The 118,961-nt window shown below is 33.2% G+C and overlaps 13 protein-coding genes across 28 annotated transcripts; 7 read left to right on the top strand and 6 right to left on the bottom strand.

Moving 5' to 3' along the window:
- Positions 1 to 30,454: 30,454 nt before the first annotated feature.
- Positions 30,455 to 31,120, bottom strand: LOC122536038 (the record flags this gene model as incomplete). Its single annotated transcript, XM_043668058.1, has 1 exon — positions 30,455 to 31,120. A coding segment is annotated over one exon (471 nt), but the record flags the coding sequence as incomplete, so codon positions are not given.
- Positions 31,121 to 32,309: 1,189 nt separating this feature from the next.
- On the bottom strand, positions 32,310 to 35,087 carry LOC122536036. The gene is made up of 3 exons (XM_043668057.1): positions 34,249 to 35,087; positions 33,099 to 34,109; positions 32,310 to 32,386 (listed from the first exon to the last, which is right to left on the bottom strand). Exons 2-3 carry the CDS (start codon positions 33,427 to 33,429, stop codon positions 32,325 to 32,327), a joined length of 393 nt encoding a protein of 130 aa, XP_043523992.1. The 5' UTR covers positions 33,430 to 34,109; positions 34,249 to 35,087; the 3' UTR covers positions 32,310 to 32,324.
- An 11,948-nt stretch (positions 35,088 to 47,035) lies between these two features.
- Positions 47,036 to 49,453, top strand: LOC122536035 (transcription initiation factor TFIID subunit 11). 5 transcript variants are annotated; one of them, XM_043668055.1, is made up of 6 exons: positions 47,036 to 47,150; positions 48,253 to 48,405; positions 48,506 to 48,765; positions 48,863 to 48,950; positions 49,030 to 49,126; positions 49,210 to 49,453. In XM_043668055.1, exons 2-6 carry the CDS (start codon positions 48,262 to 48,264, stop codon positions 49,341 to 49,343), a joined length of 723 nt encoding a protein of 240 aa, XP_043523990.1. In that variant the 5' UTR covers positions 47,036 to 47,150; positions 48,253 to 48,261; the 3' UTR covers positions 49,344 to 49,453. The 5 variants fall into 5 exon arrangements, with proteins under 5 accessions (XP_043523990.1, XP_043523988.1, XP_043523989.1 ...); XM_043668053.1 differs by having other exon boundaries at positions 47,056 to 47,177; XM_043668054.1 differs by lacking the exon at positions 47,036 to 47,150 and adding an exon at positions 47,277 to 47,483.
- Positions 49,454 to 49,978: 525 nt separating this feature from the next.
- Positions 49,979 to 50,676, top strand: LOC122536043. The gene is made up of 3 exons (XM_043668066.1): positions 49,979 to 50,298; positions 50,426 to 50,547; positions 50,627 to 50,676. Exons 1-3 carry the CDS (start codon positions 50,147 to 50,149, stop codon positions 50,674 to 50,676), a joined length of 324 nt encoding a protein of 107 aa, XP_043524001.1. The 5' UTR covers positions 49,979 to 50,146.
- On the top strand, positions 50,565 to 51,235 carry LOC122536042 (thrombospondin-2-like). Its single transcript, XM_043668065.1, has 2 exons — positions 50,565 to 50,810; positions 50,958 to 51,235. Exons 1-2 carry the CDS (start codon positions 50,789 to 50,791, stop codon positions 51,152 to 51,154), a joined length of 219 nt encoding a protein of 72 aa, XP_043524000.1. The 5' UTR covers positions 50,565 to 50,788; the 3' UTR covers positions 51,155 to 51,235.
- LOC122536041 (A disintegrin and metalloproteinase with thrombospondin motifs adt-2-like) lies at positions 51,108 to 52,037 on the top strand. Of its 2 annotated transcripts, XM_043668064.1 has the most exons (3): positions 51,108 to 51,137; positions 51,510 to 51,651; positions 51,865 to 52,037. In XM_043668064.1, the coding sequence occupies exons 1-3, from the start codon at positions 51,120 to 51,122 to the stop codon at positions 52,035 to 52,037; spliced, it is 333 nt and encodes a 110-aa protein (XP_043523999.1). In that variant the 5' UTR covers positions 51,108 to 51,119. The 2 variants fall into 2 exon arrangements, with proteins under 2 accessions (XP_043523999.1, XP_043523998.1); XM_043668063.1 differs by lacking the exon at positions 51,108 to 51,137 and having other exon boundaries at positions 51,313 to 51,651.
- An 89-nt stretch (positions 52,038 to 52,126) lies between these two features.
- LOC122536040 (biogenesis of lysosome-related organelles complex 1 subunit 4) lies at positions 52,127 to 53,625 on the bottom strand. Of its 3 annotated transcripts, XR_006308320.1 has the most exons (6): positions 53,523 to 53,622; positions 53,040 to 53,245; positions 52,859 to 52,930; positions 52,548 to 52,769; positions 52,303 to 52,479; positions 52,127 to 52,218 (listed from the first exon to the last, which is right to left on the bottom strand). XR_006308320.1 is itself a non-coding variant. In XM_043668062.1 (5 exons), the coding sequence occupies exons 2-5, from the start codon at positions 53,118 to 53,120 to the stop codon at positions 52,387 to 52,389; spliced, it is 465 nt and encodes a 154-aa protein (XP_043523997.1). In that variant the 5' UTR covers positions 53,121 to 53,245; positions 53,523 to 53,625; the 3' UTR covers positions 52,255 to 52,386. The 3 variants fall into 3 exon arrangements, 2 of the variants coding, with proteins under 2 accessions (XP_043523997.1, XP_043523996.1); XM_043668062.1 differs by lacking the exon at positions 52,127 to 52,218 and having other exon boundaries at positions 52,255 to 52,476; positions 53,523 to 53,625; XM_043668061.1 differs by lacking the exon at positions 52,127 to 52,218 and having other exon boundaries at positions 52,263 to 52,479.
- Positions 53,626 to 54,282: 657 nt separating this feature from the next.
- LOC122536039 (putative fatty acyl-CoA reductase CG5065) lies at positions 54,283 to 62,512 on the top strand. Of its 2 annotated transcripts, XR_006308319.1 has the most exons (10): positions 54,283 to 54,535; positions 58,114 to 58,322; positions 58,749 to 58,946; positions 59,118 to 59,314; positions 59,490 to 59,599; positions 60,060 to 60,252; positions 60,835 to 61,074; positions 61,161 to 61,418; positions 62,078 to 62,294; positions 62,379 to 62,512. XR_006308319.1 is itself a non-coding variant. In XM_043668059.1 (9 exons), exons 2-9 carry the CDS (start codon positions 58,125 to 58,127, stop codon positions 62,223 to 62,225), a joined length of 1,542 nt encoding a protein of 513 aa, XP_043523994.1. In that variant the 5' UTR covers positions 54,283 to 54,535; positions 58,114 to 58,124; the 3' UTR covers positions 62,226 to 62,512. The 2 variants fall into 2 exon arrangements, 1 of the variants encoding a protein (XP_043523994.1); XM_043668059.1 differs by having other exon boundaries at positions 62,078 to 62,512.
- A 1,781-nt stretch (positions 62,513 to 64,293) lies between these two features.
- Positions 64,294 to 99,096, top strand: LOC122536045 (otoferlin-like). 5 transcript variants are annotated; one of them, XM_043668072.1, is made up of 28 exons: positions 64,294 to 64,825; positions 69,024 to 69,082; positions 72,828 to 73,016; positions 73,671 to 73,942; positions 76,438 to 76,705; positions 78,321 to 78,497; positions 79,033 to 79,095; positions 80,681 to 80,765; positions 87,040 to 87,383; positions 88,043 to 88,353; positions 88,948 to 89,191; positions 90,448 to 90,684; positions 91,179 to 91,487; positions 91,564 to 91,716; positions 91,950 to 92,150; positions 92,859 to 93,110; positions 93,249 to 93,299; positions 93,924 to 94,225; positions 94,537 to 94,901; positions 95,022 to 95,204; positions 95,280 to 95,997; positions 96,277 to 96,447; positions 96,505 to 96,674; positions 96,891 to 97,209; positions 97,373 to 97,571; positions 97,741 to 97,959; positions 98,037 to 98,137; positions 98,335 to 99,096. In XM_043668072.1, the coding sequence occupies exons 1-28, from the start codon at positions 64,747 to 64,749 to the stop codon at positions 98,513 to 98,515; spliced, it is 6,222 nt and encodes a 2,073-aa protein (XP_043524007.1). In that variant the 5' UTR covers positions 64,294 to 64,746; the 3' UTR covers positions 98,516 to 99,096. The 5 variants fall into 5 exon arrangements, with proteins under 5 accessions (XP_043524007.1, XP_043524006.1, XP_043524009.1 ...); XM_043668071.1 differs by having other exon boundaries at positions 76,435 to 76,705; XM_043668074.1 differs by lacking the exon at positions 93,249 to 93,299 and having other exon boundaries at positions 64,295 to 64,825.
- Positions 99,097 to 99,281: 185 nt separating this feature from the next.
- Positions 99,282 to 101,945, bottom strand: LOC122536046 (guanine nucleotide-binding protein-like 1). The gene is made up of 5 exons (XM_043668076.1): positions 101,463 to 101,945; positions 101,069 to 101,364; positions 100,344 to 100,989; positions 99,843 to 100,265; positions 99,282 to 99,772 (listed from the first exon to the last, which is right to left on the bottom strand). Exons 1-5 carry the CDS (start codon positions 101,554 to 101,556, stop codon positions 99,507 to 99,509), a joined length of 1,725 nt encoding a protein of 574 aa, XP_043524011.1. The 5' UTR covers positions 101,557 to 101,945; the 3' UTR covers positions 99,282 to 99,506.
- A 392-nt stretch (positions 101,946 to 102,337) lies between these two features.
- LOC122536047 lies at positions 102,338 to 104,711 on the top strand. The gene is made up of 4 exons (XM_043668077.1): positions 102,338 to 102,859; positions 102,960 to 103,555; positions 103,663 to 104,053; positions 104,374 to 104,711. Exons 1-4 carry the CDS (start codon positions 102,414 to 102,416, stop codon positions 104,588 to 104,590), a joined length of 1,650 nt encoding a protein of 549 aa, XP_043524012.1. The 5' UTR covers positions 102,338 to 102,413; the 3' UTR covers positions 104,591 to 104,711.
- A 454-nt stretch (positions 104,712 to 105,165) lies between these two features.
- On the bottom strand, positions 105,166 to 107,751 carry LOC122536049 (lysosomal acid glucosylceramidase-like). Of its 2 annotated transcripts, XM_043668079.1 has the most exons (8): positions 107,609 to 107,751; positions 107,193 to 107,526; positions 106,603 to 106,862; positions 106,071 to 106,508; positions 105,891 to 105,970; positions 105,517 to 105,788; positions 105,279 to 105,387; positions 105,166 to 105,221 (listed from the first exon to the last, which is right to left on the bottom strand). In XM_043668079.1, the coding sequence occupies exons 1-7, from the start codon at positions 107,694 to 107,696 to the stop codon at positions 105,285 to 105,287; spliced, it is 1,575 nt and encodes a 524-aa protein (XP_043524014.1). In that variant the 5' UTR covers positions 107,697 to 107,751; the 3' UTR covers positions 105,166 to 105,221; positions 105,279 to 105,284. The 2 variants fall into 2 exon arrangements, with proteins under 2 accessions (XP_043524014.1, XP_043524013.1); XM_043668078.1 differs by having other exon boundaries at positions 105,166 to 105,387.
- Positions 107,752 to 109,358: 1,607 nt separating this feature from the next.
- Positions 109,359 to 113,790, bottom strand: LOC122536044 (putative glucosylceramidase 3). Of its 3 annotated transcripts, XM_043668070.1 has the most exons (7): positions 113,423 to 113,790; positions 112,659 to 112,924; positions 111,479 to 111,912; positions 110,699 to 110,708; positions 110,438 to 110,505; positions 110,061 to 110,338; positions 109,359 to 109,598 (listed from the first exon to the last, which is right to left on the bottom strand). In XM_043668070.1, the coding sequence occupies exons 1-7, from the start codon at positions 113,770 to 113,772 to the stop codon at positions 109,496 to 109,498; spliced, it is 1,509 nt and encodes a 502-aa protein (XP_043524005.1). In that variant the 5' UTR covers positions 113,773 to 113,790; the 3' UTR covers positions 109,359 to 109,495. The 3 variants fall into 3 exon arrangements, with proteins under 3 accessions (XP_043524005.1, XP_043524004.1, XP_043524002.1); XM_043668069.1 differs by lacking the exon at positions 110,699 to 110,708 and having other exon boundaries at positions 110,438 to 110,513; positions 111,477 to 111,912; XM_043668067.1 differs by lacking the exon at positions 110,699 to 110,708 and having other exon boundaries at positions 110,438 to 110,517; positions 111,481 to 111,912.
- Positions 113,791 to 118,961: the final 5,171 nt, after the last annotated feature.

The following is a 118,961-nucleotide window of genomic DNA, read 5'->3' as shown; positions in this document are numbered from 1 at the left end:
TAATTCGTCGCTTTCTTTTTGAACTCGTCGGTATGATATCACTGGATAGAAATTATTGAGAAGTAACAAATTTATTATTTGTTTTGCCTATTTTGTTTTACTAAAAACTGAGAAAATATTACAATTTTGGGACAAAAAATTCTCCACGTGCGTGGCACGTCATTCCAGCGCAAGAGGTTAAACTGATTGAAATTTGGTTCAAGTTCAAGTTGGAATTAATGGAAAGAATTCCTATTTTTTCTTTCGTTCCCTGTGCACGAATATCCATTCCCAAAAGCTTTTAAAGTTCGATCAATCTTTTCTAAGATTTGTTAACTAACGTACCGATATATTTGTCAACGCGCCCTCTGTTAACATCTGCAAAGAGGAAGAAAGTCACGTGGTGAAGAACGCGCGAAAACAGTAGCTACTTATTTGCATCGCGAATGTTCCATTTAAATAATTTTTTTTTTTTTTTGTCATCTCCTCTCAAATATAACAACAAGTGTATTTCAAAAACGACCAAGTGAATAGTGAATATCATCTTATTTAGCTAGATGTCATAGTAGGTATTATTGTAACTATTGCAACAGTTCATTATTTCAAATTATTACTTTTTACCTTGTCTTAGTAAACAAATATTAAAGTTCGTTATTGTAATAATATATTTAACTAAATGTCATAATATTATAGTTCACTGTTATTATAGTAGCTCATTATCAAATTATTCTTCCTCCCAGTCATATAATTTATAAGTTCATTAGACATTATTGTAACTACGGTAAATAGTTCATTCTTTCAAATTCCTATTTTTTTTTATTTTTTGTTACACGTATCGTCTTATTTACCTAATATCATAGTCATAACAAATATTATAATCCACTATTACTGCAACTATGGTAATAGCTCGTTGCTTCATATGATCATTATCTTACTATATTTCCTAAATAAAATGTTTCTCAAGCTTTCTCTCATAATCATCGACACGCGCATGTGTTCCTTAGGGAGCCCGCGAGTCACAGGTTAAGAAACACCGCCTCCAGCGAATTCGTACTGTCGAAAATAGACTTTTCCGATTACGATCTTTCCCTCGACTTATTAAGCTTCCCTCTGCACTTACTTGCATCTTACGAACGAACGATTTACGCACGAGCGAAGGATATGAACGAATCTGATTGAGAAAAATGCAGCGCGATGCGACGCCTACGTTGCCCTCTATCTACATCATCCACCTCTTCACGTGAGAATATTGATTTCGCCGCGTCAGCTGCTCGCTCAGTTGCTCGACTTTGCTTGCCTATTCGTCGTCGTCCGTTTGTCCTCCGTTTTTCGCGTGCCTTCTGATTCTTACGTTAAATTACATTGCCTAACAAACGTCATGACCGAGCCTGACTGTCGCTCATCTGGCCAGCCTGTTCCTATCTGTCACGATCAATTGCCGAAATCTAACGAAAACTTTGGATCTTCATTCCTTTTAACAGTAAGAGTACCGACAAGTGCGAGGAAATTAAGTTATACTAATATCATTATTATCGAGTTTAATATTTCCATTTTATATCATATGCTATTGTTATAGTTAAGTTACAGTTAAGTTTAATTAATGTTACAGTTATCAAGTAAAGTTGTGATAGAAACTTTTACCTCAGACATTCAGATTTCATTTCGAATCTGAAAGAAATGCATCGTGAAAAATCTATGGAAATCGAACTGACCGCGCGAAACATTCTAAAATGTGTTCTAGATGTATATATCTTCGGGATTCGTTTAGATTCTTCTACGTTATGAATTAAAAAAAGAAGAAAAGATAAGAGTAGCACGTAAAATTTCATTCGACTTTTGAACAGATTACTGATTATATTTTATTAATTTACTTACGCAATGATTCTTTGTGATTTAAATTTCGAGATCTTCGACCAAAATTTTGTTCTACTATCGTTCGACAATTCTATTACCAACAACGTTTTACTACAAAAAAACGAAGATCTTTGATTAATTTTCTTTCTTGATCGATTAATACGAAAGTCTGACTCTTTGATTAATCTCCAATCTGTCACCGAGGACACATCGATTTTCAAAGGTATTCAAGGAACTAACGTGCAAAGTGTCGCGTCTTGCTCCGAGGTCAAGTGTGAATCATGCTTCGCGATCGATTTGCTCAAAATTAATTCTACATATCCGAGACAAACGCGAGCGACGTGTAAAGCAAAAAAATTGTTGAAGTGAATAATGATTCATTTAATGTTACGTGACGTGAATATAATATTAAATGTAATACGTAGTATTATGTAATAATAATAATATTACATAATACTTAGTATATTAAATGTAATATTAATGAAATATTAATTGCGTATTAACGCAAACAAGCTTTCTTATTTACTCTTATTTACGTTTCATTTCTCGAATTTTTATATTTCAACATCACACTTACAAGAGAATCCTGACGACTGATACACACCGATTTTGATAAAATTATGGCACAAATGTTCATTAGACCTGCCTAACAATCTAGCCGTTTCGTTTGTGCCCGTTCTTTACTTTAAGAGAGAAATCAAACAAATCGTTTTATCCGGAATAAGATAAAAGCAGTAACGCAGAGGGTTGCATACTGTCTCATCGATTTTTCTTACCACGTTGCAGAACAAGATTTCGATATTGGTAAATTTTCTAAACCTCGTGATTTACCGATCATCATCCTCGTCGAACAACGATACTAACCTGAAACACAAAGAAAGATTACATAAGATTTAGTAAGACGGTTTCACTTATAATTATAAAGGTAACTGTAGAAAAATCACGCTGTGTTTCTTCAACCTCTCGCACTGGAATAACGCATTGGTGTCCAAAATTGCAATATTTCCTCAGTTTTAAGTATATCGAAACATAACCCAAAACGTATAATAAATTTACTAATTCTTGGTAATTTCTATCCAGTATAATATACCGATGAATTCAGAAAGAAAGACGAACCGGTTGTATACGGTTCGGTCACTCGTTATGGTCCGCGCAAGAGGTTTTAGAATACGACCAAACAAATGCACGAAATCTGAATCTACGATAGAACTCCATTCGTCCGAATCAAATTTTCAGTCTCTCTCAACGATCGATTAAATGAACACTTCCGGTTCACTCCAAACTCTTGATTATATAAAAAGATCACTAGGCAGATTCTTGTTGCCTTCCGACAAGCTCCTGCTCAAATGATATGATCCGCTGTGTGGTGGTAAATTTAACTTTCTACGCGACGAAATCGGCTAAAAAAAATCGGCGGCCCCTCGAGAACAGCCGAAAATGACATCGAATTGACTTTTCTCTATCCGATGGCTGTGTTGCCTAGGTAACAGCCTAGATTCGAGAGGTTGGGAGATGCGGACCTACGGAGGAGACAAAAGGGTGGCGCGTGCGCTCGTTCGCCCACGTATTTACACATTTGCAGACTTACATTTTACGCGTAAAAAAAAACAAAAAAAGAAAAAAAAAAAGAATCTGTCCCATAAGGGAGAGGAGAAACGAAAGAGAAGACCATTGTCGAGGGGATCGTGTCCTTTTGTCGCACACTTCCGGTACTATGGACGCAACAACGGACGTAAACAATCCATTGAAACACAACGAGAATATTTTCCCGCCTTTTGTATACGCGCGTGCAACTGACGCGAATGCCGATTCAACTAATTGCGAGTCCGCGAGCACACTCGGCCAATTTCCTCTCCGTGAAAACGTACTTGACGCACGACGATTCATTTTCAATTTGCGCTCGGCTAATAATTTCCGTGTTCCTCGCAGTATCGGATCTCGCTTCTTTTTCTTTTTTTCAGGCATTTTGCCGCATGCCGGCAACAAACGGGGAAAACAGGTCACGGTTTTTCCGCGCGCGTGTCGTGAAAAAAGACAAGAGTCGAACGAGGTCGTTCGTCTCTGCAATCGGTTACATATGGAGAATCTAGCTAATATTTCACTTTAACCCTTTGTAGATTGCCGGTTTATAATACGTATAATATGTCACAAATATATGTATAATGTTTGATGCAATTATGTGATATAAACATACTGTAAATGATATAATATATTTAAATATAGTATATGTGTAATAAGTAATACTTAATGCATTACACGCAAATAAGAATAATTTTTGCTGATGGTGATCGCTTTATTATGTTATAAAATCTTATCACATTCTTTGATCATAGAATACTTGATGTACTATGCACTTATCAGACAGTACATTTGTCAAATATATTGCTTCGAATTTCAATGACTGCAAGGTGTTTGGTAAAAATTCGGGAATATACATTGTACCTACATAGACAAAAGTAATAAGAACGATTATATTATTATGATCGTTTTTATTTTTTATACACACACAATACAATATGTATATTTTTACTTTAAAAATACTATTATACTTTTATTTTAAAAATACTAGTATACTTTTATTTTAAAAATCGTTTAAAATTCATCAAAAACGGAAACATACTTATTTGCAAACGCTGTGCAAACCGACACGTTACTTAATCAAAAATGTGATAAAAGTTTTGAAAGTTTCATCGTATTCGAGCTTATTTCTCAGTCCTGAGAAAAAGATTCAATAATGAACATCAGTAAATTTAAACGACAGTTTAAATATTTATCACGTAACAACCGACTCAATATTTATCGCGTAATAATTCATACGATACACTTAAACTAGAGACTCGAAAAAAAGATAACGAAGTTAAATGTAAAAATAATTCAAAGTTCAAAGATCATCCACTCTGAGAGAAACATTAGTTTCGTTGTTAAATGACGCTTCAAATGTTAGAAGCAGAAATAGTAGAAGAAAATAGAAAGTTTGATTAGTTGACAAAACCTAACCATAAACGAGGGCTGCTATTTCGCGCGTATATTCCTCTGTTTTCCTTGCAGTTGCCGTAGAGTTTTAAACACGCGTTTTCTCGAAAAAGGCTGGGAAATACTGTATACGTAGGAGATGCCAGAAACAGTGAAAGGCGAACGTGCAAACACTGCACGGTGACGACTGTCTTAAGATTTCGAAAGAAGATTTCACTTTTAGTTGATATAGGAGCGTTTGAGACGAAACAGGAGGGGACGAGTGGATAACTGCTGGTCTTTGTACGTTCATGAAAAATTTATGAGAAATTTGAACAAATACGAAAGAATGTACACACATTAATACCAGAGAGTAACTTTTATATAGGCTCCATTTTTTTTTTTTTTTTTTTTGTAAGTAAACACGTGTCTCGAAAGAATATGAACACGAGCATAAAGCTGTTAATAAAGAAGCACAAAATTGCACAATGATCACAAGCAGCACAAATGTCAGATATTTCAAATTTGTAGACTTTGATTTTTACACTTTTCTTCTCTGTTCGTGTATTTCAAGTTACTTGACGTTGAAACGAATTTTCCTTGCCGACGTATTGATATTTCATCTAATACCTGACAAAGGAACAGAGTTTACGGATTATTGCAAGAATTTTTGGTGCGCGACCCGACCTTGTCCTGAATTTCATTCCTCCTCAGCCGTGTTCGAGAGAATTCAGCAATCCAGCTCCCTCTAGCCAGGGCACTAGGGTTTTTTTTAAAGGCGTGATCGATTGGTGGGTCATAAGATCAATATAGCAGATTACACAGTCACTAAAATATATATACAAGCTGCTCACGAGACTGTTCGATCGCTTGTACGATATTTATTTTATGGATATTTGTTATTATGCTCATTACGTTTTATATAAAACATTTTGAAATTTTATTGGCACTAGTGTAGCGAGACTCAACTATTATGATTATATTGATCAAATCTAAAATGAATTTGAAAAAAAAAAATATATATATATATATATATATATTTGTAAGATACTTAATATAGATAAATATAAATACCAAATATGGAAATATTTAAACAGCTACAATCCATTATATTTCCCAATATTGAAATGTAAACATTTTCAACATGCTAGAAATCGTCCTTTTTTATTACAATATTTTCCCAAACATTTGCTGGAATTTCCCAATCATGGAAAGCTAAGTTGCTATATTTTCGTATTATTATATTATTAAATTATTCATGATGCATATTGACATTTTACTAAATATATGTCTATCAGGGAGAATATTAGATTAGTTTCAAATATAATCATATTATTACATCAAGTAATAATTATGTTACATAAAGTATAACGATAACGAAATGAAATTTCAAAATGTTTTATATAACATAAAATATGCATGTATAAGATCTCTGCTATATGCCTGAATATTTTCATGAATCACGTTCATCTATATACACATTATAATAAATAACTGTTAGAACAAAGTACAATATAATTATTACGATATTATGTTGCAACAAAAATCATATTCCAATCCAGTTACCGTGTTTCACGTAACATTCCAAGCCTGCTCAATATATTTTTCCCCCTCATGTATCTTTTATTCATACACTTTTTTGTAATGATTTCAGAATGATTTATCTTAGCCTACACATGCACACACACGTATAGAAAAGATACTTTATTTAAAAAAAAAAGAAAAAAACATCAACTCCTAGACTTATAATACCTGTTTATCAGTGGAAAATTTCATTGATATTCGATAGACTTTGTAAAGACAGCTCGAAACGCGCGATAACCAAGTTGGAATATAATTTTCATGACGCATTGTAATTAGAATGGTAGAAAAAAAGATACGAATAGTGCGATAACAAGTCCAAGTAACATCCAGATAGCAACTAATATTTCTTTCTTTCTCTTTTTTTTTCTGCTACGTTTGCTAAAACACGAAAACACGACCGACTAAATGAAAATTTTAACAACGATTCGAAGCTGAAACTAAAATCGCGCGTGAACGACAGAACGTAGAGGCGCGACATTAGATGTACATTTGAATAGATTAGCACGCAGCGGATAGCTCCACTGATGGAAAGTGAAAGTACATCCGTCTAGCGACCAACGTTTCGTTTCCACGTTACGTTTCGTTGTGTTTCATTCGACCGGGTATCGCACAACGCAAGTATTAAGGTCTTTCCATTATGCCTTAATAACGTTACGCGGAATACTCGCAACACGGTTAAAGTACAACGATTTAACGAGCAGCTTGTGGCGCGATAATATTTCGGAATTTGCTCGAATTCGTATCGTTAAAAACCGATTATTGAAACTTGTTATCGGCACAGAGTGGAAGATTAACCGCAAGACATTTTAAGCCCTTAAGCGTTTATGTCGAGTATACTCGTCGTGTAAAAAAGAATTGGGTAAAAAAAATTATATATATTTATAATTTTAGCCAATTTTAGAATATTTCAACGAAACGAACAAAGAAGAAAATATGCGCTTGAAAATAACGGGGAATTGTTCGGAGAATTGTTCGATCTGACGCGATCGATACAATGCAAAAACAAATTAAATTTATCCCCGATCACTTTACTTTTCCAAATATTTGACTTTTTACTTCTTTATGAACTTTTTGAGGAAAATTCAAGTTCATGAGTATTTTTTATGTTTTCAATAAATTTAATATTATTTTACTTTATATTTGAATCCAGATTATTAATAATTTTTTATATAATTATAAAAAGAGGATACAGTGAATTTCGTATTAATTCTTCATTTTATTTAATATTTTATACTTTAGTATTTTCTTTATTATATTTATTATTCAATTTATTAAATTTATTTCGTAGATTAAATTTTTATATTTCAGAAATATTAGATATCTTATACATTAATAATTTTAAATTTCTTTTCACCACATTTTGAACTTTCAATGGTTTTCTTTCTTCTGCAATAACTTTCAGAAAATACAATGTTGAGTTCCCTAAATGCCTAAGAAACTTCTCAGAGAAACACCAAGAAATATTTATCATTTTGCAATTTAACTCAATGTTACGGCAAGTGCATCTACGTGCTGTGTGTTCTCGTCGAGTGTACCCAGCGTCATCGCCTAGAAATAATCGAGCACGCCAGTGCGCATTCTCAAAATAAAGCAAAACGCTTAAGGGGTTAAAGCTTGTGACAATCGTCGAAAATATCGAGATAACGACTCGCGAGCTGTTCGTTCAACTGACCGGAAAGATAAGATCTGGCGCAGGTGATGTAGCTGCACATCTGCCCTATCTTCGTCCACGAGATCTTGAACAATTCCGAATCGTACATTGATGATTGCTCCGCTTCTTCCTCGTGATCGCTTCGCCTCGCTTGGTCTCGCGCTTTTCTTCTCCTCTCGTTCGGGAAAAACAACGTGCACCTCCCGTAGCGTACCATGACCGCACCGTGACGATCGTAACGCACGACTCGTAACGTAATCTTTCTTTACTTGCCGGTACTTCTCCTTTTCGAAAGCATGACTTCTTTTTCCACCGAGAGTTTACGTAACGTCACTCTTCCCTCCGTGGCTTGCGTAACGCGTTCGCGCGTTATCAATGAACGCGCGTGTGCCTCCCGCAACGCAACGAAAATTAGATCTCTATCGAGGATCAGCCGGAGGGGGGAGGGGGGAAACTCGCGTTAGTCTCTTCGTTTTTCTTTGATCTCGACTGGTAAATTTGGTGAAACTATTAGACGAGATGGGATGGTGTATTGTAACAATAATTCTTTTGTTGAATAGAAAGTTGAATAGTTGAAATGTTAGAGGGAAAAGTGTTCAAGTGTTGATATTTTTTTTAGACAAGACTATGATACATGTACATCTTACAATCTTATTGTATTATATTATATTATATTATATTATATTATATTATATTATATCATATTATATTATATTATATTATATCATATTATATTATATTATATTATATTATATTATATTATATTATATTATATATTATATTATATTTCATTATATTATCATTATATTATTACTATATTTTTTTCAAAAATTGATTAAAGTATAAGATACAAGATTTTATCTAAAAAAAAAAAAAAAAATAGTATTATATTCATAAGTGACGTAATTTTTCGAAGCAGAAAAAGTAAATGAAAAGCAAATGAAATATAGCAAATATTGAAATAAACTAGCAATATTCTCGAGAATTTAAAATAAAAAAAAAAGGGTTATTCTATCAATCATCCTTTTCGTCTAATCTCCTCTAACATTTCAATTTCAATATGTATATGTATATATCGTATCATTGTGATTATAAATTTAAAATCATGTCGAATATAGATAAATATATAAATGCTGCCGAATGGTTCTCAAATTGTCAAATTTCCCCATAGAAACGAAAGTCCAACAGCCGTGTTATTCGTGACAATCAAATCAATAACAATAAATCTTAATCGATTGTATCAAAAGGCAAAGAAAGTGCTACGCGAACGTTTGCGAATCTTCTTCTTCTTCTTCGAAGTTTCAACGTTTTAATCATAGACAATGCTTATAAATAATTATTATCCTTGACTCTTTATTAACTCCTGCCACATCGCCACGACCTTCGCACCCGCGATTCATTACGTCACTTAAAATGTACGATCGCACACACTTGTACCCCTTTATTTACCAACACCAACGCGCTTTTAATCGTACGTTCCCTTTCGATCTTCCATCGTTTCTCGAACTGCGAGAGACGAGAGAGGAAAGAGACGAGTAACATCGAATACTTAGTAGATTATGTCAATTATTTGTTCACTGACGAAGATACATTAATAATTTATCGCGTGAGGGAAAACGTCCTCTTCGCGAGCTATTTCGAGTGTAGATGTGCATGAGTATTTGAACAATTCTAAGTTATTGCAGTAGAGTCATTCGTTATCCGTATATGGAATATTTATTGGCAAATGATATATGTCTCGAATAATGAGCTAGAATATAAATAGAAGTTTGTTTCGTTCAACGAGTAGCTTGCTTGGAATATTTTACGTATTTTTTTCTTTTTTTTTTTTTTTTTTACATATCCGCTGCATTCTATGGATTTTTGAATCTTTAACTTTGACAAAAGTACGGACACTGCCGTCCATAAGTCACCGGACACTTGCTTATTTTGATCTAAAAAGTTACTAGAACACAGATATACCTTTCCGGATTAATTTTATTATACAATCTTGTTACGTGTACTCTATTTTATAATAATACTTGAAAACAAAACTGATATTTACCGTATATGGTCTGAATAAATATTTCAAAGTATATCAAAAATATGTATATATATTTAAAACATCGAATCGATGTGTTTTGGGATGAATTGGACAGAAGCCTTCAGAAATGTGTCCAAAATCAAGAAAAAGACTTGTGGAAGAAATTAGAAGAAGCGTGGAAGGAAATTCATTCCGAAATATTGTTAATTAAACATAAGAAATTTATGTTTATGATATATATAATTGACTTAAATCGACATTTCATTTATGAGTGACGAATATGTCGTAGATGTAATTTTTCCACAAACTGTAAAAGTAAATTTTCCTTAAAATGATGACGAGGATATATGTATTACGCCGAAACAAGAAGTTGCAAAAAAAAAAAAAAAAAATGTAACTCTACAGTATTATTTATGTTAAACAAGTAACGTAATTCAACAGTGAAGAAAAATATAACGCACATAAACATTGACAATTTTCCTTCAGATGTATCGACGATAAATGACGACTAAATGTCATTAAATATTAATTAATTAAATAATTAGAGCAAAAAAAAAAAAAAAAAGAAAAAAGAAAACAGGTAATTGAAAACAATTCGTTACTGAGAATGGAATTGTAAAAACGTGTCTACTGAACACTTTTATCTCCCTATTGATTCGAACATGAAAAGCTCTATTGTATGTGAAACATATACAATTCGAACGAATCATTTTAATTCAATTGCAACGTACACAGTTGAGAGAAAAGTAACGATTTAATTTAATTGTATTAAAATGTGCAGTTGAAAATTAATTTTGTAAAGACACCTCAGTTGAGTGACTTTAAATATTTACTTATGTCCTTTCGATATTGATATATTAAAAGGATTAAAATATATGCTTTTAATCCTTTATTAAAACCAATATGGAGTTTGAGTGATACTTGGGTATATTATTTATTTCAACAAAGCATTTGATCTCATCGTCAGTTGTAGTAAGATGTAAAACAATCAGAGAAAAAAATTCATCGATCATAATTATCGATCTTTTCTCATTATTTGTCCACAACAGTGTATATCGAATTGAATTGAATTCTCTCGTCTCGTAGCTGATTCGTATTCGTTCGCTTTAAAATATTCCACGTACACGTTCATTATCGTAGTACAAACCACTGTATCCGTGTTCGTCAAGGTTTCATTGTTCAAGATAAAAGCAAAAACCAACGAAAACTTCCTGCCCCGATGGGATATCGATGATCAACAGCTAATTCGAACGTTATCGGACAGGATAGAATTATTGCGTTATCGTTTAACCTCGGTAGCTCGGATAAAATGTTTTCAGGAGGAAAATTATTCTTTCTCCGCACGAAACTTTTCACTTGCAATTCTCTACGCAGGGTTAACAATGAAAGATTAAATTGTGCTGTCAATTCTTTGAGTTCTTGTACGATGTCTCGCATACAGGATATAAGAATTACAAGAATAAAAATTAGAATTTCAACAAGGATTAGAATTTGAGTATTTTTGGAGCATACGAAGCATTTTGCCTATGTAGGTTGTCCAATCCTTCACTTTCAATTGTTTTGATAATTGTTACAGATTTAAATTGTATTAACATCTAATAATAATCTCCATAACTTTGAGTGACTTGAATTTTTTATCATGGTTCTAAATTATATTACAACACTAGACCTGTCGAAATGGTCAAAATGTCCCATTTGAATATTTTTGTTGGATATTTTATAGATATAAGTCTATTTTTGTGTATTTCTGGAGACTTCTGGAATAATTCTTATAAATGAAAGCTTGTCTATCGTGTCATAAAGATTTTTTCCTTTCACTTTAACATCTCTGATGGAAATTTTATTCTGTCGTCACGCTCTAGTCGTCAATATTAATTTTAGTATTAATATCAGTCAAAATGACAATTTTAATATTTTTGTTGGATATTTTATAGATATGAAACAGTGTATTTTTAATAATAATAATTCTTTGTGAAATACCTAAATGAAAGCTTGTGTACTGTCTATCGTATCGTAAAGAATTTTTGTTCCCTTCACTTTGGCATCTTTGATGGAAATTTTATGCTTTAGTCGTCGGTATTAATTCTAGTATTAATATTCAACAATTTTATAACTTTGAACGGTGGCGGTAAATAGCCTCTACAACTTTAAATGTTGGCGTATCGATTTCGAAATTTAGTATCGTTGTAGAAGTAACTTCTGGTAGAAATTGCGTAGAAGTCAGTATGGTACACGGATAGTCGTTTCTAAAGGGTTAATTTAGCTGCTGCTAAGCAACGCGACACGGCACACCATTCTCGCAACAAACGACACGTGTGTCACTGACACGTGGACGCAAATAGAGATCGAAGAACCGAAAGGCAGCCACGTACATACGTATGTACCACTGGGCAAATTGTACTCGAGATAAACACAAAAAAATCACAATTTGAATAACGAATCATTCCAACTGATTTATTACTCTTGCTTGAAATACTTTCTGTACCTTTCAAAGCCCGACTCAAACGAACCATTCGATTCGAGCTAAGTCATCGAAACAGAAGCAGAAGACCAAGTCTAAATAATCGTCGACCATCTGAGAAATTACTATATAAAAAAAAGAGTCAGATACCGGATAATTTAGAGGAGGGCGTGATACGTTAGTCGAACGATCGTCTTTCAAATATTTTGCTCAAACAACGAGCCAAGCCTTGGTACGTGCCACGAATCAACAGCAACGACGCGATACGCTTTTCGGAAGGAGATCTCACGAGACCGTACAAACGGAATCAAACTCCGAATCGAACGATCGAACACACACCGAGCCCGGGTACGCTCGAATCGAATATTCGAACGACTGGCGCGCACGTAGGCGAAATGTAACTCGGTGACCGTCTAACCGAGTAACTGAACATGATCGACTGAACCGGACTCGAACGAACGCGATCGAACACACAGGCAGATGACACGCGGTATGAAAATAGGGGGAACAGTCTACGTATTCGGGGAACGTGCGATCGCAACGTGGCTCAAACTCATTCGTTTCACGTACTAGAGAGTTCCGAAACGGAATTTTCGTGTACACGCATCTTGGTCACTCCGATTATCGATTATATACTGCTTTCATGAGAGAATCGCAACACTGCCGTGATGTCAGTTGCAAATCTGAAGAAACCGATTGTTTCGTATCGTTTGCGGATAGTAGAATTAGGTTTGTGTAGTTTTAAATTGTCCGTATGATGTTGCATGCACACACGAGACAATCACTTGCCAAACTTCACAGATTAACTTCAGAAAACGAAAAGGAAGAGAATTAACGAGGGAGTATTTTGAAACCTTTTTTTTTTTTTTTTTTTTTTTTTTTTTTAAATTTGAACTGAAACGTTCAAACAATGTAGAATGTACTATTGCGAATATATGGAATTTCAAAATTATTTAACCACTTGCGCTGGCAACCGATTGCGGACCGTAACGAGTGACCGAACCGTATACGATAATTCGTCGCTTTTGTATAGAAATTATTGAGAATTATTGAAATTTATCATTTGCTTTGCCTTTATATCTAAATATACTTAAAACGGAAAATATTGCAATTTCGGGACAAAAAAATTCTCGACGTGTGTGGCAGGCAAAGGATTAAGGCGTAGCTTAAACGACATACAAAATGCATAAAATAGTGCATCCCTAGGATAGTCACATTGGTTTCTAAAATAAATTATTTATCGTTCAAAGACATTTCTCGCCGTTCACTGGTCAATCATCAAAGAAATTCAAATATAAAAAGAAGTCAAACGTCGATCAAATGCTTCAAACTGGAATTAAAATTGAAAAAAGTTGGCCAGTGAAAACTCAAATGAAAATCAATAACTTTTAAATTGGATACAACTAGATCTAAAGATAAAAAAAAAAAAAAAACAGCCAAATATGATCATCGTCTAGAATAACTAGAAATGACTAGATATAAACTAAATATTAATAATCGTCTATTCATTGTTCCTATTAAATATAATTAACTGTCATTTCCCTTTCGAACTTAAACATAGCTGCTACAGGATCGTATCAGTCGAGTGAATGATTTATAATTTAAACGGAATATGCGCTTATACGGAATAATCGAAAGTTTTTTTTTTTTTTTTTGAAAATAATATTATTAAATATAATTAAATAATATTAATAATATTAATAATATTAAATATAATTAAAATAATATTAATAATATTAATAATATTAAATATAATTAAAATAATATTAATGATATTAAATATAATTAAAATAATATTAATAATATTAAATATAATTAAATAATATTAATGATATTAAATATAATTAAAATAATATTAAATATAATTAAAATAATATTAAATATAATTAAATAATATTAATGATATTAAATATAATTAAAATAATAATTTTTTTTTATCTTCGAAAGTGATTCGAAGATAACCGAGAAAAACGAGCGAAACGAAGTCGACATTGGAGTGAAATGAGGTATGAGACTATCACATCGGTCCTGTTTTCGCGTCCTCGATCGTTGTTCCGGTGACGATGATTTTACCAGTGACGTCATCGATATAAAGGTGCACGTGGGGGGGTCCTCGATTAACTGTACTATGTACTTGAATCGAAACTCAAACACGAGTCCCCGCACGTGTCTGTTTTATACTCGTGTATAAAACAGATCTATGAACGAGTTAACCAATTGATAGAAAAAAAAAAAGTATATAGTACATACAGATTAGCAAAAGTTTATCAAATCGATTAGATATCAAGATTTAGGTCTGGAAATCAAAGTAACAGTCTAACACTGCTGTAATTTTCTTTCGATCTAGACTTAATCCTTGACGTTAGAAAAATATACCTCGAGTTTAAACCCTTGAATGTTTATACAATATTAAAACCTCGATAATGTGGGATGCTTGAGACTTGACTTTGATTTACTTATTAGTCGAAAGGTATGAAATGGATGTGCATTCTTAATTTATTTAGTAGATGTTAAAGACCAGGCAATAATTTATCGTGACATCGATTTTTGTTATAATTTATTAAAATTATAAAATCTGAGCGACATCAAAAAACAGATTTTTGACGATATAAAATTGAGAAGAATTGCAAATGAAATGTCGAACCTCACTTTAGATCTTCAATAATCTCGAGCGCTCGGAGAGCTAAACAAAATATGAAAGAAATTCCTACAACACGCGTGATTTCAATTTTATATTTTGAAAATTACGCTATAAATCCTTTTTATTTGCTAAACAGCGCGTAGAATTATGGATCGTGGCAGAGTTAATTCTAGAAGAAAACGAGATCGACGTTAGTCAGACTCAAGATCGTTTCTTTCTTCGTGCGACGTTTAAAAAAATTTGTTTGCCCGCGCGTTTTGCCATTGTTTGCGTAATAGACAGCGATCGTACAGGAACTCTAAATGCCTCAATTCAGAGGTGATTTTCGCCGCTTGCGATTCAAGGTGCTTCTATAAAACGTGTACGACCCTGAGTCCGGCCACGTCAATTGATGTCGACACTTAATATTTTAATTCACAACCACGCTCTATCATCTCCGCCAACTATATCCACCAACTAGATTATTCAGTCGATCGACATTTAACCAAACAGTTTTATTTTTATTTTTTTTTTTTTTTTTTTAAATACGACAATGTATGCTATTCGGAAATTAACACCTCGTAGAAAGAGACGAATACGAGACGAGATGGATCACTCTAAAATCGAATTGCAAACGCGATACATACGTACATATATGTATATACGTACATACATGCATCGTAATGCATAATCGTTAGGTTGCTCGCTCGCATCCTATTTTTATTCATTATTCCAGTTCCGTTTTATTGTACTCCCCATGCGAATAACAAATTTCCGCGACCTATTATCTGTCTCAGTTCTTTCTTCTTTCCTGTCGTGAAGCTAGAACGATTGACTTTACTTTTTGAGTTTTTCTTTTTTTCTTTTTTTTTCAACTTTAGCACCAAAGCACGCTTAAAATAAATTTCAAGCAGCAATTAGGCTTGAAACCGTTAAATGACGCAAAATTTGTTTGGCCGTGGAACGATAAACATGTAATTTACTCTAAAAGCCAATGTTATTATTTCAAGGATGTACCAGCTTATGCACTTTGCATGTACGTTGTTAGATAAAAGCCAATGATTCATTCTGCAAATTATTCGAGTTTCCATTTCGTTTTAAGGAAAATTTTAAAAAGAATATATTTCACCGATTCTTCTTTGCTTTCGTTATTAATCGATTTGATGAATGAACAGATCGTTTATATCAATTAATTATTATAAATATAATTAATATTTAATGTAATATTTGATCTCTGCTAACACTGTGAATGTCAAGCAGTTTTGTGATCAGAAAAAAGAAATTAAACTATGTAATTATCATTAAATGATAATAAACGAAACTAAAAGTCAGGGAATCTGCGGGCCGAAAAAATTTTCAAAACGGAACTGTGGGTTGTGAATCACCGACATATAGTGATGCATCTCAGCGTTCTCTGTCTTCGCTTGTTTCATGCTAAAAAATAAACGTGCAATCGGGTCGAGACAAAAGACCGATGTTGAATATTTGAAACAACAGAGTTCTACAGAAGAAGGTATCTGCGAAAAAAAGATGAGGAAAGAAGGGAAAAAGACGTAAATATGTACCATGCCAAAATACAAAACTGGTGGTTCATTGTTGAAAACATTCAACAATGAGGCGCCCGTATTTTAAACGCAAAATGCATTCGAGTCGTTTTTTTTCGATGTAAGACCGGGGAGAAAATAAATATTTCTCTTCCTCGAAACGACGTAAACCAAGAATGAACGATCGTTGTTATTGGAGAAAATAGACGGGCAAAAATAATCCGAAAAGACGAATTTATACCCAGCGAATGGTCCATCCTTCGGACGTTCTTTAAATATTTTTTTACTGGCCATGTACCCGTGAAAATGTCTGCGAATTTTCGCTTCCGAACGCCGGATTGTTCCAAAATGACGCGGACGAGTAAAAATCGTGAAAATCTTTTCTTAGAAAATCGCGTTTCCAATCCAACTATGAACATGCTGTTCAGAAAATTTACTGTGCAATATGAGCCGTTCAGAAACCAACTATCGATCAACTCCCCCCTCTCCATAAAAGTGAAAGTGATATTATTATAAATATCACTTTTTAAATTTACCCTTGCTGAAATAACCCTCAATAAAAATAAATCCGTTGGATAGAAATCCTGTACTTGTGTAACAAAATTAAAGCATTAATTAAAAGTGGAGTTGATCAGTTTGGTTTTGGTTTCTCTGTAATTTAACCTCAACATATAATAGTAACGCAATACAAAAAAAAAGAAAAAAAATGATTAATATTATAATAATTAGGTGGCTAAAGACTATATAAAATGACTTGATTAAAATTTAATCATTATTTAAGTTAATTATTAATCTTCAAAATTAAAAAAATATTATATATAAATATAAAAATAATTAAATTTAAAATATTCATTTATTAAATAAGTAATTTAATTTGTTTTTTAAATATAATATTAAATTTTAAGTAATAAACTGTTAATATTATAAATTAATTAATAAATACATATATAAAATTTATATAAATAAATGATTAATATCTACAAATCATAATAATATTGGTATTTTATATATAATATTTGCTTTATGATTAAGAATTATTGGATCATTATTTAGTATATTAATTCGAATAGAACTTAATAAATCTGGAATATGAATTAATAATGATCAAATTTGTAATTCTATTATTACTAGTCATGCTTTTTTAATAATTTTTTTATAGTTATACCATTTATAATTAGAGGATTTGGAAATTTTTTAATTCCATTAATATTAAGATCTCCTGATATAGCATTTCCACGAATAAATAATATTAGATTTTGATTACTTCCTATTACCATCTTTATTTTTATTATTATTAAATAATCTATTTTTTCCAAATTCAGGAACTGGATGAACTATTTATCCTCCATTATCATCATATTTATATTATCCATCTCCATCTGTTGATTTTACAATTTTTTCAATTCATATAACTGGAATTTCATCAATTTTAGGATCTTTAGGATCTTAGGATCAATAATCCTCATTATTGAAATTTCAGAACGATTGAAATACGCGTTCCTAACCACATTGAAAATGTTTACGCAGACTTTGCGAAGCATTAACTATTTATTAGAAACGAACCTGAAAATGCAGAAAATTGACAGTAAAAAAAAAAACATTCGTCATAGCTATCGAAACGTGACAAAAATATTTTAAGCTTTTAATGGAATTGCGCTGTATACGTCCAATTTCAATATTTTATGCACATGCGCGAACTCGCGTCGAAAAATAATTGTCAAGACTCTAAGCGTGATTTCGCGTAGAGAGAAGGATCATAGTATACGTGGGTAGTAACTGGTGTGTATCTTGAACTTAGATGGACCTAGTTAAACATGCTTTAACAAGTTTGAAGAACTTTTGCCAAAGTTGTAGCGTCGGCTTTTGGCCATGGTTCCAAATTCCCTGGCTTAATTTTAGTTAACGTGCGCGCGTGTCAAGGACACGACATTATAAAATAGCAGATCATAGGTGTGTGATCATTTGTTAATTCTTGTGTTAATCTCAAATGATACTTTGCTCGAGGAGAAGTACACTTTACAAAGCGTAGGAACGAATGTGTACGCTTGAATGAAAATAATTGTAAAAACTCTGCATCTTCTGGAATTTTTATAAATTTGTATGAAACAATCATTTATTTATTCACTGCTTTTCCTTTTTTATGATTTTCAAGCAATTGTCGAACGTGATATTGCACCAATGAAACTCGTTGGAAATTTGAATAAGGGCTCATCAAAAGTAACTTTCACATGAATCATTAATACGATATAGCACAAAAATATTTGCCGTATGTTATAAAAAAGACCTCAACTGTATTAAAACTCAAGATACAATAGCTTATATTTCGGATGGATATGGAATTGTTAAATATCGAAAGTCTTTTTCCTAAAGTCACGTGTCAAACATTCGATCTATTTAAATTAAATATTTGGTTATATAAATATTTCTAGTTACGCTTGTGTTTCAACCACATTCTCGAGACCACATTCGTTGACTTTATCTCTACATATCAGACGAAACAAACTACACAAACTATAATATATCGCTTACTTTCTTCTTTGTACATTACATGACAAAAAATGTTTTCATTCAATGAACGAGATATGCCGACGTGTTTTATATCGACAATGGGTCGATATAACAAACAAATACAATATGTGCTGCGAAAATGTTTGAAGAAAGGATAGTAAATTAGTATAGAATTGAAGAGTTCTAAAGTTTCGAAATTCGTAATATCAGCAGAATAATTTTCAGAACAATGTTGAGTAAAAGAATGGAATGATAAAATATATTTTAACTTTGGTTTGAATAAAAAGTGGCATAATAGTAAAAAAAATCGATTCTGAACGCCGTTTTTCACATTTACACTTCACATTGAATGAAGTGTTGAATTAATAAAATAAAATAATATATTTTAAACACACATGGAAACTTACATTAACTTTATTTATTTTTCTAAAATATATACATATCAATTAAATACTTCAATTTTTGTTTTTTTTAACAGTTGCATAAATTCGTGCTTTGACGTACAGTTTAGTCTAATTCAGATACTTATTTATTCAGAGATTCATCGCATTCCTTTTATCCTCATATTCTAAAAAAACTTTCAATGCTTTTTTCATTTTCGGAGTATGTTTTATGGATGAGATTGTCTATTGCCAAAAACAGAAAATTCGCAAACATTCACAATACTTGCGATGTATGCAACTAGCTAATGATTGAATTTCAAATTGAAAATTATTTTGTTCTTTTTATATTCCAATGATTTGCAAATGCCTTCTTTCATATTTGACGAGCAATTAAATGTAACTCCTTGTAATTTGTCGCTTTTATTCTTTCATCTGATCATTGCCATGCAAAGTTAGTAATTCGTTGATACATATAAAAGTCAGTCAATAAGTTTGTAGATAGAGAAACGCCCATATTTCTGAAGAAATCTTCAGTTTCTGTCGCAACGCTGTCTGTTCATTGAGAAACGCGAAGATAAGCGAGTATTTATATCTAACGCACGAGGGGATGGATAGGTGAGGCAGCAAGCAAAGCGAAAGGAGCAACGTTAACTAAGTTGATTGCAATGCAATCGGCTGCATTTTAACCAGCAAGAGAATTTAAGACTCGTTGCGAAATATAAATATATACATATGTATATATTGAGAAGCCTTGAAGTTTCCGCGTCGTTAGTTCAGAGTGGAAGTGAGAACAGAACGGAGAGAATCGAACAAGAAAAATAGAAAGCTACCCGCTCTGATATGAAAACCATGCCTACCACGTCAAGTATTCATCAATTTTTAGCAATTCGTCGATGATTTCTCACTAACGACCGGTCACTGAATTATTAAAAGTTATTTATTAGAAGTTATCTCAGCAGTGATACCAAGCACCAATTCATAATTATAATTATAATTATAATTTATTTATTATATTTATTATTATATTTATATTATATTTATATTATTATATTTATTTATTATATTTATATTATTATATTTATTATTATATATTATATTATATTTATATATTTTTTATTCTTGTCCTTATTTATTTGTATTACAATTTCATAATTATTACTTACTACGACTGTGTTTCTGCTACTTTATTGGTAGCAAGCTATAAAAATTCTATCTAATTGTTATTGCATAACAACGTTGCACAATTGAAATTTTTAAAAAATTGAAAATTATTTAAAAATATCTGAATTAGAACGTTCGATCCTTCGCTTATTAACACCGATGACTGATAATAGAAAACACGCGAGTAGTTATTAGAATTCTCATGATCGATCATACGGCGTTGCCAGATAATGTCAAACACGCTCTCGCGTTCCGTTCTAACCTCTGTATATTTTCGATATCGAGATCCAAAGCTGAAAAGTCTGAAAAAAAACCCATTACAGTACACCATTCTGAGATACTGATCGAATCAATTTTAGTATTTCAAGGAATTCCAATACACGAAACGCGTCGTGTTATACATATTATCCCGATTATCAGCAGCTGAATTTAATCCTGCCTTTGATACACGTACGTGACATTTTGACAAAAATCAACTCTCGGTAAAGCGATAGCGTTACGTGAACGTCGATATGCGTTGCGTTGCGCTTTGAAATTTTACGTCATGCCTAGTATAGAATGACGAATTCCTCGGTACGATGGTTCGGAGAGATTTATGAGTATGCGTACACGCATTTGCCGTGTTAAATCAAAAAGACATAATATCTGCAACTTCAATCGAGTCATTAATGCCATATATTATAAAAAAAATCTCAGCTAAAGGTAAAATAATTTAATTTCTGTTTATAGTTAATGTTTTATAGTTATTATTTTATATTTATGTTTATAGTTAACAATTTATAAGATAACAGTTCAGATCAAAAATATATTGTTTCGTTTTCATCAAAAATATCGCCAAAAGATTAAGTTTGATTCACTATATAATTATAATTTGTCAAAGCATCTCTTAATCAGAGTATACTGTTCATTTATTTTCAATCACGAGATGGTATAACAATCAAACAACGAAATATTTGTGTGTGTGTGTGTGGTTGCAAGGAAAAATTCCGCAAGTCACATGCTTTCATTTTCCACATATTATCGTTTCTTAAGCACTAATTCTTCTTATTAGCAACGTTTTCTTATTTCCTTTTTATAAATATAAATGTATATTTCCACTTTGCATAATATTTTTCCTTCATTCCATGTAAGCTTAATGAAAAAAATAAATAAATAAATAAATTTGGTCGTTTTATTTCGCACAAGATAATAATAAGTTACAGCATAAGCAGATAAAAATAAAAGCGAAACCACAGAGGAAAAATATGAATAATGGTCGTACTCTCCAAATTTTGAACGATATACTGAACTTTTTGTCAAATTGCATTAATTTTTTGAACCTATAAAATTTGTCTTCGTGCATTTCTTTGTGACAAATATATAAATTCAAATTTTCACGTGCTTCTCTTGCAGATGTTTCCACAGATGTTCATTAATAAATTCTTTTCGTCAACATCGATCCCTCTTATCGAATTTTATTATAACACGTGAACGTATATAATACTCGAGCGTCGAGAGAGGCAAAGTAGCCCCCCGAGCTCGATATCGATTCAAAAATTCGCTTTCAACTTGTTACTTGCACGCGGACGGAGCAAGCGCTTTTACAAAATTACCAAATCGACAAGTTATGTAAGTTTAATCGCGTTTGCCTCGCCGTGCATAATGGAATCGCCCCCATGACCGTTATAAAAACAATACGACGATAAATGAATCGCTCGTGAATCTAATTTGCCAAGAAAACTCATTATCAGTTACGAACGACAGATATTTCAGATATTTTTTTCTTCTTTCTCTTTTTTATTGAAACAGCGCATCTGGTGTTGCGCAACTCAACGGGAAGCGATAGCGATTTGCAACACGCAGAAATTGTGCACACACATTAAGCAACAATCGATATTCTTTTCTGTACCACGAACAATAGATTCTTTCTCGTCGACAAAATTGGTGGAAATTAGTTCTTGGACAGAAATGATTGTGTGTTGTTCACATAGCGGTTTACAAAAGTATTCGAATATTCATCATAAAACAACTGTACTATTATGTGCGTTATACTTTGAAATTTTATTAATAAACTTTAGTTTGAGATTAGTTACATAGAGATAAGACTTGAAATCAGCTTGAAGACTAACGTGAGTACTATAATTCAATATATGGTATGAATAATTATTTTAAGAATTGAAATATGATCCCATTGAATAGTCCAACTTACTTATACAATGGATTGTAGCTGTTTGAATCTCCGATTCAGTTCAAACTTGACCAACACAATTATAACAGTCACGGCAATATAATCATCACAGTATTAATAAAATGACAAAATGTTTTATCTAACAGACATATATTCATCGAATGTTCAAATACACTATACAACTATACATTATATGTCATGATATACGTATCTGTACAGATATGTCCATGATATGTCGTACTTGTATACAACTCAAGTGATAAGATCTTTCGAGGAAAAGCTGGCTCGTCGATTTCGTAATCACGTCTTAATTTTCTTAAAAAAAAATCTTCCAATGAAATGAAATTCTTATTTCACTTTTTGTATCATTCACGAAATTATCTTCTTATCGTGTTATTAATTTATTACATTTTATTTATTTATATGTTATTAATTTACCTGCTATATATTTTATTTCATTTACTTTCACATCACGCGAAATTATCTTCTTATCATTTTATTAATTTACCTGCTATTATATTTTATTTATTTATATGTTATTAATTTATCTACTTCATATTTTACTTTATTCACTTTTACATCACGCGAAATTATCGTCTTATTATGTTATTAATTTATCTGCTATTATACTTTGTTTATCGTCAATTTCTTTTTTTTACTTCTATCTGCTTTCCGCAGTTAAAAGTAAAATTAACATGACGACGATATATGAAAGTAAAATGTCGCTTGATAAATCGTTGCCCTTAGCGGCGGTGCGCAGACATAAAAATTAATGCATCCTGTCTCTTCATTCTTGAAATCTTGTTCGCAAAACGAACGTATGTTTGAAAAATAAGGACGAGAGAGTATAAAGTATAATCTCGCGCGAGTGATGCGTACACGCACGCATGACAATGGTAGGCTTTGTTCGCGAGCCAGCACGTATGTATGTAGCAGATACACACATCGTTTCGCGTATACACGCATAACGAGCCGTGTTGTCACGATTTGTAAATACTAGTCTCATTCTCTGAGTAATCCTTGACTTCGCTTGTGAGATTATATTTTATTTTCGCGCGGTTCTGATTCACACTGAAGAAAAACAAGCTGTGCCGAAGATGCTCGAGCTTTTGTCTCCGAACTGCGAATGCTGGGTCCAAAGGGACCCATAGCAAATTGTTTTCAACTTTTGTTATTGTTAGCGTTTATCATTGCCTTCAACTTGTTCCATATTTCTCCGAATATGATGTCAATGTGAATCCAGTATTTGTTAGACGAAGCGCTGGCAACTGATTGCGGACCATAACGAGTGACCAAACCCATATAAAATAATTCGCCGTTATCTTTTAGAACTCGTCGATATGATATGACTGGATAGAAATGATTGAGAAGTGATAAACTTATTACTTGTTCTGTCTATTTCGTTTTACTTAAATACACTTGAAAAACTGAGAAAATATTGCAATTTTGGGACAAAAAACTCTCGACGTGCGTGGCACGTCATTCCAGCGCAACAGGTTAAAAAGAGAGAGTCAAGTTAATATGATCTAAGAGACTATTTCCATTTAGATAAAAAATTGTTACGTTAGGTTTTGAAATTTTGTACACACTTGTTCCACGTCACGTTTCAAAATAGTATAATGTGATTTTTATGCAATTTATCGTTATTCAGTTTTAGTTTAAGTTTCAGTTATAATTCATAGTTTAAGTATGTCTGGAACAAAGAATACATTTTTAATCTATGCAAATGTGGTCATCTTGTGAGCTTGTTTCCTCTTTTTTTTTTTTTTTTTTTAATCGTCTGAAGTAGTTCAAGCAATTATAAATTTAATGGATTTATGTTACTTTGTTTAAGAAAAACTTGTTTACTTCTAACTAATTAACACAGTGATTTTCACGTAAATTAAATTCATCTTTTGATTTTCTTCTTTCAGGTGAATAAATTATGGCAGTGATTAAGAGTGATAAACTGCGGGAAACGCACAATAATTTGAATAATGATAAAGATACTACTCGTACAAAAAAATAGAGAAAACGTGTTATCTTGGAGAATTTCAAAATCTGAACAATTTGTTATTCAATAAATCAGTGGCTACGAATGGGGATACTCTCTTAAATGAAGATGGGACTATGTATGATAATTTTTCTTAACGATTGGATTCTTATGCATTCGCGGGAAATTTAAACACACGAATGCGCGCAATATACAAAAATATACAAAACGTCGAAAGTAGAGTATTTGTTGTAGCATTTAGTACGTGAAACAGTTTCTTATCTGCGCTCTATTTTTAAAACACCATTCATAAAAATATGAATTTGCATAAAGATCGGCATCCAATTACCTATTCATTCCTATCCAATCATCTAATAACGATAGTGATTAATTCAAACGATATATCCACGTATCGTCAATTAGAAACTTCTGAAGCAATTTTCTTAATTGCAGCAATTTTTCTCGGCAATTAATATTCGGTAATTCACTCAGTAAAGTGAATTTCTTAAGAACGTGATAATTTCTTGAGCTCGACGCGGAGGCGAAAGTATTAAATTCATCGGTTCTCCCGCGGAATTTCAATTCTCTATTTGACAATCCTGTTCCAAATTTCGACACACCGTTACACGAGCGCGTGCCTTGAGAAGCAATCGTACTTTCGATTTCCCAACGAGCCGAAACTCACGCAGTTTTTCCACTGCGAACGCGATCGTCGTTATAAACAAAATACTAACTTTCATTGCGTAACGAAGATACGTCTCTTTTATCGTATTACTAAAATACGTCGGATTGATTAAAATTTATCAGAACACGTATTTAAATCTCTTTCGATTTCATATATAACGCGCAGACTCTGATTAGAAAATGTAGCAACGAGTAATGACGAATTTTTAAAATTCATTTCACAATGATTTCAGGCACACAGATTCGACTGTTTCATTGAAAGAAAAATTATCCATTCCTCCGTGAGCAAGCGTATTGTCACGTTTATGCTGAACTTGTAGCGACCTCTACTTCGAACAATTTAGATCAACGACATCTATGTTCCGTAAAGATGTGTATTTAATATAAACAATAGAATATTTAAAAATAGCTATTAATTTTATTATCACCATAGAAATGTTTACTGACACTTATATATATATATTGTAGCTATAGTAGAAATTCTTCATTCGTTATTTCGTTATTTAACTTTCATTTATAGAAATTATTCGTCATTTAACTTCCATTATGTAATCTTCATTAAATATTTTAAATTATTAGTANATTGTATATTTTGTGATATTGATAATATTTTTATATAAACAACTAAAATTAATTACGGAGTTATTATTTATTTATAGTATTGTGACGTAAATATAAATTATCATAATCACTATAAACTCTTTGAAAAAATTTTCGGAGTACTCAACGAAGTCTCTATCTTCATATATCATAGAATCGGTATTAAATCAAATCTCGGAAAGAATAAAAATTTGCTTGAAAAAAAAAGAAAAAAAAAAAAAGTTCGCGAAGTGTTTAGGTTATCAACGGAGGGAGTATATATTTTCTATTAAATCGTTTACAACTGTAAAGTCGAAAAGAATAACTCGAGAGAACGCGTGCATTTAAGAAAACAATTCGAAAAGCAGGTGACACGCTCGGCGAATATTCTCGCTCGAGCACCTGTGTGTAACCTCCTTGAGAGATTACGAGTCAACGACCTCGTATCTGATAGCGTATTGCGTGACAACGAGCGCTCGACGCAAACAAACGTTCCTCTTGGCGGAAGAAAATTTTCTCCCCGTTTCTCTCATCTGCCGTTAAATCTGTGTAGCCTCGTCGCAAAGTCTTCTCGCCATTTACCAAACTGAAAAAGTCTCGAAAGAAAACGGACAATTTCTGACGCGATTTTCTGATAAATCACGCGCGATATGTTGTGTACAACATCGTAAAAATACGCGCTTCGTGAACCTTTGGACTAAACGTTGCAAAAGCTGACGATCGTAACCTATGAATTTCCCGGAAGCGAGCATTGTCTCGACACAAGGAGAAAACCAAACGTGATTTGAATTGCAATTTCCACTTTACCCGTAACGTTGCCAGGTGATATTCAACTTCACCCACGCGTAAACAAGCCAAGAATTACACAACGCGTAAACGCGACTTCTCGTTGAGAGGTCTCTCTCTATTTCGCGTATCGATGGACTGTGTGGCAACGATGATGTTTTTTTTTTTTTTTTTCTCTTTCCTTTGATCACCAATTGAAAAGGCATACAACATTATGAAAATTATTACACGATGATATTATAATGACGTTATCAATTGTCAATTACCGTAACGTAATAAATAAACTTTTCAGTGCAGCGTGCAGGCCTCGCGAAGAACCAATACAATATGATAATACGGCGAGTAATTTTCAACTTTGGCGTATCAATGGTCCGACAAGCAAATTATGCAAATTGTTGTTAAACAGCAGGTAACGCGACTTACAAACACACACGTAGACAGAGGCGTAGTGAGAGGATCGAAGATCAATTGACGGATTAACCGGTATAATTGATCGGTATCTGCATAGACGATCGAGCCACGTATCCGTAAAATCCGTGAGCAAGTTAACAATAAATAAGATGGAACAGTCGAGACGGTTTTACGTAACTTGTTGTTTCGCTCATTAGTCTAATTAGAAGCTCGAGTAACGGCACTGTTATCGTTCGACAACGTCGCTATCCACGGCTCGCTCTGGAATTATAATTCGAAAAGAACTTGGCGATTTGTAATTCTGCTTGCCTAGCGTGATACGTGTTTCTTCCAAATGGCGAAGAAAAAAAGAAAAAAAATGGGAAAGAGAAATGAAAGAAGGTACTGCTCGTTCATTTCCCCGTGAATTGTTACATCTGATTGTAGAGAGGAAGGGCAGAACGGAGAAGAAACACGGGTTATTACGAATTCTACGACATGCCGGCAACGATCGCGACCTGGTTTGCACACCAAGTCTAATGTTTATTTATCAAGTTTACGGTTCGTCCTCTTTCCGGCCTAGTTATCGTGTCGTGCTCTACGCTTGCCGGCGAGTTTCAATCTCAAGAATAATCTTCTTTTGTTCCGCGGAACGCTCGCTATTTCAGATAACGTTGTACACACTCGTCCCCGAGGACGAACATTTCACCGGAGTTCAGTCCAACGATACCGATCGTCGACTGACTGATGGCATCTCGAAACCTTGAATACCGCGAAATATCGAAAAAGATCGATCAGCGCGAAAACACGCAACGAGTTCGACGAGTTTCCAAGTCGTTGGTCGAACGATCCATGTACGAGCTATCAGATTTGTTGCTTATTGGGTATGCACATTTTTGGAGCAACAGGGAAACTTTGTACAATGCATACATGCACTTCTTTAATTCATATTAATGAAATATTCTTAAATAATACTATTTTTTTTTACAGTAATATTTAAGAAACTATTTATTACGTATTTTAAATTTCAACTATTATTTATTTTATATTTATACTTAACTATTTTAGATTTTAACTATTATTTATTTTATATTTATGCTCCCAGGATCTGCACATTTTTGGAGCAACGGGGAAACTTTGTACAATGCATATATGCACTTCTTTAATTCATATTAATGAAATATTCTTAAATAATACTATTTTTTTTTATAGTAATATTTAAGAAACTATTTATTACGTATTTTAAATTTCAACTATTATTTATTTTATATTTATACTTAACTATTTTAGATTTTAACTATTATTTATTTTATATTTATGCTCCCAGGATCTGCACATTTTTGGAGCAACGGGGAAACTTTGTACAATGCATATATGCACTTCTTTAATTCATATTAATGAAATATTCTTAAATAATACTATTTTTTTTTATAGTAATATTTAAGAAACTATTTATTACGTATTTTAAATTTCAACTATTATTTATTTTATATTTATACTTAACTATTTTAGATTTTAACTATTATTTATTTTATATTTATGCTCCCAGGGTCTGCACATTTTTGGAGCAGCAGGGAAACTTTGTACAATGCATATATGCACTTCTTTAATTCATATTAATAAAATATTCTTAAATAATACTATTTTTTTTATAGTAATATTTAAGAAACTATTTATTACGTATTTTAGATTGTAACTATTATTTATTTTATATTTATACTTAACTATTATTTTAGATTTGAACTATTATTTATTTTATATTTATGCTCCCAGGATCTGCACATTTTTGGAGCAACAGGAAAACTTTGTACAATGCATATATGCACTTCTTAATTCACATTGATGAAATATTCTTAAATATTACTATTTTTTTTTTTTTATAGTAACATTTAAGAAACTATTTATTAGATATTTTAGATTTTAATTATTATTTATTTTATATTTATATTAACACATTGAGAACAGTATGCTCTGATAAACGTATAGCTTGTATTTTCTCTTATTTTTTGAGTTATTTAATATATGATTGAAAGGGTTCAAGAGAATGTATAGCATTTAACAAGTGTTTTATTAATAATTAAAATTATTAATTATTTTTCATTTTAGAGGTATTTTATTAAATAAAATGAAAATATCTCTAGTATCGTTTCTTGGTGTGGTATGTTAGGAAATAATTTCCTCACTTCTTGAAAAATTATATAACATTATGATGTATATTTATATATTATATATAATATTATATAATATAAATTATAAAAAGAAGCGTCTTCCGTCGGCAATGTGTTAAATCCAAGCAGGTTCAAATCTCTTTTTACTAGTTTCGCTCGGTTCTTTTTTATGGCGAGCAAACTGTGCACAATTTAATTTCTACAACATATCAGCCACCTCAAAAGTAAAAACTCGGCGAACATAAATATTCATCGGGAACGTATTTGTAATTATCCTCCATATACATGTATGATACAAATTAAAAGCAACGGTGTAGATTCCTCTCGTAATTACCATTATATTAAAAGCATATTTTCCACTCTTAAACTATTGCTTAACGCAGGCTTGTTCCTCGCAATTACTTTACTTCTGATTCGCAACTGTTTTTAGTTTTCCAGCATACGTAATCGAATGCAATAACCAATTAATGCAACGATGAACCAGGATGCTCGCATACAACAGGAATTACGAAATATTAAGAAACATTCTTTCGTAATAATCGATAGAGTAAATAAATAAATAAAAAAAAAAAAGAAATACGATATGTCGAGGTATTTTTCAGAAATTAACAATTCTTACTCCAAAATAACAGCTCTGTACAAAGATTGGTATATGTATGTATATTCATTTGACTCCAATATAAATGCAATTTAGTTTAGCCAATAACAATTAATCGAAACGAGCGAGAAACGATTCTGAAATTCGAGCGAAATGGATGTCGCATTCTCGGAGCAAACATTACGTAAACGCGCGTGTTTGCGAATATACAGCACGTAGAAATGCAATTTGAAAAATCGATATATTGACGTGACGAAACTGCTTTTATTTTATATATATATACATATATATAAAAGGAGAGCGACAGGGATATTATAATAATATTATATATTACAGGGTGTCATGTAACTGATGGTACAAGCGGGAAGGTGGTGATTCCATGTGAAAAACTTAATAAAAAATATAGAATAAAATTTTTTCATACGAAGCTTTGTTTCCGAGAAAAAAAAATGGCTTTGAACGTTTATCGAGCACTTGATCAAGATTCAACTCAACGGATTTCATTATTATCTCTACTAATAATTGCAGACATTCCCAATGTTCGTACGCGGGGGCACAGAATGTCTACTTTTCACCAATGTTTTTTTAGTTTAAAAATTGTTGGAAGTGATGCTCACGTTGTTGCATGCACAACTGTGCTCTTCTTATTAAATTGCTACGAACATTTTCCAATGTGTTATTTTGTAGTTTCAATGTTGCGAACGCTATAATAATTTTTTCTTTTAATTGTTCAACGTTCGCTGTGTCGCTAGAATACACCATAGATTTAACATGACCTCGTAAGTAAAAATCCAGCGGTGACAGGTCCGGAGATCGTGGTGACCAAGATATTCTTCCATTACGGCCGATCCAATATTGGTAGTTTTCGTTTAAAAAATTTCTCGCTTCACGACTGAAATGCGATGGTGCTCCATCTTGTTGGTAAATTAAATTTCTTCGAATTTCAAGAGGAATGTCTTCCAATGATTGAGCTGAATCTTGATCAAGCGCACGTGTACTCGATAAACATTCAAAGCTATTTTTCTCGGAAAGACGAAGCTTCGTACGAAAAACTTTTTATTCTGTATTTTTCATTCAATTTTTCACGTAGAATCACCATCTTCCCGCCTGTACCACCAGTTACATGACACTCTGTATATATTTTGTATATACAAAAGAGGGAAACGCTATAGAAAGATACAGTCTGTTTCGAGACTTTCGAAGATCGCACAATAGGAAGACCCGTTAATACGATTCTGCATTCGTCATGGTAGCTCGAGTACATTGCACCAAATACTCGACGCATCGTTAAATACCAGGAACTTGACACTGATCGTTACAGAGATTCTATATATATATACGCTGGCATAAACGTACTGTTGAAAAAAGCCCAGTTAACTATTTTTCAAGCCGAGAAAGCTATTCATCGAAATCACAAAATTTGAATAGGGAAGATTCGCAAAAGAATCACAGGTGATCTTTTCGTTGTTGGTAATTACAATCTTGACCATAAAACAGTTTTATCAAATCGTTCGTTTCTTACTTCAGTTGATTGATTTTAATAAGAGTAACGCGCATATTAACAAACAATATAACAATTTTAACCTCCGCCCCGCGGATTACACGTTCCTTGAAATCATCGTTTCGAGATGATGTAATGTCATGAGGAGAAACGGTGAAAGCAAATGAAGAAAATTTGTCTGGTTCTTCCTTGAAACCGGATCGGTAGTTACGATTCGTTAAAGGAAAAAAGAAGAAAAAAAAACCACCGTTAGTGACAACGCTTTCGTATTAATTGTATACGTACGGCTCCTCTATTCAATTATCTGTTACCGCCATAAGTGTAGGTTCGACTGGTAAGTACAGTCTTTTTATTAATGGCCACTGCCATGTGTACGGAACACCTGCGATGACTAACAGTACCACGCAGCTAACTATAATAAGACGAGAGTATACTCAAGTATGTTATTCCCCGGGAACATGATCGATCTTGTGCTCGATCACGAGTACTCCTACACGCAAACGTAGTTAGTCTGCGACTGGAGAGTAATTGAACTAACTGTTGTACTGCATTAACCGATATTGATGCACCAAGTCAGGGAATCCTCAATAAAAAATAAAAAAATAAAGAAAAAAGAATATCGTTTCGTGATGACGTTTCAGTCATCGAGTCATTCGCTTCGAATTCACCTACCCGAGAAATTCCGCAATCGATTAACCCTATCTCGAATTAATTAACCTTGCTGTTCTCCTCGCTTTTTCCATCAGTTCCTTTGTTTCTTTAGACATCTTTCCTCTTCTGCAACACTTCATTTGTAAAAAGCGTGGAGCATAAAGAAGTAACTGAAGGTTAAAATCAAATATTTAAGAATTTCTTTGGAAATGTAAGAAATGTGCAGACCCAAGGAGAGCAGCAGGGATAAATAAAACGAAGGAACGAACGTGCACTTTTCGATCAGATGCTTCGCGATAAAATGCCAAGAGAATGAAAAATTAAATTACAGTATTAAATATTAAATTAAAATATATATATATATATATTATATTTTTATAATTAAAATATATCATATATTGTTATATAATTAAAATATATAAATTAAATTATAATAGTATTAAATTAAAAATACAGTTGACCCTCCAGAAACTTCATCGTAACAATCCATATTATTGACTTTAGCTTCGTTTCGTATATCACATTCTCATAATATGGACCCTTATAACAGTCTTGTAATACAGACTGTCGTAGATTGGTCAGAGAAAAGAAAATTATAATGAAGAGAAAACGCGTACATGCATTAATATAGTAAGTGCCACGGTTGAAGCAAGTAATAAGGTAGTTCAAGATTTATAGATACATTGCTCATTAAGTAAAAGTGGTCGTAAATCGTCGTAAACATTTTCATCTGTATATCGACATAGAAAGAAAAAAACAAGAAAAATCCGCGTGTAACCTTATCTCCTGTTTAATCCCGCGTTTGTCCGAGGCTCAACTAAAGCTGCTTTTAATTGGTTGACGCAATAGGAAGGAAACGTTGACATTCACTTTCGAATTTACCTGATTTTCCGATCGGTGGCTGACCAAGTCGGCTGAACCACCTGAGAAACCTTCTGGCAGTGGTGGCTGCGGGCGGTCTACATCCTTCGAGTATAACAACTCCATTATTATTGTTGTTGTTGTTGTTGGACGTCGAGCGTTCGGATGGCGATGCTCTGCTGTACGGCGACATCCAAGCTGTGGTTGTGCTTTGGATAGTGGCACCTTTGACGGTGGTGATGGAACTGGTTATTTTAGCCGGGTGCGGGACCCAATCGTCCGAAGCGACGGGCATTTGTCTCGTCCTCTCGTCGGACGAGTCGAGAACAAACCCACAGAATGGGAAAGTCATTCAAGGCTTTGCACACCCTTCTCTGTACAGAATCGCTTAGGGGAAGCTCGAGCAGGTTGCTACATGTTCCCGAAATGCGTGGCATAGGCGACAAGACGCCCTTCGAGTCTCTCGCGCGGCACGCTTCTTTATTTTTCGAATCAGTCTCTTCGAACTCGAGAGAACGAGAGAACATGAATATGTTTCCTTGCGGCGCGCGTATCTAAAGATTTCGCGGTCGTCGCTTCCGAGCTTTATCTATGTCTATGTCTCTCGGATGTGTTTGCTCTAGCAGCCAACAGTCACGTGCTTCCCCTCTAACTTGTTGCACGTACAACCCCCGACAACTCTTTCAGGTATTGGCTGTTCTTTCGCTGATCTCTCGGCTACGAACGATTTAGCAGAATTTATCTGCTGATCGATTTTCTTCCCCCCTCCCCCCTCCCTTTTGTCTTTCGTGAAAACGAAAGGGCCAGTCCTTTGTAAATTTCGAACGTCCTCCGCGTTTAATTATTTCAAGTTTTCTTAAAAAATTCTTTAGCAAAATTGATTTATTTGGTACGTTGCAAGGTACTTGGTTTTTCATATGTTTCTACGTAATACTATGCTACACCATGGTATCCGTGACATCCAGGTAAATTTTATGCAGATAAGGGAAGCGTTTTAAAATCGAACATTCGACTCTTCGCGATTCAAAGATCCTAGATCGATTGATTAGGAAAAATATATATATATATATATATATATATATATATATATATATATATATTTAAAAAGAAAAAAGAAAAGAATACACGGCGTATACTTTTCCTTAAGTAGGATTATTGCACTCTGTCCTACTTCGTTCGATCCAGTCTAGTCTCGATTAACGGTTTCTCGTACATCGGCGTAAGAATCTTTTCGTGGACTTTTCGCTCGCAAACATCGAACGAATTATTCCGTGAACTATTCAGCACCGCAACCCTTCAAGTGCAACGAGCAGAATCGCATTCCTGAATTTTTCTTGTCCCTCCGGGACGAACGCAAACTCCTGGAGGGCCTTCACCGTCGGCAAAGTGCTTTGGAGGTCGAGGTTCTTTGGATCTTTCGCACTGGCTCGGTCGGTCACGTAGTTGCCGCATTATCCGCGTTTCGTTGCGCTATCATCGATGCTATTCTCCGATGCACACGGTTCATTCGATTTCGATAAAAACCAACACTGACACCCGCGTATTCCTTTCCTGGTTACTTGCAACGAACAATTAAATATTCCCTTCCCTCGTGGATCGTGCACGAAACGAAACAAAACGTAGTAGCAACCCGAGCAATCGAATGCTGGTTCGATCTCTCGGACTTGGAACTCACAAAAATTTTCACAGAGAGAGCACACGGCCGAAGCCAAGTCCCGGAGACACACAACAGGTACGATCGGATCGCGTTTGATCTTGGTCGGGTGCACACGTTCGAAGGAAACACCGCGTTTAACCCATATTGAGAGGCGTGGTGAGCGAGGGCCTCGATTGCACAATTTTCATCCGGCTCGCGAGAAACTGAACTGAGAGATAAGGAAGGAAACGTAGATCGTGGAGAGAACGTTTGCCAACGAGACAGAGATTCTGGCCGCACGTTTCCTGACCTGACGACAGACTCGAACTGCCACCGACCGACCGCCACTTCTCTCTCGGCACTGTCTCTGCCAACTTGCTTCTTCGTGCTGTGCTCCTCTACCGCTCCTCCTCCTCCTCTTCCTCCTCCTCCTCCTTCTCTTGTCGACTGTCGGTTTTCCTTCTGCCTCCCTCCTTGCTCTCTTTCTTTGTTCGATCCGCGGTGCGTGTTCGTGTATCCATGCACGCTCGGCGGTACCTTCGCCGAGAGATACCCGCGTGTGTACCACCACCGGCACACTCTGTCGCTAACTGCCCCACCACCGTCGCCACTTTTTCTACGGTCAACTCCCTCTTGCACTCGGCGCTTCGTAACTGTTTCTTTGTCTTCTCTCCTCCCTCCTCCCTCGCTCTTTCGCTATCCGCGTCGAACTCTTCGTCGCTCTTACGCCACACTTTTGCTAGCGAAATACAGTTCAGAGACGTCGGAACGAACCGGCGGGGACCTGTATCATTCGCGACGACTCGCCGTTCACCGCCGAACGTATATACAGCAACACGTTGTTCCTGTGAACCGAGCGTAGATACTACAGACGAAAAATATGGAAAACCATCGTCACACCATCCTTCGTTAATTGTAAGCAGAATACAACGCGACTTTCCATGGTTTACCCTCAAACTATATCCCCTCTTGTTTACTCGTAGATATTGCTCACGTGATCGTCTGTAATACCACGTAAAATCTTGCCTATTTTAAATTTAACCTAACACCAGCGTTACGTACGTATTTATACATTCTTACGAGTTCGTTACAAGATTGTACATGTAACTATAATAGTGAGTTCTTCAAGGAAACGGAGAAATTATTTTGGAGCACACCGGTTAAAGGGGAATAATTATATGAATAATACGTAACGGAGCAAAGTACGATTTCACAAGGGTTCTCTAACGATTTTTTTTCTTTTTTTTTTTTTTTTGCGTTCGACAGAACATCGTTTACATTGAAAATGGAAAGTCGTGTTTATTATTCGGGCGAGGAGCGTAACCGCCCGTTCTAGAGACCAAGTAAAAACAGAAAGCGTGTCCGATCGAGTTCACTGAGACTTCACGCCTCTTTCCGTACCTTCCCCTCTATTTAATTTATCTATTTTTCGTAAATTGCAAAAGCTCTTGAAGAAAGCTGCATTTACAATGCAAGAGATCAATTAATTTCTTCATAGGTATTTAATTTTTTTGCTCAATGCTGGTGAAAATGCTTCTTATTGCAGAGACTCTAAAATAGGTATGACGTACACAAAAAATTGATTAACGCAATTTTAAGCAAGCAGTAACATGTGGTATCATTTATGTTTCAACCTGATCGTTCATATATCAAGATATCAGTCCCAGTTTAAATACACAGTACCTTTCAAACAGTGTGAGCATTCAAAAAGTCATCTCGGTAACCAACGCATTCGATCACTCGTGTCGTTACAATCAAAAGTGAACAAAGACAATTTTTTATCTTTTGTTTCTCAAGATTGTAACCAATGATCTGGCGATTTTTCACACGATAAAAATGCATAATTTCAATGAAAACTTTTCATCGTCTCAGTGTATAATTGGAGCAAATATCGAAGCAGTAATGAACTGTGGTCAAAGTGAACGGTCGCTGTAATTTGAACAATCGGAAAATGATAATACAGTATGTACAAGTTTGATTTGCGGTGAATGAAATTAATTTATAGATGTTTCCTCGCCGGAAAGTCTGGGAAACGTCGACAAGCATCTATTATTGAACGCATTTGCATTTAAAGAGAGAGGAAAATCTAGATGTCTAGCACGGATTTTGATTGGCGTCGGTCAGGAGGCGCTTCACTAACATAGAGATTCCAGTAATATAATCGTAAAACGGTTAGTCGCCGGTACGGTATACTGGCGCATAAAAATAGAGGCGCCACCGGAGGATTCCGTAATGAATGTAAGTTATGCAACGCATTAAGGACAGTGCCCTCCGTGTGCGGATAACTTCGGGAAATTTCCGTTTCTGCACGTACCAGTAAACTGTATTAAGAAGGTGGTAACTCGATTACGCTTCGATGACGAAATCCCTTTTTTTTTTTTAACATAACGTCGTCAACGTAGTTCATTTTACAATAGACCTCCATTTACTTGGACTGAATTTCAGTCAATAACTACACGAACTCTGATTGAATCCTCTTGTCTGAACCTCCAATTATATAAATTATATTTTATATTTGTTTCCTGACAAGTTCACATAAACGGAGTTCTATTATACTTCAGCTTGTATCTCACCCGAATCTTATATCTTTAGTCATTTTTTATATCCGGAACTTTGGAACTTTTATTAAATTCTGGTGTCATTAGATGATTTTTAATATACTGTAGGGAAAGGGAAAGAAATTTTCTAATAATTTAATGTACGATAAAGTTTTCCTTATATAAACTTCCATTTTTCGAATGTTATATTATCAGGATGGAATGTCTGGTAGCAAGTAATCTTCTATCCATTTTTGTGCATCATAATTATTGTCAAATTAAAATGATGCAAGCAGCAAGATTAACTTAAAAATCGACGCACTTCCGCCCAGTTACTCAACACTGCCTAACTTCTAATAAAGACAGAGAAAAGAATTACACCGATGAGATCGCTGAACCGTACACTTGGTATTGTTTGCCGTAGCAGAAAAGAAAATAACACACGATAATTCTTAGATGTAGAAATTAATTCTGTGCTTTTATAATTAATTATAAATCTATATAAAATTAATATTTTATTACTATTTTGAAATTTTTGAATATATCGTAAATATGACTTTGGAGAACTTCCAGTTCTTTATTATTCTGTTAGGTGTAGAAATTACTTTTGTGATCCCATACGTACGTTCAGTCAATCATAAACCTATATTCCTAAGCTCAAACGTTTTGTTATTATTTCGAAATTTTTGCGCCAAGGTCTCTAATTACCAATCAGAATTATTCTTGTACCAATTTACCATTTAGTTGTACAAGTGCCTCTGCCTGTAAATACAAATATCGTAGCGTTACAAATTTTAATCACTTGTGATTAAAACGACAATATTGCAGAGATCAAGTCAGCAAGTGTGCGCATAACTTGGAAAAATCTTCATCAACGTTGATGATTATTAAAATACACACTTGACCTAGAATACCCATAGTAGACACGAGCACAAAGGCGAGGTTACAGAATGTTCGGGCGACGAAGAGGAAAAACCGGGATGACAAAGAGAAAGACGTTGGCAACGGTTCAAAGCGCAGTTCGACCTAACTAAAATACTGCAGTGCTCCGCTACGTGTCGCATACCAGGTGAAAATATTGCGGAACTGCTCCCTTACGAATTAAGAATATATAAATATATATCTCATCACTGCGATCGAGCACGAGAACTCGCGGATATTTCAAATACTCACGACTGTCAACACGTTCGTTCTTCTATTTTAACCGGGACTGTGCCAGATAACGATCGACGATTCAAAAATTTATATATCGACAAGCCCAAGTCGGTGTCGTGCCGCCAAAATAAAAGGTTTCCAAGGTATCGAAAATAAAAAGTATTATTGTTGCATTTTGAAATTGGAGAAGAAAAAGGAAATGAGAGTAGTGACAAACAATGCATCGACCAGAGAATGAGAATTTTTATGAATAAGAGGAGAATCGGTAGAGCGACGATGTAAATAAGTACATCCAACCAGGATTTCCACTCTAATAACGTTAATACAGCGGTTGGAACGTGTGCGTGGCAACAACAGTAGCTTAGAATTAACAATGCTAGGCTACGCCGAAGATTTTAGCAATTTTCATGGCACTATTCGAACAAACGCGTCATTCAAAGGTACTAACCAATGAAAGCGATCGTACATACAATGAATAATGCTTTTCATATACATGTTCATATTTATGAAAATTTAAGAAAAAAGAAAAAAATTCACTGTATCACTTATTTTGTGTTACATTGGGGACTTAAATTGGGGCCATTAGACCACTTTTATAAACGGACATATATCCGATATTTACCATCAAAACATTGATTCCATTTTTTTATTTTATCGATTTAAATATCGATACGACGTCCCAACAGGATGCAAGATTCTCGATATCGGGTTTTTTCAGAAACAAAAACTTTGATTAATCATGTCTCGAATTTATAATTTCGAACGATATATATTTATATATGAACGTGTATACGATAAAAAATAATATAACAATATGATACATACATGTATGTATAAAGAGATACGATGGAATATTTTTCTTTGTGTCTTTTTTTTTTTTTTTTTTAATTTCGCGAACGTAGAGAAAATCATGACTCTAATATAAGATGGAAACTCATACCAACGAAATCATTTCCGTGTATTATAGGGAAGATTTACAGGAAGCTACACGCTTTCCATTTCTTCCATAGAAATTGCGAAAACAATGGTCCTTACACAACAAATTACACGTCGCACGACACGAGAATACTTGTTTCTTGTGATTGTTTCCTCCCTGCCTTGAAAGAGTACATTACAAAATGAATTCTACGACATGAAAATCAACGCACGTCAAATAAAAGAAATACAAGATATGCAACGAAAGTATTGAAAGACTTACACTATAGAAGAACTTTTATATGTATACGCACTTTTATATTATGTGTATTACACGTATATGCAATATTTTAAAATTTCATTAACACTGTAATGAAAGAGGACTGTTGCGATTAAATTGGTAAAATGTGAAACCAATCCGAAAATGCACATAGAAGATACAAGATATTTATTGCAAGCAATACATGTACTTATTTAATTAATTTTAGTATATATACTAAAAATTAATATACAGGGTATCCAAAAATTTACTATTCAAACTTTGCTAGCAGTAAAGTATTTCTATAAAATGTAAAAATGAGATGCTAAATGGTCATGTAGCAACAATTCCATAAATGTTTCATTAAGAAGCTATGACATTAAAAGTTATAATAAATGTTAAAAATGGTCCCACTAAATATTGAGAAATATTAATGAGTATATGATGATATAATGTATCGTACTATATTTTTAGGTTTGTTTCAAATTTAACCAATATAATTACGATAATCAAGTCTCAGTACAATGCTAATAAAATGTCAAAATGTTTGTACCTATACTATATATAATATAGTCATAAGAAGTTTCTATAAGTGATCGAATTTCGTGAGCAATTCTATGTGCAAATGTAAAATCTGCTTATGCTAAAGAAAAATAGTAACAAAGTCAGGTAATTTGACATTACCGTATAATGAACTCTTGTTGCTCTTTTAAAGCAAATGTATTACTAACTTTAACTTCACGAATTTGTACTTACACAGCCGATATTTAAACCAAAAGTACACCTGTAATGAGTAATGATATTTGCTTCAACTAGATTTTATATTAGCAATAGTAGGTGATATTAAAGTAAATGAGTAGGTACCATTTTTTTCGTTCAACGAGAGAAATCGCTACAGCAATAAAATAGAAGAAGTACCCAAGTAAATAAATAATTGATTCCAATATTTATTCGACCAAGTGCGCACATCTTTCTCGAGTTTCAAACCACACAGCCAGATTCATAAAACAAGAGAAATCGAATTTGAAATTGAAGACCAGAGTTGGTAACTATATTCAAATAACAGAGACGTTAATAAACGTCTCTTCTCGCTCAAAATTCACATGGCATATATAGTGTCTATATATCTGGAAATTCTCATGCGTCACTTTAGAAACGGCTGCACCAATGTATAGAACATACCGATCGATGAACGAACCGAGCAGAATGGTCACGCGATACGAAGCAATTTTCAACCGGCTCGTCGAAAAAATGTGGTGGTCTAGTAACGATCGTTCTGTTAGTAATGGATGTAGTTTCGACCAAGTAACGATAAAATTTATCTTAATTCATCCTTTCTTCCCAAAGAAGGATGTAGTTTAACAGAAAAAGATAACGTTACAACACTTTTGAGTTACAAGCGTAATTGGAACGTTCCAAATAATGTGAAACATTGTATAAGTGTTATTTGTGTGGTGGTAATAATGGAACAATTTTGTCTTCAGTCGTAAGGATCCTAAAAGCAAAAACACTCTTACCTAAAGATCTTGATTTTCTGTACAAGATATAGAAGAAGATGTAGAACTTGAAAATTATATTGCCTTTCATGCTGTGGTGGTGAAAAACTTTTCAAAAATTAAAAAAAAAAGGTATATCGTATAACTTAAGACATCTTAAGACGAGATTTTCCACAGGCATCGGATGCTTTCGCGTGAAGAACGTTGAATTCGCTTGATACGAACGTAATACAGTAGAATTCCATTCATTTGAATCAAAGTTTAATCAATACTCGATTAAATGAATTCTTCTATTAATTACTAGTAATTAAAATTTCCATAAAATCTAGTAGCAATAAAAATTTCTCAACGCACACGTCGAAACATTTATGGAAAATCCCGCTATTACACAATTTAGTAAGTATTCACAATAATATAAAAAGCCAAGGTTTCTTTTTAATTTTTATTCCTAGGATCGTTTATCAACAGGCAAAAGAAATTGCTCCGTTATTAGCATCGCGTTATATAGTATATATGATAAGCTCCAAACTTTTTTTAAATTTTCTTCGTAATCGTGTTATATATACGGGAAAAGGATACGAAGAATTATTTTACACTGCAATCTCCTATATTTTACAATTTCGATGTCAAGCGAAAAAAGATAATAATCAATCAAAATATACAACCTGTTCGGGGTTGTAAAAGCATCGTCGAAAAGATTTTTAGAAATGAAATCTTTTAGGCCATTACTGTAGAAAAAGGCCCGTCAATGAGTCACTCTGTATGACATACGCAAAGAGCTTGTACTCACTGTATCGCTCCTTCAATACAAAGTAGCACGCGCACTAACCACAAAGAATCACGAATCTGAAGTACAAAAAAATGGTAATATACCATATTGTCATGGTCATGTCTACGCCGCAAAAGACATTTTATTCATTCCAGTCTCGACTCATTCCAATTTCAAAGTCATGTTCCTTCGAAAGATAAGCCGCCGCGAATTTATTGTTACAAATAAATATATACGAGTTAAATAAATTCACATGTCAACGATGAGCAAAAGCTTCTCATCAACACGCGAACGAATATTTTCTAAAGGCGAGAAACAACAATGGTTTGTTTTAATTTTCTGTATTCCAAGAGTGGCCAACTCCCTGTATTTAGATCGTAGCCAAAACCGAAACGTAGATTAACAACACGGAAGAAACAAAGCAAGGGGACGAGGATCGTTAAGTTCAGCACGGTGATCGTTGGGTGAGAAATGTGCAGTGCGCAATTCTGTCGCATCGGGACTTTCCACGGCACTTCCGCGTTGTCATAATTAAACGGATTAATGAGCGCGTGTTTTGATTCTCGACTATGTTTCGCGTCTCGAAACGCGATGATTGACACAGACTGTGATCAACGTCTGGTCGATCGCGAGTCTGGAAGAAAGTACATAACGATACACTTCTGGATGTGCTGTTTAAACTCAATGTGATCGTCTCAATGTTTCGAATGTAACCGATATTTTCAATCTATTCGAGAATAATTTGAGTATATATAATTAAATAAATGCATTAATCTTGCTGCGGTTTTTTCTTGGCCATTTTCGGTTCAACTTGTATTTTCTTAAAAAATTTGAACAAAATTTGGTTTCTCGGTTCGATTTCGTATAGAACATTTCCTTAGAACATTAAAAACTCGTTTCCTAAAATGAAAGTAAAATTCAACTGTCAAAATCTGTATGATGATTGATCGCAACGTTCTGCTTCTTATCTTTTGCAATTTATGCACACGTGTTTCGGTATATGCGCGCAAGTCTCTCCTTTGTTTCAACAAGAGAACGTCACAATTCTGGCACGTACCTTCTTGGCTGGAGTTGTTAACGTTGGGGTTAGGATGAGAAGTCAAAGAGGACGGCGTCTCATCCTCGGCGACGCCCATCGTTGTTGCTGCCGTTTGCTGATGATGCGTCTCCACTTCTGTAGCCTCTTCGCACCTGCGGAATAAAAAATATTTGAAACTTTGTTCTTTCAAATGATTTTTCAAATTACAATTAGATTTGAGAAATTATTATGTTAATATATATTATAATATAATATATCGCATAATAAATTTTCCCTATATAGTTTCCTATATAAATCGTACTTTATTTATTGATTGTTTCAAGTACGATAAATTATTTATTACACGATACCACTCGCTTCGTTCATACATCTAGCCTTCCTCTTGATATTTTGTACATGAACCAAAAAAAAAAAAGTTGAAAAATATATGCGTCAAGTATCGTGATACACGTGTATATGCATTCGGTGAAAAATGTCGTGTTCGATATATCGATAAACGAGCGTCCTTTTCTTTCGAAGTCGAGCGACATTTCTAAGCAATCGCGTTTCGAGCCGGGACAATATTTTTCACTGATCACTTTCATACATTCGCAAATAGAAAGTGCTTACGTAAAAGTTGGTTTTACTTGGAGCGGCAGAGTCAAGGACCCGGTGCATTTATACTGGTAAAACGTAAGTACCCACATACACATACGCGTGAACGAGCATTCGCATAAACCAACATTTACGCTCAAGCGTCGTGTGTAAGTTGCAGGCTCATTGATATCGAACGATGTATCGAAGCGAGATGCGCGTAAACATGCGTCTTCGTTGCACATACGATCGATCAATCACGTACGATCCTCTCAATTTCCATTTAACTAATTTCAGTGTAATCTTAAACGTTTGATGATGAAACTGCGCGTAATAAGAGACTTTGCAAAAACGTCGAGTAAATATTTCCTCCGGTTGACAAACCCACACAGCAGCTAATGACGTATGGCTGTGTATTTAATACTAATAATTTCCACGTGTTTCTGTGTTTGATAAAAAAACGTTTAAGAACGACATACTGCCGCTGATTTATCGTTGAAATGATATCGATGCAGTACTGATGCATCGACGTTTCTCGGAAAGAGTAATTAGAGTGGTAGTATCAATACTTATTCTGCCGTCACGTGGCTCATTTATTTGTCGTGTATCAAACGCATCAACCTACATTTAACTCATTAATTTATAAGTGGCATGTGGATTTGATGCGTTTATGGAAGTTGGAAAGATGTATAGCACGATAGAACATGCAAGAATACTTATATAAAATACGTAAAATAAGTGAAGTATGTTGTAACATATCTATATAACAGAAACGAATATTTTTTACGTTTTACTTCATCGATGATGTTTATAAAAATTTTAAAATCCACATTCTATTTAGAGTCAGTGAACATGATTATCCATGATCTGGGTCCAGTTTCATCCACTTTATATATACTTTGAACAACAATCGGTAATCGTGTTTGTGAACAATTATTGTTCCGTATCCCGTGGGGGATAACATCGAAAATTGCGTAGGAGGAAGTAACGACGTGTCGATTGAAAAGTAAATTTATTCGACGGAACGTCAATCCGAACGCAGATGATCGCGTCATGTTATTACTTAATATTATAACGCGTTCGTGGATAGGATAAATTTCCATTGAAAAGAAAAGAAAAGAAAAGAAAAAAAAAAATCACACATGCAGCGTTAGTGAGTTGGCGCGACGTGATGCGCTCAGCGAAATAGAAAAGAGAGGAGGATATCGCGGTGTCTCTAACGGTATATTGACCTCCGCGATGCCGATTGCCGTAAACACATATTCTATATCTCGCACGTGACTACTTTACTCGCCGAGTTTCCATCGTCGGCGACGCTTCTGCCTATTCGTACGTACGTACGTTTAAACGTGCCACTTTTAATTCGAAATTCACCTGTACATCGGCCATTTGTCGATTGCCGATCGCGGGTAAGAGATAATTCGTCACGGAACCGAATTGCGAGGGAATTCGGCTGACCACGGAGGAGAAGGACGAAATCGTAAATCGGAGAAAGAAGTTGCTCGCGTGGCGAGGTAACGTTATCGTTTGTTCGCGGAGCTCGGCTCGAAAGGGGCTGTGGCAGGTTGAACAGAGGCAACCGCGACGAAGATACGTGTTCCACGTAGCGAAACAGGCTCTCCTCCGTTGACTCCGGGTCGTTTCTCCTTCGGCCAACGACCGTCTCCTCTACCTTTGGTTTCAACGCCGCTCCCTTTACGCGTGCCTCTATGTAAATGCAATACCTACGAACTAAATCCGTATGCGTTTCAAATTGTACATGCATCCGTTCGAATAGCGAGCATCGCTCTAAAACCAGCGATGTTGCTGTAAAAAAAAAAAAANAAAAAAAAAAAGAAAAAAAAAAGAAAAAGAAGAGAAGAAACGAGAAATGCACAGTGACTCTAAAATCTGCGAACTCACGGTACGAGTGAAAATACGAGTATGATTGAGGTATTTTTAACAAGGTATTTGCAATAAACTAGATGGCACATTAATTTCTGTATGGTAACAAAGGTCACTCGTTTATACTGGGATGTAGAAGCGAGTAACTCTCGAGTATGTTTGTATCGTAAAACGAATTGACAAGAGTTAAATTCTTGCGATCGATGAAGCTTTATCAAACTAACAGGAAGATTGATTAGAATGTTACGATCTATCTATATTTCGTTGCATGTATGCGATAGTATCAATTTTGCATTAATCCTTTCGATGTTTATGTCGAATATACTCGTCATGTAGTAAAAACAATTTGCATTAGCTATTAAGTTAGAATTTCGGTAAAAAAAAAAAAAAAAAAACATTCGTAATTTTAACACATTTTAAAACGCTTTAAAACAAAAAAAGAAATTGTAATTATCAATTATAATTTTTTATGAAATAACACAGTGAAATAATATAACTTTATAATAGCTATTTATAATAAAGTATAATTTAAAAAGGAACAATTCAGAAATTTTGCCATTTTATTTCAACTTATTTCAATGTTACAGCAAACGAGCACAGCTTAAAAGTAATTAAACACACAAGTGTACGTAAAATTTATCTGAAAATGAAACAGAACACTTTAAAGAGTTGGATTTACTTACTTAATTAGTAACGCTAAACTGTAATCGAATGATTTGGCATGTCACTTGAAATTGCCTGAAATCCAAATGTGAAAAAAGAAAACGTTTAAATATGGAAATCACAAAGAGGAGATATGTAGTGAACAGTTCATCTCACGGTGATTAACGAGGTTTGCGCGTTATTGAATTGAAGAAAATTAAAGAAAACACGAAGAACGAGAGACGACGCTTCTCGAGAGTGTAATGCACTTCAGCAGGCGTACAAAGAAGACGAAGGTAATAAAATCTGAAGCTGAAACAACGAGAATGACGTTTTCGTGGAAGGAGGAGATCAAGAAACGAGTCGAGGAGCTTTTGAAAAGACAAGACCGGTTTCACGAGCGTTCCCCCGTCACGGTATTCATAGGTGCACGAGCACAAAAGTGTATTAGAATGACATCGTTGATAAAAGAGCACGACAGTGTGCGTACGTAGAAAGAGACGTGCGCGGCTTAAGCGCGGACTTTACATACATAAAAGGGTTACGTGTTTGTGCAGAGCTGTTCAAATGTAAAAATGATTCGTATTTGCAACAATATTTTCTGCCTGCCTTATCGGCAGTTTTCCATACCGTCTCTACGAAGATAATCTTTCCCCACTGTCTTATACTCGTTGGAGTGCCGTCGCGACGGATGCAATGCTCGCTGGCAACGAAACCCTTTCTTCTCCTCTCGCCATAATTCTCTCGTGAAATCCGGCAACGCAACGAACGCCGTGTTGTATTTTCCAAGACACACCGTACTCACATCTTAATACGCGACTCCGTCTTGAAACTGCATTCGGTAGGCCCGGTATTCGATGTTTCGACGAGAGAACCGCGTCAGCTCTTTAGCCGATGTTACCTCTCGATCTCTGATATTTCACTGTGTATTCCACTCACTCTCACCACCGCGCTCCCCTCGGCCCTCGAACAAGATCGACAATATACACGGCCGAGTTACAGACCTACCAGCTACCAGCTTTATCGTCCCGAGTCCCGGCCAGTTCTCGATGTCCCTTTTCCGCGTCGAGCACTCCTCCGCCTCTCAGTTCGGTTTCGCCATCGAACTCCCGGTGGCCAACGCCGGAGTTTTCTTTTTCTACTTCGATCACCGAGATCACCCGCCTTGGTAAAATCGCGCGATACTTTCCAACAGGCACGTACGAACCGTGAAAATCGTGAAAACGATCAGATATTGACAAATACGTCGCGGCGTCGCGACACTGTCGACTAAATTTCACACGGCCACCAGCTGGCGCCACGTTGCGATCCCTCGCGTCTTTTAATTCCTAAAAATATTCCCACTCTGCGAGCAACGAAAAACGCACATTTTATGTCCAGGACTTTTTTCTATGATAGTGGGCCTTTAATGAACTGATATGTATCGCATGAATATTAATATTCTACAATGTCGTTTCTGTTAATATTTCGCTTTTCTCAATAAAGAATAAAACGAGCGCACGTGAGTCGATATATATCCGAGTCAGTTTGAATTTTTCACTTTAAATTTTACGCCCTGACTCGCTTCTACGTGTTCAAAATAATTTATGATGCTTTTATGCACTCTACAATTTTAATGAAAAATTAGAATTTCTAATAAACTCTTTTATTATTTATCGTTTGTAAGAATAAATGCGGTATTTCAATCCTTGTAACGTAATTTAAATTATTAAACTTAGTAATTTCATAAATTTCTGTAATTTTTAAGTTTTATATTAAATTTTGCGCAACTTATATCATTGTAATGTTTATTTATAATATAATTTATATCTTTTCTATATTTTTATATAGAAAGTTAACCTTGTGATAATTTACACAGTACAAAATTGACAGAAATTGTTTAGTAGGAAAAAGATTACATTTTTAATTTTATTGTTTTATGATTATTAATAATAATAATTTATAATATAATAATAAATATCATTTTAAGAGATATAGTGTGATGAATTAAATCATAAATAATAGTACATATACTATAATACTGTTTTATATATGTGCATCCTATCAGAATATTAGATATAATTATTATAAAATATATGTAAATTCACAAAGTCTTTTATTTTTTATTTATTAAATCATATCTTTCAACTAGGTATTTAAATTGAACTTTTCTTGAGATGTTCACTGTAATACTTACTCTAACCTAAAATAACATTTTTATAGGATTCACTAGTTACAAATATCAGAATATAAAAATAGTAAATACTTTACTTATAATATTTGTAATTTAGGATTGCATTATGGATAATATATTTGGAAAGGAAGACTCTGGAAATGAAAGCGAACATGCAGATATTGAGGAGAAGGAAGAAAAAAGTAGTCCTTCGCAAAATTCTGTAACCAAAGATGTAGAATCAATGGACGTTGATAATATACATGTTAAGGTATATTAATACAATACTATATTTCAAAGATAATATATTTTGAACTTACGTATAATTCAAAGTGATTGCCATTTATTTTTTTATTTGTTTATGATATTAGGAAGAATTTGATGCAATGAGTTCACAGTCTCAATCAGATGGAGAAGAAGTAGGATCAAACTTATCATGTTCCGTAGTAGAAGATCAGTTAGAAATTGTTAAACATGAAATTGAGAGTAGAGAGGAAGAACAAACAACAGAAGATATATTTGAAAATGACATAGTATTACCTCATGCAAATCCGACAAATGTTAAAGAAAGAAGAGAAAGTAAAGAGAAAAGTAAAAAAGAATTGGAAGAGGAAGAAAGAGAGAAAATGCAGTATGTATTTAAATATTTTGATTATATATTATTTTATAACATTTATATTTTGTTATATGTAATTTGATATATTACTTCATAATTTGTTTCTTAACAGAGTACTAGTGTCAAATTTTACAGAAGATCAATTGGATAGATATGAAATGTATAGAAGAGCTGCTTTTCCAAAAGCAGCAATAAAAAGAGTAATTATCTTTATCGTACATTTCTTATAACACTATGTTTTTTTTAAACATATTTTATGAATTGCGTTCTATATTACAGATCATGCAAACTATAACAGGTTGTTCAGTGTCACAGAATGTGGTCATTGCTATGTCTGGTATTGCAAAAGTATTTGTTGGAGAAATAGTAGAAGGAGGTGAGATGATGCTTAAAGCTTCTATTAAAATCTTTAATCAATTAATGGTGTTTCTTTTAATTCAAATATGATTCTTAAATTAGCCCTTGATGTTATGGAAGAGCATCAAGAATCAGGTCCACTACAACCAAAACATTTAAGAGAAGCAGTTAGAAGATTAAGACTTCAAGGGCAGATTCCAAATGGTCGTGCACATAAAGCATTTTTCCGGCTATAAATATTCTTTAGCATAATTATTTGAAACTGTGATTTAAAACAAATATTTCCAATAGATTTAAAAAGTTAAGTAAATATTTTTATATAATTATATAATGTTTGATATAAAAATATGTATTCATATTCATTAAATATTCATATAAAAAGTTATTATTAAATTGCAGTAATGTATAAAATATCTTGAAAGAAATCATAAGAACAGAAACAAATCCAGATATCTATATCTTGCACATATATAGATATATAATTAAAGGAATAAAACAAATTTAATTAATTAATTTTTCTTACAAGTATTATTTTTTTGAACAGTTTTTAATTCTATCTCTATTTTCTAGTTACAAAATGGATAAGTAATTACAAAAAAATTATTCAGATACAATGTGAAATCAATTAATATATTATAAAATTTTTATTATGCAAACTTACTTCTTTGAATATATTCGCATTACATCATTTAGCTTTTGAATATTAATTAATATTTATAATATTAAACATGTAATAATAGCATATATTGCTATTTCCAAACTTTTATTTAGATTTTTATTCTTTTATTTCAGATTTCTATTTGTATATTTATGAAGTTATAAGAAATACTTGATAAATTATTTTATTGTAAATATATATATATATATATATATATATATATGTGTGTGTAAGTAGAAATATCATATATGCTGCAGATGCGAAGTTGTCAAATAAAATGTGCTTTATTTCATTATTTATACAGATTACTTCTAACCAATTTAACCTATTAATATGTAAATCTGATTTCATTGATAAAACTTGGAGAAAGATCAATATGATATGCGTTTATTACTTATGTTATTATTAGCATGTATTATTTCAGAAACATCTGATACTGGAGTTAAATTTGGAAAACTGTACGCCTCTAAATCGAAAAAAAATACTCCACTGTTTAATTTAAAACCTTTGAGTGCTAATGTAATTGATGAATGGTACATTGAAACACTTCTTATATAATATTTTATATTAAAATTATATCATGTTTCATATTTAAGCATATTTTATAATCATTTATTATTATACTGGTTATGAGGATTAATACTAAGTTTATGAAACTAGTATAGACAATCAAGAAGTTAATCCTTTTTTTGCTGAATTAAATTCCTTACCAAAAATTCGGATAAACATTAAAAAGAAAATTATTCCACGGTTTTGCGGATTTAATAATGAAAAATATAAATGTATCAAAGTTAGTTATTTAAATATTGCCATTCATTTTAATATGATTTGAAATAAATATTCACTTACATATTACATTAGATCAAGTTGGATCAATTAATATCAAAATGGCATACTCGATTTTACTGTAAAACTTCATCAAATCATCGGCGCAAATTACTTAGTTATTTAAATAAACCACTTTATGAAAATTCTATAAAAAGTATACAATCACATGAAGAAGAACAAAATAACTTAAAGGAAATGGGAAATCTTACTGACAATAGTAAGTGAACAACACTTTCTTGTTAATAATCATTTACCTAAAATACATATTTAAACATATTTAATTAAAAGAACATATTTATTATTTTTTTGTTAGTAAAATAAGTCAGTGTTGGTAGTAAGATAAATCATTTTTTAAATATTATAGATAATGAATTGTGGGATGATTGGAGCAGTTGGAGTACATGCAGTGTAACATGCGGAAGTGGTCGTCGAGTTCGTTGGCGTCATTGTTCAGCAGAACATTGCTTAAAAGGGTTGAAGAGAGCACAAATAAAACCATGTCAATTAAAAAAATGTGATACTAGAAATGTTCTTCACTGGCTTGGTATTAAAACGAAATAATAAAATTAAAAAGAGAACATCTATTGTCATATTTTAGATTTATAGGAAAGGACGAACATAAAATTTGGACTTCAACTTTAGATTGAATTGAAATGAAACTTTTTTTCCGAAAATTTCATATTGAATTTTATTCTCTAATATTACTTCATTTTCTCATATGTTTTTTAATTATTGGAATAGTTTAAACAAGATTATCAAAGTATTTCGTTCATTGATAGATAATTTCAGTCAGTAAAAAGTATTGCGTGAAATTCATAAAGCAGCAATGTAAATTATGTTATATAATTTGATAAAATCGTTTGTTAAATCATTTATAATTATATTTATTTTTGTGGAATGTTTACCAATTTTTCAGTTTGAAAGTAATTTAAGTAATACTGTATTAATACCTGATAAACAATCACTTCCCGCACAAAAGGAAAATTTGCATCGTACAGCGCAAAGATCCGCTATTACAAATAACGATAACGATGAAGAGGGAAAAAGTGAACAAAGAGGTATAGCCAATAAAAAATTTACTATTTTTATTGTTATTCGATAAATGTAACTTTTTGGATATATAATGTTTGTTTTTATAAAATATTATTTTTGAAACTTTTTATGAAAGGTAATGCAAAATATGTCAAAAATATAAATGTTATATTTATAGTAATTTTAACAGTAATTTTATATGAATATTTTTATTTGAAAATGAAATATTTTAATGATAGGTAGACTGAATCGCCAAGGGCCAAAAATATGGGATCAATGGGGAAACTGGTCAAGCTGTAGTGTTACTTGTGGTATAGGAAAATTAACAAGATGGAGACATTGTATAGGTGGAAGTTGTTTATTAGGTGAAAAGAAAGCACAATTAAGGACTTGTACCCTTGCAGCATGTTGATGATCGGACAATGAATCATGTAATTTTTCAGTATTACAAAATTAGTAAAATATATTAAATTCAAACAATGGTAACTATTTTAGGATCATAAGTTTTTTAATATTATTCAGTCAATATAAATTGAACCTATTGTTTTATTCGATTCATTTATTTATTCAGTTTATAACATTTTATGTCAGCTCTGAAAAGAATTGTTGATAAACATGTACTAAAATATATTTATTTTATATCTACAGTAGAAATATATGAAATTCATATTACACACCTCTTAAATATTTCTTCAATGTGTACCATATATTAATGTACGAAAATAATTGACAAATCTATTATTTCTCATGGAAATTATTTATTATTCACTCTTAAAGTAGTCATTAGTTCTGTAAATCGTTGGAGGTTCATACACTGACGATTTATTTGATACCACAGGTTCTTGAGTTTTCTTCTGAAATATGTACGTATATATCATAGTTCAAATATGTTATCAACATTATAAAAATAAGAATGACTTACAAAAAAAGATAAACGATTTAACATCCCAAATAGTCTATCAGATATTCCTAGTTCAGCTTCTGCATTATCAACAGCAGCTTCTAATGTTGTTAGATTTACATTAATCATTGCTATAACATGTTCTAAAGCATCTACTCGTTTGTTAAGATTTGTGATTTCTTGTTGCATATCTTGTAATTTTGGAATATGTTGATCAATACATTGGCTATTTTCAGCTTGAACCTTTTAACACAAAATACGTATATATATAACACAAAGTATATATTATTTTTGTTGAAAATTTATCATTAGTTGTGTTTTTGGTCTCTAACCATTTCAATAATTGATTGAAATTCTTCTAAACGCATCATTACATCTTCGATCGTATCATAGAAAATCTTCATCTGAAATGTAACATTACATTTTTATCGCATGTCTTACTTTACAAGATATAAGAAAATATTTCTTGATAATATTTGAGGTTTATACATTGAGGTTATGAACAGTACATACGTGAGTAGATAAATCTACTTTTAAATAATTTGTATAGTCCTTAGCTAATTCTTCGACAATCGGTTCAGTATGCGAAGACATTTTTCTTTTTTATAACAATTTATTGAAACGCTGTTGAATTGTTCACATTGTTTGCTACTGAAACGTCACATTAAGTACCTCGTCTATGATAAACGTACTGCATTTAAAAGAGCTAGTTTCCTATTCTGCAAAATGTATTAAAGTTGCAAAGAAATATATATTATACGAGATATCTCGTAGTTTTTTATTTTTACTTTTATCTTAAACAATAATGTTTATATTTTCTAACCGATATAAAATTAACCAAATAAACTTAACAATAATTTTCATTTATATACATTAAAATGTTTTGAAACATTTATCATATTTCGAAAATTTAACTTTTAAAAATGATTTTGATTTATTAAAACTGCTCAATAGAATAATTTGTTTATTTATCTCGGATAAAGATAAAGTGTTTACCGAATATTTATTGAGAAAGGGGAAAGGAAGAGTAAAATTTTCTGAAAGAGCAATGTCGATGAACTATAATGTGCATTGACTTTACGTAATATCTTGCGTAATGCAAATTTTTAACATACTTGTTGCAAAAACAACCAAGGAAATACCTTTAAGGTGAAAGGGACAGATACAATTTAATGTATTTTAAATTGTATTCAAATTTTTTTGTACTGAAACTATATCGATCATATCATTATTTTTACACAAATAATTACACTTGGAATTACATTTATTGTTAATTTAATTAATTAATAATAAATAACCATACTTTTATAATTTTTCCATAAAATTTTATTATATAACAAAATGTTTAACATCTTTCTTGGAAATATAATAATATGTTCGAATATGTTCTCAATTTTTTACTTTCCTTTTAAAAGGTACTTTTTATTATTATCCAAATTATTATCATATGTATGTAGATATTAGGATATTAGGAGAATATTTATAGAGGATTACATAAAATTGCACGTATTTGAAGTTACTAAAATTGATTTAAAAAATATATTAATAATTTTACATCAGTCTCAAGTTTAATTAATCTCAAATTCGATCGATGTTAAATTATGTTGATCTCAAATTCCTCCTTCCATGTACAATGATACTGAAGTATAATTTTTTAAAATCAAATATCGTAAAAACTATTGCAGGGACTTTACAATGAAAAAAAGGAGAAGGAGATACACGTTTCTTTATAATTGGATGCTTGGTGTGATACAGATACTGTAAGAAGAATGTAAAGAAAAAGTATAACTTAAGGTAGCTGCAGATAGGTGGGGAGATGTTACTTCTGCCATGACTATCAACTCCATTTACGATGAAACTCAGTGTGTTCCAACACAGTGGTTCACGACTGTTCCTTCTGTTTTCATTTAGTTCGAACTCGTGTTGCATTTTCGATTCTCCTTCCTATTTAGTATATTCAAATATCTTTAAAGGAACTTGATTTGCTTTTATCGGATTAATCTTGCTAAGTAAGTATTTTTGTTTTATTTTATTTTCATGTCATTATTTTATTGTTGCCAGTCTAAGAACTTTTTCCGTTGTTGTTACAATGAACTATTATAATGAATCAAATGTAATACTTCTTGGTAATAGTACAATTAAATTTAGGGATGAGTGAATAATAAATTATAAATAAATGTTAAAAATCATTATTATAGCATATTAATATGATATTAATGTTATTTAAAATAGCTATTAATATTTTGATATTAAAAAGATTATATATTTTAGTTATTATTTTTGATGTTTTGTATATTTGTATTCCAAATTCTTACAATTAGAGAGTACAGCATTAGTTTTACTAATAACAGCATTAGTTTATAAAGAAAAAAAAATTAAAAATTAAAGCAACAGAGAGAAGAAAATAGAGGAAAAATTTATTCGAGAATGTTGACAAAGATTAGATAGAAAAACAAAATATTATTTTTTCAATTTGGTTAATTATACTGATTTTTCGTCGATATAATTGTTAATTTAAGTAAATGTATTACATTATCTATAATTATGTATCTTTGAAGAATTCGTAAATAATTTTTTTTTTCAATTTAACATGCAATGATAATATTTTACAAAATTTGATGCATACTTTTTACATAAGTGGAAACGTTTATTTAAGATCATTATTTCTGTATGCTAATAAATTATGTTTGCTCATATATTGTGCTTGTGATGTTATCTAGAAACGAATTTCATAGTATCTACATAAACAGTGTGGAATTGCACATAATATGAAAGAAACATAAAATATTCAAAATTATATTAATATAAAATAATATTGTTTAATAGAGTTTTCTTGACATAACGTAATTTTTTGTCAGAATTCTGTTTTCTAAATTAATATTTCAAAAATATGAATTTGCATAAAAATCCGCAGTTTAATTATATCATTTCACTCATACGAATTATCGTTATGTTTTTATAATTAATTACAATGAACGAAATTCTTTACAATTCCTTTTTAAAAGTTAAAACGATCTTCGATCAACTTTGACCTTTCGAAGAATAAACGAATCCGCTTTATATAATTCAAGTTTTTCACAAGTTTATCTTTGAAATCAACAATGATACGCAATAATAAGGATGTACGTATAGGTTTTACTATAATTTTACATAATTTATATGATTTATATAAGTATACATAAAAACAAGCATTTACTAGATGTAAAGTCTGCAAAAAATGAAAATTACACGCTGTGCTTGATACACTTCCCTTCCCTCTTGTAAAAAGTCAACTTGATTACATCTAAGTACTTATTACGTTCGTTTTTTTTGTTTGTCAGAATATTTAAATAAATTGTTGACTGAATTATGAACACACTTTTTTGAACATGCTATTTTATAGGAAGTGTGAAAAAGTAGACATGTAAGCAATTTGTTCTTTTGTCACGGTTGCAATGGCAAATTTATCTCGATTAAATCGACTTGTATTACATAAAAGTGAAATGTGTTAGAAAATGTTTTATACACGTTCGAACACAGTTTGTAATTTCAAATTTTATATTGAATGCTGTCGAAAGGTCCTAAGAAAGTGAAACTTGTTCAGTGTTGCCACATTTAATGCTACCGAATCACCGGACCATTCACTTCCTGATGAAACTGCGTAATTTCACCTCATTCTTATGGACGTCTATCATTAAAATAACAATCTTCTTAATCGAGAAAACATTGTTATAAAACTTATCATCGTGTTATCGAAATATTTGTTGTGTTTTCGTTTAAGATCGATGGATTAAACCACATTAGATTAAATATATCGCTATTTATACACGGAATGTAGTTTGAATGCAAGAAACAATATGCATATGTATGAAATAAAGAATGATTTATGGTCTGATTAACGTCGTTACTTTCTAGAGAAAAGAATTCTCGCATAATACAAGAGATTGTAATATTAGCATGTCATAATATTATTATGTCATCGTACCACAGTACCATAATACGGGAGACTATACGTTTGTAGAAACAGTTAAATATTCAGTTAGAGAAAGAAATTTTACCACGTCTCGAAAAATACTTTCACTGTCAAGTACATGACGAGTTGTTAGCATAATTGACGTTTACTTTTAGTATACAGTTAACCAGTTAATGCTTAAAGATTTAACGTTAGGGCAATGTTAGGTATATTTGTGGCATCGTCTAAGCATAGCTGGATTTTTTTATTTTATTATGTATTTCATTATGTCTTTCCCAAGAAATAGCATCTTATATAGTGAAATATAGTGTTTTTGTCAGAGCTTTTCTAAAATCCAGTGAGCTTTTAAAGTGTTTTTAAAATGTTATGTAATTATGAACTAAAGTCAGTAATTGTCATGATCTGGCAAAAATGAATTGTGTACCGATACGTCGAAAGTGCCAATTCATTAGAAAGACTAGTTCAGTTTTGTTTTCTCTTTGGACTTCGTTGAAATATCAGACAGTGACTGATTTTGCCGAGATTCACAGATAAATGAATGCGCAGTTATGAAACATTTACGGCAAAAACAGAATTCAGAAAGTTCGATGAAGAAATTGACTGAATGAAAAATGGAGAAATAGTAAACAGTGAAAAAGGAAAGGATGCAGTCGCAAATCTGTTAAACATATTTCTTCTATTTTAGAATGTATGGGTTAAATAAATGCAATACTGGCGAAAATCACAGCCGTTATTTGCAAATAATTTGTAAAAGTAAATGATTCTTAACGAATAAGTTGCCTGCGTAAGAAAAAGTATGTCATTCACTGAAGTATATACAGAACAACCGGCTTCAATTTATGAATGCAAATTCTTAAACTATCTGTTACACAAATAAATAACTTAAATAAAAAGTAAAAAGGATTACAATTTGGTTTAAGTAGTTTTTTTTTTTTTGTAGATGAACGCGTAGAGCTAGGGTCATTTCCACTTTTTAAAGTGAAATGATATATTTTTCGATTCATTAACATAGCTCGATATAAAAAAGTACCATGTATTGCGAAAAATTATATTACCTTTAATTTTATAAAATCTATATTTGAATTGAGACGTGTTTGTACTCAACTGATTGCTAATACACGTTAGAACTTCTTTTTTGAATCGATTTTAGTGTCTTTCAACCATGCTTTTTTATTGATTTTCGTCCTCATACTTTTTGTAGATCAAAACTTTAGTTAAAGTGATGATGTTCAAACGTAATACATACATGTAAGTGAAAGGAAAGAAATGTGTGAAATAAGGAACATTACGAAGACCACAGTTTGTGACTCCAATTCGATTTCGACATTTAAAAACAAACAATAATGTTTGCAGCGGATAGATTATTATAATCTGTACTTATGACGATAACCAAAAAGAAATTTTCAATTATAGAAAACAAAATTTATATCCATACAAGTATACATATTTTGATCTCATCTTATTTTCTCTCTTAATTAAAATTGATTAATTCATTAAAAACAAAAGAAATAATATCGATGTTGCGCATAGAATAATAATTGTTAATAATTGCTAATAAATTTTCGGTATTGCAGATTTTGCGCAAGCTGAAAGAAAATATGGTTATGTACAGTCTTTCGTAATTGTTTGTTTCAGATTTAAAAAAAATGAGCGAATTAACCGAGATACAATCTTTTTATAAGGGGAAAATCATTTTTGTAACTGGAGGAACCGGTTTTATGGGAAAAGTTCTCATTGAGAAATTACTTTATAGCTGCAGCGATTTAAATAAGATTTTTATTTTGATACGGCCGAAAAGAGGTCGTACTCCTGAAATACGGGTCGACGAAATGTTTAAATTGCCTGTAAGTATGAACTCTTTTGTGTATTTTAAAACTTTTCCACTCCCTCTCTTTCCCTGACTGTTTGCAATTGATCAAAGCTAATTGGATTTTTATGCGGATTTTTATAAATTATAAAAGATTTTTGAGAACGTGATTAAAAAAAAAGTAGAAAATTATTTTAGGTTTTACAAAATATTATAATATTTGAATATTTTGTATATTTTTCGTATCATACGTATCCCATACAATTTTGCATCTCTTAAATTTTCCACGAGTATATAAAAATCCCCAGTCCAATTATTGAGTTACGTGTCGAATTTTTTATTTGTCACTTTCACATTGATTACGAAGCAACTAAATGGAGAGCACTGAAATTAAATATCGAAAACTATTAATAACAACCTTTGCGATTACTGATTTAATGAAACTTGAAATAATGTTGAACAGATGTTCCAAAGAATACGAAAACAAAAGCCTGAAATGCTGAAGAAAGTTAAAGCCTTGAGCGGGGATGTTGGTATGAAGAATTTAGGACTGACTGACGAGCAACTCGATATATTGATCAATGAAACTGACATAATATTCCATTGTGCTGCAACCCTAAGATTAGAATCTAAGTTAAAAGACGCTATTGACATGAATACGGTAAATTTCTCGAATTTATTAATTAATTAAAAGATTTCTTGCCTTTTTTTTCCCTTATTTTATTAACACTGTCGTCTACGATTGGGACTATTAGTTAAAAGATTTCGTGCTATCTTACACATTTCTTTCTAACTTATTTCCCTATTATTTTATGAATAATGCCCATTTAAGATTGGAACGAAAAGAGTTATAGAATTAAGCAAAAAGATGAAAAAGCTGAAGGCATTTGTGCACCTGAGCACAGCCTTCTGTTACGCTGATAAAGAAGAACTCGACGAGAATGTCTACAAACCATCAGCTGATCCTCACGATGTTATGAGACTGGTTCAATGGCTGGATGAAAGTACCATCGATCTTATCACACCTAAGTAATTCATGTTCATATTGTAGATAATTTTCTCGCGATCTTACACTGTTACCTGTCTATGAAAATTCTAATTTATTATTATTATTATTGCTATACTTTGAATTCCTATATTCTCAAGCTACTTTATTTGGTTATCCAATACTAATCCAATACTAATCCGATTTTATCGAATACAGGATCTTGGATCTTCATCCGAATACTTACACGTTTTCAAAGAGATTGTCCGAAAAGCTGATAGCAGATGAATATCCGAATTTACCGTGCAGCATTGCCAGACCATCGATAGGTAAAAACATAACAATTTCATCGGCAAATAATTATTTTTCGAAAGCAAGCATTTCCAGAAAAATGTGAGGTGTTGTACAAATGCATACTGCAGTAAAGGATATCTACTCCCTCCCCTATTTTTATAAAAAGAAACGAAAGAAACGAAAGTAATCGATACGATTGTGATATATATTTTTATTTTCAGCTGATCGCTTATTTAACACGTTGACTGCCGCTCGAAATTTATACGTTTTTCCAATAAGTATTACATTGCGATACAACATTTTCATAAAGTATCACGTTACGTTAAGCAATTACGAAACTGTAACGAAAGGTTTCATTCTATATCTTTCTTCATCTTTCATTTCATAGCGTTGTCTAGTTATATACGTATGTTGTTAATCTACATATGTTGTACATATTTATAGGCTTAAGCTAAAATACGGATTTCGTATGAAATTGCATTGTCCTATGTACAGTAACTCCAGCTTTGGCAGAACCATTACCCGGTTGGGTGGATAATCTAAATGGACCTGTGGGCCTTATGGTGGGTGCAGGCAAAGGCGTGATAAGATCTATGCTCTGTAATGGACGCTATCATGCCGAAGTAATACCCGTCGATCTTGCTATTAATGCTTTAATTGCAATTGGTCATAGGACAGCTACGGTGAAGTAAGCTATTCTCTCATGATCAATTGCTCCTAATAAGGAGCAATTGATCATGGGGTTGATGTTCATTTTACATTTTTATATGTTTATGCATTTTTATATCTCTATAAACGTTATTAAGTGGAATTTAAATAGAGGTCTGCGTATCGTAGAAAGTGGTCTACAGTCTTTGATCATTAAATCAGGATCAGTTACAATTTTCAAAGTGTAATCGAAAATTTTGTTAATCACTACGTATCAATTGACAATTTATTACGAGTGTTGTGAGTGTATTTATTGCAACAGAATTATTACTCATAAAGAACAGTTAATGTCGAAGAGCAGAAACGCGAACTATGAGTGTATCCAGTGCAGTACTGCATATACTTGTACAGTGCATATGCATATGGTTTAATAGTTAATAAACTTTATTATTGAACTGCATTCCGAACATTCAAAATTTACTAAAATTTTGCAAGATGTTGAAAAAAATTTGTGAGCGATCCCAATTTAATGACCAGGTGGTGTACTTCTGATTATTTCTATAATTCGAATAATCGAGTCTGTGCACTTTGGTTTATACAACTATTATTTGTTCATTGTTAGACATGCAAGTATGCCAGTGTTCAATATTACGCAAAGTGGCGTGTTACCTATCACTTGGGGAGAAGTATTGGGAAAAGGGAAAAAGATCGCGTATCAGTATCCTTTCGAAGGACAAATTTGGTATCCATCCGGTGACATACACGACAGCAAACTCGTGCACAACCTGATCGTTTTCTTCTTCCACATTGTACCGGCTTATTTCATCGATTTCCTTATGTTGATATTTCGGCAAAAAAGATTGTAAGCCAATTCCTTTCCAATTCCATCCAATCTTGCCGATTTCAATTTTTCATGTCGCGGTATTCTTTTTTTTTTCTTTTTTCCAGTATGGTTCGCCTTCAAAACCGTATTTCCGTTGGACTCGAGGTTTTACAGTATTTCACTACAAGGGAATGGGTTTTCCATAACACGAACTTGTTAATAATGTGGGGCGAAATGAGCGCCGAGGACAAAAAGATTTTTCCGATTGATTTCTTGTCAATCGACGACGCTACGTACATAAAAACTTGCATTCTCGGTGCACGTCAGTATTGCATGAAAGAGAATTTATCCACCTTGCCGAAAGCCAGGAGACACCAAGCAGTGTACGTATTTCAGAAATATGCGAGAAATTTGAAAATATCGGGCCGGGATTGAGAAGGTATCCGGAAAGATATTTCGAGACTCGCGAAAATATCAGGATTCCCGAGAATTTCGAGACTCCGAGACACCAGCTTTAAATTGAATATCGTATCTTTTATATAACAAATTTATTACTCTATATCGTGGAATAGCAAAATGCCACAGAAGTAAAACATGTGGAAACCATGGGCGTGTTCAATAAAGCTACGTTCTTCGGATTCTCAAAGTTCTGAGATTTCAGGAATTCCTAGTCTCGAATATATTTTCAAGACTTGTTCGCGACTTGTGTCCGATATTTTGCGTATTTTTAACGTATTCACATTGCTAGTTTGAAGTGCTATTACTTCCAAACTTTTGGGATATATAAATATAATATATATTTATAAATATAAATATAATATAAATATAACATATATTTATATGTAAATATAAATATAATATAAATATAATATATTTATATATAATTATATATATAATACATATAATATATTTATATATAAATATTTTTACGTGAATAATGATTCGTATGTAAATATTTTTTGAAGAGTTATCGATCTTTCATTAAAAATGTTTCACGAAATGAACATTTCGCTTTACCGCGATTCGCGCATTGTGTTCACAGATTATACGTCATTCACATAATTGCTGTCTATCTGTTTTACTTCGGAATACTATATCTTATTTACAAGAACTTCGATGTAGCAAGAACTGGTCTGGATTCTGTTACGGAGCACATGAAATCATTATCAATTTTGGGCGGAGTTATATAATGGTACAACATGCACACAATTTATAAAACTATAAAAATTATAAAACCATATCGTGTTAATTACTAACAAGTAAGTTGAGAATTTTCATGTATTACACACGATTTAATAACACCAATTATTATTTACGCGAATTAAATGTTTTTATATCATTAGAAACTTAACCTGGGGCGGAATATTATAAGATATTATAAAAATATAGAATTCAACATTCAAGTTATGGTAATAACGCAATATTTTGTTTGTGACAGGTAAAATGTTTTCAATAAAAATCTTATTTTTTCACGTTATGAAAGTGATCATAAAATTTGTCCTTTAATTACAACATGGTGCTATTTTTTTTTTTTTTTCGAATTTTATACTATTTAGAATAGAATAATATTCTGTATATTCTATATTGTATATAGAAAAAGATAATACATTATTTTCTATATTATTTTCTTGTATTATGTGTTGTAAATTAGAGAGAATGCGCAGATTGTTACATCAGTTTTGAAATATCTGGCAATTTTAAATATTTGAAATATTTGGGATATTTGGCATACGTCGATGTACATACGTGTAGCGTCGTACAAATATTATTACCGGGACAGGCAATTTCTCAGAATTATAGAGACGAAAATGTAAATATTGTCCGCAGCCGCGGGGCGAACAAGTTCGCACGAGTCTAGAATATTTTCGTCCTCAGTCGTACAGAAGCCGTCGAAAATGTAACGAAGTACAGTCAATTAAATACGCATTAGTTCATAGAAGTAGTAAAGTAATAATGAATTTATTAAAAGATCTCGATAATTATGGAAAAAGGAAAAGTTGTGGACGATCGCAGTGTTTAACAACTCGGGATAAACGTGCCAGCGTTAAATTCAAGCTTGATTGTGAGAAAAATTGCAGAAACAGCGTTGTGCACAAATGTTGGGAGTGTTCGACGTTTTTTAAAGAATTGTGAACATCTGAAACGACGAAAATTGCGACAGAAATCTTGGTTAAAGCAAGAGCATAAGCTTGCAATTTGCAGAGAAACATATTTTATACGAATAAGAAATGGCGAACAGACCTGATGGCCTTTACTACTAGCATCATGATTCATGAAAGGAGCAACAACTTGCGAGTCGTCGACCCATGGGAAGGCGTTGGTTACTACGGTAAGGTGGAAATAAAATTTATTATATTGGAAAATGAAATAGTGAAAAGTATATTGAAACGATTGACGAACAAATTTAACACGTATGCGACGTGATAACGCGAAAGCAGTAAAACAATAATACAATAATAATTGCAAAAAAAAATTCGTGTTTTAGAAAAATTAGTCACGTCCCCAATTTATAGAAAATTGTTGAGGAAATTTAGTATGTATTGCGGAAGAACCAAGCCAAAAGATTAAAAACCTATATAAATCTTTACTTCAAAGAATGGCTATCTTAATATTAATATCAAACAATTATTAAACTCGTTTCTTTTGTTTCTGTCCATCGTTTGTCACAAAATTCCCTCACTATTTGAATCTGTTAAATATCCTATATTTCTGTCTTGTCTTTAATAACACAAAACGTACGGGAAAAAGTTTAATTTATGTTACTCGTACATATCGACAGAATCGCTACGAAAGACATGCATGTACGAAAGACGTTTGTATCATCCGTTTGATGATTTTCGTAGTAGAATTTTTCAGCCCCCGAGTGAAAGTAAAACGCACGCGTGCGATCGTTGAGACGACTGTTACCTGCGCGCGAAGGAGAAACGTGAAACAGGCTGACAAATGCCTGTAAATGGATAGACTGGTCGGCTTCTGTTGATACAACACGTATGCCGAGTATCCCGGCAATTCGCGAGGACATGCCGGTAAGAATGAACAGCAAACAGGAGGACACGCCGGTATGCGTCGCTGAGTACGCGGCAACCGAATGCCGAGGAATCGGGATGGTATAGCGCAGGGGGAGAAGCGTCGCGTTGCGTCGCGGCGAATAACTGCGCTGATGACGCGTGACGTACTATGCACGTGTGTGTGTGTGTGTGTTGTGTGTGTGTTTGTGTGTACTAGGGCAAGTATAGTAGTAGAAGAAACGGCGCGTGCGCTGGTTCTCCAGGATGGCAGAACGGGTAGGTCCGGTAGGACTGTAGGACGTACAGGACTCGGGGGCGCGAACACCGCAGCTAGTCCGAATTCGCCAGCCGCTCGATCCGGGTACGTGCCTCGCTCGTTAGGCTCGTTAATCGCGACATCGCACCGGTCACCGTGATATATGCGTCGGCCTTTGGCGCGTTTTGCAATGCCGTTTGCAGCTGACTGAACGCGAGCTTTTGCGGTCGAGGTTTGTGCGAATCGAATTCACGCGGAACACGGAACAGTTTCGATTAGTCCGTTTTCTCTCGAGCCCTCGTCGCTTTGCCCGTCGTGCGTACACCGGAGCATGATCGAAGAAGGTAACGGAGGGACGGAACATGCGGCGTAGCGCAGCACACGAGCTTAACGAACGGTAAATCCACAGCCGCGGGTCGCGAATTTAAGAGACAATCGAAACGCAGGATGGCGCTCGTCGTTATCGTCAAGAACTTTCAAGGATTGAAATTTAAAGGGGACAAGGTTGTGAAGGTTGACTTCCGGGGTAAGTCTCAGCGCACAGTGGCTATCTAACCGTGGCTAATCATCACTGAAAATGTGTAGACATTGATAAACGTCGTGGCGCACGACGATCAGGGACTCGCGTTCTCTTTGCTGCCGATCGAAAACTGTCACTAAGTTCCGAACATTTGCAAAGTTAATTGAACTTCGAAAGCGTACGCAGGACGAGGAGGCTCGGTGATCGACGTTGAGTAAACGTAATTGATAATCGATTCGAATTTCATTAAAGCAAGTATCGGTTATTCTCTCTTCGGGTTTTCTTGTAACACACCGGAGGACAGCTAACGTTCGATTTAATTTATAATTTCGCGTAATGTGTACGAAGTAGAGCGTTTTCATGTCCGCACATGTACAGAAGAATGTAAGTCCCTGTTCGTAAGAAATTTTTATCAACGGTCGGATATTTAATATCTTTTATACATGTTAACTTATCTCGGTAATATTCAGCTTTGTAATTCAGTGCTGAATATTAAATAATTTCGTATGATCGTAAATTTTATATAAAATAAAATAAAATTATATTTACGTAAGGTACAGCGGGATTAATCGTAGTATTACCGAATGTTTGTTACAATTTCGCTCATATATGTCATAATTTATCCATTATCTATCTATCTGTATATCATAATTTATCCATTATCTATTATGTGTTATAAATTATGTTATCTACATATTATAATTTATGTAGTTTGTAATTCGATTATAATATTACTAAACGTTATAAACATTTGTAATATTATAACGTTAGTAATAATTTATATATATAATACAGTTGCTTTTAAATTTTTCATTTATTGGACAAGTGAAATGAAGAAATTTTAACAAATATATCGGCACACAATTCGAAAGAATTATGAAATTTTATTTTAGCAAATTGAAACCTATATTTTAATAAAATTCGATATGTACTTGTTTGCTATGTAGGAATAAATAAAAAGATGAAAATAACTCTATAGTAACTATAGCAAACGGAAAGCATAACAAATACGTACTTTTCAAAATAACGTTGTGTCGCGCGGTGTTGAACAGTCGAATCAGTTGCAGGATCGATTGATCCAAGCAAAACAAGCGTAAAGTGATCGCATGTGGGATAAAGAGTGCTTTTTGCACTGCCATTCGTTTAACGAAGATCTTGATCTTTCCAGTTCATTAAAAAAGGAAAACGGTTTTTCGCCCTTCGATGTTTAAACGTAACTAACCCCATGTTTTCATAGCGTTACCATAAGGTTAATCGGCGATATTGATTAAAATTAGTTCTTCTATAAATAAACGTTTCTATCTGGAACGGCGATCACACGCAGATTTATCGCGCTTAATCGACACGTGCTTTTCACGACACCTTAATTTTTCATGAAATTTCGATTGAAAAGTTTGTCGTAAGCACCGTAATGCACGATACCAGGTTACTGTTTGCGTGTAACTTTTCTTTCGGAGTTATTTAAAACAAACGTATTATCTTTCTATCGTTTATCCATCGATTGGCTTCTCGTTTCATGTAAACAACTCTGACAAGGATCTTATGTGCTTTGTAATAAATAATCAATTTCTCCTCCGTTGTACGTATGTACATCGTGAATGAGTGAATCATTGATACCACAGAGTATATCGTTCATCTAACCGCAAGTTGTTAAATGGCTCTGTTCTGTTTGTACGAACAGTTATTTCAAGCGATATATTTTACATTTTATTTTTTTATAATTTGCATTTTAAAAGATAGAATGATATAAATAACTTTCAAAAAATAAAAAAAAAAAAAAGAATTTAACCTGCTTTTCGTCTGCTATTTATTTAGTGTATAAATTGAATTTTAACAGTGAGTTAAACTGGTAGAGATTGGAGTATCTATACGCTGTTGTTTAAAAATGATAACTTATTGAATGACCGCTAAATTGTCAAAAGTATAAAAGTTTAATGCTGAACGAGAAGCATATGACAAATTGAGAATGCATTAAAAATTCAACTTAAAATGCGCATGAGAAATTGAAACATTTTTGATTCTTCAGACAATTTTGTACGAAAGTTATGTCACGGTTAATTTACAATGAGAATGACGGATATACAAATCGACGCGAACACAGAGTGATGGAAAACTCGTTTCACTATGAAACACGTTTTCAACGACAAATTAAAATGGGGTCAAATTTCTACGGAATTCTATACTGTTTCTACATATCGAAAATGTTATATTTGTTGTATTTACATTTTTATGTTTTATGTTTGTTACATTTGTGCTTAATTATATTGTATATTGTGTCGTATAATTTATACTTTTATGTTGTGCAATTTACATTTGTAATACTTTATTTACTGCGTATAATGTATTTATAATATTAAATTTATATTTATTGTACTATTTTTATCATACAGATACAGTACTTGTAAGATTTCTGACTGTACGTACGTACCGAATTAGATGCAACAGTTTGCTTGTAACATTTGAAAAAGAATCAGTATCTAAAAAATGTAACATGTCGCTCGCTGAATTTAGTATAGCAAAATGTTAATAAACTGTTAGGAGTGAGCGAGTTCAGCCGCTGATATTTATCGAAGCGTGAGGATTTTGGAGGGTACAATTGCAAAGGTTAGTGGTAGGTTAAACGAGCGAAGCCAGCGGTGGTGGTCGTTTCACTCGGTCATCTCATGGGATCGTGGACAAATATAAAGGAAAATTCAAAAGCAAGACAGAATAACGACGACGAATTGTTAAACGGAGGTTAACCTAGCTTGTGGAAATTAAACTTTCATTTAATCATGCTTGCCCCAGTTCACGGGCGAAGATTCCGCGTAAAGATTTTGCACTCGACCCCTCTTTAAATGTCCTAATGTTATTCGAGATATTAATTAATATAACACGTGTTCGCATATAGAATTCTTACGTGTATTACGAGAACAGTGTTTTCTCTACTTTCCTCTCTTCCCTGTAACCTGTTATCGTCTTAATTTCTCTGCTTGACCCACTTGTTCAACGCGTTATATTTTTAAACGGAGCTTTCTAAATTGGATATTCAACGCTCCGCACGTAACGATTACGCAAAGTAACAATTACAACAAAGTGCTGAAGAGATTCTTTATCTTGAATCTCTTCCCGATTTAAATGGTCTTTCATCTGTTTTCCAATGTGCCTCGAACGATATAAAACACGATATAAAAATAAGCCTCAAATGGCACACAATTCGAAACCTGTACGAAATTTGCGAAATTTAACACCAATGATATATATATATATATATATGTTCATTGACATAATTTCAATCTTTATGAACATGGTTAAAGAAAGAGAGCCAAAGTAGAGATTTATTTCGCTCGCTTTATCGTGTCTTCAAAATTTTTAATTTCCTGTAAATGAGTAAAACTCAACAGTCTAATAATTCTCAGATGACGTCTGTTCTTTATTCGAACGTTATCACATCCTTTTCTCGTTTTCATTGTTATGACTTACTGACTTGAGTATAATTTGATCGACGACTATTTTGTTCTCTTTTCTTTTTGTGTAAAGCAAAATATGTAATTTACTTTTTCAACGTATTCCATTCAGGTATTCTGTCAGAGTGAGGAGTATAAGGTGTAAAATTTCAATGTATGAGACTTTGAGACTTAACACGATTCTCAACTTCAGCATACGTAAATTACTGACTTTCCGTGCACACCTTAAACAACGTTGTTATCCATAAAAGGCTACTATGCGTAAGCAGCTATCTCGCTGCTTTAAATAAAACGTTTAAATGGAATAACGAGAAAAGCGATGGCCGGAAATATTCAACTGCTGCACGATTCAACGTAACAAGCGATACTACGAGTGATAGTAATTTTCCAAATTAAAAGCTTTTGTTCGAGGTTGGAAATTTATCTCGATAATTACAAAATATACTCCATATTTTGACATCTTAGAAACTTATTGCCCTTATAACTTAAATTGCGCTTGTGCATGTAACCTAAACCATAAATGAAAATCTAATTATGGTATTTTTTTTCTTACCAATATAAGAGCAATATAAGAGTAATAAATTTTAATAACGGATGAAAGCTTTCCCATAAAACTCCACTAACCTAGCCTTGTGCTTAAAAAAAATCATTAAATTGTTTCATTCGTTTATAAAATTTATTGTGGATATGGAAGTGATGGTTTTTTTTTTTATATTTCGTTGATATTAACATTCTTTCACCTGAAAAATTTGTTTCAGGTGCCCCTCATTACTCGAAATGCCTCGAAGACAGTGGAGATCACATTACGGTTGATGAGGTAAGCAAGTGTCTTATGATTTAGCTAATTTTTAAATTTATAAATATTTATTAAGTCAGCGAATTTTTGTTGATAAATCAAACCGACAAAATTTATGTATAAAATATTTATAATTTATGATAATACACTGTAAATACATTGATATAGAGTAGAAAATTATTCTATATACATTGGATATATAGAAAATTGTTATTATTAATATTAGCATGATATACACAGTATAATAATAATAAAATTACTATAACAAATCGATAATAATATAATATTTAAAAATCTGAATATAATAATATAGTAATAATAAATTCACATTATTATAATGGAAGGAGAAATTGGCGGTGATCATTCAATTTTCAGCGCAATTTTACTTTTCAATTAGAACGATTAACTCTTGACCCTTTTATGTCACCGCGTGATATTAACATGCACTTCGTTACCATCTGCAGTGAACAGGTTTTCTTTCAGCAATTTGTATAATTACATAGCAAATTAATTGTATATCAAATACAGTTCTATACAGTTAAAATTAATAAGTAAAGTAAAATTTTCATTTTAACTTTTACGAGATATGAATTGTGGTAAATTTTTGATTTAATACGCGAGAAAGGAAATTTGAATGGATGCAGTTCATCGCAGTTCATCGTTTCGTGCAGCTTGTAAAATAATTCCGTTTCAATGAAAGCGTTACTCCTTCGTCGAAAGAAATTTACATAATGTTAAAAGAATTGCGACTGCACACACGTAAATAGATAAATTTTCGTACGTGCAGTTTGTAACTAAGCAAGAGGAAGTTAGGTTTGTGCGTGGCAAACGAGCGTGTCGGACTATATGTACAGTCGGTACGTCTCGTATATCAAGTATACTTATCATGACCTAGTTTTTTGCTCGATTAAAGCGAAGTTTACGAAAATGATTTTGCAATTCAGTGGATTTAATTCATAATAGAAATATTTTCATTATTGTAGTTTGTTATATTAATATTTGTGAATATTGTTTTTCTTAATTAGTGATGTGATAAAAAGAATCAGACTTTTATTTGGAATAAAATAAGAAAATAATTTAGAATAACGAGTTATTTAAATTAATTTACTATTGTCATTTTAAATATAATACAGAAGAGATAGTTTCATTTTGTAATAAATAAAATCATTTTCGAATAGCTTCTTCAACTCGATCGTTCAAATAAAATAACAAATATCTAAAAGGAAAGAAAATAAAATAGCAATTTGGAATAAAAGTTTATGACGAGATTAGACCTTTATTGTAAAATAAAACATAAAACAAAACGTTATTTCGTTTGATAACCAAATACTGTCTAAAGGAAACCAATTTAATGAAACAATCTAAAAGGAAAACTATTTTCATGCTCAAACAAACTATCCTAATCACATATTTATTTCGAATAGTATCTAGCTAAATTCATAATATATTGTTCAGTTCATCATTTTTGAAACGTATTGTTTGAATAATGCCAAAGCCTGAAAGGAATTGCATGAAAAGAAAATCGCACCTTATCGAACGATGTTAAATGTTCAGTGAAGGATATAATTTTCCGAAACATATTTTTCTTTTCTTGTCGTCTTTATTAAACAACACCGTGTAGTATTTCACATGTTACGCAGTTCATATATCGATTAGTCAGCGTCGCGCAATTGCTCGTTGCTTTGTTTTTAATTATTTTTACTCTTATGACAAAAAGAATGTGATTTTTCTTTCGTGAAAAGTATAAATAATGTTGACATTTAAATATCAAAAGAGCATGGAAATAGTTAGTGGAGGTAGTGGCTGTTTTTAATTAGCAACTACTCGCAATTAAATTATTAGTCGGATTGGAATGGTCAAAGGAGGAGAACAGCGTACTCGTGAGATCGATCCATAAACGGGTCACTACGAGCCATATATATATACCAACCAAATTTCAGGATTGTACAAGCACTTGGTTATACTACACTCGGGTGAATGTTTTCGAAAATTGCAGAGTAATAAATTGTAAAATTGTGAAATATCGTTTCTCGCCGAGACGTGTTAATTTTCTTCTTGACAGACACTCTCCCCCTGCGTCGATTGGTTTAAAAATTAATTGGCATATTATCGATAACGTCAACGTTAAAATGATCAAATTGAAACTCGATTTGAAACGTTGGCACGTGGTCAAAGTTAATCCTTTATACAGGATCATCGCCGGTGATCCTGATAATTAAGTTTGCAAGGTATTTCACACAATTAAGCAGGATGACGTAAAAGCGATAATCCATTCTGGATACTGCTCCTGCGTCGATTTAACTGTTCCAAATACGCCTCGATAACGCATCCAATTTTCTGATTACTTATTCTATAATGTACGTGTAAGTGATCGACCGTACATTTGCGGCTTTGACTCGTGCCTTACAGATTGATTTACTTATCATACAGATTGACAATTCGATCGAAACCATGAGGTGAAGGTAATAATTAAATTGCAGGCGAGAAATTTAAGAGTACGAAAAATGTTGAAAATGTGTATAATTGTCACTTTTCCTATAAATCAATAAATCTCGTTTTGAAGGTAAAGTCAAAATTTCAAGATATAATTTCTTCACACACTGAAACAGTGCTTTCAACAATGAATTTCGATGATTCAAAGTATAAAGAGAGTGTACTTAACTCTATAAAATTTATGTAAGAAAATTATTTATTCTAAGAAAATTAGATAATTCAAGAAATATTTTTAAATATTGAAATAGATTGATAATTTTTTAAATATACGCAATTTAATATTGAAAAGTGGTTGTTCTATTAACCGAACACTTTTGTTTTCCTATCGGTTCGGATATGGGAGGCCCTATTGTACTAAATTAAAATATTGCAGCGTGATTTTGTTACCTTCAATAATTTTGATAAAGGAAAATACTGTATGGCTACATACGCAGAATAATTCGGATAATAGAACATTTCGGTGATGGAACGTTCGAATAATAGAGAGTTCAGATAATGGATGTTCCGATAATTGCGGTATCCCTTTTAATATTTAATGGATGGAATGAATCTCTTATTAAATCTCACATTTCAAATAATACACATTCGTACGTATTCGTACACTAGATGAAAAATTATATAACGAATTTTTATGAGAGACTTCAGTTTCACGGTGGATTTAGTTGTGAAAACAATTCTTTCAGCGTCTATAAAAATATGTTTGAAATTGGAAAATCTCTAAGAGAAGAAATATTCTTAGCTCTTTTTTTTCAAAATAATGTGCAAAATATCGATGGAAGAAGGGACATAATGAAAATAGAGACTTCAAGTTATAAAATAAACTTATTGTTAGATAAGTTGTTCTACGATTTCTTTTTTCAAGAAGTTACAATAATTTATATTAATATTTTTGTTTAAGAAGTTACAATAATTTAATAATAATTTATGAATATTTTAATAAATTTAATAATTTACATCGGCAATTTTTCCATTCGGCGTAATATTCTCTACGCTCGATGAAACATTGTCGACATTTTGAACTGCCGTGACATCTGAAAGAAACAATTGGGCTCATTTTGAAACATAAAACTTCTACTTAATTCCTATTCAAGGTTCGTTCTTTTCAAACGTCTTTAAAATACCAGCAATTTTTCATCAGTCAGAGTACGAATACTTTCTACACTCACTGTAGATATAAATTTACACAAACATCCGCAATCTGACGGAACTTAATATTCTCTTAATCAATGTTTTTAATTAACTTCTTAATTGACCTTAACTTAATGTCTTTCAGAGTTTCACTTGGAACTTGGGGAGACCAGTGGACGAAGTAGAAATCTTACAATTGGCAGTAATATCGCGGGGTGTTTTGAAAAGCGAGAAGGTGCTGGCGAAATATGGCCTGGTTTTACAAACGGTGGTACGAGAAGGTCGAATCGTTGTCACGGATTCTTTGGTAGACCTCAATAATAAACCACTTCCGGTAGGTTGAAACACATATTATAAGCGATATGGTTGACGATATCTTTCACCATTCGACGAATGTTATACATCAGAGCAAAGATGAGATATTTTTAACGAATGTGACGAATTTTGAAGAAAACATTTTTCCACCTGCGGTAAAAGCAATATTATAGTAGTAGTATATTTTATTTCGACAGTAATAGTATGTTTCTGGTAAAAAAAAGTTGATTTTTAATAAAAAAAAATGTCACAATGCATAGGTTGTCGGCTATTTCACATCACAATTAAATAAAAATGTTTATTATTTGATATTCATCGAAAAGAATACGATGATTATGTAAATATAATTTTCTATATAATTATATAGATTATATTAAATTATATAGATAATACACAATATATAAAGATAATAAAATTTCATCCGCTGTCAAATTCTATACAATTTGTATCAGTGTTGTGTATTTTATATTCATTATCATTAGTGTCGCGTATATAAGTTATTATTCGTTTTCGATTTCATTTCGTACGAAAAGTTCTCACATTTTTTTCTCCTCTCTGTCACTATTTTTACACGTCTTCGCATTGTCTTCTACTCGCTTGTCTTGTTAAAACCCATCATTATACAAGACAATTTGTACAGATTTACACACAAGTGCACGTTTGATGTGCGTAGGCTGTTGTCTGCTTTGAAATTCGATACAACCCGCCTGACGGAAGTTGCAGCTCGTACGCGCCGTCGGAAATAATGGAGGACGAGCAACAGATGCTGATCGACATCGAACAAAACATCGCGAACCTCGAAAGAAGCCTCGAGCAAGCTAATACGGGCGCCGACGCCGGCAAGAGGAAAGGTTCGTGGCACAGCCCTCAGAAAAGTACGAAACGGGGCCTCCTACAAAGGGGTAGCTCGTTGCTAACGGCAGAGAAATCGCCCGATCGTAAGAGGTGAGAAATTCCCAGTAGCACGATATTGCTTTGACCCGGCGCGTCTTTCATTCTCTTTCGTAATATCTATCCGATTTTCTGCTCCGTTTCGTTCTCCCTCTGTGTTCTCTTTGTTTCCTCGCAAGAAATCAGCCATCTAGACTTCCCGAGGCGAAGGTATTTATTGTTTCTCTTCTTCAATGTTCTCCAACAGCAACGGAATGTTTTTCATTAATAACACGGATCAATTTTCAATAGACTGCGGATTTCCATGGATTTACGCGAAATTGCACAGATTATACTCCCTCTGTGGCACGGAGCTCTCTATTTTTAATACTCGGCGTTCGCCGTAGACGACGAAACTTTTTAAGTTGAATTTGTATTTTGTAATTATATTGGTATAATGTGTATAATAGTTCTAATATTTTATATTAATAAGTTTATATTTATATTCATATAATATATTATTATAATTATTAATATATCAACATTTTACAGAGTCTTTGTTGCATAAAGTGCAAGTTTAATTTTTCCTAGTTTAATAGATAGTACGTACTTGCGTTACAATTTTAACGTCAAAAAAAAAAAAACAACGTCAGGATATTTTGCGACTGAAAGCGAGGAAAATATAAATATAAATTTGTAAATGTTTTGTTACAAAGCTGTCGCAAAAATACAAAATTCCTGATGGAAAATGTAGGATATATTTTCGCGCAGGATTGAAATTGAAACGATATTTATAATTTCGAAATTTTCTAATAAAATATATTTCCCACCTTTATACGTATGACGTCTTTCTTGGGGAAGAAATAATTGAAGCATCCTGCTTAAAATATCCAAAGTATAATGCTTTCCATAATATTTGATACTTTTTTTTGGAAACAATTTATTGAAATTTCACTTTTTTAATTTCATTCTCATAAGTACGAATTTTTATAAAAATCCGCAATCTAATTATAGATGCCTTTCAGCATAAACCATCGCAATGTTCCACTTTATTCAAATGGTATTCTATGTACAGTCACTCATTTTTCTCTTGAATCAATGTTGGCCGAAACCTTATTTTGTAAACGGCGAATGTATATACAGTGATGGAAGAAAAGTAAGATACTTTTAGAAAATGAAATTACACTTGACAAGAGTAATAAATAAATAAATAAATGTAAAGTATTCTTCAAAATAAATTATATTATAAATTAAATAATTTCTAATATAATAAGGAATATAATATTTAGTAGATTATTAACGTAGCATCTCTGTTGTAAATTTTCTCTTGTCTGTTGTTATACACCGTACATAAAGAATTGTTCGTTGTATCAAAAAATGTATGAACAAGTCAAATGTGTACACGTATTTCTACAAATCTTGATATAGCGCACAAAGGAAGCACGCGATCAATACAGAAAAACGTGCTTCCTTTATTTAATATTCCTTCGCTGTCTCAATTTTAAAGTGGAAATACTGCCGCCTTTCTTAGACATTGTGTGACAGAATACGTGATGCACAGTGAGACACACTTTACATTGATCTTATCGTCTTCAGAAACGATGCGGTACAAGTGTTTCATGCTTCAGCGACAATTTACAAGAATTTCAAAGCACTCGTGTTACAATGGAACGTTTCGGTTGTTGTTGGAAGTAAATTAGCGAGGACTTTCAATTTCTAGAATATAGGAATATAGCACGGAGAATAAATTGAACGTAAGAACGTGAGAAATTTACTGTAACACGTGACACAATGGCCACCGTGGCGTTTCTGTTCCTATAAATATTTTAGAATAATTCGAATCGACAACATTTTTCAATTTTGAAGAATAACAAATGCGTTATCGTGACATAATATTTTTCTAAAGCTTGGGAAACTATTGGTTAAACAAATTTTGCGTTACAGTTAATTTTGTATAACATCATGTAACTTGAAAGCTACAGGTCTACATTTAGAAATTTTATTTTGTATAATTATGTCTGTAATTTAATGTATAATTATATTACATATAATTTAATGATTCATTACATTATATACGGTAAAGGACAAAAATGTTTAAAAATTATTATATTTTCGAGTCGTACAAGTATATTGAATGTAATTTTGCTTATTCGCAGTTCCCACGCAAAAGCTTCGACTGAAAGTCGCGTATAATTGTTAAGAATCGGTAGTTGAACATCGCAAGAATTCTTCTATTAAAATCAGAGCAAATTGCCCGTGCAATACCGTGCTCAGAGACCCTTGTTATTCAAAATTAAATGTCACAGATGTACGTTGGAGAAATGGAAGAAAAATTCCTGGAAATATTAAAATTGAAAAGAGTTATTCGAATTCGTTAAAAACGCACTTCTCGAAAACGGACATAATAATAAATAAAACTTAATAACGTTTCCTTACGAACTTTCACAAATTAGTTTCACATAAAAGTTTTACGTCTGACATCTTGAAAATTTGGAAAAATTGTCGAGGAACTCTGACTGATGACAAATGCAAAATGAAAAAAAAAAAAAAAATTGCATTCTTTGTAGCAGAAGTTCAACGTTGAAGAGCATGAGATCCCTTATAAGATTGGGGAAGCAAAGGCCACCCAGAGCTCGATCATGCGACTCAGGCTCGGATACCAGCGAATTGCTCGATCGAAGGGACTCGAGTTGCGCAACGTCGAACGAACCCTCGAGAACGAACTCGATGACTTCTTTGGAAACGAACGTTTCTGATTATGATAGCCAAGGCGGAGTAAATACGACGGACGGCCACGAGGAAGCGATCATGAAGCCAACGAAGAAATCCAAGCCAAAGGTCAGATCAACCCTTCGAATTCGATTAACCCTTTCGGAACGTGTACGTGTCTGCTGAGATATAAGCTATCAGCAATAAATGTAACAAATAAATTTTTTTCTTATACGTACAAGTATATAACTTTCCCGTCATCGCTGAACAACTTGTTGAAACGCGTGATCCTAATGTAAAAGGTATGAAAGATCTCACTTTCAGTAATTTCTTAAACCTAATTCATTTTTAATATATTATGAGAATTATTGTATGCTAATTGTCGAAAAAGATCGGTCTCGAAAGGGTTAGAGCCAGAAAAGACTGTCCTTTTCGTCATTATTTTTTTGAATAACATTTCAGCATGGTGGAAAAATCAAAATTCGAGTTTTCTGTAATATTTGACTTTGCTTTTTCTCATTATTATATATACAGAGTGGTCAAAAATTATACGTCACAGGTACCGTAGTATGATTTCATTTAATTGAACTCTATGTATCTCTCACTTGCAGGAAAATTGGCAACATTAAAACCGTGTCGTCTTTGATTCGAGTTTTTAAAAATAGCTCGAGATCGTAAAGTTAGCATCCGATATTTCTGGCATTCTATTTAGAATGGAGCATCTCTCGTGCTAAAGAGCAATTTCTTGTTCCCTCTAGACACTACTAATTAAAACACTATCCACTTTCGATTTAATTGCGAAATGCATCATAGAGCTAGATGGGAATTCATGTCACTTCTGAAACTTGATTCATTTTTCAAGAGAACCATCGATCGAGCCACAATCGAGTGCAAAAAAAAAAAAAGAATTTTGGTCTCGAATTTTGCAGCAACTTTTTTTTCATCGATCCTCAGTGGCCTGGAAACCTATTTTTTGTGTGACCAGGAGTCAATTTTGAAAGTTTAATGCGACAAAAACTTCCCCCCCTCCGTTAATTAAGTGACGACCCTTCAAAACTTCAAAATACCAAATGTCAAAGTCAATTCGATCGCGGATCAGCTACGGACGTTTGAAGACAAAACCGCAAAGTTCAGAGACAAATTGTACGTTTTAGATAAAATTACGGAACATCGGAATATAAATCCAAACGTTATTTCATACGTGTGATTTTATATTAAGAGCTTGGTCGTTTGAATCGGTTGTTGGAATACAGATCGATTATCGATTATCGATTTATTCCTATAAAAACAGAAGTATTTATGTCGGAAAAGTATTGATTTGGGAGATACTTTCTCTTCAATTTCAACGCGATAGGCACAAAATCAGAGACACGAGCGTATAATGTTTGATCACCCTCTACGTGCATACCTCGCAATAATTAGTTAGCAACGAGTGTCGATGCGAATTACGTGGAAACGCGTAGGAAGCTTGTTAATTTATTCCGCATCGGCGTGTAGCTTAAGCAGCAAAATTGCAAATAAAACGGAGATCATTAAGAGATTGGCATTCTCGAGCGTGGCACGATGGGGATGGAAATAAGTAAATGGCGCGACAAATTGCGTAACAGCTTTAGCATAAGAAGTTTCGCCCACCGTCTCCGTCCTGGTTTCTTCAGAGTTGGAGACGATGCGACCCCTCGAGGAAATATCACAAAATCCCTATTTCTATACTATACTAAAGGATATATAACCGTCATTGTTACAGACCATCGACACTGGACAAAGCGCGTTAAAGGCGCAAGATTATCAGGTTTGCATCACTATCATCGAGGCGAGACAGTTGGCCGGTCTGAACATGGATCCAGTCGTTTGCGTGCAAATTGGAGATCAACGAAAGTACACCAGCGTCAAGGAGTCTACGAATTGCCCGTATTACAACGAGGTACGTGTTCCTCTTGGTGAATTTTATTTGAAGCGAAAAATAGGTATTTTTTTTTTTATTTCGAAACAGAAAACACCGAACCGAATAGTATGTTTCAAGGCAAGTCGAGTTTCAGTACTCGATGATATTTTTCCAGTTGTGGTAGAATTAAACTTGTGGTGAAACAACGTGATTTTTATTTAAAAAAAAAAAAAAAAGAAAACACTGGTTGCATGCATATTCCATTTTTCCAATTTTGAAACAGACATAGCATCGGTTCCAAGACTTTTGAGCGGAAGTGTACAGTTCATAAAAAACTATGCAGTTTTTTTCTATGTCGATATGACGGTGATTTGATATATCAGCATTTAATAAACGGCAACTGGTCATTTGTACTTTTGTTTTTCTCATTTCATAAAAATATCCAATCTTCCGGTCTCGCATTTTGTCTTTTTCATTGCGACATCGATTGTGCGTTCCTCCTACGTAGGTATTTCAAAGGACATGGAAGTTCTTTTTCGATGAAATAATCTTGTTCTGCTTTTTTCTTTTGCAGTATTTCGTCTTCGATTTTCACATGCCGCCGGTCATGCTGTTCGATAAAATTATCACGCTGTCGGTAAGTCGCTTGTTAAATTTTCCCTTTATCTCACGCAATCGGCGAGAGTGCTCATAGACGTTAGGAAGCTATCTGCTTCGTTAGATAACTAGAATTACTAATTCGGCCTTCAGTACTTACGATGAACACGAGCAACGTGCAAGCAATGAGTCGCTATAATCGCGCTTGCTCTTTAAATAAAACGTTTTCGGCAATACGTAAATGAATATAACGATATGATATACACGTATACATGTCGTATGTATAATACGAAGCCAATATGATGCGTGCATACGTTTCGAAGTAGGGCAACGAATACCCGGATGAACTATTTCATTAACAATCGTTTAAAAATCATTTACGCAAACGTGCAATTTCATTACGTTAATTCACAATTTTGGCAAATTAACTTTTCGTAATTAATTAGTTGATTTACGTTTATAAGTTCATCGGTCACTTACAATCGCGCATTCCTTCATTGAATTTAATTTCACCTAATTTGATTAATTTCGTTCAGCTTAACTCTATAATTATAATTGTGCCTGCCGACAACGTTGTATTTGAATAATCAGTTATTTTCATGTGTCTCATCTGAACGAGAAGCTGAAGAACTAATGGTTTACGATGCATGGTACAAATAGAATATCGTTTGCTCTTAATTACACGTGTTTCAGCGCATTCCTGATAGCAGCGCGAGTGTTTTTTTTTTTTTGCACAATGGTGTTCAATTCCCTGCAGAGCGTTGAAGCAGCACACGGGTTAGATTTATTGATTTGACATGTAGAAACGCAAACGATAAAAAGGGGAAGGAAATTGGAGAGAAGAAGGGGAAAAAAAAAGAAAAAGAATCGACGAGTGTTTACTCGCGACCCGTGAACTGGATTTTGGGTCGTTCATTTGTTCCCTTGAACGGGCTAGCTCGTGCACGTACAGTTATCTCCATAAATTCCATTCGGACACCAAAGTCTTGATTTTTTGTCGGAAATTGTGAATATTTAAACTGCTGCAAACGTGAAAAAAGATGGCACAAGAATTTGTTTCAAAACGTTTTAAAGCCTTTATTATTCTTTATTTTTCTGAAAGACATTTATTTATGTAGTAAAGCGAAGATACTTCTTTCTTGAAAATACTATAAACTCAAATTTTAAGCGATACTTTCCATTGCTACCGATTGAAGATCGAAGCTTTCTCTTTGTAACAATCTTATTAAATTTTTGGAGAGAAAATGCAAAATTCAACAAAACAGCAGCAAAGAATCGTGCAAAAGTTCTCACTTAGAAATATTTGAATTTGTAGCATCTTCAAGTGTATCTTCAGTTTTCCACTTGATGAGAAAACAACTTTGGAAGAAGAAAAATGATTTTCCAGGATTGTGAAAATAGAGACTGTCACGCTTTGAAACGAGCTCAGGTGGATTGTCGTGCGATTATTTTTTAGTAGCTGTTACAGCAGTTCGTGCATCAATAATTCCTGAAAAATCGGGCATTTAGTGTCTGAATATTCATGGGAGTATGTACGCGAAGGGCCATTTCACGCGATGAATAATAATCGAAGAGAAAGTGGATCAAGATTATTTGAAATGAGATTACCCTCTATTGATACGCAGGTGCAGCAATCGCGGAATCTCTTACGCGCTAATCTAACGCTGGGCAGCTTTAAATTAGACATCGCGACCGTATGGGCACAACCAGGTATATTTTTCCAGTCCTTCGAGAAGGATTCTAAAGGTTTACTGTTAATCATTACTGACTGTCTTTCATCTTTTATCGAGCCTCGACGAGTGTATCCAAGCAAAACAATTTCTCCGCTCGTCGTTTCATTGAAAAGTGAAACGACACTTCTGTGGATGGAAATATAAATTTCAAATCGATTTATAATAATTTCGATGAAACCGAGACAGGGACATTGTATAGTATCCGGACTGCGAAATTTTTGGCGTGAAAATGTGTCCCCTCGAAAATATTTTTAGGAGGTATTCTAGTTTAAATGTATTTTAAGTAAATAAATTTCCCGAAGAGACCACGAAACTTTTTGTTGATTCTTTTTTACGTAAATTTATGGATATTTATAAGTTAGAAAATAAACGAGAAAATGAAAGGAATATCGATCGGTATGGCTGTGGCTGTGAATCAAAAAAAAAAAAAAAAAATAAAAATCTTGATTGTTAAAGCACCTTTAATCGGAAATATTGTTTTATTCGAAACGTTATTTTGTCTCTGTCGCGTTGGAAACATGGATTTCAAAAATTTTAATTGCGATAACAGCACACGCACTAGAAATCCTTTCAAAATTTTACATCAGCCCACCAAAATAAAACTAGAACTTGAAATATCGCCGGGGTCATTTCAAGAAATGTGGTTTCGAGGAAAACTTGTTCAAAGGAGAATTCTATTTTCACACAGAGTGCTGGTTTGCATCGGTGTTTCTTCTTAGTGGGGATCAAATATGTATTTGACGTGGTGAAATGAGCTCTAAAAGTATCCTTCCTCTAAACTAGGACACTTGAAACAATGAATATCAACGGACAATGAGTTGTGTTCTTCAAATTAGATTAAATTTTGCGAAATCAAACGAATCCTTTCAAACACGTGCACGCAAATATAACAGAAAAAGAGAGAGATCGAGTTTTTCCCGAAATTTTAAACCAGAATATCTGCTTTCAGGCTGCTGTGAAATGAAAATGTGGTAAACGATTTAAAAAATTCAGACATTTGGCCACTGTTATTGTTTCCTTGAAAAGAGTTTTCAAGATGCTCAAAAATATCCAAAGACGTTGAAATCCATTGTATTTGAAATCGTCAATTTTTATTTACCCATCGAACAATTACCATTTTATATTTCAAACATACTATACTCTTGTTGCCAGAGATTTACTTCGACGAAAATCCAGCACCAAAATCCCGCTATTCCACTTGGTGGGATAATGCCAGACCAGAATGAAGAATACAGAAATTAGTACAAAAAATTCTCTCTGCCATTTTCTTTTCCGCTTCGGTTTATAATCCTCTTGTTGGCTTTAATTTCACCCGAGGTTAATTGCCACCCGGCGAGGCTTTATCCAACCCACTGATACTCCTTTTTAAAGGTCATTAAGTTTAATCACTTTGCAACCACAAACGATGATACTTCGTGACACAATACCACGCCACAAACGAGATATTTCATGCGAGTTTTAGGATGAGAGGTTATGCTTTGAACAAAAATCAAAGCACGAAATCTCCCTGTTGAAACTTGGTCTGACTTGTAAAAAAAAAAAAAAAAAAATGTAAAAACCAGTCATTTCTTGTGAATATTATATTGTATCGCTATACATTAATTCGCGTAATTGAATTGTAGCATATGTAAGAGAAAATACATACGCACGTGTGTTTCGTTTGGCATCCCTTCTACAAATTGATTTTTTCAAATTAAAACTCTCGTCCCAATGAAAAAATTATGTACGTGAGATATCTCGCCCGATGGTGGTCATCATACGAACGAAACTGTATCGCAGGATCTCCCTTGTCGAGGTAACTAAAATATTTACAGCTTATACCGGGTTTACAACGCGGACGTGACTTCTCGCTAGTTTTCTGTTCGAGATTTTTTGCATCCGCGTGCCATGTATTTCGTTCTAATCGTTTACTTCTAATTTTCTGGGATTATCGGAGAGTTTCCAGTTGCCTCTGCCTCTTAATAGCAGTAAATGCATCGTAATCCCGTAGGAGGTTACGAGCGGCAAGCACCGTTACCGTCGATATTAGCTAAACCGTGTAAGGAAGTGACACGGGTAGCTTGTTGCAGATGGCAACTTTCGGGCGTTGCCAATTTACGCTAATACCGCTCTACTATCCTCATGGGCTTCTCTTTTCTCGCAAACATAGTTGGTTTTTTTTTTTCTCTTCTTAACAATCTTCAATCAGCAAATATTATTCGATCTCGACGTCAGACAGAAACTCATACACTCATTCTGGTTAATTCAAATGAGCTTTATTTGCAATCCTACATTACGTATGTATGTATATATATATATACATACATACGTAATATATATATATATATATATATATATATATATATATATATATATATATATTTTATATTTTTTTTATGTATATATTTTTTTTTNAATAAAAATTCTATTTTTGTATGTACATATATATATATATATATACATAATATATATATATATATATATATATATATATATATATATATATATATATATATATATTATATCTTTATTGTCTGCAGATTTTTTAATTTTTCTGATAATGATAATTCACATAATTTTGAAGAGTAACGTGATGTAATACATTATTTACGCAATTTTTATAGTAAATATACTCGTGTTTATTTTCTTCTTTTGTGCGTGTGTCGATCTCACGAACTAGTGTCAATCAAAGTCAAATTTTTCCGCTCTTTATGACGTATGAGTAGTTAGCTTAAAAGTTATAAAAGCTTTTTAATCGTTCTAAAATTTCAACATCGAACAAATATACAAAGTTGTTCTGTAAAGTCTTCAGTCATTCAATTGTTATTTTTTTCGATCCAAGTACTCCAATGCTTTCTTATAGGGAATGAAAAAATCCATATAAAGAAATTATATATTATAGTTCCATTGAATTAGTTTCGGAGAGTACAGCATTTCAAGATATATAATTTTTTTCTAGTAAAATTTTGTCTATCTCCCTCCGTTTTAACGTTATATTTTGACCCAGTTGCGAAAGGTAGCCTGCATCTTTCGGACACGTTATTTCTGTGAAAAATGATCCTTATTTTCAACCTCAACCTTTGGCATGAATACAATGAAAAGATAAATGAAGCTGCAAATTCTTTTATTAACAGTAAATGGACCGAGTTTCTATTCAATTGCGTGTCAAATTGCAATCTCAAATATTCAATTTTGTATATCGTGAGCGTAAACATTTTATAAAGAGGAATGTGTTAAGCTGGCACGAGAAACTGGACGAGGGCTAAAGAACTTCTAAAATCGTTCTAACCAAATATTTTGCAGTCTGAATATTATACTTCAGCCCGGAACACATTCAATTAAATTACATGTTTATCGTTTTATTCTGCATTCTCATTGGAAAGCAATGAATTCAGTTCTTTTGCATTGAAATCGCAGCGAAATTAATTACACATTGTATCATCATGCAACATGCTCTCTGTGTACGGTCGTCAATTTTCGTTTACGCGTAACGTAACGATAAAAAGGTTGATCGTGACTAAATTTCATCGTTAAAGAAGAATTAAATTGGCAACAATGTATTACACAAATCCATATATATCGAACACGTAGCAAAAAATAAAAAAAATAAAAAATAAAAAAAGATAAAGCAGGGTGGTACGAATGAAACATTTGAATGGAAAAGAATCGAAATAATATCGACAAAATGCAAAAAAAAAAAAAAAAAAGAAGCGAAACAACCATTCTTCTACGTATCATGTCATTTTTATCATGCATCAGTATTCATTTTAATTCACAGCTTGTATAAATCGCTTATGTATCGTAGTTTCTGACAGCAAGTCATGCCGCTTCTGTAGCGTAGAATATTTATAACTATTATGCGTACGAGAAGAAAGAAAAAAAAAAACATATATAGAAAGTTGAACGAAAGTATTCGCACACTCGATGAAAAATTCTCTGCATTTTTAAATTGCCATAAAGTCATGAAAAAAAAATCTTGCAACAATCCAGCTGGCCTCATTTTGAAGCGGAACTTTTACCTTACCAACTTCGAGTCCGGTTTTTTTCCAAAGCAGTTTCGACATTATGTAAATCGGATTTTACATACGGTAGAAGAGCAAGGACTTTTGAAAATTGTAAAAAATTCAAATTGTCTCTGGAAACGTTAAAAGAACTTTTTTTTTATAACTAACTCTACCATGGTCTTGAAGTTTGAAGTTTCGCTTTTACAACGATCTGTTAAAACTTGCCGATTTCTTTTCGCCAGTTTATTGAAATTTTGAGCATTAATGTTAAGTGACATAACGTTGGAATTTCTTGAATTTCTATCAATATGATCCTAATGTTTAGGGTTCAATAAAAAGATCGTACAGGCAAGAAGTCGTTATAAAGAAAACTTTAATCTTTGAGACCATGATAGGTTTAGTTATGAAAAAAATTTCTTACTTTGGAGACGTTTTTTTAAATTTTTACGATTTTCGATCTTTGGAAACAATGGACTCAAAATTGATAAAATAGAGGTTTTGTGTCTTTAAAATGACCAACTGTTGTATGATTTTGTTTCACGAATAACAGTTTAAAATTTCGACAATTATTCATCGAGTACAACTTTGCATATATGCAAGTTCCTTATTTTACCACGTGAAAATGAATGCATTAGAGCAGATTGAAACCGTAATAAACAGAAAGTAAGTAAATACGTTGGAAGTCGTTACGTAAGTATCCACGTGCGACATTCATTGACGAAACATAGTTACTCGTTTACCATAAATGACGATTCTACGATTTTCCTTTTAGAAAGTTACAACATTTTAAATGATCGGGAATTTCTCATCGTCACTGGTTCAATTATATCGAATTTCAAATATTTAAAACAAAAAAAAAAAAAAGAAAAGAGAGATTTTGGACATTTCGTGGATCTTAATTCATTTGTTAGTTAAAATTAGATCGTTTTTAAAACGTCGACGACGTTCTTTACATTTGTTTAAAAGAATATGTAACAAATTTTTAATATGCACGAAGATTTTTTTTTGGTTTGAGTGTATAATCACTGTATTGTATGTGTATAAATAAAATTTATTTATTTTAATTTTAATTTAAATTTTTCCGATTTAAGCATCAGCAAATTTACTTAACCGATCTACTCTTACATCTTACTTGCTAAACCAGACTAGTGTGGCTAATTTCGAGATCAATTTCATTTTCTTACTCTCCATCTCTCATGTTTAACTCAATTTACTGATTGCATTTGCTGGTCTTTTATTTCTTACTTTATTCACTCTTGGTTGTATTTTCTGCAATCTTCACTCAGTTATTTCAATCAAATAAAATTAAATTGAAATAATTGTAACAACAATAAGAATATTTTCTATACATTAGTACGTTTGTAATTAAATTATTGGAAGGAGGATAAGTGAGAATAGTTAATTTTGCAGCAAAGCATTTGTAATATTTCAATTGAAAGTGCAGTGTAAAGCCAGGTGATAAATTACGTGAATATTTATGTAAATTTATATTCTTGTGGATGAAATTAAATAACTTGAGCAAAAATTTGTTTCGCGTGATAAGTGTTACAATGAATACTACATTATATATATATTTTTGTATATTATCTGCATTCTGTGTATTTTAGTATTTTTCAGTTTTCTATAAAATATGTAAACTGTGATATAGTAATCTAATAACATATGTCTCGTTCTGTCATACTTACAAAATATATGAAAATGCATCATTTTTCTGAAAAAAATGATAGTATTAGTTTGAACAAAATTCGAGTTGTAGCACGTAATATTAAAGAATAGAAGATTACGTTTCTCACTGTACAAATTTCAGAAACATAGTCAAATTTTTTTAAGAATCTGTGCAACTTCAACTAACAAATAAAGTTAGTGTCCATGAGATATTTAAAATGCCTGTATTTCTTTAAATATTTGAAATTTGCGGATGTACGTAGACTTTCGTGACTGACTGTGACATCTTCAAGCAATATTTCTACATTTTTTTAATCAATCATAGTATTGTCGATACATGTGTGAATATCGACAATACCATGCTTCAACCATTCGATGAGCCAAGATACTGAAAAACCTCCAAAGATGCATCGGAAGCGAATGACTGCTAAAAGTTGCATCTTCTATCATTTACTCATAAATCACTTACATACTTAATGCTCACGTATTATGTATTTGAATGGTGTCTCCTTTTTCTGTCCTTTTGTGTTACGATGTCTACACGTTGTAAAAAAACGGATCGCTTCCGCATTCTGACGAGCGTAACGCACGTTTACTCTGTAGATCATCAATTTTACCATAAATGGGCTTTGTTGACGGACCCGGACGATGTGGCTGGAGGTCCAAAGGGTTATCTGAAGTGCGACATAAGCGTGATCGGCAAAGGCGACACAGTGAAAATCCCTCCCAAAAGTGAGAAGGATGAGGACGACATCGAGGGTAATCTTTTGCTTCCGGATGGCGTGCCTATCGAAAGGCAACGGGCCAAGTTCATCGTGAAGGTGTACAGAGCCGATGGGCTACCGAAGATGAACAGCAGCATTATGGCGAACGTAAAGAAGGCGTTTACCGGCGAGGTCAAGGATCTTGTCGACCCATACGTTCAAGTGTCCTTCGCCGGATTAACCGTAAGCGGAAAGTTAATCAGAAAAAAATTTGTAGATCTAGATGGTACATAGAAAAATTGTAAGACGTGAACAATAAGAGGATTAAATAGTAAAATCTTATAAAACTGAATTAGATATGACAAAAGTAATGAATGTATAATATCTGTAACTGTATGTTTTGAAATATACAGGCGTGTGATATAAAAAAGAAAAATATTCAATACAGATTTCATTATATACGTATATAAAATAGCAATCTAACTTTCCTTTGTTTGTCACCGTATCTACTCTTTAGTTTTAGCTTTAGTTTTAGCTTTCAGTTTCCGTATATATAATTAATAATGACCCATACGTTCAAGTGTCTTTCGCCGGATTAACTGTAAGAGTTAACAATCACAAAGTTGATCAGAAAAAAATTTGTAGATCTAGATGGTACATAGAAAAATTGTAAGATGTTAACAGTAAGTAAAATCTTATAAAACTGAATTAGGTATGACAAAAGAAATGAATGTATAATATCTGTAAATGTCTTGGAATATACAGGCGTTTGATATAAAAAAGAAAAATATTCAATATATACGTATGTAAAATATCAGTCTAACTTTCCTTTGTTCGTCACTGTATCTACGCTTTAATTTTAGCTTTCAGTCCATATGTGTAACAGATTTTTCTATTTTCAGGGTAAGACGAGCGTTAAGAGGCACAGTTACGCGCCAGTTTGGAACGAACAGATCATTTTCACGGAAATGTTCCCGCCCCTCTGTCAGAGGATTAAAATTCAGTTATGCGACGACGATCCGGTTCACGCGACCGTCATCGGTACGCATTTTGTCGATTTGAAGCAAATCAGCAACGACGGCGAGAAGGGATTTTTACCAACCTTTGGGCCAGCTTTTATTCATTTCTACGGAAGTATTAGGGATTACAGTATTATAGACAAGCACTCCACGTTGAACGCTGGATTGGGGGAAGGAATTTCTTACAGAGCAAGGTTGTGACTCGATTTCGTTTCTCCTCTGTCAAGGAACTCTAGAACTAGACTGTGGATTTTTATGTATTTATGGAAAATTTACAACGTGCAAAAATGTATAAAATATATGAGTATATTTTATAATATAATACGTAAAATGTATAAAATATCGGAAGTAGAGAACGAGAGTTATGTACAGAATGCTGATTTTCTTTATTTTAAAATTTTTACGATCTTCGCTAAAAAAAAAACTTCTCTTATCTACTATATATTATAGAGTATACTATATTATATATATTGTAATTTACTCTATATATTATAGAGTAAACTATATTATATATGTTATAGTTTACTCTATTATATTATAGAGTTTGCTATATAGTACACTCTACTTTGGTATTTTTGCATATTATACACATTGTGAATTATTCCAATTTTCCATAAATATTTAGCATAGCGTAGGCTGCATTTTTTCAAAAATAATTCAGAGTCTACTGACAACATTAATTTCACTCAGCTCGAACCTCAGGAGTTCTAGAATTGTAAACCCTGTTATTCTATCGCCTAGAGTCGAAGAATCGAAATATTAATCGCACTATCGTCTTGCTTCTCTAGATTATTAATAGCTATTAGAACAGAAATAAGCGACAACGTAGAAATGGCCCCGTCGGAGGTTGAAGTGGAACCGACGATATCCGTCAACGAATCCGCTTATGCCAGGAACGAGGAATTTTTTCTTTTTGCCACTATAATGGATGCCACGATGATCGACAAGAAGCTCGGCGACAAACCAATGTATTTCGAATTATCGATCGGCAACGCGGGGAATGCTTTGGACGGACACAACGAAAGCTCCAAGGTATGGCTCGTACGTTGTGATTACTTCGAATCATCTGAAATTTGTATACATGTCGGAAAATTTGACCTACCTCGAATTACATTCGATAAGAACTCTTGATAGTTTTGACAAATTTTCAGTTTTTAATTTTTCTGGAGTGTCTTGAAAATCTTGATAGTTGTCTGTTAGGTGATACAAAAGAGATATACATAGAAAAAATTGGCATAGATGATTGGTAACGTTGAAAATGGGAAAAGGTATCCAGGAAAGTCAAAATATCGACTCGAGATATTTATGAACAACCAGAAACCAACGTACGAAGTGTGTTAATATTTCATGTCTGTGGTAGGGTTTGAAGCAAAGTAATTGAAAAGCTCGTAAAATATTTAATACTCATCACGCTATTAAATTCTATCGCAATTCTCAAGAGGTTCAAGACTCTTCTAAATTCTCGAAACTTTCAGGGCTTGTTAAGAGTTTCGACAATGTATAATCGAATTATATTCAAAGCAATTCAAATTTGTCGTCAAATGTACAATGGGAATTCGAAATATAGTAAAGCTCTTACATTCAAACTGATGGGGAGATAGAAGTATTTGGTTAATGAAATTCTCGAGTAATAACAAAGGTCACTTCAATGATAGCGAATTACATTTATCAAAATGGGGATTAAAAGAATTGTTAGTATATTAGTTTATTAATTAATTTATTTAGTTATTTAGTTAGTTTATTGTTTAGTATATTAAAGAATGCTACATTCCTGCTGAACTGCTTACTTTTTATATTTTATTTTAATCAACATAATCAAAGTCCTTTTGTAAATAAGAAGACTATTCCAACATAAGATGACACCTTCCATACTCATAAATGAAATATTGATTCATTGATTCTCTTATATCTTCTATCAGCATTATTTTTTTTAATAAAAGCTTGTATTTTATATTTCTGTAATTATGAAACATGTAGTAATAATAAATAAATTAGCAGAAGAAAAGACATTTATTATTAATAAATATTCTGTTCGGATAACAGTATTCGAATAAAGTGCATTCGGATGTTAAAATATTTGGTTCACAGGATCATCCATCATAGGATGATCCAAATAGGATCGTAATGCAAACTGTTTTAAATCCTATCGCACATTTGTGCATCGATAGGACCATCCATCGGATTTCTTGGATTAAAATGCATTCAACGAATGAAAAAGCACAAAAAAAAAAAAAAAGAAAACGAACGATGACAATTAAATGATTTTTATTATGATTGATTGCTGTTAGATGTGCGATATGGGACCAAAAAGTGGAACGAGCGGCGATCAAGAGGAGCTGCAGGAAGTGTTGAGCGGATCCTGGCAAAGTACAACGCCAGCTTGTAAACCGATGACGCACGACAAAATCTATTATTTTTTGCCATACTGGGATGATAAGCCTTGCCTTCACGTTAGAAGTATTTGGCCCGACTACAGACGCAGGATGTACAACAGCAATATAATCAGCAGGATTTCCGATAAGTTGGTAAGTCGTGAATGTCTACATATGTATGTATGTTTGCTGATATTTAAAGAAAAAGAAGGAAATTATATGACAGTAAATGAAAGTATGAATTTTTTGATCAAATAGTTACAAACAAGTCTTATTTGCTTTACTGTACATATATTAATTGTGTAGATCGTCATAAGAATCGTGTTTTCAATTTAGTTATATGTGCTTTTAAACAAGTGTAAGAAATATTTTGAATTAACTAAAATCCGTAAATTAATTTAAAATATTCCTTACACTTCAATTAAAATCCATAAATTAATTTAAAATATCCCTTACACTTCAATTAAAATCCATAAATTAATCTAAAATATTCCTTATACTTTAATTGAAATCATACGTTTGAAATTTCTATTTTATTTAATATTTGAAACTTAACTGACATTGCGTAGATTTTTGTACCGTGCGAACGTTTCTAGTTTATTGTCGAATAATTCACTTTGACCGAGTTCTTTCGCTGTTCACGACAGGAGGAAGGATTATCGGAGGCTCAGTCGCACGCGGACGACTGTTCAGGCGAGAAAATTTTGAAGGCTGCATTGGAGGAATTGAGCAGCAACTGCAACCGATATGTCAGTATCAGTAAATCGAGTGTCACCGGTCCCGGTGTTGGCAAGACGAAACTCGATAAAGAGAGAACGAAACTGTGTCAGAGGGAATTGGAGAATATAGGAATTATGTCACGAAATCTCAAGGCCGTCGTCACTAAGAGTAGTTTCAAGGAAAGATTGAAGACCGCTCAAGGCTATTTGCAGAAACTGAAGTTTCTCGTTGAGGACGTGAGTGATTGATTGTTCAAGATCATCATTTGCAAACATTTCCTTCGGACATTTTATCGTTAAACACGATTTTCAGCCTCAGGATTCTTTACCGGATGTTTTCATCTGGGTGATCAGTTCCGGACGTCGGATCGCGTACCACAGAATACTCGGAAGGGATTTGATCTACTCGATCGTCGATGAAGAATGTGGCAGACATTGCGGCAAAGTTCAAACCATGTTTCTTAAAGTACGTTTATCTTACCTTACGTTTCATCAAGGCAATTGAATGATGGAGTTGATAGTTAATTTTCTATCAACGATAAGTTAGAAAGGAGATATTTTTGGTCGAGGGAAGAAAGTTTAAAAAAATATATATATGTGAAAATAATTTGCCGTTAATATATATTCTTGTATGCAAGACGTGCAATTGATTTTGCATTTATGAATTTGTAATAAATAATGATAGAAATCGATCGACAGCTTCCAGGGAAGAAACGATTCGGACCTTCAGGCTGGGCGATACAGACGAAATTACAAATTTACATGTGGCTGGGCATCTTGAAGCATAAGAAATACTTCACGCAAGGTTTGCAAAAGGGTTACGAGCTTAGTCACGAGTTGAAAAACGTGGACAGGCCGCGCGCGTTACCACCGACTATTATTCATTACGTTGAAAAACACGTACGTATTTAATTCGAGAGTTTTTAGGCTACGGTTAATATTATATACGCCTATATAGACCCTGGCTCAGAAGTTTGGAGCACTCTTCTCTTTTTAATCGAAATAAATCTTTTCACACGTTTCTCTTGGGGAAATACGAATGTTTTATTTTTATTGTAAATGTAATTAATCATAAATTTCAACATTTATATTTATTTAATATTAATATCATATAAAACACTTATATTTATTTTAGGAAAATAATAATATCATATGTATGTGTATCATATATATTAATATCATGAATTTTTAATATAAAATATACATATAACACGCTCTTAATTTTTGAGGGACAATGTATTGTTGTTCATCTGAGATACATATTTCTGTGACGCATGTTGTACAAAAAATAGAAAAAATAGACATACAATTGATCGATTATTACTAGTTCTTGAACAATCGTTTATTAAAAATTTGTTAATCTTTCATTTGTTAAATTTGTTAGAAGAAAAGAATATACTATTAAAATCCGTCTGAATATTCTGAATACTTCTCATAAAATCAAACGATTAGTATATGTATATTATATCACTTTCATTTATTTTGAGGTATTTAATTCGTTCATCTATGTATACGGGCGTATATATATAATCGCAGCTATAAACGTCGAAACTGTCGATCCTGTTATCCATTTTATTTTGTTATTAAAATAACTTGATCATTGAGTAGAAGTTCCAGTTAAGAGCGCACATGTATCAGGCCCGATCTTTGATCGGCAGCGATGCATCTGGTCTCTCCGACCCCTTCGCGAGAGTTATTTGCGGCGAATTTTGCAAATCTACTCAAGTGATCGACGAAACTTTGAGTCCAACGTGGGACGAACTTCTTCTCTTCGACGACATCTTAATCTATGGGACTGACGAAGAAATTAAGAAGGAACCACCGTCAATTGTCATCGAACTCTTTGATCAAGACAAAGTGGTATGTCACGATGGAGAGTTTCTCCAGTATACGTTCCGCTTTGTTTTTCGTTGCTATACAATGTTTAATTAAAGACGTAAAGAAAATTGTGCGATTACAATTGTTTTTCTCATTCTTTTCTGATTCTTTTGTTTTCAGAGTCATTTTGTAACTATGGACATAACACTGCATGAGGGCTCTGCTTTAACAGTTTGTATACGATATACGACATTCATACGCAGAAACACACGCTTACGCATTTTATTCTTTTGACGTCGATTTGTATTACTGGCCAGAAGTTTGGGGGCATGTTCTTGCATAAAATTATTACAGAGATCTTTTGATATTGGTACACATTTCTAATATCACACACTTGCGACGAAAACTTAAAAGAACTTTTGAGTTATTTTTTAATTATCACTATGAGAATGCCGAAATATTTTGTAGCGAAATATTGAATTAAGTATGAAATATAAAAATATATCCAAACCTTTGGCTCCTTTAAAATTGTTATAAAATCGAAGTGACTCGTAATTATCACGAGTATGTTCGTAACGTTTCAGAAAATATTCGTCGATAAAATAAAAGAAGTCGCGCAGTAACTTTATTAGTATAACAAACAACTTAGAGATAAGTACACTGCGATTTACACGTTTCCCGAAAGAGAGAACTTTTAAAAATTCTTGGAAAACAGAGGGAAGAAAGTCGATACCCGATAATAAATTACGCAAATTATTGAATAATTTATTTCTGGAAACAGGAAACAATTGAAAACTAGAACATTTATAGGATGATAGATAGAAATTGAACGGAGTGAATGCATGACGGTTTCAGGGGAAATCGGAGTACATAGGTCGGGCTGTTGCACGACCTCACGTGAAACTTGCCTCAGAATCTTATACGCCACCCAAATTTCCACCGTCGTTAGAATGGTACGATGTAACAAGAGGTGTTGCAAGAGCCGGTGAACTTCTTGCCGTTTTCGAGTTACTCGAATATCCGTCGGCGAAGGATTATGGCTTTCCCACGTTGCCGGATCCGAAGGAAATGCCAAGCCAAACGTCCATCGCTGCTCAGGATCGGGGACCTATTCTTCCGGTTCCGGTTGGTATCCGACCAACTCTCTCCAAATATCGGTAATTACTTCTATCCATTTTACAATAATTTCATTTTCAACTTTGACTTGTAATTACTTTTAATTTTTATAATTAACTTATAATCGGTAATTTTATCATCTGTGCATTAGTTACTCTTTTGTTTAATAAATAAATTAATTAAACCAAGTTGAAAAAACAATAGAAACGAAAATTTAATTAAGAAAAATATAGTTATAATTATCATCATACGATTATAATTAAAATTAAAAGATGACGATAATTCAAAGAAGCAATTTAAAAATAACAAAAATTGAATTAAGAATAGCGCGCGCTGTTGTCTTGTGTGGCAGGATCGAGGTTTTGTTTTGGGGTCTAAGGGATTTAAAGAGGATACATTTAATGACCGTGGACAAGCCTCGAGTAGACGTCGAATGTGCTGGTCACATCCTCTATTCTTCGGTTATAACAAACGCTAGGAAAAATCCAAATTTCAACACACCGGTGAAGTTCTTGGAACTAGAACTACCGGAGCAGGAGCTCTATCGGCCACCTTTGACCATCAGGGCTGTAGATTGCAGAAGTTTCGGCCGTTATACTCTCGTTGGAACGCACACGATAAATTCGATCCATAAATATATGTATTATCCGCAAACGAAGAAAGCGAAGGACGTCGAAGAGAGAAAGAAGAATTTGTATCAGTTGCAGCAATACACAGGTAAAGTGATTTTGAGTTCAGAATCAATTAAATCTATTATCGATGGAAGTTCCATAAATGAATAAACGAACACTTTGTGTACATCTATCTGCTTTCGCTAATTGTTCTGTTCTGTGTCAGGTTTCGATACATCGAAGACTAAATTACATTATCCATCTTTACCAGAGTCATTAACCGATCTCGAGTTCGTTATTGGAGACGTGATTATTACTCTCGGTTTGGAGCCTGGTTGGCCAACGAAGAAAGACAAAACGGAACAGAATATTAAGAAGAAGCAAAGCTTGGCCAACGATGGAAGTATGGGTATGCACTATATTAAATAAAATATAAAGCACAGATGGTAACGTTACAGCGCTGATCCGAATGAATTCTGTCCAGGTGATTTCAGTACGTTCGACGACGAGGACGGTTGTCAAGACTGGTGGACGAAATACTTTGCTTCTGTCGAAGTTATGATAGAAGAAAACAAGGAGCTACGCAGGGAGAAACCAATGTTTCAGACACAAGCAAACGGCACCGTTCCAACGTTCATGGAGGAAAATTACGGTCAAAATCAAGCGAATCTGTCTGGCGAGAAGAGTCCTGGCGTTACAGCGAAAAGATTGTTTGGCCTAAAGTCGACGGCGAATGCGGCCAGGTTCGTTTCGAAGCATTCCTACCAGAAGTTCCCGAAAACGGCGCTGTTGAAAGTGTATCCGAACGAACTGGAAGCTCAGCCGGAGTTTGAGCAGTTCAAGGAATGGCTGCACACGTTCGAGCTTTACAGAGGGAAGAAAACCGGGGACGAGCCTGAGGACGAGTCCCGAATAGTCGGTAGCTTCAAAGGAGCCTTGAAGGTTTACAAATGGCCTCTCCCCAAAGATTTGATCGATCACACGGTGATGGGATTCGATCCGCAGTATGGCTTTTTCCAAGGCGTACCTTCGAACGAACCGATTCACGTATTGGTACGAGTGTACATCGTCAAGGCAAACGATCTTCATCCTTGTGATCTGAATGGCAAAGCAGATCCTTATGTGGTCTTGCAATTGGGTGGCAAAAGGATCAGTGACAAAGAGAATTATGTGTCAAAGCAGCTCAATCCCGTATTTGGCAAGTATGTATCGATTTGATCGCGTACCATCACAATGTACAGCGATTCATTTGGTTGAAAATCAATTTTGTATCAAACTTCAGTCAAACTTGACTCTCGAGTAGGTCACAAATGACTATTACTAAAAATTCAAAGTAGATAATTTTAAGAAACACCATGCGTATAATTTATATTTGTAATTAATTACTATTATTATATATGAAGGTGTTTCTAATTTTAGTCACCCAAATCGGCAAAGCGGACCACTGTGCGATGTTACGATAAATTCATTTTGTTTGCAAGGTGTTTCGAGATAGAAGCAACCTTCCCGCAGGATTCGTTGCTGACGGTTCAGGTGTTGGACTGGGACTTGGTCGGCACGGACGACATGATCGGTGAAACGAAAATCGATCTGGAAAATCGATTTTACAGCAGGCACCGTGCCACTTGCGGACTAGCCAAAAAATACGACGAGTAAGTTTTTGAACGAGAATGTTCCGAAATGAAATAATCGGTATGTCTGGTTGTCAGGTCTGGTTACAACAAATGGAGAGACGCGATGAAACCGACGCAAATCTTACTGAAACTTTGCAAAGAAGGGAAGATCGACGGGCCGGTATATTCGCACGGGAAAGTAACAATCGGAAGAAAGACGTTTTCTTTATCGAATGAGGAAATGGAATGCTATGTTCATACGAAAGGTAACGATCTCCACGCAATAGTCAATTTTTAGGAATCCATGTGCAAAATAAGGGTATCGATATTTCGAAAATGGTTCAAGATCTTTTCAATTTCTATAGTCTAACAGCGATTGATTATTTTGTTAAATGCGTACTTCGATTGATTTTCTTACAATTAATATTGTAAAACGTTTCTTACAGTTAGTGTTACAAACGTTGAAACGTTTATCTTTTTAGGTATAGAAGAACATCTTGCATTGGCAGTCCTTCATCAGTGGCATGCTTTTCCAAGAATCGGTTGCGCTTTGGTCCCAGAGCATGTAGAAACACGTCCACTTTATAATCCTGAAAAACCAGGGATCGAGCAAGGAAAATTAGAAATGTGGGTCGACATGTTTCCCATGGACATGCCATCACCAGGACCGTCGATAGATATCTCGCCGAGAAAGCCTAAAAGTTACGAACTTCGGATTATTATATGGAACACCGACGACGTTGTACTGGAAGATGATGCATTCTTCACTGGCGAAAAGATGAGCGACATTTATGTTAAAGGGTATTCTATGTGTATTTGTTTGTTCTATGTATATAATTTATACACTCGTATATAATGTGTACTTAACATTGTACAATGCGTATCTTGCGTTTGAATACTAACAATAGTTTTGCAACATATATATAGTTTTACTACTACTAAGAATTTTATCTCGATTCGTTAGATGGTTAAAGGGTCCAGAAGATTGCCAATCAACAGATATCCATTATCGATCTTTAACCGGAGAAGGCAATTTCAATTGGCGCTTTATATTTCCATTCGATTATCTCGTAGCGGAAGAGAAGATTGTTATTAATCGGAAAGAAAGTCTGTTCAGCTGGGATGAAACTGAATGCAAAATACCTGCTCGTTTGGAATTACAAGTAATGATAATCTGGTTAAAAAAGAAAGATCATTTTAATTGTAATTTACATTTATTTCAATTATAATTTACATTTTAATTGTAATTTAGAGTTACAAATAATAATACATTAGTTAAAGAAGAAAGATCATTTAAATATACATTTTAATTGTAATTTACATTTTATACAGGTCTGGGATGCAGATCACTTCTCAGCCGATGATTTTCTGGGTGCTATTACTCTAGATTTAAATCGATTCCCGCGTGGTGCAAAGAACAGCAAACTTTGCACGTTAAGTATGCTAAAGACTGATGGATCTGTTCCAACGGTAAATATATTCAAACAGAAACGAATAAAAGGTTGGTGGCCTTTCTATGTTAAAAAAGAAAACGAAGATATGGAATTAACGGTAAATTTCAATTCATATTCGCTCTAATGTCTGACTTGAAGATATTTTTCATTGAAAATATAATGTAAACGATTTAGGGTAAAGTCGAAGCTGAAATTCACTTATTAACCAAAGAAGAGGCTGAGAAAAATCCTGCAGGGTTTGGAAGAAACGAACCGGATCCGCTTGACAAACCAAAGTAAGTATAACAACAATTCATTTAAAGCGTATGTTTGAAATATAACATGAATTCGCTATGACTTATTTGAAAATTTTGTAATATTGAATCTAAAATTATCGTTATTTTTTATACAATTACTTGTGACAATGATAATAATAATCAATTGATTAATCGTTCGTTTAAAAAAATATATCATTAATTGCCTTGTTTTTCAGTCGACCTGATGCATCTTTCATGTGGTTTTTGAATCCCTTGAAATCAATTAAATATATAGTATGGCACAACTATAAGTGGGCAATTCTAAAAGCTATCGTAGCAATTGGATTAATAATACTTATATTATTGTTCTTTTACGCAATACCTGGTTATTCTGTTAAAAAGTTGTTGGGAGCTTAGAAATATCACTTGCAAATATTATTGGTATATATATACCATATGATATTTTGAATATAAAAGATAATATTTTGATAAGAAACAACACAGAAGTAACTTTACAATTACATTATCACTTAATTTTATAGGTAAAACTTTGAATTTTTCAAAGTTTAACAAAGTTAACTTTGTTATTAATTAACAAAGCTATAATAAACATACAATAGCTATAATAAACATTATAGAAAGCTTATTTTTTCATTTAATATTTATTTTGTGCTACATTTTACCACATAAATTTGATAGGCCTCAAAATATAAATTGTCTAATAGTTATGAATTTTTAGCTAACAACTCGAATATCTTTTCCTTTTGCAAACAATTCTAAATATCAAAATAAAAACTAATTGTGCTTCTAGAGATCTTTCTAATAAATAATCGCTGTATAGTGGACCAACGAAACAGTAATAAAAGCTAATGTATATATAAAAAGCAGTACAATAAATAATTAGGAATTATTAGATGCAGAACAATAATACATTATATATATAGAGTATTTGCAGTATTATTGACCAGCATTTTTCTCGTAAATGATAAGTTTTTGAAAAAAGTTGTAAAAAAAATATTTTTTTAGATGTTTTGTCTAAAGAATATCAAATTGTATCAATTAATGGAATCAAAAATGTATCATTCTATTTGAAGAATTAAAAGTCACTTTCGTTTCTTGAACAACATGTAAATATAAAAAATAGTATGAAATACGTCATCATACGTCATGTTATAACTTTTTCCTCTTTTACTTCTTTCAAAAGTTTATCATTAATGAGAAAAACATTGATCAATAATATCGCGAACGCACTGCATATATATATAGCATATACTATTTTTACTTGTCAAATATTTCGTTAGAAATATTGTATTCTATTTCGTTGTAAATAGATAATTCAAGATAGATGTATGATGTGTATCAAAAAATGAATAAAAGATTATTAAAAACTAACTAAAAGTCGAACTTTTTACATATCTGTTGATAATGCTTCAAATTTGTTGGCTGCATATGATATTTCTGATTCTTCGCTTGTTATTTCACTAGAATCATCGGAACTATCGGATGTCATTTTTGATATTTTCTTTTGATGCTTTTGGGTTTCTAAGCTTTCCTCTTCATCATTTTCATCTTCGGACGAGGTGTATATTTTTTCCGCACTGTTAACATCTTCATCTTTATTTCTAGCTTGAATCCATCTAACTAATTCAATTTCTGAATGATTCTCCCACTTTTCTGTTACGAAATAGAAACAAATTATTTTAGAAATGAATAAGCTATTCATAACAACAATTCTCGTGATTACCTTTATTGATAGTCCAATCCGGAGGATATATGTACATACAAATTTTCCCTTCAAGCGCCATTCTTAATAATGAATTAGCTGCTCTGTAAGAATCAAGTCTAGCGGTTCGTGCAGTAACAAAATTTCGCTTAGAAGCCCAACTATCGCAAATATCGATAGCGGACCATGTATCATCATTATCTGGATGTTGTAATTTAAGTATCTTTGGCAAATCTACTCTTTCAGCTAGAAATTTAATTGACGTATATGGTTCTCTGACTTGGGCTATCGGAAAAGATCCCATTAAAATTTGTAGTTGTTTAGGCACCATAGATGGAAACACCAATCCTGGACAATCACAGAGGCAAACTGTTTTTGTAAGATATATAGTCTGAAAATGTTTAGTATGTCCTGGTGTACGTGACACGCTAACAACTTTTTTCCCTATAAAAGATATTTAATAAATATTTAAACATTATTACTTTCTGAAATGTAGTTGTGTTATAAAGAAATACTACTTACCCATTAATGCATTCATTAAAGATGATTTACCAACATTCGGAGTTCCAATACATCCAATAGTTAAAACTCCATTTTTATAGCTTTCATGCTTGAAATAACTTGTGTCTTCTTTCTCTATAGTAATGTTACTTTTATGATCAATGTCGTCTAAATCAAATTCCATTTGCATTTCTTCTTGAATTTTATTTTGCCAAGAACTTAAATCAACATTATTTCCAACAATTTCTTTACAAGCATCCAACAGTTTCTGAGCTCCTTCTGCAGCCATTTTAAGTTTTCCCTTCCTACGTCTTTGCTTTATTGCCTCTGTTTCACTGACATTTCCACGTAAATTATAAGTAGGATATGACGTGAACATCAAAATATGTAACTTTGGATACATAATATGAAAATATTCCTTCCATGCTATTACTAAGCTTGGAGGAACTAAATCAACTTTATTTAATACTAAAATCATATCCTTTTTTAATTCATTTGTTATATATTTATATAAATATGGAGGGAACATTAAAACAGTATATCTAATATCAACAATGATTAATAAAATATCAGACATTTCAAGAACTCTCCATAATTGTCTCCAAGTTTCTAAATTTAATTCAAAATAACTGACAGAACTTAATTTTTCCATGTTTCTTAGATATTCCTAAAAATAACAAATATTATTATAATTAATATTACATTTATACGTGGATAAACATAAATGAAAACCACAATTCACTTACAGTAAAATATTTCTGTTCTCTCAATTCTAACTGTTCTTTCGACATGTTGAACTCCCATGGTGGTCTCTTCGGCATGTCAATTTCAAGTGGAAAATAATTACTTGAAACTTCCTGATCCCTGAGAGATAAAGGTTCAATGGTATTTCTAGCTTGTTCCTTTCGTTTCAGTAATTCTTCCTTACTCTCTTGGAAGAATTGTAATGAATATCTATTTCTGGAGGAATCATAATTTTTTCGCTTTTGTACAGCATTATACCCGAAACTACTACAATCTTTATCTTCATTGTAATTTTCACCTATTAATTGCAACACAAAGTTAATTATTTCGAATGTTTAATATAAAACATACTGTTTTCATTACTATATTATAATTTCATTACTATATTATACATACCAAATAAAGCTGAATTTTGTCTTTGTTTCTTAGCTTGCAGCTGCTGTTTCTTCGCTTTACCGCTGAATGCCTTCTTTCTCATTGCTTTCCGCATTTTTCGTCCTAACCTCACTTCAGTTAACTCATTTTAATAATAAAACGTTTCTTGAACACTTGTGTATCGTATATTAAATTTAGAGTATTAAGATCTTGAATTAGCACGTCTTGAACAGTTGTGTATCGTATATTAAATTTAGAGTATTAAGATCTTGAATTTCAAGTAAATTTCTGGAACAACTACGATTAAAATGTGTACGTTGGCTGCATTAATTCATGTATTATATACATACTCATGTATATGTCTATACTAAAGTAATTTACAAAACACGCAAATCGCAAATTAGGATTTCAACTGAAATTATTTGTAACAAAATTAAAATTTTGTTGTCACAAGATTAATTATACCGTCATACAAACGCTTAAGTCTATGACTATATAACTTTTATGTAGTGTATTCTTAGGTAACTATTTCAATTCTATCTTACCAATATATCTTACCAATATCTTATCTCTATAAGATAATATATAGAGTTCAACTATTTTATATATGCTATTTTATATAATTCTATATTAGTCAATGCTATTAGTTTAAATATACGCTTGATGGAAATATATGTGAACAAAAATAATAAATAAGTCATACAATTTCTTAAAACTTCAGGAGAATTTAAACTCTCAATCTCCTGGGATTTTTTTCATTGATCTATGGATTTTTGCATCTTGCTTGCAGGCATAGGGATATTAAAGTCCGTGAATTTTTGACTCACTCTTCCTTTTCCCTAGGAACAATTCACAGAAATTGTCATTTAGCGACATCTCACAGCAGTCAGGTAAATTAGTAGTCATAGATAAATTAGAATTGTAGTTGACTACATTGAGAACCATAATTAATTACATTCAGTGATTTTTAAGATGTATACAGGGTTACAGAAATCTTTGCCAAATTGTTCTATAAATATTTTGAAATTTGTTATAAGAAAGTATGCAGTAGACACATTAAAAGAAACAGGAGATGTAATTTATCCTCCTATATCGGATTTATCCTATCGTGCCAGAATAAGGAGAAAAGACGATGTCTGGTATAATAAAATTAAAAAAATAGAAACTGTAGAGGAAAAGCTAATTGGTTTAAATATGCCACATTATTATGGTTGGAAATCATTATATTTAGAAGAAGGAAACGTCCCATACAATTCATTGAATCATGCTCAGTATATCACGCATACTCACGTTTTGAATGATAATAAACTACCTGAATTTTATAACTCTCTAATTACAACTGAAGAATTGAATAGTTTGGCACAGAATATGAAAAAATATATAGAAGATATTATTATTTTTGAATATTGTCATAGATTGTGAGTATAATAATGATAATTTTTAAATGAATTTGTATTTCACAAAATTAGGCTAATTTCATTAAATAATTTATTAATATCATATATATATATATTATAGGAGGGAGCAATACATATCAGATGAAGAGCTACACAAAGAGAAAATAATACAAAATGCTGTTACAAATGCAGTTGTTTTTCAAATCAATCGAATGATGTTGGCTGCTTTGTCTTCAATACAAACACATTTGTTGGATACTGAAATAGATTTTGAACCTAGAATAGAAACGTTTTGGTTCGCAGGTGGCATAGAACGTTCACCTATAGCCAAAAGACAAAGAAGAAGGATAAAATATTTAAAAAAATATGCAGATGATCCAATAAACATACCTGTTCAATATCTTGGTTCTCCAATTTTACAACTAAGGCATTCATCTCCTCTACGGGAGGTTATTTCGCCAATAGATTGTGCAAATCCAGAATTAACTATTCCCAAATTCGAATTTGATCCTAGAGTACTAGGTTATAGGTTTTCATATAGGCATGCAACTTGTATACCTGGTTTTTGGCCTGGTGATGCTGCTGAATTTGGTTTATTGTCTTATCACAGTACAAACAAATCGTACTTTCATTCAGCATATAAAGAGAAGGAAGCAATTACTGTGCAAGCTATTTTTGCATCTTACAGTTGGTTGTTATCTCAAGCTGTTTATCAAGGTATTGACTTATGTGAAAATATTTCTTTTTTAAACAAACATTCTTACTTTGAAAGAATCTTATTGTATACAACTTATGTCATTTTTTCTCATAATTTTTAATTTTAGGCTTTACTACAGTTCAAGATGTAACATATCCATTAGTAGCACAAACAGTTTTGACAAATGGTCAATATTGGTCATTTTGTGTATATCAGTTGAATACCACTTTATCACATTCAGAATATGCAGACAATAATCCTATGCGTAATATGTGTTGGATAACAGAACCAATGCCATTGTTTGAAAAAGTAGAGGATGGGAAAGTTTATGGATTCAATGAAGATGTTTTAAAAACATTGATCACATTTTATATAAATAGACCTGAACAAAAGAATGAATACATGACACCATATTTAGGCGAATCAGTGAAACATATTGCGGATATTGCTGATGTTGAACAAAGAACATGGTTGGAATCGACATTTAAACACCTTATGTCTAATAGACCAAGACATGTGTACGTACATAATCTGTTATATTAAGAAATTTAATAACCAGAGGTTGCTGATCCAAGTCACTTTTGAATTATTTACATATTGAAATTGAATACTTGATTGAATACTAAATATCATCTAATAACGTTTATACTGTGCATGGAAAGGAAAAAAAAAATGATAATATTTTATAAATTTATGATTTTTTGTTTACTTACAATTAGCACAAAAAACCAGCACAGATCAAAAGTGACCCGGCTTGGCGAATCGAAAGTTAAAAATTTATTATAATTTAATTTTATATTTATTCACATAAAGTCATTTATTTCCTACTGTTTTATAGAAAAAAACCTGAAATATATCATTGGCAGAAAATATATAAGATTGATAACAAGACTCGTCCTATGGATAAGAAACGTGACCCATGGGAGTTTGGTTGGTCGGGTATGAAACGAAGATTAAATCAGCATGCACCGCGTTATGTACCAAAATGTTTAAGAGAAAATCCTAAACTGAAAAAAATAGGCCGTTTTGCGAAGCAATATTATCCAGATGCGTAAAATTATGTATGTTGAATATAAATTTATATATTGAATATAAAATTTGTTAATAATACCAAATAGATTGGTTAAGTTCTAATTAAAATATTATTATACTACATAAATTTAAATTTATTCAGTAGTCTTTTTAATTTCTATCTACATAACAGTATGTAGTTGTGTATTTTAAGGGACTATTTTTATCATTTTTATTTAAGATGTCAAGTTTAAGATGTATGTGTAAATATAATCTATTCTTTAGTACCATCAATTAAGCGAAACATATTAAAGTAGCCTACATTGTGCGACAAAACTATAAGACATTATGTAAAATCACTGAAATCTGTATTATAAGAAAGAATTTTTGCATATATACATATGGTTATTGCTTACTTCAAGATATGATCTTTCACAGAGAATTATTATTTAAAATTTTAATATTTACAAAATATCAATTATATTTATAGAAATAGTTTTGTCGTAGAGTGTATTTCCAGTGGATCACTTTGGTTGAGGCAAGTTGACAGGAAGAGGTGTTTAAAAAAAGTATTGGCTCTATTTTGTGTATGGATAAATTTTTTTTTTATTTTCCTTGGTTTAATATCGTTTACAATTGCATTTTGAATTAGATTCGGTATCGTCGTATAAGAAAGTCACATCACTTGCATTTGAAAGTATTGAATTAGATTTGGTATCGTCGTATATGAAAGTCACATTACTTGTATTTGAAAGTATTCATAGATTGTGGAGATAATTCTACTTGCATGTTACCTCTTCGCAAATCATGCAAAACTACACGTTGTGTAGTATTAGCCCTGGAATTGAAAATTAAGATAATAGAAAACAGAAAATTAAGATCAAATTAAATACTTGCTTACAGTTGAAATGAGTATTAATAATTACGCAATAATAGCAATAATAATAAAACAATTTTTAGGACTAACTTATTGTATAGGACTACAACGGTTTCTTTTAAAGGTGTAAGGAAGGCTGTAGCTCTGACGGTACTAGTTTCGGTAATGGAAATTCTCTGAGAATCTCTGGGAATGAATCTGCTGAAGTGCTTGATAGCATAATACATTGGTTGCTTATAAAACTCATCCTTTTCTTTGTTCACGATAATGGCGGCGTCACTATGAAGATTTACTAAATTTGGTCCACCAGTTTGGTCCAGAGCCAAATTCCAGTCTACCCATCCAATAGACCAATGTTTCATGTACTTGATACAAAATATGTTTCGTTAACAATTAGTTTCTGACCTCGTAATTAGAATAGATATTGTTTAACAAAATAACCATAAGAATAATGTAACTTCTTTTACCTCCAATATGCTTAAAAAGTATTTTTCACCTCGTAACCATGATTCCGTTGTAACGTTCGGAGTATTCCATACTGGAGGTCCTGTGCAAGGAATACCAAACAGAAATATTATACAGTATAATAGTATGTTCTTTTTCTTGCATATAGGAAATTATTAACTATCATGAAAAAAAAAACCTACCGTTGGATGCTTCGGTCATAAGAATAAATTTCTGCGGATAGTCATTGTGTATTTTACTTAATGTGTATTTTGTTGGGGGACTTTCGTCATCTTTATACCAATGTACACCTATTCCAGCAACGTATCGTTCTGAGTTTTCGTGTCGAAGTATTGGCTTGGCAAACTCGGATAATGTCGTTTTATCGTCGTCAAAAATCATAATTTTAGTATCATGCGATCTCGATGATGTTAGCGTTGGACCCAAGTTATTAGCAATCCAGTTAGCCATTGTTTCAGGTGTCCATCCCATAGTAACATCGCTGTTCTTAAATATTTCGGCAGCTGACGGTTCGTTACCAGTTGAAAGTGCCCACATGCGAATGTCGTGTTTTGCATAACTGTCCAAGAACTTCATCAGATAGTTGGCATAGGTTTGGTAGTATTCTTGTTTTAAGAAAGCTGTTTCACAATTATTAGAGTAATTTTACAAAATCGTTAATATAAATCATTCTTTATGCTATTTCTTTTTTTTTTAATTTTTTTATATACGTACAAAGTCCGCCGTTATCGGTTTTCATCCATTCTGGAGCAGTCCAGGCAGCACCAAAGAATTTAGTGTCGGGATTTATCGAATGAGCTCTCTTTGCAAACGGTATCTTGTAACGCTCATCATCGTGTGTGAGTGCGAAATTATTAAGTTGGACATCATTGGGTGTGTCATCATACGTGTAATGTCTTAGGGAAAAATCAGATGAACCAATGGGTATGCGACCCAGTGTATATCTACTTCCGGTTTTTGGATGGTAATATGTTCTATAAACAATTCAAAGTTATTATTATAAAATAACAGTTACTTTTCGGTCAAACGTTGTCGTTACATAGGTCAAAATCTATACATTCTTTTTCTGTCTTAACTCTTCGACAATGTTTCCAATAATATATACTTATGTGACATTTTTTTTCTTAACTAATAGAACAGATTCGTAATTTGTACGCTTAGAAGAAGTATCATCGCGTATTCCAATTGTTAAATTTAGATTTAGAGATATTTGATGCAACTTTTACTAAAAGATACAATATCCGTAAGATCAGAATTGTTGTAGTGATATTGATCATATTCTCTCGGCAAATATTAATGATTACCGCATCAGTTGTTCCTGAGTGGCTGAGCTCAGGCTTGCTATGTGAAAGCCGGTAGCACCAGAAAATGCGCCACCAAATCCAAAAATCTTTTGGTATTTGTTTACGTCATCAATCTCCAGCGTTACATCGGCAGAGAAATCTTGATTATTTTCATTGAAGTTCACTTCTGACCATTTCAATCTCAGACCGTCTCTGTTCGACTGATACCAGTGAGATCTACCTATTTTCGGAACTTCCGGTCTATTCTCCGGTATTCCATCGCAATACGTTGCATTACAAACGCATGCAACTAAGACGTTTTCAACGCGATACGGTGCGCAGTCATTTGCGATACCTATGGTCCATGAAAATATTTCCATGAAGTTTCTCCGGGAAGGAACTTTACACTTTACGGGAAATAATTGGACTTTACATACCTTTGTTGAAAAGAAAGGTAAATAATAGAAGAGCTGTCCACGTGTATCCCATGTTGGCCAGCAAAAACTGAACTGGAGGTAGGTACATGAATAGCAGTAAACTGATCCATGGCTTATATAGTAGTTGTATGCCATTTGTTTATCACGTGTGTCGTACATACTTAATATATTGTTCGTACGTGCGTTATGTAAATTAGAGACCTGTCATTTGTCAAATTGATTAACTTCTTCAAACGAGAAAGAGAGAAATGAATAAAATGTTATACATTCTTTTCTAAAATTCTTTTTAAGATTTAAGTATGTATATTATTTATTATTAAGCATACTATGGTACGTATATTAGTATAACTAGGTATACTATGGTACATATAGGCATATTAGTATAACATATAACATGTACAAAATAGTATATCTTTGAAATAGTCAGGTTGGTTTTTGAAACAAGCTATTTGTTATTTCACAGTAAAAAAAGAAAGACCGTTTGTCACTTAGTAGTTAATGTTTCAGCTAGTGCTAAGTCATTTAACAAATTTATTTTAAATATAGAAAGTTAAATATAAACTGGCATTAGTTCAAAAAAATTAAAAAAGTGTAGTTGACAACTTTATTCTGTTTAGGAATTTTATTACATTATGATTATAAATAATAATAAAATTTCAAATTTAATCAGAATTATTCCATTATTAACTCTTTCGCAACGAGGGTGCTTGCCGCCGAGATGTTCCCGCTGGACGAGCCGGAAGTGTGCAGATAGTCAGCGTTTGGAATTGTAATACATCTAACTACTATAAAACTTTGATCATACTTTTTGCAAGAGAAAGAACTTTCTCTTAGAAGAGAATAGTTCCTTGCTAAAGTTTTTGTTTAATTGTACATTCTTACTACTCTGAATAATCTCCATTTGTATTATTGCGTCTACTTTTGCTATTTGCGATCATTTTAGAGAAGAGATAAAATCTATAAATATATATATAAATATATATATTTATAAATATTTATATGCAAACTGTGCGTTTTTTTGTATATAATAAACTATTTATTGAAATAGATTTTGTTAATATATAATTTATTTTTCTAAAGATTGCAAATATTTTTCTGACCTATTATAATGAGAATTTTATTTATATCCTATTTGTTATTTTAATAAATTACAATGGGAAACGAAATAAGGCATACTTACATGCTGACTGATAATTCTTAGCTGTACAGGTCACACGTAGATAACAGAAATGCACATATGTGTAACGCTATTAATCAGTCATGTTGAAAGCAAAGGTGTTAAGTTGAGAAAACCATATGGCGAAAAGTTCGAAAACATTAGAAACAATGTTTTTTTGATCAATTAATGATATGAAACGAAAAGTTATATTTACTAAAATTTTCATAAATTTTAACGAATATTGAATATAAAAGTGATTAAATAGCGTTCAACATGAAATCCAGGATTTCAGTCTCGTTAATGTTCGCTCAGAAATGCCCTTTCGAAATTTGGTTTTCTCAAAAATGAAGCCTTAAATGAAAAAATGCTATTCTTTCTTTCATATCTTTATTTTTGTAAAAATAAAATGAATTTGTTTTTGTCTTTACATTAAATTTTTCAAAAATTGAAGACGATAAAAAGAAACGGATTTCGTAATCAGCATACAAAAATTTATCAGAAATAACTGTTCGCTAGTAGACTAGTTAGTATTCACTTACATATATATGTATTAATTATTTGTGTAAAATAAAATCGAAGAGTTATCAATTTTATTTTTATTTGTATTTTATATATATTTAATACGTATGTATATATTTGTACATTAATGAATAAACAAAATATTTTATAATTGCGATATAGTACGATATATTAATAGAACAATATTTATCCCACGCAAGTTGCAAGTTTCATTGTGCGTAAATTATGGTGTTTATGGAGTATGGAAGTAACGTTAGGCAAACAGGACCGTTATTCGGATCTTCGAGAACAACATCTTCTTCTCTGTTACTTCTGCAAAGTAAAAAATAAATTCTGTGAATAAATGTTTAATAATCAGTCGAAAAGCCAAATTTAATCTTAAGAACAACAATGTTGAAAACTAAGAGAAAACTAATCAATTGAAGAGTTCAGTACAAGATGGAAACGTCTTAAAAATCTTCGTGCCTTAAATAAGCACATAATACAGAACGAATTGAGTTTGAAATTTCTTTTTAAGTCAAATAAAATGTGCAGAAACATGAGCTGTTAGGTGACATGCTTCCACATAAAATATGTATTTTTTAATAAGAACAGTTTTTGCAACGCTCTTGTTTCGATCTGAGTACAAGATGGAAGCATAAATTAGCCATTCTTCTAGATAACGCTTTAAATAAATGGTACAGTAATTTCAATTAAGCAGTTTCAAGGTATAACTAACTCCCTGTTGCGCTGGACTTCACAGTTATTTCATTGTTAATTGTTCAACAAACTTACCTGTTATATAAAACAACCACGACTTCATTCGATGGCGTTACAAAGGCTGTAGATTTTACACTAGAAAGATTGTTGTTAATATTTATTCTGACGGAGCCCCTTTCGACAAATCTGCTGAAGTGTTTAAGGGCATAGTACATCGGCTGTTTGAAAAATTCATCAGTCTCTGGATTAACAATGATGGGTGCATCGACGTAATTAGCAATCCAATTTGGTCCACCCTGCTTGTTCAAAACTAAATTCCAATCTATCCATCCGATTCCCCAGTGGTTCATATACTTGAGATGGAACACAGTGCAAAGATAAGTTTGTGTGGGGGGAAAAAATAAGAGTAACTTGTACATTTCATGTGCAGTTAAGATAATTCTTTACCTTACCTCTATTATACTTAAAATGTATTCCTGCCCTCTTTCCCACGAGCCTAAGGCAACCTTTGGATAATCCAGCATTCCGCTACCTACAGAAGCACACATATTAATTTCTCGCTGTAATTGTATGTAACGTAAGTTTTTAACAACAGTAACAGTACAGAGTAACAGTGCACAATATGAGACTCCGTGGTATTTTCATCAAAAAATGCTGCAATGCCGTGGCAACAATTTAAAATTAACAAAACAAATGATACGAAGTTTATCATTCAGGAGAGTATATTTCGATCGTTCGTTCTATTTTTATTTGCAATTGCAAGCAACATTTATCCATACCATACGTTTCTTTATTCAATATGGATAGATTATATATATATATGTGTGTGTGTGTGTGTGTGTGTGTGTGTGTGTGGGATGGGCAAATTCTGGGATAGGGCCCAGAACTTCTCTCCAGTGCCTGACAATTGCAGATGTCCCAAGTGGTGTACCATGAACTGTAGAGAAAATTAGGCCTGGGACATTGTTTATGGCTAGCCCTCCAGGCCTAGCGTTTAAGACATTAAGGGTATGGGTGCGTTTGTGTGTATGTGTGTATGAATGACGAATTTTGTACAGATGAGGGGGAAGGCAGTGAGTGTCGAGAAGCCAGAGAGAACAGAGTGAGTGTCTAGAAGTCAGAGAGAAGACAGTGAGTTGAGAGTTGCGGGTCTAGCGAGTTTAGCAATTAAGAAAATAGTGCAACACGTCAATTAATAATCATCATTAAACAAATTTTCTTTTATTTAACCTTAACCTTAAATAAACGACTATCTTTCAACAAAATTTCTACAAATTTGGGGTCTTAAGCCGGGATTCCTACAAATTGGGATCTCAAGCCGAGATTCCTATATATGTACAATGAAAATTGTTCAATTTTCTATAAATATTCAGCAAGGGGCGAATGAATTTATTACGATTTAATATATATATATATATATATATTCTATATATATATATTCTATAAACTATTGCCACAATGCGAGGATAGTAATACTTATTTACAAATAGCTCACCTGTACACGCCTCAGTCATGAGGATGAATTTATCCGGAGAAAGATTGTGCGTGGTATCTAATATCGACGATGGGAAGAATTGGTCGAAATACCAATGCACAGCTGTGCCACTAATGTAGCGTTTCGCTTTCGGATTTTGAAAAACTATCGCTGCAACCCAAGGTAATTCGAATCTCTGATCGTCCAGAAGGAGGAGTTTTGTCCCGTTGAATTCGGAGTTTTCTAACATCGGGCCAGCATAATCAGCGACCCATTCGGAAACAGTCCTCGGTGTCCATGCCATAACGTTAAGCCTATCGAAAGGTACAAATGCATTGAACGGCTCATTTCCTGTTGAAATCCCCCATACATTGATGCCATTGTTTCTATATTCCTGCAGAAATCTGATCAAGTAGTCGACATAAGTCCCATAGTATCTTCTTTCCAGGAAGCCTAAACATCAGTTGTAAATTAGTATTACGGTATACATATTATAATTGGTTCGTGGATTTTTATTTGTTTCGTTTCATTTCATATTATTTTAGTTTGTTTTATCTTATTTTATTGCATCTACGGTGCAACGTTTAAGAATGCAGAAGCGAAGAGAACGTGTATTGTTGGATAACCAACTCGGACAATATTGAATGTATGCAAATACTGACAATAAGCTAGCAATAGTCCACATAAAAGTGAACTGTGAATAGTTAGTCATAAGATCCAATAGTTGGTCATCTATGCTCCTTCCCCTTCCACTTGACGATGATAACCAAATATATATAAGGACATGCTTTAGAGACATTCTCACTCTTATAACATTCTAAATCATTATAGAGACATTCTATATCGCGCTCTCTTAAAACATTCTAAATCATTATAGATTCATTTAATATCGCTAACTCATAAAACATTCTAAATCATTCTATATCGTTAAGAGCATTAGACATTCATCATATTCTAAGACATTCTAAATCATTGTATATCATCCTATTTCATACACGACCACGACTGTAAGGGAATAAACTCTTCTAAATTGTAAACGTGTTGACTCCATTACACGGAATCCAACAGTATACAAAAATATATAAAACACCAACAACACAGCACTTCAACACAGAAATATGGAAAAAATCGATTACAATGCAACAGGATCTCCGTGGTTTCGTAACAGTGTTCGATACACGTTGCATCATTACACTCACCAAGTAATCCATTGATTCGTTGATTAGTTTTCATCCATGCTGGAGCTGACCAGGCGGAGCTGAAGAATCTCAAGTCAGGGTTTAATTCAATGGCTCTCCTTATATATGGTATTTTATAATTGTAATCTTCTGGAGCGAGACTGAAATATCGCAGTGACACGTCGTCGGCAGAGTCATCGTACGTGTAAGGCCTCGTAGAGAAATCGGTTCCACCGATTGGTATACGACCTAACGAGTACCTGCTTCCGTTTCTGCCGAAGTACGTCCTACAATCGATTCAAGCACACTTATACTTATACGTGTATAATTAAATCGCGGGGAATTACCTAACTTCTACAGAAGGCACTACTGCTATTAATTCGCTTGAAAATCATTAGAAATCAATTCGATTTTATATATTATTCTTTTTTTTTCTTTACTTTTTAGAATCTTTCGCAGATATATTATAATTTGCAATTTGTTGGTAATTCACAGTTTTGCATTATTTTACGAATTTTTATGCGTGCAAAATTGCACAGGGTATATATAATACAATGAAAAATCATATAAAACACAGTGAAGTACCAGCATATAATACGGCGAATAATTTTCAAGATCCTTTCCATGACATTTGTAACACGTGAAATTTTCTTTTCGAAAATATGAATTTTGCAAAAATTTGTTAAAAGTCGACAGCCTATGCATATGTATAACACAGACTACAGACTGTAAAAATGGTTAGCAAATGTTTCATAGAATTTCTCTTCTCGTTAATGTTTAATTACCGAATTATTTGGTCCTGAGCAGCTCGACTGAGATTCCCGATATTTATTCCCGTCGAGTCCGTAAAAGCACCACCAAAACCGAAGATCGTTTGATATCTTCTCGATGGATCTACGGTTAGGACGGGCGTGTCGTTTGACGCTTCACAGGAATTGAAATGCGCCTGTGACAAGTTCAGCCTCAGTCCACCTTTGCTCGAAACGTACCAATAAACGGACCCGTTCTCTGGGATTCTCGGGTTGTTATCCGGCGTGTCGTCACAATACGTTGCATTACAAACGCATACGATGCCGAAATCAAGCTCCCGCGGCACGCAGTCATTTGCCTGCGTATTGCCTGCAATTAACAGCATTTCCTTTGTTAAATATCATACAATTGATTTGTGATCTAAAGTTGTCGTACGACATACAGAACGCCCGCGAAATCGTGTTGCAATTGGCCAGGCGACAGGTTCTACACGCGAAATCGAAACGAAAGGCTAGCATTTATTCATTTGGAACTTGTTCGACGAAATTGAATATTGCTGTCTATAGAACAACATTCTCGAAACTTGTGAAGAAAACATCTTCTCATCATTTTGAAAATAAGTAGAACTTGGCCAAGTTTAGTTAAGAGTTGTCTTGACGCATTTATACTTGATTTTTCGAATTTCAATTTTTGAGTGAAGTATCAGTTTTCATATCTGGAGAGTTATATGAATAGACCTCGCATACAATGTACTTTTTCGGTCCACGTTTGGGAAGACTCGGAATCCTCTTACCATTTTCGGGTCACATCTCGTCATACCAATTCTGAATATTCTAATTGTTTAAACATTATTTAATATTTGCAATAATTTATTTGTAGCAATTAAACAATAAATTCTCTTTTATAACATTTCTAAGTATAATATATAAAACTTTTAATTAATCATTTGTAGTAATCGAGTCACTAATACATTCCTAAGAAATTTTAATTAGCTGTTTCGCGTTATTAACGATCGAAATGTTAGGTGAATTTCGATCGATACGGAAACAAGAGCTCAGCATAAATCGAGCTTCCATCGTGTACGCATCGACTCAATTCTAAAAGTGAATACTTAAACAGTATTTCTGAATATTCTAATGGTATAAACTTTATCTAATATTTAAAAGTAAAGGATTGAAAGTATTGAAAGTAATAAAAGTGAGCTAAAGTGAACTTGCGGGCTGTGTTCAAACGTTGCTGAAGAGAGTTTGAGAATGTTTGAAATGTTCAAAATCATCAGAGGCAATCCTAAGATCAACGATCGGTAAGTCGCATGGCTTTCTTTCTTTGGTGTTGAGTTAATACTTAATCATGATTATCTAAAATTAAATACCAATGAAATTGCTATGAGTAGTATCATACTCCTACAGGATATGCTTTGATAGTTATAATTCTTTACCGTAAGATACTTTATCTTTTTGCATTTACATACGTAACATTAGGTTAATATATTACTATTGTCATTTAAATAATATTAGATATTTCAAGTACTCTAGCTTAAATTTATAACAACAAAAACAATTTCGTCTTTTACAGCAAATTTTTTAACAAGAATAATTATTTCGATGTCCAAAAGTAATCATTACATTGTTTTCGGATATCATTGTTTTCTTCTTCTTCTTTCTTAAACGGATTGCTTAAATTCGATATAAACGTGCACTCTAACTCGCGTGAAAAATATATAAAATAGCAAAATTTAACACACACTATAATGAGACCCGAGCATAGTCACCTCCACGCGGTGAGTCTTGGTAATTGTTATCGTTCTCCACATATTAATATCTGGAAGTACTACAACTTCAACAGTGAATTAAAATTTCGATTACACCGAATATTACTATTTCTAAAACGATAACAAGCGAAGAATTACGAAATTTATGTAGTTAATATTGTAGCAAACTTTCTATATTCAATAAAAGAAACAGGAGTATAAGAATAATTACCGTTAATGTAATAAGTACATAATTCATAAAAAATCCAAAGAATATTTCCTGCGAAAGAGAAATTAGATTTATCAACAATCAACTGTATCACAACAAAAACAGGTCTGAGGAGGCTACAAAGGCACAGTTCCTCCTGACATTTTAAATATTCAAAAAACGTTTTGAGGCGAATGCCTGAAGAACGAGGCGGTCCTTCTAGCTAAAACTTGAGATTTAGTATCAGAAGAGCATGGGGTTAGAGGAGGTGGCACGTGAAGGCAGTAGGTTCAGCTGATCTCCTGATATTTGAAACATTCTAGAAAAAGTTTCACAGCGAAGATCTGTAGAACGAGGCTGTCTTTCTACATAAAACTTGAGAATTAGTATCAGGAGAACATGAGGTCCAAGGATGTGGCACACGAAAGCAGTAGGTTCAGCTGATCTCCTGATATTCAAAATTAACAAAAAAAAATGTTTAACACCGAATATCTGGAAAACGAGGCGGTCTTTCTAGCTAAAACTTGAGATTTAGTACCAGGAGAGCCTGTGGTTGGAGGAGGTGGCACGCGAAGGCAGCAGGTTCAGCTGATCTACTGATATTTCAAATTTTCAGGAAAAAGTTTAACAGCGAATATCTGTAGAACGAGGCTGTCTTTCTACCTAAAACTTGAGATTTCGAAACAGGGAAACATGACGTCCGAGGTGGCACGCGAAAGCAGTAGACTCAGCAGAACTCCTAATATTTCAAATATTTAAAAAACGTTTTAAAGCAAATGTCTGGAGAACGAGGCGGTCTTTCTAACTAAAACTTGAGATTTAGTATCAGGAGAGCATGAGGTCCGAGAAGGTGGCACGCGAAAGCAGTATGTCCAGCTGAACTCCTGATATTTCAAATTATCACAAAAGAGTTTAACAGCAAATATCTTCAGAACGAGGTGGTCTATCTAGCTAAAGCTTGAGATTTAGTATCAGGAGAGAATGTGGTTAGAGGAGGTGGCACGTGAAGGCAGTAGGTTTAGCGGGTCTCCTGATATTTCAAGTTTTCAAAAAAAAGTATAACAGCGAATATCTTCAGAACGAGGCTGTCTTTCTACCTAAAACTTGAGATTTCGTAACAGGAGAACATGACGTCCGAGGTGGTGGCACGCGAAAGCAGTAGGTTCAGCAGAACTCCTAATATTTCAAATATTCAAAAAACGTTTTGAAACGAATGTCTGGAGAACGAGGCGGTCTTTCTAACTAAAACTTGAGATTTAGTATCAGGAGAACATGAGGTCCGAGAAGGGGGCACGCGAAAGCAGTAAGATCAGCTGAACTCCTGATATTTCAAATTTTCAAGAAAGAGTTTAACAGCGAATATCTGGAGAACGAGGTGGTCTTTCTAGCTAATATTTGACATTTAGTAACAGGAGAACATGAGGTCCGAGAAGGCGGCACGCGAAAGCAGAAAGTTCAGCTGGTCTCCTGGTATTTCAAGTTATCAAAAAAAGTTTAACAGCGAATAACCTCAAAACGAGCAAGTCTTTCTAGCTAAAACTTGAGATTTAGTATCCGGAGAACATGAGGTCCGAGAAGGTGGCACGCGAAAGCAGTAGGTTCCGCTGAACTCCTTATATTTCAAATTTTCAAAAAAGAATTTAACAGCGAATACCTGGAGAACGAGGAAGTCTTTCTACCTAAAACTTGAGATTTAATATCAGGAGAACATGAGGTCCGTGGAGGTGGCACGAGAAAGCAGTAAGTTCAGCTGAACTCCTGATATTTCATATTTTCAAAAAAGAGTTTAGCAGCGAATATCTTCAGAAAGAGGAAGTCTTTCTAGCTAAAACTTGAGATTCAGTATCAGGAGAACATGCGGTCCGAGAATGTGGCACGCGAAGGCAGTAGGTTCAGTTGATCTACTGATATTTCAAATTTTCAAAAAAGAGTTTAATAGCAAATATCTTCTGAACGGAGAAGTCTTTCTAGCTAAAACTTGATATTTAGTATCAGGAGAACATGAGGCCCGAGAAGGTGGCACGCGAAAGCAGTAAGTTCAGCTGAAATCCTGATATTTCAAATTTTCAATAAAGAGTTTAACAGCGAATATCTTCTGAACGAGGAAGTCTTTCTAGCTAGAATTTGAGATTTAGTAACAGGAGAACATGTGGTCCGAGAAGGTGGCACGGGAAAGCAGTAGATTCCGCTGAACTCCTGATATTTCAAATTTTCAAAAAAGAATTTAACAGTCAATATCTGGAGAACGAGGAAGTCCTTCTAGCTAAATCTTGAGATTTAATATCAGGAGAACATGAGGTCCGAGAAGGTGGCACGAGAAAGCAGTAAGTTCAGCTGAACTCCTGATATTTCAAATTTTAAAAAAGAGATTAACAGCGAATATCTTCAGAAAGAGGAAGTCTTTCTAGCTAAAACTTGAGATTTAGTATCAGGAGAACATGAGGCCCGAGAAGGTGGCACGGGAAAGCAGTAGGTTCCGCTGAAATCCTGATATTTCAAATTTTCAAAAACGAGTTTGACAGCGAATATCTGGAGAACGAGGTGGTCTTTCTAGCTAAAACTTGAGATTCAGTATCAGGAGAATATGACGTCCGAGTGGGTGGCACGCGAAAGCAGTAAGGTCAGCTGAACTCCTGATATTTCAAATTTTCAAAAAGGAGTTTAACAGCGAATATCTGGAGAACGAGGTGGTCTTTCTAGCTAGGCTTTTAGATTCAGTATCAGGAGAACATGTGGTACGAGAAGGTGGCACGGGAAAGCAGTAGGTTCCGCTGAACTCCTGATATTTCAAATTTTCAAAAAGAGTATAACAGCGAATATCTTCAGAAAGAGGAAGTGTTTCTAGATAAAACTTGAGATTCAGTATCAGGAGAACATGCGGTCCGAGAAGGTGGCACGGGAAAGCAGTAGGTTCCGCTGAACTCCTGATATTTCAAATTTTCAAAAAAGAATTTAAAAGCGAATGTCTGGAGAACGAGGAAGTCTTTCTAGTTAAAACTTGAGATTTAATATCAGGAGAACATGAGGTCAGAGGAGGTGGCACGAGAAAGCTGTAAGTTCAGCTGAACTCCTGATATTTCAAATTTTCAAAAAAGAGTTTAACAGCGAATATCTTCAGAAAGAGGAAGACTTTCCAGCTAAAACTTGAGATTTAGTACCAGGAGAACATAAGGTCCGAGAAGGTGGCACGCGGAGGCAGTAGGTTCAGCTGATCTACTGATATTTCAAATTTTCAAAAAAGAGTTTAACAGCGAATATCTTCTGAACGGAGAAGTCTTTCTAGCTAGAATTTGAGATTTAGTATCAGGAGAACATGAGGTCCGAGAAGGTGGCACGGGAAAGCAGTAGGTTCCGCTGAAATCCTGATATTTCAAATTTTCAAAAACGAGTTTGACAGCGAATATCTGGAGAACGAGGTGGTCTTTCTAGCTAAAACTGGACATTTAGTAACAGGAGAACATGCGGTCCGAGAAGGTGGCACGCGAAAGCAGTTAAATCAGCTGAACTCCTTATATTTCAAATTTTCAAAAACGTGGTTAACAGCGAATATCTGGAGAACGAGGTGGTCTTTCTAGCTAAAACTGGACATTTAGTAACAGGAGAACATGCGGTCCGA

The sequence above is a fragment of the Frieseomelitta varia genome, unplaced genomic scaffold (genome assembly GCF_011392965.1).
Source record: "Frieseomelitta varia isolate USP_RPSP 00005682 unplaced genomic scaffold, Fvar_1.2 scaffold_794, whole genome shotgun sequence".
Classification (NCBI taxonomy): Eukaryota; Metazoa; Arthropoda; class Insecta; order Hymenoptera; family Apidae; genus Frieseomelitta; species Frieseomelitta varia.
Note: the sequence above shows the minus strand (reverse complement) of the source record. Positions and strands in the feature narration are given on the sequence as shown.

Coding starts and splice junctions, on each gene's coding strand:
- LOC122536036 (XM_043668057.1), bottom strand. CDS start 33,429: ATGACTTTCCCATTCTGTGGGTTTGTTCTCGACTCGTCCGACGAGAGG. Junction 32,387..33,098: donor GCCACCGATCGGAAAATCAG/GTAAATTCGAAA, acceptor TTTAACCTTCAG/TTACTTCTTTATGCTCCACG.
- LOC122536035 (XM_043668052.1), top strand. CDS start 47,654: ATGCGGTATTTCAATCCTTGTAAC. Junction 47,678..48,252: donor GGTATTTCAATCCTTGTAAC/GTAATTTAAATT, acceptor TTTGTAATTTAG/GATTGCATTATGGATAATAT. Junction 48,406..48,505: donor TTGATAATATACATGTTAAG/GTATATTAATAC, acceptor TTATGATATTAG/GAAGAATTTGATGCAATGAG.
- LOC122536043 (XM_043668066.1), top strand. CDS start 50,147: ATGCGTTTATTACTTATGTTATTATTAGCATGTATTATTTCAGAAACA. Junction 50,299..50,425: donor GCTAATGTAATTGATGAATG/GTACATTGAAAC, acceptor TTATGAAACTAG/TATAGACAATCAAGAAGTTA. Junction 50,548..50,626: donor TAATAATGAAAAATATAAAT/GTATCAAAGTTA, acceptor ATATTACATTAG/ATCAAGTTGGATCAATTAAT.
- LOC122536042 (XM_043668065.1), top strand. CDS start 50,789: ATGGGAAATCTTACTGACAATA. Junction 50,811..50,957: donor GGGAAATCTTACTGACAATA/GTAAGTGAACAA, acceptor TAAATATTATAG/ATAATGAATTGTGGGATGAT.
- LOC122536041 (XM_043668063.1), top strand. CDS start 51,429: ATGTTATATAATTTGATAAAATCGTTTGTTAAATCATTTATAATTATA. Junction 51,652..51,864: donor GGGAAAAAGTGAACAAAGAG/GTATAGCCAATA, acceptor TTTTAATGATAG/GTAGACTGAATCGCCAAGGG.
- LOC122536040 (XM_043668061.1), bottom strand. CDS start 53,120: ATGTCTTCGCATACTGAACCGATTGTCGAAGAATTAGCTAAGGACTAT. Junction 52,770..52,858: donor TTCAATCAATTATTGAAATG/GTTAGAGACCAA, acceptor TTGTGTTAAAAG/GTTCAAGCTGAAAATAGCCA. Junction 52,480..52,547: donor TAAATCGTTTATCTTTTTTT/GTAAGTCATTCT, acceptor TACATATTTCAG/AAGAAAACTCAAGAACCTGT.
- LOC122536039 (XM_043668059.1), top strand. CDS start 58,125: ATGAGCGAATTAACCGAGATACAATCTTTTTATAAGGGGAAAATCATT. Junction 58,323..58,748: donor ACGAAATGTTTAAATTGCCT/GTAAGTATGAAC, acceptor AATGTTGAACAG/ATGTTCCAAAGAATACGAAA. Junction 61,075..61,160: donor ATATTTCGGCAAAAAAGATT/GTAAGCCAATTC, acceptor TCTTTTTTCCAG/TATGGTTCGCCTTCAAAACC.
- LOC122536045 (XM_043668071.1), top strand. CDS start 64,747: ATGGCGCTCGTCGTTATCGTCAAGAACTTTCAAGGATTGAAATTTAAA. Junction 69,083..72,827: donor ATCACATTACGGTTGATGAG/GTAAGCAAGTGT, acceptor AATGTCTTTCAG/AGTTTCACTTGGAACTTGGG. Junction 91,488..91,563: donor TGAAGTTTCTCGTTGAGGAC/GTGAGTGATTGA, acceptor CACGATTTTCAG/CCTCAGGATTCTTTACCGGA.
- LOC122536046 (XM_043668076.1), bottom strand. CDS start 101,556: ATGCGGAAAGCAATGAGAAAGAAGGCATTCAGCGGTAAAGCGAAGAAA. Junction 100,990..101,068: donor GAGAACAGAAATATTTTACT/GTAAGTGAATTG, acceptor TGTTATTTTTAG/GAATATCTAAGAAACATGGA. Junction 99,773..99,842: donor GGATTGGACTATCAATAAAG/GTAATCACGAGA, acceptor ATTTCGTAACAG/AAAAGTGGGAGAATCATTCA.
- LOC122536047 (XM_043668077.1), top strand. CDS start 102,414: ATGTATACAGGGTTACAGAAATCTTTGCCAAATTGTTCTATAAATATT. Junction 103,556..103,662: donor ATCTCAAGCTGTTTATCAAG/GTATTGACTTAT, acceptor TTTTAATTTTAG/GCTTTACTACAGTTCAAGAT. Junction 104,054..104,373: donor TCTAATAGACCAAGACATGT/GTACGTACATAA, acceptor ACTGTTTTATAG/AAAAAAACCTGAAATATATC.
- LOC122536049 (XM_043668078.1), bottom strand. CDS start 107,696: ATGTACCTACCTCCAGTTCAGTTTTTGCTGGCCAACATGGGATACACG. Junction 107,527..107,608: donor TACCTTTCTTTTCAACAAAG/GTATGTAAAGTC, acceptor CATGGACCATAG/GTATCGCAAATGACTGCGCA. Junction 106,509..106,602: donor AACCGATAACGGCGGACTTT/GTACGTATATAA, acceptor ATTGTGAAACAG/CTTTCTTAAAACAAGAATAC.
- LOC122536044 (XM_043668069.1), bottom strand. CDS start 113,772: ATGCTGTTAATTGCAGGCAATACGCAGGCAAATGACTGCGTGCCGCGG. Junction 110,339..110,437: donor ACATTTTAAGTATAATAGAG/GTAAGGTAAAGA, acceptor TTCCATCTCAAG/TATATGAACCACTGGGGAAT. Junction 109,599..110,060: donor GTGGTTGTTTTATATAACAG/GTAAGTTTGTTG, acceptor TTTACTTTGCAG/AAGTAACAGAGAAGAAGATG.